The sequence below is a fragment of the Netta rufina genome, assembly GCF_964035555.1.
Source record: "Netta rufina genome assembly, chromosome: Z".
Classification (NCBI taxonomy): domain Eukaryota; kingdom Metazoa; phylum Chordata; class Aves; order Anseriformes; family Anatidae; genus Netta; species Netta rufina.
The window spans coordinates 58282020-58426198 of record NC_140126.1 but is presented as its reverse complement, the minus strand read 5'-3'; the positions used below and the strand labels follow the sequence as shown (position 1 = coordinate 58426198).

Below are 144179 nucleotides of genomic sequence, written 5' to 3'. Positions count from 1 at the left end.
TATTCCCTTCTCACTTTGGTTCAGCGTGTCAAGTCTTCCATAATTAGCCAAGCAACATTACTATTCGGAAATTCACAGTTTTTTACTCTCTGAGGTTCTGCAGGTATGTGTTATGACATATATATATATACATATATACACATATATATATATATATAAAAGATGTTATTAAGTATTCCATACTTATATTATAAATGTTATTTGTAAATATATGTAAATTATACATATATATATAACAGTTTTAGAGATAAATCAATAGATTTTAATATTTATCACATATTTATCATATATTTAAATATATCAATATTTAATAGAGATCAATAACCTTTATATGAGAAAGAAATATGCAATTGCAACACTTAAGTGCTAGGGCATAAATTTCAGTGCTGCTGTTTCTTATTCTTTGTCTTTATGATGAGCTTAAAAGAATTTAAACCTTACATGGACTAATATAATATTGTGCTACATGCCAAAAGAGAAAAAAAGCAAACAAACAAAAAATGAAAAGTGTCTTTTGCTCTGGAGAGTTCTCCTGTGTCATCCATCCAACATCCTTCCATCCCAAAGGGAGTGATAAGGAACGTAATTCACTTCACTCCAGGTTCATTGTAACATAAAAAGTGCTATCAATTTCTCATAGAATACACTGAATGAAAGAAAGAAAGGAAAGAACAACACTGGCTTGTAGAACTGTTAAAAAGATGAACTGACATAACAATTGCTCACTGAGATATAGAGCAGCATACAAGTTGTAGAGCTGTAGTAACTACTGCACTATAGTCTTCCAGAAAACCTGATTATAAACACTGACCATTACAAGTAAAGGGTGTGATATGTTTCATAAGTAGTCTGAAAAAACTCACAACATAATTATGTAGGGTTCAGTCGTAAATCAAGTCATGATTTAGTCACAAGTTCCAGAAGCATTTGGACAACTCTCTCAGACACATGGTCTGGTTTTTGGGTGGTTCCATGTGGTGCCAGGAGTTGGGTTTGATGATCCTTGTGGGTCCCTTCCAACTTGGGATACTCTGTGGTTCTGTAATTACAATATAGCCACTTTTGGATGCTGAACTGCACTGCAGCTTTTAGCAAAGAAGACCAGAAGGATTTCTTAACTAAACTTTACAGAAGACACAAAGAAAAATTTTCTTTCCAGGCAATCAGGGTTAACAGTACTCCATTCATGCAGCTGCCAGGACTGGAAAAACACAGACACTGCAAATTCTTGTGACTAATATCTGCCTTCATGGTAACTGAATTTAAGATATGCTGAGAGCCATAAAAACCAAAGGTAAATTGTCATCAGTGAAGTTGAAAACTGTCATAAATCACTCAGCATGGTGCAAGAGAAAGCCAGAAAACAAGTTGGGAAGCATGTAGTTTCACTTGTCCCTCTGTGAGTGTCAGTGCTAAATTACTGGGGAGAAAGTTTTCATGCAAGTCTGTTTTGTTATTTTACATTCCTGACTAGAAAAATCTAACCTGACAAATCTACTTTAAGTGCTGTAAGTAGTGCAAAATTCTAACTTACAGAGAACTTTTAATAAATAAATAAAAGACAACTTCTCCTAAGATTCCTGGAACATAAAAAAAAAAAAAAAAGGCACGCTCAAAAAGAAGAAAATAAAAATAAAGAAAATAGTTGAAACAAAACTGGAAGCACTAGTTTACTCGGGGATGGAAGAGGAGATTGACAAGTCTGAGGTGTGGAACCTCAGTGTTGGGGAACATGCTCTGCAAAAGCTGGGAGCAAAGCAACGAGGATAACACCACCATGCCACCATCAACAAGGACACAAACGCATCCCACCCCAACAAAGAGAGCAGTACAAGGTTGGAACAGTGACCAGAGGTAGCCAAAGGATCTGTGGCCACCACAACAGCCCCACTAGTGAGGTGGGTCCAAGGTCATCCACAAAGCCAAGTGAGCAAGGGACAAGAACCTGAGAGTAAATACAGCTCCTAAAACAGGGAGGAAGGGGCATGCAGTGAGGCATTGCTCAACTCTTTTTCATAGCATAATTTTTCTCCCAGAATTCTAATTCAAGGCTGCACCATGACAGAGCTGACCTTAAACACTGGCAGCTAAACACTTGGGATGGAGGGGGGAAGCATTTGAGCCTCTTGATGCAATGGGTACAGAAGAAATAGTGACTTTAAAAACATCAAGACATGGAGCTGTTGTCAGCTGCCTGTAAGAATAAATAACACAGTCCTGTGTTAACTAATGTTAAAGCAGAAGACATGGGAGAAGAGTATTGGTTTAGTTACAAAAATAAAAATCCACAGAGAGAGATAAGGAAGGTGATGGGATTGTTGACATCCCAGTAGCTTTTAATGTGCTACATGTGGAATTGAATTTGTTCAGACTTACCAGGTATGCTGTCTAGTAAATGCTTTTGCTGCATTCAGACGGTGCTTCCAAATCATAAAACTAGATCAGCACAGTACCACATCATCCAGTGATAAAGGTCTGATCCAAATCAGGCATGGCATGTGATCGTAATTCAGTACAACATTCCAAAGGATGTGGCAAAGAAAATAGATTGGAGAAAATATTTTCTTTCTTCTATTAGCCAACATAAGACTAGCATGAAGCTAGTCTTATGATCTTCCATGATCTTCCAACATGATCTTCCAAAGTTAGTTTATACAGCAGCGGGGCTGTGCACTGCCTGGCTGTGACATCTTTTGGTCCAGTACTGAGAGACCAAGAGCTGAAGGCTCCACGTTCACAGAACTGCATTGTTGGACCCTTTATTAACCACCAATTTGGTGACACCATAATCACATCTATATCTTTTCAGTCAAGCCTAATGTTTATCCATATACTTTACCTTGTCTTGAAAGAATTATATTTTTAACTCTTTTTCAGGGTAGGTAGAACAGAGGTGGAAATTTGATCTTTCATGTGTTTGGGAAGAGAACTGCTTCTCATTTGATATTGTGAGTTTGCTTTTTAGCAAACATATTCTTCTATTCATACCTTAATTTTATTTTATTTTATTTTTTAATCTTCTCTGAATTAAGTTTATAATATTTCAAAACTTTTATGGTGCCTTACTCTAAAAGAAAGATGCAGAATGATTTCATGCTTTTCTGAGATTTTTTTCTTGCAGCTAATCAGTATTTTGCCTCATATTGTTTGAACCTCAGTTAGTCTTTTTCTTATAGCTGTCTCTCTTTTCAAATTTGTAATGCTGAAAAGAGAAGAAACACTCTAGTAGCATAACCAAATCAGGAAATGAATGGAAAGTCCTTCTGATATACCTCAGACTTCTGGCACCTTCAGAATTGCATTATCTTTATGCTTTTCAACCCACAGCTTTTATAATCAAATATTCCCTTCTCCAGCAATAAATGTTAAGGGCAGGAAAAATGTGTTTAGTATTTGTTGGAACTAGAGAGACAGTAGGAACAAGTGGTGTCTGAGCAAGTTGCTATTGCAGGTATTTTCACCTCTCAAAAACACAGAATCTACTTCCTGCTACTAGTAGTAAAGGTTGCAACCTCATCAGATAATCTCTCTTTCCTTTTCTTATTCTTACTTCCTTGAGAATTCTGTACTTCAGACAATAATAGCTTCTACAGGAAATTCCTAGTGGTGCGCTGTCTTGCAGAAAAAGAAGGGTTGTAAGGAACTCAGACAACTCATAGAAACTATGTAGGTCTACGGAATTATGGAGGAAGGTGCATCTGAGTTTTTTGGTTAGTTTGGTTTTAATCTGGGGAAGAAGTTTAATGGTGTTGGATCTTGAAGTTAAAATATGTTTCTTTAAGTTTTGCTACATAAAAGATGTCCTCTTAATTTGCAGGTATAAATCCACTCCCTAAGCCTCCAGCTGTCTGAGAAAAACTTCTTGGCAGGTATACCCCTGTGAGCCTAAGCAGGAATGCCGACTCTCAATGATTCTGAGGTTCTGTATAATCCAAGGAATCTGGAGAAACTGCTGAAAGAATTTCCCCGCTGTTGCCCAAGCAGTGGTTGGATTCTGCAACCACAATCTTAATGGTATGTAGCACTTGAGCAAAAAAATTCTTGGCTCTGATAATGTCTTTTTTTTTTTTTTTTTTTTTTTTTTTTTTTTTTTTAAGACTTAGCGTAAGGAATGGAACAGGAGAGCCTTTTCTAAATGCTAACTTCCTTCAGGTCTTTCATTCTATATTCAGCTCTGCTTTATTTGGATGATCAATAAACTTTGTCAGCAGTTCCAATCCTATTTATGCAATTTATCTTGCCTTGTCATGAAAGCTTTTGGGTTAATTAAAGTGGGAAAAGACAACAGTTCAATGTAATAAAGGGATAATCTTTGGTTCAGTTCTGCAGCCACTCAGTCAACCTTAGAGTGGATTTTTAGCATATGTCTAAGAAGAGTGTGCAATAACAGCTCTCGGCAATATTAGCAAACTTCAGAATTTGCTGGCTTTGCTGTCTTGGACTTTTGTTGTTGCTGTTGATCTGATCTTAGTGAATTTGCGTGAGGCTGAAACATGTAGTCTTGCAAAGTTTTCATGATGACCTAGAGACTCACCAGAAATATAATTTTTTATCTGCAAAGGTTCAAGAAAGGACTGATGCTGAAATCTCCTTGCTCTATAATCTCAAGAATACTTTCAAAACAGCTGTATAATAACTCTTTCTTATTCTACTAGCTAACATGATCAAGAAAAATTATAACCATTATCCAGTCAGCAGTCAACACAACATGTGGAATAGACAATGGCAGTGAGGAGCACAGGCACTGTGGTGTATTTTTTGCAGCTTTTCCACGTATGGTAAGGTCAAAGATAAAATTGTTCATATACTGTATCTCTGTTCCAGCAAAAAAATGTATCTGAGCTCTCCATATGACACTCTCACACTCCCCCTCCTTAGAAGAGGGGAAGAAGAAAGTATGCTGGAAAAACAAACAAAAAAAACAACCAAACAAAAAGAACTCACAGGTTGAGGTAAGGATAATCTAATTAAAGGGAAAATGAAAAGGAAAAAGGAAAAAGGAAGGAAGAAAGGAAGAAAGGAAGAAAGACAGAAAGACAGAAAGAAAGAGAGAAAGAGAAAGAAAGAGAAAGAGAGAAAAAGAGAAAGAGAGAGAGAGAGAAAGTGAGAAAGAGAGAGAAAGAGAGAAAGAGAGAGAAAGAGAGAAAGAGAGAGAGAAAGAAAGAGAAAGAGAGAAAGAAAGAGAAAGAGAGAAAGAGAGAAAGAGAGAAAGAGAGAAAGAGAGAGAGAGAGAGAAAGAAGGAAAGAAGGAAGGAAGGAAGGAAGGAAGGAAGGAAGGAAGGAAGGAAGGAAGGAAGGAAGGAAGGAAGGAAGGAAGGAAGGAAGGAAGGAAAGAAAGAAAGAAAGAAAGAAAGAAAGAAAGAAAGAAAGAAAGAAAGAAAGAAAGAAAGAAAGAAAGAAAGAAAGAAAGAAAGAAAGAAAGAAAGAAAGAAAGAAAGAAAGAAAGAAAGAAAGAAAAAAGAAAGAAAAAGAAAGAAAGAGTAAAGACTGTGTGGAAGCACAGATAGAGAAAAGAAATTACTCTATACTTCCCAAGGAGTGATGTTCAGCCACATCCCAGGAAGCAGGGCCTCAGTACATGTAGTGGCTGTTTGGGAGGACAGGCATCTTCATAATAAGAACCCCCCTCTCCTTCCTCTTTCCAACCTTTTATTGCTGAGTGTGACACCACATGGCATGGAATATCCCTTTGGTTGGTTTAGGTCATCTGCCATGGCCATATCTCCTACCCATCTCTTGCCCACCCCAGCCTGCTCTTGGGGGGTTTGGAGGGAGGCCTGATGCTGTGCCAGCACTGCTCAGCATTAGACACAACACTGGTGTGATACCACCGCTGTTCTAGCTATGAGAGCAGAGCACAGCACTGCATGGGCTGCTGCAGGGAAAGTCAACTCCATCCCAGCCAGAGCCACCACACTGTATCAGCAAACAAAAACATTATCAGAAGCTCTCTCAGTCTGAGAAAGATCACATGAAACAGAGCCAGCTAAGGAATGAAGTACCCAAATTAAGTTAAGAAGAGTTGTCTTCTTTCTGCCCTCCCAGAACGTACACGGTCTTTTACCTAGGAGGCAAGCTGAGTGTATAGGGAGCAGTACAGGTTAGTTATGCCTGGTCAGATATGTCAAGGCATAAAAAGAACAAGCCACTGCACTGCACTACACGTGTGCTCTGTTACCTTCTGAAGTCCTTGAAGTTTTACCATTATATCTAGAGATTGCATATCTAGTGACATATGGAAGCTTTCACCAAATGGGTAAAAGCTGATCCTGATAAGGGAACACTTGTATTCTACTGAAAGAAAACAAAGGAAAATGGGGAACGGTGGTTTTCAGTGGTCCTCTCCCAAAAAAGTGTATTTCTCTGTTGGTTATAGGCCATAGTATTTGCTATGTGTGGAGTGATGCTATGGCTTCATTGCACTGTGGCTGGTCCTGTAAACATGCAAAGGAAGCTAAGGGATGCAAAGGTGAAACTTCAAAGAGGGAGAGGCTGCTGTGGAAGCACAGCAGCTTTCATACACAGTAAAGAATACTTGGGAGATGCTGAAAAGATCCAGAAATATATTCTCCTTTCTTTTGCATGGTGTGGTGGGTGCTTTTTAAAGTAATTTGCTGGGAATGAAGGCTGGTATGGCAGAATAGACTATGAGAGCAAATGCAATGATTTTGTTAAATTAAGGTGGAAGTGATGGGGTAAGGAAGAATGAAGAGTATCAAACTAAGAACCCCTGTTGACACTGAGTGACTTTGGAATAAGGAGCAGTAGTGACAGGTCTTGGGGTCCAGTTCTGCTGCCAGCTGGATGTCTGTCAATATATGGCAGTTGTTACTGAAAACAGAATCTCGTCCAAAATGTCTGAATACACTGATACATGCAACAGAACAGGAGGAGCGCGTGTGTGTGTTTATGCTGGTATAATCGTACCAACTGCTTGAAAGAAACCATTAAACATTTTAAACTGTTTTCTTTTGGACGAAATGTGAGTGGTATGTGGGGGTAACTCAATACTTACATGTAAACATCTATATTCTGTTCTGAAAATTAAGTGTTGTGTAGTAAAAGCAAACAAACAAACAAAACACACACACAAAACAAACAAAAAACACACACACGCACACACACAAAAACACCTCTTCCTAAATAAAATCAGGGTAAGAAAATGTTGAATTTGTATGATGAGATAGCTTGGAGTAGAAGCATTTATATTCTGGTACCTTGCAAAAGTTTTTGTGGTTAGGGAATATAGAGTTGTGTTTTTTAAAAAAGCAAAAAGCCTACATGTTTATGGTGGAGACCTTTTTGCTACATAGTTCATAGACTAAAAATAGATGGCAACTTGTTCAAGAAACACCCACATGACTTTCCAATGTGATATTTTATATTTTAAAGATTTTTGTGGAGATCGTTTAGTGAAATGATTCACAACATCTACATATACTTATTGCACTAGGGAATAGGAATGAGGTATTTTTCATTCTTCCCATTCAGCTCAAAATATTTCTAAGGATCACAAAAAAAAAAAAAAAGAACAATTCAGTGATCCGGATAACATTTGATTTTTGTGTTGTGTTGTGTGAAAGGGAATAGGAAGTAGCAACTGCACTTGGAGTTGATCTGCACTTGGAGTTTAGATCATCTGGAGGTGATCTAAATAAACTTTTAAAGTGCTCTGGATTAGAGTAACTCTCCTGTGTAGACAAGTTAAAGAAATTAAAGTCTCCTAATAGGCACTTAATTCACTGGAATGATTGCAGTTTGCTCTTAGCCGGCTGTGTCTTCAGAGATTCTGACACGTCCTGTTCTGAAAGCAGAACTGAAAATACTGGTGGTTGACTTGGTGCCTGGGGCTCCAGTGCATCAGAGCTGAGCAAATACGTGAGCGGGAACGTCTTTTCCCTGAGGCAGATATAATTTGAGAATTCATCCCAATTTCTGTTATTGAGAACTCATGGGACTCTGCACAGGCTGCAGAGGCTGCTTGTGATTCAGTTTTACAGGCAGGGTGAGAAGAAACATCTCTTTGCAGATTTCCCCACCCGCATTTACACATGAATGAATTCTGAAGGATTCTACCATGCCGTCCTGCTTTCTGCCCTTAGCAAGCTGGCTGCTTAACGTCTTGAAAGAAAACAGGCAGAGGAGGACAGGGCAGTGGCTGCTGGGAGTGTTTCAGGGAGGGCATCCCTGAAAGAAAACGCAAAGGTAGTTGCAGAAGGGGTAGCTTGGTGCATTATCTGGACAAGTTTGTGATGCTGAGACGTGGACTTTCGTCCAGTTTGAAAGCTGATTGGTTTTTAAGATGCACTTTGTCAGGGACCAGCAGTTCTGCCAATGGTGGGAGCTGAGGGTGGTAGAGAGGCAGGCAGAGTTGTGTCTGCACCATCAAGGGATCCCCAAAAGGATAGCTGCACAGGTCTGGGAGGATGAGTGCAGATAGCCAAAGGACCCATGACCACCATGCCAGCCCCACCAATGAGGATGGTCTGAGGTCAAGCCATGGAGCCAAGTTAGCACATCAGGGCGAGCAAGGTGCGAGGCCAGGAAGCACACATCTGCAAGACAGCTCCAACAAGGCCCAATGAGGAAGAGTGTGAACTTAAATGCATATCCTGACCCAAGGAGAAAGAAGCACTCCATGAAGCCTCTCACAGCTCTTCCTCACCACATAGCTGTTTTCACAGAGATTTCATCCAGGGCTGAATGGTTACACCTTGGCAAAGCCAACCTTGAACACAGGTTGCTAAACCCTGAGGACCAGGCAGAAAAACTTACAGACTCTCCCCTCATCACACAGGGCCCTGACAACCTGCAGGACTTTTAAGACCTCCTTCTCACTTAATTATGCAATTTTGACAGCTACAGCCTTATGGTAATATGATATTTCATGGCTTCTCAGCTATCTCTGTCAACCCATTGCACTACAGATTGTGGACCTGGGAATTATCCTGCAAACAGCAATATATCATGCATGCTAATAAAGATGGTTTTCTTCAAAGGCTCAATTGCCAATGAGCAGAGCAAATGTGTGTTGTGAAATCATATTCTTCTGACCTCCTCCTCTCAGCAGGGCATTGCAACCTCAGAAAACATTAGAAATGGCAAGCACTTAGCCTTGTCCTGGCTGACTGCCTTGCCCCTGTAGGGTGCTGTCAACCGAGATCTGTGATTCCCCACTTCTGTTCCTGTCAATTTTGCTCTTGAGTTCCAAAAATGAGAGTGGCAGCCACAGAGTACTCCTCTGGATCCTTCCCTTCTCTTTTCTTCTAAACCTCCTTCTGGCATAAGCTCTTCCAGAAAACCACACCATAGGAAGGGAGGTGAATGAGCAGCTGCACTAAAGGGGATGGAGGCTTTGGAAAGGCATGTGAAAGAGGCAAGGTTTTGCTCAGTCTTGACCCTAATGCCATAATACCCTATTTTTTTACCAGATGCTCTTGAGATACCCACACTGGTAGTTAAGTGCAAGGATGTAAGGACAGGGTGTGAAATGCTGTGAATGCACAGAACATGTTTGCAAAGGGTGATGTACCACTTCTTACAGTCAAATGACCTTGACGTTTCCAAAGGATGAGCTCCCATCTTTGTTTTCTCTCCTCTCCCCTTTTGATCTGATGTGGTAACATAATAAATAACAAATAATAAAGTAGAAAGATCAGATTTGGGGAGCACACTACAGACAGGTCTGTATTTGTGAAGGTGAAATCAGATTTTATTTCAACTGGTCAGGAAAAAATGTCCCTCTTCTTTTCCTTTGTACATATGTTGTCTGTTATGTCATGATGGGTTTTGTAGCTTTGGGTGTTGTGTCAAACAAAGGCAAGGTTCTGACAGACCTGTCTAAATGCTAACATCCTGTAAGTCCAACTCAGGCACAGCCCTTGTGTTGGTGAGCCAGCCCTTGTCCTGCCTCCTATGCTGTGGTGAATTACAGGCATGAGGCTACCATGTTGGGCTGCAAGCAGTGAGAAACTTCACCTCTGAAGAGTATTGCAGATTTGGTTGGGTTCCTCATTTGTGGCAGCTTGTGCAAGAGGACTGGGGAGGTTGAGACTGAAGGAGAGAGGAAAGGACCCTCACTGAATTTCTTTGCTCCCTTGCTCCAGCCACAAGCTCCTGCTTGGTGTGCAGTGATTGTAAACAGTAGAGGGAGGACTAAAGTTCAAGTTCTGGAGTCTGTGTTTGTTCAAACCCCTTGTAAGTATTAAATCTTCCCTCATGCCCTACATGTGAATTGGGCCCCAGACTGTCAATTTGTTCTATCCACACATAACTCGTTCACTTACTACAAATATTGCAAAATTCATGCATCCCTGGTATACCCACATACCTTCCGATATCTGTGCAAAGAACAGTGCTTTGGGCTCTAACGGGCTTTATGCTCTGGGTTTTTATTACACTGAACACACACGTCCTCTTGCCCTGTATGCACCAGCACTTATGGAACAAGTAAGCTGGTGCAGATGAGCTAAATACCATACAGAGAGCTACTGCTGTTCTTGGGTAGCTCTTCTTGGGCTCTTTTATCTACAGATAGCAGCCACTTGAAACCATTTCCTTGTTCCTATTGGTTTAGATTTTGCACATTTTTTTTTTTTAGAAGTAAATTGCTTGCCATTGCTACAAAGCTGATGTTGTGTTCTGTGCATCCCAGTGTTTCCTTTGCATATTAACTGCATATCTGGAAAATTCTGCAAAAGATACGTGTGTTGTGACTCTACATAAACATGTAGTGGCCACACCCAGAGAAGTGGTCAGGAATTATTTGGCAGTGTTTATGGATTTCTATTTTTGACCTCATTAGGGAAAAGACTACTATTAGGAGAGTCCTGTGCTCTGTAGCAGAGGAGAGAAGTGGAAAACAAAATGGCTTAACTTGCATTGTAAGCAATCCTGGATGTATTAATTTATTTATTTAATATGCAAGGTCAAGTTTTGTCTCCCGATGAGTCAATTAGGTGGCTGTTCTAGTCTTTTAGCAGTGAGAGGACCACTATCAATTTTTTTAAAGCCTGGTGGGATGGTCTTAGCAAAAAATAAAATGAAAATCAAAACAGATAAATGAGATTTCTGGTTGAGGGAGGTTTTAAAAATTCCTCTGACTCTGTTTTCAAGAGTATTCTTTCCTGAGGCTGGAAAAATCTCTCTGCAAGGAGCTCACAGTTTAACAGCACTGAAGCTGAACTCCTCAGACACAGCTGCTCTTTACAGGCTATTTTGTTTCACAGTCTTCCCTCCAGTATGGTTCAAGTTTCATGGTGATTTCAACAAGCCCTTACAAACAGCTGCTGCATTTCAACAGAAAAGACTCCTGGTTTCCGAGACTGCTGAGCTTTCCCTCTGAGCTACTGACAGAACGGCTAATTTAAAAATAAAATAAAATAAAATAATAAAAACAACACGTGGTGTTTCATCATTATCTCATTTTCAGAATATGATTTTGGTTCTGATCTGAGTTAATTGAACTTCCCTCTTATGACACTGGGATTGATGGTATTTATAGCAACCTCATTTAAGTTTTCATTCCCCCAGATGGATATTCTGCTAATATTAAGTTAAAGAAGTACCTGGATCTCAGAGGAGGCTTAGTTTTCTGGACTATAAGGTGGCCATAGGTGGAATTTAGTCAGCTGCTGAAAGAAAACTTTGTGGTCACAACAGTTCAGTTTCTGAAGTGGTGACAGAGTTTGCTTTTTTCCTTTCTTCATCAACTTGCTCATATTAAACTGCCCTGGACTTTTAGACTATTGTCAGAAATGAATGGTGTTATAAGTTGATGGGTTTGTGAAGTTAAAAGAACAAACAAAAAACCAAACAAACACATACACACTCAAAACAACTTTAAATATTTATAATATAGCTTATAATATTTAAATGATGTTTTTTTCTCCCTTGGGTGTCCTGTGAATAGCAGTGAAAGCTTTTGCAGCTTGTGATTGTGAGAGTCTCCTCATGACCCAACCAAAAAAAAAAAAAAAAAAAAAACCATTTAATTATTATCTTGTTACTTAGTTAAACATATTTAATGTAGGTGCTGACTAAAAACATCTTGCTTCTATTCTTATGTTTTTCATAGTACACAATGCTTCTCTGTAGGTAAAAGAAAACTTGGTTTACAGGATTCTCCATCACAGATTCAAAACAGGTCCAAAGTATCTTTGCAAATCTTCTAGTTTATCTGTCCTAAAGCAGCAGTTGTGCTCTGTTAGAGGGCAGTATGTTACCATTTTATTCACTCCTCCTGAGTGTTTCCACATTCACAAAGTAGCCTGAACTGGCCATTGTCAGCAGATTAATGGCAGTCACCAAACTCTTGGTACTCTTTATAAATTCTCCTCTAAAAGCTAGAAGTCCTTAATTCTGGTTCTATGGTTTTTCAGAGGAATGATGCTGAGTGCTCTAGCTGAATGAATTGGCTAGGATTCACAACGTGACCTGAGTAATATGCTACAGAAAGAAAGGATCAAGATTTATTACTCACTAACGAGCTCTGCTGTTTAGATGCTTTCCTGTTCATAAGCAACCAGCTTGTATCAGTCAAGGCAGCTTAGCCACAGAGAAGCTGAGCTTGTTTGGCACCATGTGGGCCAGCAGCTGCTGTGGTGGGCAGGGGTAGCTGCTGAAGTTCAGGGTCTGTGGAGGAGTGCAGTATGTTCCCAAAAAGAGGCAGTTCAGTCCAGAAACATGACTGACATCCAGACTAACCAAAGCCAGTTACACACTTCTTTTGTCCCCACCACATTTCAAGTTATTGCTGAGCTGCTGTGGCTCTATGCGGCACATGTGGTATTCCTACAGAGTCCTAAACCTTGTATTTTTTTGCGATTGCAGTAAGCCTAAGCTGGGTCCCTTAGTTGCATTATCCTCTGGTCAGGACTGCAAAGCGGCAAGACAATGTCACACAGGGCTTGGACCCTCTTTCTTTACAGCTGCTTTGTACTAAGGACAAACAGACCCAGTGTGTGCTTCTTACTCCAGTTGCACACTGACTGTGTGTAGGTAAGACTTACATCTGCACAGGGAACCTCCACTATTTAGTGGTCCTGTGAAAAACAAGTCTAGTTTATGCTAGAACACAGTCCACAGTCCTTTACTGCTCATGTAGCCAGAAAAGAATTATTACTCTAGTGTAAACTTGGCTAGAAGTATCATTGCCTAGACATGTTTAGAATCAGGAAACATTTGTTAGGAAGACAGAACAACATTCAGTAAAAAGTTTATCTTGTAAAACTGTGATTTTAGCACCTTCCAACAAAATATAGCACCTCTGAGGTACACTTCTCAAGCTACAATTTCAAAGGGGCTGTGCTAAGATGAACCTGCTTCAGTTTTGCCCTTGGTTACTGGTCTCTTCATTATCTCATGCAGTAAACATATTGGAAAAGGAAGAACTATGTAAAGTTTTTGATCCATGTCTATCCTAAATCAGACTGTTTAGAAAGAAAATACACTGCTTTTTGTCATAAGAGGATTTCCCTAAATGTAAAGGAAGTTTTTTTGTTTGTTTGTTTGAAGACATAATATATTGAAAGAAAACTGACTGGGATATCATAACATGTGTTGGTACCAGACACTGGAGAGTGCAGGCCAAGTGTCTTTGGGTATTTGTGACAGTGGCTGAGGACGTCTTTGATATTGATGTGTTAAGGGACCAGGGCCCACTGGTGAAATTGTTTCCTGTTATGTTATATCTACCAGTGGATCTTTGCATTAATTCTCAGTTACAGTCAGTATTGTGTCTTGTTCTCCAGCTGACAAGGTAATTCTTCACATGAGAAGAGGTAGAGTGTTGCTGTCTGTACAAGGGGCTTCAATTAAGATTTATTTTGCAACATCATGTTTAATATGAACTTTTTGTTTTCTTTTCAGCATTAACTTATTTGAAGAAAAACAGTTCTGCAGCAACTCAGGTTGGTTTCATTATACCATCTTGGCTTTAAAACCTATATGAGAGAAATTCAGTTCCTCTGTTGGAGAATACTGTAATTAAAGTGGAACTTTATTTTCATGTCCAGTTTAATCTTATTGCAAAAGCTTTGTTTTCCCGTTTTGCTTTCTGTCACTATCCTGTTTACCTCCAGCAATCATTGAAATAACTGTAAAGGTGCATGATTTTTGTTCTTTTTGCTACTAACTTTATTAGCATACAATGGAAATCTTCCATTTCAAGAGATGTTGCAGTTGGACATTTGTCTTTTTTATGTACCTAAGTTCTGAGAAACTCTTCCTTCTGCATTGTTGATTGTCCTGGACTCATTTTGGTGAACTAAAACATGCAACAGCCCTTCCTGTCTTATTTCCTGAATCTGTACTGAAGTTGAAAAGACCCCAAAAAACTTCTTGAAATGAATATCAATTAAAATTCAACCTATTTAAGAGAACAGGAACTTGGTATATGCAATGGCAGAAGCAGACTATTCAAATACAGTTAAAATCCAGTTGTTTTGAAGGGTGTAGCAGAAGAGGATGGACTTAGCTTATCAAATTAGACTATTCTTTTTCTTTTTCTTTTTCTTTTTCTTTTTCTTTTTCTTTTTCTTTTTCTTTTTCTTTTTCTTTTTCTTTTTCTTTTTCTTTTTCTTTTTCTTTTTCTTTTTCTTTTTCTTTTTCTTTTTCTTTTTCTTTTTCTTTTTCTTTTTCTTTTTCTTTTTCTTTTTCTTTTTCTTTTTCTTTTCCTTTTTCTTTTTTCTTTTTCTTTTTTTCCTTTAACATTAAAAGCTGAAGTTTATTTATTCTCAGAATACGTAAAAAGTATTAGCATACTAATACTAGTTATAACAGACAGGATTTTCAAAATTCAAGAGATTATGTTGTTGTTTAGGAATACAAACTACTATAAAACTATTATGTTGCATTACATACAAAGCATCAGGATATTTGATAGAGCTTGGAGAATGCATTAGCTTCTAAAATTAAGCTGGTTATTTATGTACTGACATATGGATTTAGGAGCAATATGTGCACAATTTTAAGGTCAACATGAGGAAATCAATATTTCTGCACCAGCTTGCTCACCCAGAAGTATGTGACCACATAATTGTGTGCAAAAGATAGCTAAGTCTTACATTAAAACTTGGAAGTTTATTTAGTGTGTTCAGACAAATCAAGATGTGCTTTGTACTGTACCAAGCATTTGGTTTATTTATTGACGTCTGTTTTCCGTACAATTATTTTTCACTTAGTGTCATCCTTTCAAAGACTTCATTTATTTTCCGTATGTGGCAAGTGGAAGCAAGACAGATGTTCAGATATAATGAGCTGGGCTCATTAGTAAAAATCTTGAGGAAAGGGTATCCCAGAAAGGAGACTTCTTAACTTATGTGCCAAAGGAATATTAGCAAGAATTTTATTCTCAAACAAGCACTAATGATAACCTGCTTTGGGGATGAGTCTTGTTCTGGTTTTCTTCTTACATTTGTGAATGCAATGTACACCCACTTGCCTTGGAGTAACCCTTGATTAGTGTGTTCAGAAATGCAGACTTAGGGTGCAAAACAGCCAGTACTGGACATGAATTCTATGATGTGCACAAAAAGTTGAGAATTAGTAGGAATAGCTGTGAATTGTTACCTATTTCACATGTGCAGTGGGATGCATCCCGAAGATGGAGATATGTTTATTAGTCAGAAGTGTTCAAGAGGTCACTACTGTGGTGGTGGGCTTTTTCTCCCCCCAAAGAAGTGCAAGTTTGGGGTATCAGGTAGAGTGGAGATGTGGAAGGAGGGAACAAAAATCTTCAGCTTTGTCATCCAGCTAAATAGAACTACAAAAATTATTACATCTTAACTCCTTATCCTTCATGTCTTAAGATCTTTGGAGGGGGGGGGTTGAGTTGTCCTAACGTAACTGTGAACATATGAAAACTGAGAAATTAAATTGTTTCATAATCTCACACTTTCTTGTAAGATAAAAAATACCAATAGTAGATGTGGGCTGTGAGCAGAAAGTAGACTTCTACATGTGTATGTGGGTAAATGTAGTTGTATTTTAATATTTGGATGACTGGATTGCCATAGACTGATAAACTGCAGCCTTGTTGGTAAGAGTCTAAGATATTCCAGAAGCTGTGGGCTCCAACACATAAGGAACTGTCAGTGCGTTCTGGACAGTCTTGTAGTTCATGCATGAAGAATGTGCTGGGAGTTTACAGGCAAAAAATGCTTTTCTTCTCCCTCTGAAAGGCAGAATGCATGTCATTTCCTTGGGTCAGCCATGAGACTTAATTCACTTGTGCATGGAAAAAGCCTCGTGGTGATTTCTGAGCTAGATATCATTTTAGGATTCTCTGCAATTGTAGGGGTGTTGAATTTTGAGACTCAGCCTGTGTTTCTCAGTTCTGTGTTGCCAATAACTATGCAATAGCTACCTGGCTAATCAGTTTTGGTAAAGACTAGTGAAAGAGTCAGGCATGCTTAGAGATCAGTTGCTCTCCGTTTCTGCTTTAGCAGCTGTATTAAAACTTGCAAGTATTTGTAATGAAAATCCCAAGATCATGAAGGAATTTCCCAATATTATTCTCATCTAACTGGCAACACTGCTTTTAATTATCATGATCCCCTCTCCTGCCTTTTCCAGCTTACTTTTTTTGCTAGAGCAATTTTTCTTTTAGAGGAGTGTGTTGGATTCCCCAGGGAAACTTGCATCTTGTTTGGTCCCTTGCTGTTTTCCCTCAAGGGGAAGCAACTATGCAAGGCTGTAAGGACTGAAGTTCTTGGGAAATAATTTTAAAGCACAGAGAAATTGCACAAACTTACAGTAATTAAAGAACAGAAAGAAAATACCAAAGATTATATGTGTAGGTGAATTAATGTTAGAAATACATGTTATCATATAAAATCTTGTAAATGGGTTGAGTACAATCTGAGCTTTTTATTTAGTTTTCTTAATTTTAGATAGGTGGTGTTTGATACTGTTTCCAGTTATTTTCCAAGTCCAATAAAGTTGCATTGCATTTGTAGGCAGGTCTGAAGCCCTGAAACAGCACAAAGTGAAAAGTGAAAGAGAAACTCCATTAACAGCAGTAGAAAAATATAAAGCCTTACTAAAAAAAGTTTTTTTAATTTTTTTTTAGGCTCAAAGAAGTTCCCTTAGACAAAAGATATCTTGGGTTGAAAGTGCTGTGTGGTAAAGATGCTATTGATAAAATTGATACAGTCATGTACTTAGCCTATTAAAAAAAAAAAAAAAAAAAAAAAAAGGAAATAAAAAAAGAGAGAGAGAGAGAGAGAGAGGGAGGACAGGAAAAAAAGAAGAAAGAAAATAGGAAAAACTGGGATGAAAGGAAGGAAGAAAGGAAGATACAAAGGAAGGAAGGAAGGAAGGAAGGAAGGAAGGAAGGAAGGAAGGAAGGAAGGAAGGAAGGAAGGAAGGAAGGAAGGAAGGAAGGAAGGAAGGAAGGAAGGAAGGAACACCAAAACCAAAAAGCAACCAGTATCTGACATAATGAAAGATTTAGTCTTTTGAGAGGTGTATGTTTCTTTGTTTATCCCGCATGACCCTGACTGCCAAAGTTAGGTGTCAAAGATTTGCAGACAATATATCTGAAAGACTATGTCTTTTTGAAATATGATATAAAAATTCCATATGCTTAACAAAAGCAGCCAGGAACCTGCTGGTAGCAGCAGGTGGCCTACCAGGCAAGGGCTCCATTCTTGACTGAGATCTCCAAACTCTGCAACAGATTTGTTTGGTGAACTTGGTGAATGAATTTACCCCTGTGCTTTCAAATTTGCTTAGACCTAGGTGCTGCTGGGAGAGGGAAGGGATAGTGTCACTGCGCACAGTGACACCCAAAATGCAAGAAAACCCTGATCTTTGTTAAGCATAAATTTATTTTGCCCTGCAGCCAATATGGATCTACTGGTAATATTTGACTTCAGCAATGAGGATTTGAGAGGGAAAAAAATCTGAGCAGGTCTCCTGTCTTTTGATGAAAATGGCTGTTTTCAATCTTTTTTTTTTTTTTTTTTTCTCCTAGCCATTTGTTGTGCATTGTCTATATATACTATGACAATGTGTATATGTCATGGAGGTGTTTTGTTAGTGAATAAGGTCTTCCTCTTCAGTGTTCTTTCACTTGTTGACTCAGAGGATGATCAGCAAGTATTGAAAAAATCCAAGGGAAGAAAAACATGTTAGATGAGCTTGGGAAATGTATGGGACACAAGTCTGATGCCAGGTTACTTTCTATCTTCAGAAATCTACAGGGAGGTATTGTACCAGTTGTAACCCATCTACACAGCCAAAGAATATAAAATAGAGAAAATAACACATATTTTCAATGACGTGAGGATAGATTGTATCTGATGATTACACCTATTCATTTCACAAGCCTGTTGCTTTTGTTATGCTAGTTTTTGTTTAGTGCGCTGGTAGATGTCCAACAGCTTGAAGCACTGTGAATTAGGTAACTACAAGGATGAACAGATTTGGGAAAACAAATGTGATGTTTTGTGCCTCAAAGAAAATCCAAGGAGATACTCTGCTGTTACTGGATTGAAGGAAAACAAATGAATAATGTATAGGCAACTACACTAACTGAAGAAAATCGTTCCTTTAGGAAAAAAATGTGAGGCTGTACTTAGTATAAAAAGACGTATTATACAATTGAAATGCTCCAGGCTTTTAAAAGACAGCAAAACTGGCAGAGCAAGATGGCAGCTGCACTAAGTGATGAGGAAAGTGATGCTGTTCATCTTTGTGCCCTGTGACCTATGTTCCCTGTATCTGCCTGTACTAGTAGCACCACAGTTTGCTTCCCTGCTCAGAAAAGAAAAGGTTTAACTGCCCGTTTGGCAGTTGTGTGGCACAGCTGATCTATTACTAAGAGTAAATAAAACATAATAGGAAGTTTGTGTCATGGGATTGACTCAATCTACAAATGCTAGAAGTCTGTAGGACCCTGCCTTTGTACCTTGGTCCATGTAAGCAGAAGTAAATACTGCTCCACGCAGGCTCTGTCAGCTAAACTTTGGCATGGGAAAGGGCACACACTCTGTTGGGTGAAATTGGCCAAGTGTGTTTTTGGAAAAAAAGAATTATTCTCAATGAGGCTGGAATATTTCATGAAATGTTGTTCTCCTTCAGAATTTGTAAAAAGTGAGGGAGACTCCTGCTGAACTGTAAAGGAGTATGGAGCTGAAATGTGTCCAGTGCAAGTATATGCTACCATTATTTGGTTTGTAGGAATATGCTGGTCTTATGTGTGCTACAAATCTGGGCTTGAGCCAGGATCTCCAGGAATATCACACTCCTGTACCCCTGCCAGCATGCCATACATCCTCTTTATTTACCATGAACACATTTGAAAGTCTTGAATTATTGTTGTCATCGTTGTTGTTATTACTATTTTGTTTCTGTTCTCGTAAAGAATAAAATCAGACATTATAAGCTGATATAATGCTGAACTGTCTCCCCACCCCTGTCACCAATGCCTCTGCAGCTAGGTGGCTTTGTAGTTTCCTGGGATTACAGCAGCAGGGTGGCAGAAGCACCTGCAGCCCACGGAGAGGAGCCCATGCAGGAGTAGGGGGTCTGAGGGGAGCTGCCGCCCACCCGTGCTGGAGCAGTTTGCTCCTGGGGGATGGATGCATGGACCCCGTGGGATGGAGCCGTGTGGGAGCTGTGCTTGAGGAGCTTTGGGAAAAGCAGTTTGGGAAGGATGGCACCCAATGAGAGGGACCCCACGGGGAGCAGGGGCAGGGAGTGACTGTAAAAGAGCAAAAGAGAGGAAGTGCTACAGACTGACTGCAGCCCCCATTCCCTGTTCCCCTGCACCACGTGGGGGGGAGGATGTAGAAGAGGGTGGATGGGGGGAAGGTGTATTTTGTTTCTTTTCTTTGTTTCTCACATCTCTAGCCTGATAGCAATAGGGAATACATTTTATTATCTCCCTACTCTGGGCCTGTTTTGCCTGTCACGATATTGTTGAGTGATCTCCCTGTCCCTATCTCAATCCTTGAGCCCTTTACATCGTATTTTCTCCCCCTTTCCCTTTGAGGAGGGGGAGTGAGAGAGCAGCTGAGGTGGAGCTCAGCTGTCCACCTGAGTAAAACCACCACAATTTTTCAAAAAGAAGTCTTAAAAGTTTTCATGGAATTTGTTCTTCAAACTCCAGCACTGCTTAACTTGCCACTAATTCAAAGAATATTCAAATAATTCAAATCTCAGAGCAGGGAGAAATATAACGTCAACTTACCCAATGTATATCATTGAAAGTCTAGCATGATTGAAAACAGTGACGTTGCTATTCATCAGTGTTAATATTTCAGCAGCAAATCCCCATGTTATTCTTTTCAAGTGACTGGTTAATGTCCTAATGGTTGCATATTGCAAATTACTTCTGAAATCATTGAACTTATTGTAAAAGAAAGCACTTGCAGCATTTTACATATCATTAACTTATTGCAATATTTTAAGTGAAAAGTACACTGAAATAATACCGTTGTTTTAGCTTTTTCCTTTTATTTACTGTATAACTCTTCTGGCATTTTTGTTTATGTGTTTTCTACAAAAATTCTTATACTATTCCCACAGTACTCTGGGAGTTCAGAGGTCTGGAACAAAAGTCCTGTGAGGAGTGACTGAAGAAACTGGGGTTATTTAGTCTGGAGAAGAGAAGGCTCAGGGGAGACCTTATTACTTTCTGCAACTACTTAAAAGGAAGGTGTGGGGAGCTGGGGGTCAGCCTCTTCTCGCAGGTAACTAGTGATAGGACTAGAGGAGATGGCCTCAGGTTGTGCCAGGGGAGATTCAGGCTGGAAATTTGGAGACATTTCTTCTCGGAAAAGTTAGTCAGGCATTGGAACGGGTTGCCCAGGGAGGTAGTGGAGTCACCATCCCTGGGGGTGTTCAAGGAAAGTTTGGACCTGGCTTAGGGATATGGTTTAGTGGGTGAAATTGGTGGTAGGGGGGTCGTTGGACCAGATGATCTTGGAGGGCTTTTCCAACCTTTATGATTCTATGATTCTACAACATTAAACGCATTTAATTGAAATGATATTTAAAATATTTTAAAGATATTTTAAAACCAGGGCTCTTAAAAAAATTTGGGTGCCACAGTACTTGTTTTTTTTTTCATGCCACCTCCCAAAATAGTCAAGCTGTCCTATGGAATCCTCAGCCTCTCATGGAGTAATGGGGACAACTAACTCATCATGCACAGATTTTTGTAGTAGGTCAGTTTCTACTGGGTGACAGGTAGGAATCATGGTTAGAAGAAAAATGCCTAGATGCACAAAGATCTGTAGGTAAATTGGGTTGGGGGAAAAGGATTTGGGCTTTTAATAAGAAGTACTTCCCCCTGTTTAAGCTCATCACTCCACTTCTCTCGGAGTTAAGATTTTTCTTGTTATATTTGACTGCCTCTTAAATCACAACTATAGGGGAGAGTCCTTATCTTCGTTCTCACTAATTAGTTCATTGCTAATTGAGCAACAGGTACTTAAAACTTCCTATGGGAAATCAGCATTAAAATGGTAGCTAACCATGTTCTTAATGTTCTTAAATTCTCAGTTTAGCAATTCTTTATAACTGTTCAGTACATTTTTATGCCTAAGCAATTTTAACCTTGATCAGACTAAGCTTTCCTACAACCATCACTCAAATAGCACATAGCCTAACTTTCAACAGCTTGCTAGATTTTGCCTATTTGGCATTAATAGAAAAGTCAAAAACAACATTAATATTGTCTTCCTGATGGTTTATAGCAATATATGAAACATAACATGCCATAAAAATATAAGCACATCCTTTATTATCAAAGCAGCACTCTAGTAGAATATCAAGCACTCATATCTGTGACCTTTCAAGACAGTCATGCTGATTCATGTAAATACCCATATTTCTTTACTTGGACTTGATTGGACCAAAGTAACCTGCTGGATGGGGTATGGCTGGTGCAATACGGCTATAAGAAGAACAAATGGGAAGGCCAAAGTGCTGGCCAGCTTCTACAGTCAGGGAGCAGTGCTGTGTGTGCAAGCACTATACGAACAAAAGATTCTGCTCCAATGATCTGCTGGCTGATGTGGTACATTTTGGTGCTACTCATCTGTGGGATGTGACTGTGTTCAGACATGGTGCTTGGACAGGTGAGCAGCATCCGAACTGGTTGTTGACATAGAGCAGTGTGTGGTTTTCTCATCATATCAAAAAATGTTGTGTCTGTTATGCTGAAGATTTTCTGTTTTCTGGATGTCAACACAGCACACTTGCATGCAGCTATCAGAAAACAAAAGCACTGTGTCAGCAGGGGAACCAGTGAAGCTGCAGGCTCCCTTCGGGATTAGTCTCCAAAATGCAGAATCATTCCATTATTTTGGGGGTGGGGTAGGGGGATGGGGGTGGTTCATTCTTCAGTTGTAGAGGAGCTTTTAGAACAATTATCAGCAATTATCTTTTTGCTTTGTCTATCAGAAGTACTATAGGCTTTTTTCTTTTTCTTTTTCTTTTTTTTTCTTTTTCTTTTTCTTTTTCTTTTTCTTTTTCTTTTTCTTTTTCTTTTTCTTTTTCTTTTTCTTTTTCTTTTTCTTTTTCTTTTTCTTTTTCTTTTTCTTTTTCTTTCCTTTTCCTTTTCCTTTTCCTTTTCCTTTTCCTTTTCCTTTTCCTTTTCCTTTTCCTTTTCCTTTTCCTTTTCCTTTTCCTTTTCCTTTTCCTTTTCCTTTTCCTTTTCCTTTTCCTTTTCCTTTTCCTTTTCCTTTTCCTTTTCCTTTCTCTGGAAAGCAAGGGTAACAGAAAAAGCCTAGGACTGACTTCACAAGATGGATCAAACAATGGCATTGGTTCCAATGGCATTTGGAACAGGCAGCCCAGGGAGGTTGTGGAGTCTCCTTCTCTGGAGGTATTCAAGGCCCGTCTGGATGACTGCCTGGGCAACCTGCTCTAGGGAAGCTGCATTGGTAGGGGGGTTGGATCCAATGATTTCTTGAGGTCCCTTCCAACCCCTACAATTCTATGATTCTATGATTAGTTCTCAAAATGTTTTTGGCACTTGGATCATTGATCTGCTCTGTGTCCAGTTCACTTCCAAATCCCACCAGAAACAGGCTTATTGTTGTGAATGTGACATGTGCAGGGTGCCTGATAACAGTGTTCAGACTGTCTCAGACTCTATAAAGAAGGAGCAAAGCACCAAGTCCCTAGGGATTCCTCCCAGCCAATAATACAAGAGAGAGGCTGGAGGGAAATGTGCTCCTGGTACTTTGTTTGGGCCTTGGAACCCATCCTTCCTGCCTTCTCCTGTCACAGAGGGCACAAAGCTGACTGATGGGTGGTTAAGCTGGAAAGGATCAGGAGAAGAAATCTGCATGATGCCTCTGGCTCTAATAAGTACAGTTCTGTTTGAGTCATCTGAGCACATATGGAAAATTAGACGGCTGAACCAAATAGAACCAAATAGGGTCATTGGTACCCAGGTTTGGGGTTTGTTTAGCTGTTTCTCTTAAAAACAAACAAACAAACAAAAAAAAATTTCTTCTTTTGGCAAAATGACTGAACTCCTAGTATATTTATGGATGAGGGACCCCATCTTTGAGGGGTGTGAAATCAAATCTCAGGTAAAGGAGTGGTATTTCCTATAGATTAATTTGGACAGATGAACGTTGTTCTCTGTGACTTCCCTTCCACGGGAGAGTTATCTATCAGAAATGCCATAAAACAGAAATATGAATTTACTTGCCATCAAGATTTTATGACAGTCATCTTGAGAGTTATGTGGATCCACAGTACATGAGAGACTTCAGGGAAACTTCTGGCTTTGTTTAAATAAAGTATTGAGCAGTGGCATAATGCTTCTTTGTTCTTCACAAGGCCCAAATCACCACATCCTTTTCTGTGCTCTTTTGTGTGGTTGCCTTGTAGCTAGCCTTAGTGCTCGGTCTGTTTATCATGCGCTCAGTTGAACTGAGCCAGGGCTGGTCAAATAACTACAGAGCCACTTGTGCAGCCATGCAAGGTGTGCTATTCTCTAGCTCCTTGCAGGACAAGGAGCACAAGTCAAAGCAGGTGGAACTTCATATCCTGAATTCTGTGTTAAAATGCCAGCAGTTATCACCTTGCCATTTCATACACGAATAGGAAGCGTTTTCTTCATCAGGCTGGAAGGTTACACAAGGTCCTCTGCCTGACAATGTCTTTCTTACACCCAATGAGCAAAGATCAAAGGGGGGAGGGTGAAGACAGCCTCCTTCAAAAAGAAGACTTTGCCAACCTGCTTGTCATTTAGAAAAAGCTTAATGCATAAATGTCATGGAAACAGCCTGTTCCTATTGAATAAAACTGACACTGTTCTTCATATGCCTTCCTTCTTAATCTTTTTAATTCAGGGGAAAAAAGAAGGCAAATGTTAAATAGTCAAAAGCAAATATTTTCTATGGTAGCAGTTTATCTGTCTGATTTTTTTGTCTAGTCCTCTTTGAATACTGTATGAACAGCTGGACAACTCTGAGCAGAACACCAGCAGGGGAAGTAGATGTTTGCACTGGTGGAGTCTGAGCTACAGACAGATACCTTGTGCTGCCACAAGGCACCACCCCTTGCCTACACTGTCTGTAGAGCTAGCTCATGCTCTTCCATGGCATATTTGGACACAGCCATCAAAGAACAATTTAACCCTATCCATTGACCACTAAGAGAGATGCCAGGCTGTCCCAGCTGAGGATCAAACCCTCCCTCTGTCCTACTTCTACTTCTGTGACATTGATTGCAAATCTTGTTTGGAAAGCCTATCCACCACTTGCCCAACCCTCTTCTGTTTCCCTTCTGCTGAAAAGACTATCAGCACTTCTGGAAGTGCACGTATTTCTTGCTGCTGTATTACAGCAGTTCCTTCAAACTGAAAATAAGTAGAGCTGAATCACTAAAAATATTCGATATATCGGAGAAAACAGGGTAGCAAACCAGGAAATGCAATCTTGAGTATTGGAGTGCTGGAAAAGCAGTCTACAATTTTTAGAGGGCTAGTCAATGCCTGTCTTCACACAAGGCCTGACACAATTATTTCATCTCTCTCTCTTCTTCATAAGACTTTAATGTATAACTACTTATAAGCTAAGCTCCTAAATCTTACTGGCCAGGCAGAGCACCATAGTAAGTTCTGTTCCTCTTGAGTCTTGACGTCTGATGCTGGTGGTTTTGATCTCAAAGGCTGGCACATGTCAGAAGAGGAGGCCCTGCTGCGTGGCACAGCTTTGCCTGTTCTTGCAGTGGAGCAGCAGACCCTGTGGTTTCCACACAGCAGCATTACAGCCCGTCAAAATGTGTGCTGACTTACAGTGCTTGAGATGTGATGTTCATTCCATCAGACTATTTGAGAAATATAAAAATGCAGTGAAATATATAGAGATGCAGGTGGAAGAATGGACTCCCAGGTTATGAACCTTAACAAAGGGGCTGCGACCTTTCAGACTGAATCTTGCTCCCAAGTGGCCTGGGGCTACCCTGCCTTTCAGATCACCATTGTGGTAAGTGATATTTGTGAAATTAGAGTATTGGGGGGTCTGAAAGTTACTGTTATGCCACCTTGTATTGGAAACAGTTGTTTAAATTTAGGAGGGATTAAAATAGACTTCTTGTTGTCATACGTGTATGTCATGTCCATGTGCTGACCTTTGTGGTTCTCACACAGGAAGGAGAATCACAGAATCACAGAATTTCTAGGTTGGAAGAGACCTCAAGATCATCGAGTCCAACCTCTGACCTAACGCTAGCAGTCCCCACTAAACCATTTCCCTAAGCTCTACATCTAAACGTCTTTTGAAGACTTCCAGGGATGGTGACTCCACCACTTCCCTGGGCAGCCTGTTCCAATGCCTCACAACCCTTTCGGTAAAGAAGTTCTTCCTAACATCCAACCTAAAACTTCCCTGACGCAACTTTAGCCCATTCCCCCTCGTCCTGTCACCAGGCATGTGGGAGAACAAACCAACCCCCACCTCGCTACAGCCTCCTTTAAGGTATCTGTAGAGAGCAATAAGGTCGCCCCTGAAGCTCCTTTTCTCCAGGCTGAACAAGCCCAGCTCCCTCAGCCGCTCCTCGTAGGACTTGTTCTCCAGACCCCTCACCAGCTTCGTTGCCCTTCTCTGGACCCGCTCAAGCACCTCGATGTCCTTCTTGTAGTGAATGGGCCAGAACTGAACACAGTACTCGAGGTGCGGCCTCACCAGAGCTGAGTAGAGGGGGACGATCACCTCCCTTGCCCTGCTGGTCACACTGTGGAGAAATCCTGCTCCAGCAGGAATTTGGTCTCATTCAATTTGGGTTGGCAGAGCACTGCCACATTTCATTTTGCACATATTTTTGCTACTCAGTACATCATAAAGGTTTTTTGAAGGGCAATTCTGAGTGTCTAAAACTGATCCTTAGGTAGCTTTTGTTCTTGTGATTTGTTGCTCGTTTTGTTTTGTTGTTTGTTTGTTTATTGATTGATTTTTGCTTTATGTTTGCATGAAACCTCATCTCTTGTATGTTTATTTATTTATTTGTTTATTTTTCTGGAGGCTAGAGGCCTGTCTTTTGAAACATTTATCTGTCACAAGATTTTTCAGAATTTTTCCTTGTTTCTATTAGTTTGGAGTTCTTTGTTAAAAAGAAAATAAAAAAAATCTTGCTTTAACTTTTTGCAATAAGCTGACCTCATATCTCTGTCACTGTTTCATGACTTTTCCATAAGGTGATGGATATTATGCACTGTGTGTTCCTAGACCTCATTGTCAGGAAGTGTAATTGCATGGTCTCTTCCTTTGTCCAATGCCCACAACTTTCAGACCTGGAGTGAGGCTTCACTTAAATCTTCCTCAGATCTGAAGCCAAGCCGTGTAGCTGGTCGATGCATATACCTCAGTGTTTTTTTCTAAATTCATGACTATTCCTGGTGCCACATGACAGTTGATCATTTAACTGGACTAGAGATGCTTTTCAGCTCCAACGCCTGTGTTGTTGTAACCACAGAGCCAAACACACAGCTCCTCTTTAGACTTGGCATATTTGGAAATGCAGGTTTGGAAGCCAACAAGAGGTCAGAGTAAGCATCCTTTTAAAGCAGAACCTCATACTCTAACTAAAAGCTTGTCGCTTTCTTCATGTATAATTGAAAACTCTCTTAATTCTCCTAAATATTTGAAGATACTACTGGGTTTAAATGAATTTGAATGCAAGGAAAGTCAGCATAAAGCACTTTAGGCTTTACTTCTCCATCTGATTTAGTTACTTGCCACATTGGATTACAACAGGTACATGTTTGTAGCTTATGATTTTTCCTGCATTGCAGCTGTGTTGCATGCCCTACATATATTATGCAGAAAGGGTCCCCTGCAGGAGAAACTTCTTCATAGGAAAGCCTGGAAATTATTGACCTAACCAAACTTTAACAGCATCTCTGATAAAGTGAAATATAGAGCAATATGGTCATGCCAGTTCTGGCAACTGAATGCATTTTAGCTTTCTGTAGGGCACATCTGCACAGATGAGCCCAGACCATACCGCACCTGCTCCATCCCTCTGCCGAGCTGCCTGGCTGCAAGCACTTCTTCGCAGGAAGCCAGGCAACTGCATTAGGCGTGGTGCTGTGCTAAGCCATAAGGCTTGAGCAGAATTTCATGAATTACCAGCACTCTACTCTCCTCTTCCTTCTGCTCATCTTGCATATCAGGCTGTTCCTGAGAGATGTGCTCTGTGCTGTGCTTGCTCACTATGGGGTTTCTGGATGAGGATTTGATATGCAGATGGTGAGGCACTTGGGCAGGTCAGAGACATACCTGTGCACACCTGACCACAACGTGTCTCCTATGTATTTTATTTTTTTTCCCAGTTACGGAAGGGCAAAGACCCTTGTAGATATTTCCTAAATGTTTTGGAGGAAAAAGGCTAACTGATGATACAGCCCAGCATGCTGGCAGGCATAAGATCAGACTCATGAGTCCTGATGGCATGGGTTGACAGATGTAGGCTAACTTTATTCTTATGCATATATAAAGTTCAACATATTCTCTCTGAACTCTTGTTGACTCTTGTTGAGCCAACCATTTCTGTAAGGTCCACATCAGGATGGTGCTACTGTGTCAGTGCTCCTCTGGGCTCCAGCTGGCTTGCATGATGGCCAGAGTGCTGTGGGGTGGGAAATTTGTGTCCACTTCTACTTGAGCACGGAGATACCCTGATGGAAGCAGGTTGCTAAAAGTGAGACACTGCTGTGTTAGCTTTTTCCTGCACCCTACCTCCCCACCATCCCCTTACTTGGCTGCTTCTCACCACTTAGTAAATGTTTTGTGAGAAGTGGACTAAAAAGGCAAAAGGACTTTAAAGGCTTCCTTTACAGAAAAAAAAAATGTATATATCTTTCAGCAACAAAAAGTTTGACAGATGGTGAGAACAGACTCACTAATCAAAAAACCTTCTCTCTGAAGATAAAACTTAGTGAGGATTTTTCACGAGTCTTAGGGGAAAAAAAGCTTTCAGACAATTAACACTTGTACTACTGATTAAGGTAATAGGTTTTATTCTGAATATGAGACACTCATATTTAAACCATTTATTATTTCATACGTAGATATGCTTTTAATGTGCATTGTATCAATGTCCATGTATGATCTGACATAGAAAGAGTCTTACAAACTGATCACCAGTAAAACAGTTTGCCTACCACCCATCTTTGACCTCTCATGACAACAGTGATTCAGACCCATTCAAGGAAACCATGGTTTTTGAACATCTCACGAGGAAAGGTATGGAGTTCCAGAAGGTGTTCACGGATCCTAAGCTGGTTGCTTAACTTTTAGAGAAGTTCTTTCTGAATCAGATCCATCTTTATGGAGACATGGGAGGTAAAGAATGGCTGAGTTGCACGGGTCTTTTCCAGGAAGATCTGCAGGCTTACAAAAGATAATGATTTAGAGAATTAAGAACTACAGAAGAATTTCCAAGTTATTTATGGTGTGAACATATTATTCTGATTTTGCAAAGACTTAAAATGTAACAAAAAAAAAAAATACTATTTAAATCAATGTACTTAGTTTTAAGCATGGTGAATGGGCCTACTTGTGATCTTACATTCCAGTCTTTACAGCCAAGATATCTTTGCTAAGTGTCATTAAAAATGCCGCAGTTTGCAACATGACTCAAAAGTAACTGATAAATTAAATTAGTACCTGGAACAGTGAAAAGGACATGTTCAATCACAAGTAAAAGCTGAATTTTCCAATCAGTGAAGAGGGGTATGCATGAAGGTTTTCAACTGTAACACAGTAAATATGCTATATGCTCTGAGAGGGATTCCTTGTTATTTGTAAGTGATCTTTCAAAGAAAAACCTAAGAAAAATCTATGTTCAACTACACAAGCAGTTTCAGAGATCAGTCATAGCGATACTTTTCCTTTTGGTTAGCTGATATGCTGAACATGGGGAAAGAGTTGGAGTTTCGGATATAAAAAATCATTAATGGAATTTGTGGTACAAGACTCTAATAAGAAAAGATGAAAGGGAATCTTGTATTAGGAGTCAGAAAATTAAACCCATGTACTTTGTGCTCTCTCGAATGTAAGTCTGTGTATGTCTTGTCTTGGATTGGATTCAAATGGAGTGCTTTAAGTGCTTTGCAAAACCAGGTATTAGAAGAAAAGACTCATCAGTACAAAAAATGCAGATAAAATATTTGTAGTGATCTTTAGAGAGAACTAAGAAACTGAACTGGAATATTTCACGGTGTCATCATTTGCTGTTTGCTTTAAAAACTAAGACAAAAGAAATCCAAAAGAATTTGGCAGACTGTTATAGAACCCGACTGATGGGGATAGTCGCATCACATCTATCAGCCCTCCCTGCATAAAGCTACAGCAAGAAGTTAGTACGTTTGCTTGGTTTGGTCTCCTGTGTTGTAATGGGTAACACAAGACTGAGAGGTCAAAGATGACAGTAGGTCTCTCACATCAGAATAAACCAGCTCAATACTTGCAGACAGATCTTAAGTCAAACTTAACTCTGAAAGATTGGCAAGAATTTTCAATATGGAACTACAGTTCTTTTAAAATCCCATTGTACAAACCAGAGGAGAAAAAGGGAAAAAAAGAGTCTTAAAATATAAAAAAGATGTAGTAAGCAAGAAAAGAGCTAGTTCACACTGACAAGACAAAGGATGCATTTAAACTACAGCACACATATTTCACTTTCAATGACAGAAAAACATTCTTAAATTAAACACAAAAAATGGGAGAATGAGAAAAAGAAAAATATTCAAGGAAGAATTCTGCAACTTGACTACTAAATTCCAGTATTATTAATCACTACTTCTAATTCTACCAACAGGATGAAGAAGGTGGGCTCATGACCCTTCAAAATCTCACCCAGTTTAGGACTAGCAAAGTATTAGCACTATATAATATCCCCTTTTTTTTTTTTTTTTTTTTTTTTTTTTTTTTTTTTGTCCTTTGGTAACTGAGAGAGATGAACATCACAAAAACAGAAAAATCCCCAAAGCAGAACTGCAAATACTGCACATACAGCTTATTATTTCCAGTCACAAAATACCACAGTCTATAAGGAAGGCACTCTAAAGGTATGCAACTGTGCTGCTCATCCAGGGGGGAAATACTGCAAAGTCATCATCTTTCTCAAAGACATAAAAGTGCTGGAGAAACACGTGAGCTTTTTATAAACAAGCAATGCCACTGTATGTAACTTACATCTATCTATTATACTTTGTACCAAAAGAAAAAAAAAAGGCAAACCACTTATTATAAATAGGCCCAAAGTGTCTGTTGTTTTTCAGATTCTGTACCTGGCTTGGGGAATTTCGGGAGCTTGGAGAGAAACGCTCCCCTGCCTTATCTAGCACCACGCTGCCCTGACTTTCTCTACTACTGTCCTCCCTGGCTATTGCTACTGACCAAAACTCACAAACTTCTGTAGAGCAATCATCATTTCCCTAAAACATGCACATCAGTTACATCTAGACAGATGTAGTACTCCTTGGAAACAGTTAGCCATACCTACTTGTTACACTTAGCTATTGTGTCACCTTTCACTGTAAATTAAGAGGGGAGGGCGCAGGGCTAGTGTATTTTATAAATATCAAATATGATAAAATATTTTATAAAGTCTTATAACTTCCTGCTTATAAATAGAAATCAAGAATGCAAGTTGCATGTGCTGAGCATTTAAGCTTACCTAGGTTTGCTACTCTGGAATATAAACAAGGAGAAAAGTCAGCCAGAACTTTTTCACAAACATGTACACTATGCTTTGGTTTCTCAAGAAAGACCTTATTATCTCTGCATGGAAGTAACATAGTACGGATACCCCACTCACATAACTCCGGTCTACAGCAGGTTTACTACAATTTTTTGGAAATATTGTTAAAAGTTTCTTGCTAAACTTGATGGCATAGCAGAAACCACAGGGATTATCTAAGCACAATGTATACAGGACGTTGTGCTGCCATCACACAAGCGTGTACACTCCAACCCTGTGTGTCAGTCATTCACTCCAGAAGCACTAAATACAAAAAAAAAAAAAAGGAAGCAGAGAGAGTTAGGAGCAACCCAATATTTCCAAAACCAAGTAGCACTAATGGGAGACTTCCAGCTTGAAAGTGATGCTTCTGTCTGGACATACTTACCTGGAGTAATTATGAGACTCCAAATAAATGAATAGGACCCTTCCTGTGCTTTTTGCACATCAGCAGCTTTACAAATAGTCAGTTTAAAAGATCTTTGCCATGGGCATGGCATAAATAACTTTATATACATATATATATATGTATATGTATTATCTATGTGCGTGTGTACAAATGCGTGTTAAACAAAAGCCCTAAGAAGATCTTAAAAAACCCATAGCATACTTCTTAACTCATTTTCTAGGATAAACTATGTTTTTAAGTAATCCCTTCAGAAACTGAAGCTGTCAGTGACCTTTTAAAATGACTATATATTATTCAGCACACTGTTAGATGAACACTGATTTTTTTCCCCCTCCACTGCAAGCAAAGTTTAGTGAATTGGTTTTCATACTGAGGGATAATGATTAAGCTTCAATTTTCTTTCTTAAATGTTTACAGTTAGGCCTTTTGATTGTGAGCTTTTTAAAAAACTGTTAAAGTCCAAGTAACCAAGCAACTATGTGCAGAAATTAACCTTTTTATTATATTATATATTGTAGTAGTAAAGTTTGTTTGAAGTGCATGAATAAAAAGTTAGTGAAATTACAGGAGGAACAATCTAATATAGCAATAATAGGTGCATTCACTGTGCATCTGAGAGGAGGATGGGGGAAAAAAAAAAGAGTTTTCACTCATTTTGGCCTAAAACATTGTGTTCAGGTTTCCAGGATTCTGACATCAGAACCCAGATAACACTGGTTAGAACCATAGGGCTTTACAATAAAAGCTAAAATATTGACCATATGATGGCAAAAAGTCTTTATTTTGTGGTTAACTTATTCTCTTCTAGCTACTCTCTGATGAAGTTGGTGGTGCTGTGGATGAGGATCTCCTTCTTCTTGACAAAGATCGTGATCGTTCAGCACTGTAGGCAACATGCTTATCATAATTTTGTATCTGAGCCTCGAGGAAATCCCTCTGTTGCTGGCTGATTGTCTGGCTAATCAGTCCAGGTAGAGCTTGAATACTACCAATTAAAGTTTCCAGTTTAGTTTCCAGAGTAACAATTCTCTTTTCAAAATCTTCACTTCTTTCATTTAAGTCAGAAATCATGTCATACATGATGTTTTGAGTCTGAAAGTAGAAGGACGTAAACAAAGGTTTAGATAGATCTTAAAAAATATTGTAACATGCAGTAAAATCTACAAGGGCTTGCAAACACTTTTGTACTCCACAAGGAAAAAAAAAAAAAAAAAATAATAAGTAATAAAAAAAAAGATATAGCCTTGTGAAATAATTTTACATGTAAATTCAGAACAAGCTTTTTACTAACTCTGTTGAGCAGAAACATAACACATTTTGAGTAGCACTTTGAATGCCAAGATCTAAACGAATTAGACAAAACAGCAGACCTTTTTTTTCAGAAGTTCAGGTGCTTAGAAACAGTTGTGTAAACCTCATGTGCCACAGCAGGGATGCATTCTTGACTCTTCTGCATTTTCTCTGACTTTAAACACCTTTGTACTTTTAAGCAGAACACAGATTTTGTTCCTTTGCTTCCTCCTTAAACTAACCAGGTTTCCTTGAACTGGCTGTAACAAAAGTAGTTGGGTGGGCTGTTTTTGAACTGCAGGACAAGGAATAAAAGCTGAATTGTACACTCCTCTGCTTCTGTGCTCCCCTGTCCATTTGCCCACTGCAAAACCATATTTGGCTACAGAAAGTATATAGTGTCAATTTTAAATGCCATACAGGTCAATAAAAATGTAATCTGAAACATGTTACTTCACAGGAACTGTCACTTTTTTGCCACTTCCATTAGTTTTTCTTGCCATTGAGGCCAGAAAATGGTTAAAAATGACTGACTTTCTCCTTCTTCTAGGACTTCAGATTAGACTAAACTAAAGTTAAAATTGTATGTAATTCAGTAGACAAACTGGCTGAAGTTTATAAACCATTCAAAGGGAATCAAAATTGAAAGGTTGACTGCCTGAAGTATAAAGCATTTCACTATCAGGTGAGTGTTGACAACGCATTTCTCTGCCTGATATTTCAAGATGCCAGCATATTACTTGAAGGCAAACTATTCTACGATAAATGGTATGTGAAAATTCCTTATTTACTGCTAGAAACCATAGAGCGAAATGTATTTCAGCAAGTGAGGCTGTCAGGTGGTTCTCTAAAGCAAAAGGCAAAGGAACGCTGAAGAATTTAATCTTTGCCTTGATGATGTACTTTAAATTGAGGCAGGCTTTGAGATGCCTGAAAGGGGTGTACAAGAAACCCTTAGGTAAAAGCAATGGACACTTCTAATATAGCTTCAAATTAAGATCCTTAAATGTATTGAGGTCTAATGTGAAACCTGGAATGCTCTCAGCTCAACCCTGATATTCTCTAGTAATTATATACATATTAAAAGAAAAAAAAAAAAAAAGAAGCCAGCAACAATAGAGACAAGCAGTTTGCAATTTATCTTGAAGGGCTGAAGAAAGATTAATGAACCCTTACCCTTACAATTTATCAGCAAAGTAGGCAGCTATTGTTCATTATAAAAATGTGGATCAAATGCAGACCTAAACCAACTTATCCAATGTCTCTGCTTCATATGAAGATAGGAACAGAAAAACAGAACCTTCAATTTCAGCCTGCATACTATGATTCCTCACAGCAAACACACTGTCACTGGACAGGTAACCCCTTAACTACACAGCATTACACTACTACAGCCTAGCCATAGTTCAGGACTTACCATGATCACTGCAGTCACCTCATCAAGTGACTCTTCACATTATCAGCAGTCAGGATCACCCTCTTGATTGTGAAATCTTTCTCAAATATGAACCCCCACCCCCCAGAAAACAAATGGTGCATTCAAACTTTGGTCAGTCATAAACAAGATGTTTCACTTAATGAGTGTCAACCTAAAACAGATGCATATTTCCATTTTCTGTAAATAAAAGCAAAACCAAAATACAATACTCGTCAACAATACCTGCACATACAATGCATATTTTCACTTTCAAATTCTTCCATTTTGAAACATTAAAACAAGAATAATTGCCTACTAACCTTTGCCAGGTCCACCAATGTGTTGGCTTGATCATTCAGTTTCCTTTGTTCCATTTTTACACTTCTTAATCTAAAAAGTGGAATCTTAAGTCAGATTTGTGTGTTTGTGTAGTCATGCAAGGATTTCTAAAAAGCATGCATAAAATTTACAAGAACAAATAACTGCATGGACAATGCCTTGAGTACTTTGTGTAAATTCAGAATTGGTCATGTGCCTGCTACAATGAGAAGCATGCTTCTTCAACACCGCAAAAAAGGAAAGAGCAAGGAAATGTGATGTCCTTGAGAATACTATTTGCCATGGTTAAAATTGAATTCAAAAAGGGAGATAACAATTTATCCAGACTACATGAAAGAAAGCCAAAACATTCCTCAAAGCCTCAGTATCGTGACAAGTAGACATAGGAAGAAACATAGAACAATTGTTTTTTGTCATTAATGCTGTAGTAATCAAGAATCTTCCCATGTCTACATGACTAGATACAGGTATTAGCCCTGTTCTGTCGGAAATGGATTGGGTTAGCAGGTGTTTGAACCTGATGGAGATACAGTGATAAGTGAGTTTCTTATTGCTTTAAACACAACTTCCATCTGACCAGCAGCTAAATAAACAATGTACTTGCCAATACACTTCATTTTCTTACATAACTTGTGAATCTAAATATGCTTACATTTTAAATGTATATTAGATATACCTTTTCAATGCACTATTTAAACGAGAGAATTGAGAAACTATGCAAGAAGTATGTATTTTTCTCTGATGCCTACCTATCTGCATTGTTATTAATTAGTTATACACAATCTTGGAACATGATCTTTCTTATGGGTTCTTTGAATCAAAGTAAATGTTTAGTAAAGTAAGGGTTTGTAGATGTGATTTTCACAAATAGGCATTTTATTATTTAAGTATGAGTGCTTTGTTAAACATTTCCCAACAGAGGATTACTTGAACTTTTCGCGACTTTTCTGCTGGATGTTTGAAGTAAGACACAGTCTTTTTCAAAATCAGCACATCAATTTATAAGAGACCTGGTAAGTCTACTAGTATGCCATGGGCCAGCCAAGCGAACTATTTGGTTAGCTGTCAAATCAAAGTAAATTTAGCAGTATTTTGTGGAACATGGGTTGCCAGTGTGTACTCTGCCTATTTCTCAATTATCATGTTACTTAGAAAATTTTGTGTATCTTATAAAAGAAACATGATTTCACAAAGGCATATAAACCTGTTCTTGTATAAACAAAAACTAAACTCTAGCAGTGGCACAAAAGAACCCCATGTCACCGCCAGTCTCTGTAGTAGAGCCACAGCAGTTCAGAAGGGCTTACTCTTTTTCACTTCTGTAAGCCTCAAAGTGCTCCAAACAATAATGTGGAAAATCATTTTGGTTCCTCTGTATTTTGAATGTAGGGGATGAAATTCTGACACCCTTTAAATTAATGACAAAACTGCTAATGGCTTCACTGGGATCAGGATTATTTCCCTAAACTCTTGGGAGCAAACAACTCTCTTCATTTCCAGCAGCTCGATGCTTCCAAGATAGCTACAAATTATTTTAATCCAGAGGCAGAATTGAGGGAATTGGGGAAGGAATCCTACGCAGTGGTGCTTATTTTTCCAAAGGAATCTGGGGAAAAGGGCTACAAATGACCTCTTAAATGATAAGAAACAGATGAAGCAATATAAATATATACACATATATATATATATATTATTTTTTTTAAATGGAAGTTTTCTTCAAGATACACCAGAATTGGGAAGTTTGTGTCCAAATCTTTGGTTACCAAGCATTTCTTTTATTATCCAGGCTAACCTCCATGAGAAAGTTATGAAGATTGAAATATCTTTCTTAGAACATGGAAATAACTCCGACAAGGTAGAAACCAACTGTTTGCATAAAGTTGACATTCCAGCATCTTGTTACTGGAATGCGATACGCTCTTCTTCCCCTGGAGGCCTCCTTTAGAGCACAACATAAAAACAGATTGTAGGAATGTTGCTTTCAGAGTCTGTGAGTGGAAGCTATGCTAAAGCAAAAATATGGAAGCACTTCCGAAGTATGGAGCTGTATCATCATAGTCTCAGTAACTAATACTCAGGTAAGTTTGTAATGACTTGACTGGAGAATGACAATCCTGGTGTTTTGGTAAACATCTCTCAGACAATTTGCAGAACATGTTTTTTCCGCTTTTCTTCAGATTCCTTGACACACCCGTTTGCCAGTGAATATGTCCACTTAAAAATTTTGAGCAAATCATTGACAATGTAGCAAAACAGGTACCAACTGACACCAATGTGATAGACGTTACAGTCTGTAAAAACGTATACCTAGGTAATGGCAAGTCTTTAGCTGCAGCAGCCAGATTTAAAGAAAACTTATGGACTTTTGTTCTTAAGTTCACGAAGAGAAAATATGAAACACCTTGATTTTATAAACTTCACTTATCACAGCAAAAGATCATGATTCTGGATCGCGTTTCCATGGTAGCAATCAGACCACCGAAGTTCACAAATAAAGACTCTATTTTTTGCATGCAGACAGTGGTAAACTCTGCAAATTTAGAAAGGAACGGCTCATACAACTTACTTCCGAGCTCTATTTTCATTTTGTTGAAATAAAAAGACAAAACAAAAGAAAACAAACTGTAAAATATACTAAAACAACCAAATGAGCACAGTGGGCTCGATTCAGCAGGTGGGAAGTCCTAGTTGCCTCTGCTTCCAACCAGTAATTGCCTCAGGTGGAGTCTAAATCCACCTGCTGTCATGATGAAGTACTTTCAGTACCTTGAAACCTTCCCATTAACTATCATCTGTACATTTTCTTATTCATAGAATTCATAAAGTCTTTTTAATGATATTGTTTAGAGTGGTGATTTCACCTTCACCTTATTTAGTATGCATGAGAAGCAAAAATGATCCAGACCAGCGGAAGGCAGCACAGTCATGGATAATCATGTTTTAGGGCTGTGACTGTGAGTTTGAGACTGTTAACATGATCTGCTCTCGTTTGTTGTATAAAACTGAAGCTTCACTTCTTTTATTCCCGTCTCCAGCCAAATGACTGAAAAGGTGAAGGAGGAGGACTAAAAAAAAATCCTAAAAATCCAGAAAAATGGAAGAGAGCCATATACCACCATGAGTCCCTTGGTCCCTTGAGAAAAGTTTGGATGCAAAGAGAGAGAAAATAAATCACACCCAGCTACTCTGCTGCAGCTGGAAGAAAGCAAACTGCTAGAGCAATGTTTCCATCTGTGGGACATTCTTCTGCATACTGAGAAAATTATCTAAATTTTTGTTCTTAAATACAAGGTTTTGGAATGGGATGCGAGTGCTAAAGAACATTAGGAAATATATTATTAACACAGCTGTTCAAAGTTTTGCTGGCACAGCTAGGAAAAAACTTACTTCCACCTTCTCCACCCCACCTGATTAATGAATTTTTAAGGCAGGTGCAGAACAATAGTTTACACCCTGTGAAGTTCTTCTGAACTTGAATGATATATGAAGCTGCAGATCGAGCCTGCTGTGCTTTTTAGATTCGTCTTTAAATACATGTGCACGCACACAAGACACACACACAAACAATAAATAGGAAAGGTAAAATGTTAAGGAATAAGTTTTTCAATAAGGCATTCAAGTCTGGCAAAGGATGCAAAGGACACACCATTCTCTACCCCAGGACCCTCTCCCACCCCTCCCTGCTTCCCAATCCTTTAAGCATGATGACTATACTGCACAAATATACTTTTTATCCTTGGGGAAAATGCCTCAACTTCTGCAGTCCTTTCATTACCTCAAGTATGTCTGTAACAGCACAGTAACATTTAACATGGCAAGTCTGCTAAATATGATATGGTAATCAAGGCTTACAGAGTACTTCATACCTTCAAAACTTAGCTACCTATTCTTTTAAAACACAATTACAAAACAGAGAAGCAATGACTGTTAGCCTAAATTTACTAATAGGAAATAAGATAACCTGGCTTTTCCTTTCTCTTCACCATGCAAGATGAGACATAGGAGTCCTTTTAATGAACGTACGTGGGTCAGATGGATGCTTCCTTCACTTCTCCTCACGGGCTGGGTCACACACAGATGTTATCAAAATATCAGTATAAAATGAACCTTGATTAATTTATCTACATTTCCTTCAAGTATCTCTGGAAAACCCTTTTCATAGGCCAGACAAATGGCTGCCTGAGGCTGGATGGGGCATCAAACAGAACAAATAGTGGCATGAGTCCTAACCATCCCTTATGGTTTTGGTTCTTGGTGACAAAAGTCTCTTTTTTTTCTTCTGTGTAGTCCAAGGAAAAGGAACTGAATCACCATGAAATTCTTCAGGGTTTTATGTGCTTTATGACAAATATGTATTAGGAGTTTCAGATGAATACTGGAATTACCATAATTCAGTTTAGTCCTACTAAACTGTTCACAGTTCTCAGGTTTTCTTCAACTGTTTTGGAGTTCAGCAGAGGGAAAGAAGTCATCTGAATTATGGCAGAGGTGTTCAAGGGTCATAAAATGTCTGTTGGTGTATTTTCTCATTTTCTCTATGTCAGGGGTAGTAGCTGATTGACCAATACTTGCTTTTATCCACTGAGGAAATGGCAACAAATTACTGTTGAGCTGTAAAAATGAAGCTTGATGCATACTCTTTTTTAATTAAATGCTACATACACACTCATAGCCTCTCTTTTATCACATCATTCTGATCTGAAAGTATCAAAATAACTACTACAAATGATTTTATTTTTTTTTTGCTTTTCTTCTATATACTGCAGCTTGCTTGTATCTTACCACCTGTAAGCAAATACATAACAACAAAGGACATTCTCTGTGGCAAAGGACAAAGAAGAAGTCATAGCTATTTCAAGAAGCATGGAAAACTCCTATAAAACCTATAAACAATTCTGATTTAAACTGTGTTGGGCATACCTTCAGCATACGTTCTTTTGTAAACAGACAGCACAGTAAAACCTTATTTTTGTCTTACTCAGAGAAAAAAATCAAACTCGAGAGCAATATTCTGTTAAAAGGGAGAAGGGGAGAGTGTAAGATAGAAAATAACAGAAAGAGAGAAAAGAAGTGAAAAAGAGAGAACACCTGGAGAGGAAAAACAAAGCAAAATAGTACTTACTGATGAATAGCTTGCAAGAATTTGCGTTGATGTTTCCTTACTTTCGCATGGTCTATCTTTTTAACCAGCTTTGTGTTTTTATAAATTAACCATGTTTCCCTGAGTACATTGGCCGCTGCATTTTTCACCTGTTTAATAAAACAAAAACACCAGGCTGACCAAAAAAGCAGTATGTCATATTTTATCATTTCTAGCATAAACACTTAAGACCCTGCCAAACTGTGGGAAATGACTACATCAGGAAGCTGTAGCAGTGACAGCAGAAAACGGAAGCTGGGCTAAGGGAACTAAGTACTGAGCAATTTCTGTCTTATTTACAAATATGATACCAGCTATCTTTGCATCTGAGAATCACTTGTCCTTCTTTAAAAAGAATTAGCATCATCCAGTGTTTATGGCAATATAAATTACAGTGAGGAAATATTAATGAATTATTTGCATGGTAATTAGCTAAACTATTTTATAAGACCATAAAGTTTCTCTCCTTCTTGTTGTATCACTATCACCTCTTATTTCTCTTTGCAGTTTACCACCATTTAAAAATTCCAGAGCTGTTTGGAGCTAGCTGGAATTTTTGTTGTTTGTTTACACTTTTCATTCTTGTTATTTTCTTAACATTCTCAGAAGAGATGAAAAAAACTCTTGTCAATTAATGTGACTTGTGTTTTCTTTCCTAAGTGCTTTGATATTTTTTTTAAATGAGGTTTTCCACACAATGTTAAAGGTAGGAGTACCTACAGTTCCTTCCTAGGCCCTCAAACATTTTCAGGAATGATTGAAAACAACTGACAAAGAATTTCAATGCAGTGTTTATTAACAGAATTGCTATGTTACTTGCAAAGGCAACTTGTTCTGGATGCTGATCTTTGTTTTCTCTCTCCCCTGCTGTATATCATGCCTGTCACTGCAGCATCAGAGCTAAGTCTCTGTATAGGTAGTGGCACTGTAGGAACACATTGCAGTAGCTCCACCCAGCAGGAGGTTCCCACCTTGTACCTTTAATGGGTTGGACAACCTTGGTCCTGACTTCAGTGGAAGCCAGATTGCATTTTAGAGACTTCCTTGCAAACTTTATCTAGCCCTTGCATATTACCATAAGGTATGGTTATCTTCAGGTCCTGGGAAAACCTCTCCAGTGTCCGCGTAACGTAGTTGCAATCTGATGTGCATCTCAGATTTGCTTGCTTGGTTTGCTTTTCATTTGCTTTGAGTTGCATGAGTTTGAAGCACCACTCAGATACACTATGAAATTGATAATTAGATATATGTGAAGAATAGCTGGATAGAATGAACTTTAAAAGGCACAAGTGAACTTTAAAAGGCACAAATGAACACCTGGCTCAAAATCTGGCCAATCTTGACAAAATCTTCTTCCCTCCTAAGACATTTTAGTTCATCTGTCAGATCACAGTTGAAAAATATTCCTGTCAGATCTTTCAACAGCAACTTCATACCTCATCATGGGCAAGAATCAAAGCAGACTGCTGTGTTTGAAACCTGCCATTCTGTTACCAGAAGTCAGAGAGACTGTTTTAGTTTACTACTATTTTATATTCCTCACGTTTTAGTTCCCTGTGCTAGGACTCATCTAGCCAAATTCCTAAATTTACGGTCGATTCCTTCTGTAATCAAATGAGCTGATACAGGTAAGACTCACTTCAGTTTTGGTGTCACTACTGTAGATTTCCAAATGTGTTAGGAAAGGGCAAATTATTGCCTGTGGTCTAGTATCAGCAGGACCCTAATTCACTGTAACAGCTGTGTTAAGGCACCCTGCTCAGATGGACACCTCAACTGAAGTTACAAGAACTCACCCTTTTGACCTTTGTAAGAACTGCCTTCCCACACACATCCTTAGTTTTTCCCCCCTGTGACTGCTTAGGGGAGGTATAGGCATTTAGAGGTGACCAGCACAGATATGTGGCAGCCAGCACCACCAGACCTGTGTGCTGACCTGCTAGGAGCACACTTTGTGGAGACACTGTGTGGCTGTCCCCAGCTGGGGGCCTGGGGCTGCATTGCTGCAAGAAGCTCTGCTGATGCAGCCAACCTCCACACCGAGAGCAGAATCACGGCTGCCAGTTTGGGAAAAAATTAAGAAGTTCAAGAAAAATTTAAAATAGCACTTTTAAATGAATTCTAATTATTTCTGGGTTTATTTTTTTTTTTAATAACCCATTTTAACATATTTCTTTCTTCTACAAAACATCTGCCTTTGTGCTTCAGTACTGTATGCAGCTAAATGAACCCTTTGCTCAGCGTCCAAACAATTACCTCTCCTGCAAACTACGAACATGTCTTTTTCTTCATAGCTTTAAATCCTCCCATGTCAGTCATTTCACCTATTGCAGCTACAAGTTTTCTCATATGCTGCATGAAAGTTTTTTACTTTAACATATTATTTTCTAGTTTTACAGCATTTAAATGCTGGTTACACCAATTATCTTCCATCTGCAAGGATCTTCTACAGGAAAAAATTCAAATACTCAAAAATCCTCCAGGAATTTGCAGTTACCCTCAATTCAAAGAAAAGCTCAGGGCATTCCATTTCCTCTGTTCAAAATCACACCCATGAAAAAGCCCAGTAGAGGAACGGAGCAGGAGACCATTTAAAATGAATCCAGAAATAAATTAACATACCTTTCCTTTTCAGCTGTGAATATAAAGTGTGACTTACTCTTTTAGTTAGCTGGGTGTCCATCATGAAATTATGCACATGTTTTTCAGCTTTGGTAAGTTCTAACTTCCTTGCCACCACAGCTACCACCAGTGCAGTGCACCCAGCACCCTGAAAACAATAAAACAAACCCCCAAGTTGTTACTACTGCATTTTGCAGTTTTTTGTTGTTGTTGTTGTTGTTTTGTTTTGTTTTTTTGGTGGAAGTTTCTCCTTTGCTGTAGAAATATGGTAGGCATCAGGTATTCATCCCTGGTAAATATAGTGAACATGCTACAGATATTTCCGTTCAAAATAATAGGAAGAGTCAGCAATTACAGGCTGGTATACTGTCAAGGCATCAAAATAATTAGTGAGCAGCATCATTTAGAAGTTCTGCTTTTTTTCCTGCAGGGGTTGAAAATGTGAACACATCCCATTTCTAGTGCAAAACAAAGGGGTGTGTGTGAACAAAACAACTTTTAGAACCCAGAATGTTAGTAAATAAATGCAAAATACCCTGTTCTTAATAACTGTCTTGAGGTTACAACAACTAAAGAAGAAGATTAGATTAGTATTTAGGACACTAAAAAGTTTCTTAGGATTTTTTTTAGAGCCTGAAAATAAAATTATCATAAATTTAGTATTTAATCATTTTAGTATACTTTCCTGTTGTTTTTTGAGCTTTCATTGATTTTTTTTCTGTAGGAATTATTAATTTCTTATTAACATAAAAAATAGCATACAAGCATTATTTCAGCAAAATCTGAATGGAGAAAATATCAAGTCACTAATTTGTGCAGTGTATATGTATGCACACACATGCATATGCACAGACATGCATGTTCATAACAGGACAAAGTGTCAGTTTCTTTGAAATGGCAGTATCTTTATCAGCATCACAGTATTTTATTTTTCTGTGGAGGTGAGGAAGAGAGAAGAAGAAGTTGGCTAAAATGAGTCAGGTATGGAGAAACAGTATGTATTATACAAATCTCAAGGTATCATTTACTCTCTGATGCTCTTACTAGCATTACTACTGCTGGTTTCATGTTTTTTCTTCTCTTTATTTAAACAAACAAAAATGCTCTTAAAAAATAAAAATCACATTAAACACACAAGGCTGTGTTCACCACATCTAGTTGTTATTGCACCTGTGTCAGTTACTCTCCAGTGTAAAGCAGTCTCTTGTTGCACACTGAATCTTAATACACTTTTAGACACAATGTTCTTCCATTCTTTCTGTATTTTTCCTATTAATTTACTCTCTCTCCATTCCTCCCCACTCCCCCATGCCTGCCTTACTATCTCCAGAAGATGCAGCCCAAATTCCTGAATCCAACTTCCAAAATACAAATTCCACTACTAAATACACAGAGAATGGAAAATAAATTAACTCTCTGGAACTCCTTGTTCACATAGTGTCCTCAAAAAAAAATTAATCTGCCCTCTCTACTTCCTTACTGAGGCACCCAATTAATTTTGTGAGAGTGTCCAATTAATTAATTTCCACTGGTAGATTGTTCCAAGATATTCATCTGCTTCCTCACAAGGACCTGATCCTCTGCAATTAGTTCTTACTTAGCCAAGTTTCTATCCCCAACAGCCCTCAACACTCCCTTGAACACATCCTTTATAATTTTGCTGCATTTCCCCCTCCAGCTTCTCTCCTGTCCTCCGTACTAAGCTTTCAGGCTTTGCTGTGCCCTCTCCCCCTGTGCTCTAGCCCTATGCTGAGCGAAGTTCACATTTATTTGAAGTCGCCCTCTCTCTTCATGAGATAAGGGCAAAATGGGGTTATAACTAATCCTTTGCTTTCCCATATCCCACTCAGAAACAAAAAAGAAGAAGACAGGCAATGCAGCTTAAGACTGAGAGTTTCAGAAATGCTGAGAAGAGAAATGGGCAGGAGCTGCTCTTCTGTATGCCCTACCTCCTCAGAAAATAGACAGCTCTTCTTCAGTCTCCTTACTGTGAAGGAGTGCAGGAGGGAAGTACTAAAATGCAGAAGACTTCCCTGTGGGCAAAAAAAAAATAAAAATATGACCCCATAAAATAGCAAGGAAGAAGAGGAGAAAAAAAAAAAAAAAAGAGGAAAAAAAATGAAATCTTTTGATCCCGTATGTCAGGATAAATGGGGCCAAATGTTGATCCAATGACATGATTTGAATTCTGCCTGCTTAGAGTGAGAATGTTAAAATGGGATGAGGCTGTTAATACAAAGAGGCCTGCTCACCACTGGCAAAACAGCACAAAACAGCTATTTATGCTTAATAATCAGGGAAGAAAAATATTAGACCCACCCCCCCACACACACACACACAAAAAAAGGACTGGAGGAATGGTGACAGATGAGTGGAATTTGTTTGCGTTGAAATTATCCCAGGCTTTTGGGACTAACTCACATGCCTTAAAGTGGCACCAGAGTTATAAGGGCCAATATCTGCTAAAAAAAAGCTTTATATCTCACATGAAAGACAGCACCTGCAGCAGTAAAACAGTGTCACTGGCTCGCTGTGAAAGCCACCTCTGTGTCACAAACGGGCTGCTATCTTCCTCATCACCAGAACAGCTTACTGCAACTGCACGGTGGTCTAGATGCAAATTATACGCTTGGTGTTGTGGGTTATGATGGTTCTCAGTATAAGAGAATGAGATCTTTTAGCATCTCTGCACGAGAAAAAAGAAGTATACTCTTTGCATGTTTACTTTTTGCACTAACTTGAAGGAAACCAAATTATACTGATTCTTTGAACAGCTATCAGCTTACAGAGATAACACTGATATACTACCTAAAGAACAAAATTCTAATTAATATTTTATTTTACAGCGCTCTGTGCTTTTACACAGCTTACCTAAAGATTTCAGCATCCTTAAAAATACTCAGAAAGTGAGAATTATTCCAAATTGCAGAAATGAAATGGAGGCAATACTGTTGCTTTAAGATGGTAGCATCATAAGCATCATGCCTGCTGTTTTTTAATAGCACAATTGACATGAAAATAAGTAACATGAATTCTATAAATTCCTGCTCAGTTGCCCCCCCCCCCTTTTTTTTTTCTTTCATCAATATTTCAGAATTTAGAAGTCACTTTCTTACTAAAATGACTTAGGCTAAATAAAAGCACCACATTATTTCAACTGCAAGAAGGGCTCTTTTGAGAATAAAATTCTAAAAAAGTCTTATATTTGATTACTGCATTTTATAATTTCATTCATCATTCTTTTTATCCTGTTTTGAAGTAAATAAACTAAATCATTGCTTCAAGCTCCTGCTTAACTTTCAGGGGAATTATATATCATCAAAAGAAAATGAAAAGGGCAGGAATATGCATATTTTCAAGTATTAAGGCAGTAATTAATTCTATTTGGACCTTGTATTCCTCAGTCAGTCCCTGTCTTTCTCTTCCATTTCTGAGTTGCCTCAGTTATTTTGTTTTGGTAAGCAGACCAATTTTAAGGGCACTTAGGACTTCCAGTATATCCACAGCTAGGGGGAAAAAGAATGAAAGAATATTTGTAACATTCCCTCATCAGTCCTTTGAACCATTATCTAGATACATATACATCTGAAATCCATTGAATTCCACCCCACAGAACCATCCCTTCAAAGCGTGGCTGAAATGATGCAAAAGCAAATGTCAGATTTTAAAGAAAAGCATCTTTTTGTGCTAGTTAGTAAATGTTCATAACTATGTACAACAGAAAGTTCTGATTTAGGACTATTCCACAAAGAAGGGAAATAATGACCGATTATTAAATATTAATATATTTGCTGACTATTCAGATTTCTAATGATTTGAGGAAAATTTAAAAAACAAATAATTCAGATTTCATAGTTTCTCAAATCTGCTGAAACGTTTGACATGATCTCACCCGTGAAATGAAGCATTATACAATTACAAGCTGTGTTGAAAGGTACCATCACAGCTGTTAAAAAGCACAAACTGTGTTATTATATGTTAAAAAAATAGTAATATGTACAGTGTGAGCAAACTAGGCAAGCCAAAATGAAGGCTTAACTGTGTTGCTAATTTGATCCATTTATTGGAAACTTTCAAGTAAATAGTATCAGATAACCTTTCAGCAACTTATTTCTTTCAAATACTACGTGAAAAAAGGCTTTCCAGAAACCATAAAGTTTATAAGCTCAGCATCCTTAATTTTTCTGCTTTCCAGAAGGATGTGCAGGCTGAACAAAATTATCTTATAAACAAGGAGAAGTCCCAAACAATCACCCAGTTGAAAACTGGCTTCTCTAAAATGACAAGACCAAGACTCCACCAATAAGCCTATTTTCCATTTAAAATGATCTGAAGTTGAAGTATGCAGACCTCATCCTGAATGCATACCTTATCTTGATTGGTATGAAATAGTTTCTCTTAGTCTTTGGTAAAAGCAAGAAGTCTGAAAACAAATATATGACACATCCTCAGTCTTTCAATTGGGCAAAACAAGCACCAGCTTGGATTAGACTGCACAATGGCATCAAATCTCTTCTGTTGATGTAAAACTTGCTTTTCTGAGTAGTACAATCTTGAAGCATAAGATTTATAGGCATTTACACTGGTCAGAACTCTCCTTGACTGTCAACTTTTTCGCTGCTCTCCTGTATGAAAACATTTTGATATATCTGCAGACAACATCAGGATATTCTTCATATCTTTATTCTAAACATGCTGCTCCTGCTCAGGACAAAGAACGATGATTTAAACTCAAACGTTCATGCAGGTAAGCAATAGTCCATGAAAGCTCTCCTTAGCGATCTTCTTTGCTGAGTAGAATACGGACAATGTTGCATGGATGGAAATAAGCTTGTGTGTGGTTATTTGACTCACATATGTACTTAGAAACTTTTTAAACACTAGTCGGCTAATTCTTTTCCTCAGTTACACAAGCCTAAATGATGACTTATGTTCCTTACAAAAGTGGAAGATTGGCCCCAGAAAAGAGGCACTGGCTTTTTAACATCAAGCCCACACAATTTTAAGACAGCGAGAGACGAAAGGTGAAATTAATTCTATTTTGAGTTACATTTAAATTTAGCAACTGAACAAAATGCTTAAATGTGCCCTCCAGAACAAAGTAACTATTACTTCATGTTTTCTTTCATTTTGCTGTTAGACCTACAGCATTCCTTTTCCGTCCACACAGTCAAAGCTCTCCTCTCAGCACTTAGTTCTGAATTATTGCAAGCCTCCTTTCATCTGCTTTCAAGCAAATTATCCCATCCTTAGTCATATTGGAGACTGCTGCAATGATTTATTTTCTCCGCCCATCATTTTTGCCCAGTTTTTCATCTATTCCCTTCCCCATGGCATCACATATAGAACATTTGCCCTCAGTTTCAGTATGTTATGACTCTACATTCTTCCAGTTCGTCAGTATAGAAACTGTGTATATTTTTGCTCTGATAATCCCACTTAAAAACAAAACAAAACAAAACAAACAAACAAACAAAAACCACTGCATTGTCCTTTGATTGAGGAAAAACTCACCAAAAACATGTACAAATCTAATCGTGAGTTTCCTTTCAAATTTTGCCCACCATCATTTTTAGGCAATTACTAGAAAGCCTGACGAAACAATACTTTAGACTCCTGGTGTGCCGAAGGATCACTTGTTTAGATCCCACATAACACCTCCTTGTTCCCAGCTTTCTTTGCACTATGAAGATGTTAAGCTGTTTAGGAATTTGGAGTATGTGTTTCTACTGTCTTTATACAGTACTGGTATCAGTAAGAGCAGGTGTTTAGAGTACTGAAGTAATATAAATAACAATAAATGAAGGTGGTAGGTCTGTATTAACCAACTGTACTGTACACATCGTTATACTGGACCTGTCTTTGTCTTTTTTCTCCTGTCCTTTTTTCTCCTTCAGATCCTGTTGGGCTCTGCTGAGGTTATGCATCGATCTTACATGCTATAACAGATGAGACGACTTTAGCAGTCTAATCACAGTCCTCTGTCCTTCCCTTCACTAATGCAGCCCACCCTGAGCTTTCTGCTCTTATCACCTGGATTGCCTGAGCAGGCTAATTTAAAGCTACAACAGAGAATTTTATATTGTGGCAAACCACAGCAGTCAGTCACAACAGCTAGAGGGAAAATCTGTTGTTGCCCAGATTGACTAAAATCACAGAAATCTTATCTGATGAGTGTGAGGCTAAGAAGTTTGGATCAAGATCGTGTCTTTCCTACCATTCACAACTGCTAAGACTGAGGTTCACACTGATCCAATATACAGTGACTGCAAAACTGCAGAGTTCAGACTGAGATGTCAATAAAGTCTAGTGCTTGCCATTAGCATTCTTGCAACAGTCCCATTCCAGTGAAAAACAAAGAGAGGTGCTTGCAACTCTTCGACCAAAGGGTTATGTTCAGGGGTTGCTTTCACGGTCTTTCAAAATCTGTGACAAGTAGGGCTAGCACTGGCTGATAAGCTGCACTGAAAACATCACTTGGTCAGCAGTTTAAAAGTCTGCATTTCAGAGAATGCCTCTGGCATTTCCACTTGGTTCTTTCTTTGGTAGGGCTCCAAAATACATTTACAGACAACAGTGAACTGAGAAATTTCTGCAACTGCCTGGAGGTCACATATATATGCCCAGAGGGTATTATCAGTGAGAAAGAAAGTAATACGGTCTATCAGTGTCTCAGCTGAAAGTCTCCTGGCAGCTTTGGTTTACTGGACTGGAAGTGAAGTGCAGTCTTTAGCGCTGTAGTTGTCACAAAAATGTCCTGCTATACTTGCCTGTAGCTGAAAGAAGGCAGCTGCCACATTTCTTGCTCATTTCCCTTGAGATCCACTGAGGGAGAGAGAAGGTCCGCTTTGCAGACATATGGCTCTGGTGGGAAATTTAGCTCTGTACCAGAAAAGGCACAACATTCTTCCTGCTGCTCTGTATAAAATGAAAACCTGCAAGAATTTAAACAAATACTCTGTTCATTTGGCTTTCTAAAAGGTGGACTTAGAGGACCACCTGGGAAGGGGAAAAAATAATCTTGTTTGAAGCAAAAAAATTCTCCAAAACAAGCAATGCAAAAGTCATGGGAGGAATCCATCCACAAGACAGACAGAGGCTATGGAAATGGTGTTGCATAAATGCATTTTTGCATTTGTCATTGTTTACTGGGACGGAAGTGTAACTTTGCAACACTGAAACAAAGTAGGATGAGTAATAGGACAACAACTATACCATCACAGCCAAAACTGTGACCTAAAATAGTTTTGCATTATTTATACTTTCGTATATTCAGTATTTGCCTGGCTTCAGTGGAGGTTTTCTGCACCACAGCTAGAATTTGGTGGTAACATGTAAATTTCTCATCTACAGAACAGCAGATGAATGGATTCTTTACTTCCCATTAGTCTGTAAAGTTCTGGCAATGTTGCAAAAAAACAAAGAAATAATAAAAATAATGAGGAGTATTACATGTCATACACAAAAAATGAAACGGATTAAATACTCCCAGACAATATCAGGTAGTAGCAGGGGGGATGAAGTGAACTCTGTTCTTTAGTAATGCAAGCTGAGTATGGGGAAAGGCTTCTGGGACAGCACAAGAAACATTTCCTAAAAAAAAAAAAAAAAAAAAAAAGACAGTCTGGCTTCTGTAAATGAACCTAAAAATGACAGTGGTGCTAGCTCAGACGAGCACAATGACAGAACGCACCATGATATCTGGGCTCCTGGGAAACTGTGAGTGGTCTTAACAGCTGAAAACACCCTGGCAAACATGACACTGCCTGACATGCAAAAAAACCTTTCTGCTGAGCAAGGAGGTGCTTTCACTTAAGCAGCAGGCTGACCAGGCTATGATGCTGATGGGAAACATTCGTTTAGTAGTTCAGAATGAGACCTACTGATGATATTCTTGTCCAATGTGTGTGTTGTAAATAAAAAAAAAAAAGTTTCGTAACAATATGTATAAAAGTATATTAAAATTCCTTTATTAAATCTTAAGTTATTGCAGATGAAACAAAACCAACTTATATGGTTTAACAACAAAGTAGAGGTTCTCCTAAAACAATCATCAGCTGCAGGCATATTTATGTAAACAAAGACATCATGAGACAATTGCTGTTCATTCCAGTCAGTAACAGACTGCCTTTGAACTTGCTGAAATGCATCTGCAATTCCTAAATGAGATCAAAGTAGGAAACAGTTCTCCTGTCCTCCGACACTTCAAAAACTTCCCTGATCTGCTGGGAAAGAGGCAGAACTGAAAACCTTCTGTGCTGGGTTGACCTTGGCTGCTCACCAGGTGCCTACCCAGTCATCCTCTCACACTCTCAGAGCAAGATGGTGCGGTGCAAGAGAACTTCAGGGGAATTGGGGCTGCGGTCAGTCTGTAGCACTTGGTCTCTGCCGCTCCCTCACAGTCCGTCTCTGCCCCTGCTCCATGTGGGGTCCCTCCCAGGGATGCTGTCCTTCCCAAACTGATCCTGGGGGGCTGCCCACAGGCAGCAGCTCTTCAAGCACTACTCCCACACGGCTCCGCCCCATGGGGTCCATCCATCCATCCATCCCCCAGGAGCAAACTGCTCCAGCACGGGTCCCCCACGGGTGGGCGGCAGCTCCCCCCAGACCCCCTGCTCCTGCGGGGGCTCCTCTCCACGGGCTGCAGCTCCGGCCCGGGGCCTGCTCCTGCGGGGGCTCTCCATGGGCTGCAGCCTCCTCCAGGCCACATCCACCTGCTCCACCGGGGGCTCCTCCACCCATGGGGGGGCTGCAGCGTGGAGATCTGCTCCATGTGGGACCCATGGGCTGCAGGGGGACAGCCTGCTCCACCAGGGGCCTCTCCCTGCACAGCCCGCAGGGGAACTACTGCTGCCTGCCTGCAGCACCTCCTGCCCTGACCTTGGTGTCTGCAAGGCTGGTTCTCCCCCTTCTCTCTCAGATATTGTTGCCCAGCAGATTTTTTCCTTTTCTTAACTCTGCTCTCCCAGCGGCCCACCCAGCATTGCTCATGGCTCAGCTCTGGCCAGCAGCAGGTCCCTTTTGGAGCAGGTGGAGCTGGCTCTGCTCCGACACGGGGCAGCTGCTGGGCTCGGCTCACACAGACCACCCCTCCAGTCCCACCACCACCAAAACGTTGCCATGTAAATCCAGTATGCCAGAAGTATGTTTATGTTTTGTTCCTGAAAAAAGTTTCCATTTTGACAAACTTGTGTGCTCGAACAACAATAATAGAGGAGCTGAGGACTTTCTGACCTGCACGACTTTTTCTAGTTCCAACCCTAAATAATTCAAACACCATTAAATGTCTTCTCCATTTTATGATTCTGCTTGATACGCTGTCCAGCTACATGCTATTATGTTAGAAGGAATAAAAACAATCTGTTGTGAATCCTGACATCACTTATGTTAATTATTTAATTTTCAGAATCGATTGAATTAAATTCTATCATATACTTGAAATGTAGACCAAAAACACTATCAATTCACATGAAAACCTTTTTTTCTCCGGGCTTTCAGGGAAATAAAAACCAAGCTGTGTTCTACATTTTTGAAATTCCTCCGGTAAGCTTCTCATCAACAAAACTATTCACAAAATTGCTCTCACCTTTTTTCCACCAGGCACTAGACATGGTAAAAATATTACACATTGATAACCAATGTACAAAATGCTCTAGGTAAACCTTTAAATGGCAACACAACCTATTATTCTTATACTGTTATTATAGATAATTGACTCTTTTCTATCACTTAATAATACAAATCTAGCCAAAAAGCAGCATATTTGTCTTAATCATACCTTTTCAGCTCTTTGAGTGTAATTCAAAGTACATTTCTGTGTTTCATAAACAATTATGTTTCTGCAACTCATTACAGAATTAAATATAAAGATTGTTTTTTTTTTTTGTAAAAAATCCCACAATGTTTTAGGCATCTTATACAAAATGATTTGTGACCTTTTAGTAAATTACCCATAAAAGTTCTAAAAAACAGTTTTCATATTACACTGCTCCAATCTTGTTTAACTTCTTTTTCTTTACTTTCAGCAGCCAATGTAGCCAATGTTAACAAGACAGTTAAAATCTCATTTTTTTTTCAATCTAGAAACTATTAATTTTCAAAGATGTTACAATTCAGATTTTCCTACCAATAAAAATCACATGATTAAAAATGAAACCATTCTAGATGCCACGTTCCTGATGTAGGCAGTCCTATGTTGATAAGAACTGGATGAGTCTGATATAAAACTGTATGCACAAACAAGACAATTTAACCACAGGTAAGAGTCCACTTTTCTCAGAAACACCTAATCCTCTTGATTTTTTTTGGCACATGTACGATAGGAATTGTGATTCTTTTAAATTAAATGCAAATTTCCACATGTACATTAAAAGTTGCAGCATGAGATGTTTTAAAATGGGATCTGATTCATTTTTAATTCACCATGTAGAACTTATAAAAACCCTAGGAGCAGATATTACACACTGACTATATTGTGACTACTCAAATAAGAATTCTTCAGCTATACAAATGGAGTTCAAATATAATGGTTGAAGATGCTACTTAAAATGTTTCTAGATGAAACATTTAATGTTGCCCACCTCTATGATGTAAGTTTAAGAAAATCTTCATAACTTCTTTCTTTTATGATCTTAATGATCTCTTCAGAGTTCTTTTCAATAACAGAACCTTTTATTGCTGCAATTTTGGCAACAGCATGACCAAGCCTCTAAAAGAACAGTTATTTGATCTAAAGCAATCTTCACCCAACCTGTAGCCAATCACTCTTTGCATCCTGTGACAGGACAATTGCAACTCATTCATTTTATTGTGGCAAAATTGGTTTGACCTACTAAGTTCTTCATGTCTTCTAACTGCTGGCAGCTAGCCCATTAGGAAAATTCTGCATCCTTATCTCTGCATCATACAATCAATGCACAAGCTCACAACATAATGCTCAACAGAAAAGGACAAGTCCTTCTCAAACCTTGCAGCAGATTCTTTTATTTGCAGTCATAAGAATGCATTGCTATTATTTCATCTTGCATAAATAAAAAAAAAAATACAAAGGACTGTAAAATTATCTAAAAATAGTTATTTCCTAGTCATTGTGGCACAAATTGCATGGAATTACTACAATGCATCAGAAAGAGGCAATTTTGCTTTTTCCAACTGTAATGGTTCTTAACAGAGATTAATAGACCCCCTGCTCTCACACAAGACCAGGAACTACTCAACATCCTCTGGATTCTTCATATACCTTCAATAGGTCATTCATTCATTACAATTCTTCCCATCTTTCAGTCAACAGGTACACACCTTCCGATATCTTCTCCCATTTGCCCCTTCTTTTTCCTTCTATCAATTTCTATTTCCCTTCTCCAAATTTTTGCTATCCTCACCATAATCCTCACAAAGCAAGAAAAATTTGGCAAACCGCTCCAAAGCCCTGACACCATAAAGCCATTAAGCAGTTGAAAATGCTCTGTTTATAAGCTGTTCCACTCAGTACCAGCACAAAGTGCTCCAACTGTAGTTGAGCTCAGCCTGCTGACCAGGATCTGAGAGGTCCACTTGGGTACTACTGCATATTCAGTGTGCATATTTAGTGATAACCACTGCATATTCAGTGAGCAGAAATAATCCTGCAAGTTGCATGGCATGGTGAAGATGGATGGTATAGGTCTACCCATCTCTTCTGTATCCTGTTCTTATCTTTTCCACAACAAATATGAATTAATTGGTTTCAGAAGAGTTTCAGAAGAGTGACTGTATTTAAAGAATCATATTCAAGACCTATAAGCTTTTTAGTCTTGCAAGCTAGGCTGGAAGATCATTCATTACTGCGTTCATGGTTTCATATTTCATGTCTTTCAGATCCTTTATCAAAAATTAAAAAAAAATACATAAAAAAAATTCAAACAAACAAAAAAGTAATTCCAAGATCTGAATTTCTCTCACTGATCCATAATTTTCTTTTCAAAGATTATGATTTGCCAAAGCCATATGGCTGATACCCTTTAGAATGTAATTAAGAGTCAGGCTTTCAGAACTACTAACACTGCAAACTAACCACCTGCCCCTCTCTCTCCCCCCCCCCCCCCCCCCTTTTTTTTTTTGGTTAATAATGTTTTCTGTGTCTTGAGATTATTAATCCTTAAATTATTACCATGTGATTCTGATTACAGCCTTAGTGCTTCCAAAGTTTCTGCAGAACATTTAATCACAAAATACAAACAAAGATAGGAAGGTATAATGTGTACATTGCACACGCTTAATTTCAAAGGAGTGAATCTTATTTCTGTTGTGAAAAAGAAATGTCTTGTGTGTAAACACTACATATTAATCAGTACTTCACTTTTACTCCCAAGCAATAGAAACAACTGCAATAAATTATTTTATATCTGAATCCAAATGGTGCTGTCAAATGCAAAATGACAAATGCATCCTGTAATTTCATCTTCTGTCTGATTCATTCATAGGTGTGTAGGACAACATCTGCAATAATCTATAGTCTGTTTTTGTGATTTAATTTTTACTTTGTTTTCATCACCATCATCATCATAAAATCATAAGTGTACCTACAGCCTTCAAAATTATGGTTTGGATGCTGCTATCATTTACACTAGCACAAACTTAATAGCAGGGTGAAACTTGTGGATGATTCGTATCAGTATCACTATTGTCACTGCACTTTTGCAGGGTGTTGAAGCTCCTATGATTTCTGTTACTGTAAGTTTTTTTTATACTGAAATGCAAATAACTTGAGTTGAATATGAGTGCATACTCAATACGAGTTAACCTAGAATTTAGCTGCTGCTGTTCAGAAAGCCTAGTCAGAGATGATAATGAGGATGAATAATGATCTGATTCTTGCATCTTGAAGTATTTTCTTCTTATTCTTAAACACTGCTTGGGAAGAAGAAAAGCATTATGACAGGGCTCTGCCCCCATTCTGCATATCCCTGTGGCAATGTATACTGCTTGTCCTCCTTTTTTCCTAATGAACTTATGACCAAATTTTTTTCTCTTTGGCATCAAAATGCAGCTCAGAATGAGGAACAAAGGCAAATACTCCAGAAGATGGCAGATTTGAGCTTAGTCAACAGCCTTTATGAAAGCCGCCTGAGTCATTCCTCTGCTTTCAGCCTGTACTTTCCAACTAAATTCAAACTCTGTTTTTAAAGAGATAAGCATTTGCCACCACCAGCAAAATGCACTGGACATCTTTCTTATGAAAGGTCAATGACCTGAAACCTGTAAGCTGTTAAAAAAAAAAAAAAAAAAAAAGGAAAAATTGTAAAACATTACAAAAACACCTTAATCTATTTTACTCTTTGGACATAAAATACACTCTTACAAAAAACAAATTTGCCAAACACCTGTTTTAAAGGGGAAACTGTTTGCTACCATTTGTTTTCAGTCATAATCCCAATATACCTGTTTTAACAGAAGGTAGATACTGGAGCTGCATCACTTATCATCAGTAGCAAGATTTCAGAAACATGTATGCATCTCGCTGTCATATGTAGCATATATGATGTTTATCTCATTCACAGGGACATTTGTACAAGAGTCATTATAAATAAAAGTGGCACAATCATGAGCTTTTCTTCTTCTGATTTACTATAGATGTGCATAAATTTCCCAGACATTATTATATATAATATAATAATTCTTGCCTAACTTTGACCAAATGGTGCAATACTGAAAAAAATTTAAAGCACACATACAGAACAGCTAATAAGTATATATTGAATGTGCATGCACCAACAACTGCTGCATTGTAATACTGTTAGCAAAAACTCATACTGTGAAAATTGCACTACATAGGTCCACTTAAAGCAATGGAATACTATGTATAATATATTAGACTTATAATAAATAAAACTAAGTACAAGTAAAATGCTTTAGCAGACTAGCAGCCATTTAGTTTCTATGTTTGTGACTAACTTAATTTTAAGAAACAAAACTCAGAACTGTAGATTCATTATTACTAGTAATAATTACACATGTCCAAAGATAACTGAGAAGATATGATACCTTAAAATGTAATGAAAAACTCTTAAAATTTTGAAGCTGAAAATTATGTCAGGGTGGAATTTGTTTCCCTGTATTTCATTACACAACTATTAAGTTTTACCTCAATCTATATCCTACACAGTCTATATCCTATACAGGCTAGCAAATTAATATTTCTTTACGTCTACCACAAGTTTGGGGATTAATTGCTGCTAATAATCTCACATCCAATGAATAAATTCAGAAATACTCACCATGATTCCAGTGAGTAAACAGACTCCTTTCCCACAGTATGTATTAGGTACCATGTCACCATATCCAATGGATAGAAAAGTTATTGAAATCAACCACATTGCTCCAAGGAAGTTGCTAGTAACATCCTGTTGATCGTGGTACCTGGAAGGAAAAAGAAAACTAATACTTTACCATGAAAATTTCTGTCATTTGTTATGCTGTAAGAAAGAAATCTCAGTAACTGCTCATACAGCCGTTTCTGTATCCTACAGTTAATTATTTTTAAAAGCAGCTATAAAGAACTAAATAAAACTAAAATACAAAGGCATCAGTAGTAAAGAAACTGAAGGCAAAACAATAGCACAAGTAGTAGAGATTCTCTGGATATTTTGTATTTTAGTATTCTGTTACTACTATAAAATAGCAGAAAAATAGCAGAAACTGTAATATATCAGGATACAAAGTTTTTTAACAGAACTTCCTCAGGGGTACCAGTCCTGATAATCCTCTGCAGTGGCATAAGACATCAGTCTGTTGCAGGCTGAGGCATATAAGAAAGTCAGAAAAGGTTGTATGGGCAAGCAGAAATCAGAGCAAAATTCCATCTCCTTTGCCTAACAGTAAGTCTGTGATCAGAAATCTAATAATGAACTACCATGTAATGCTTTATGAGAAAACCTAGTATCTTCCCTCTCCTTCAGCATGTTCAAGATAAATAGTATTGTATTCCTCATCATTACAAGATCCTCACCATAAACATAAGAAAACCTCTCTTTTGTGCTAAGTCAGCTAATTAAATGTAATTTCCTGATGTGCCATTTGTTGTCCTAGTTTTAATACTCTAATGGAATACACTCATTTTCTCCTTCAAAGAAAACAAGTTCTGATGAATAAGCTAGTCCTCACATGACAGGTATAGCTAATCAACTGGGAAGCCATAATGACACATTGTAGGAATAAAAACTCTTGTCAACACTCAGCCTGCGGGGGAAAACGCAGCCTAACGTAGATGGTATTTTGCTCCCTGTTCAGAGCAGCTCTGCAGCAGAGACTATCTGTGACAGCTACTGCAGCCTCAAGGTTGCAATAACCCCTGCAGCTGCTGTGAAGCCTCAGGTTGGTTATGTATGCTGCTGGATCTTCACAAGTATTATTTTATTCAATCTCCAAAACAGCAGGTCACAGAGTACCGCCAGAGAATTAGTTCACAAATCTGTAAGCAACCTGCTTTTGACCACAAAAATAATTGCTTCAGTCATCCTCCTTCCTGGACCTCACCCTCAATGCTGGAGCAGGCAGGAATGCTGAGTGGGCAGAAAGCAAGCTCAGGAAAATCCCCTATTCTCTCTCTTGCAAGATATTTGCTGTAATGGAGGCAAAACGCCTCCATTCTTTTCTTAAATTCCTACCTCTGCCCGGATGGTTACAGTAAACTGAAAACTCTGCCTGACAGAGACTACAGCAATTTCTCCAAATCAGTCTGTTCCACTGTTTGCCTGTACCCTTCTCTCTGTTGGCATCAGTGTTGTCCTTCTCACACACTTCATGCAAGCTTTTGAAGGATTTTTGTTCTGCATCTAGAGCAATGCAGGAATTATCCACATTTGGCGATCTAAGGATGAGAGAGATAGAAATACTGATAGTCACAACAGCAGCAAGGGCACAACAGCAAACTTGATCTAACTCATCACCATGAAGTTCTGCACAACAAAAAGATTTGTCATTGTGGTTTTTTTGTTGTTGTTGTTTTGCTTTGTTTTGTTTTGTTGTTTTTTTTCCAGCCTGCACTGCAGATGTCAGATGTTACAGATTTTAGTTTTTACTTAACAGAGTTAGCTATGAAATAGCTAATATCTATGAAATCTATGGATGCAGAGAGAGAGAGACATATTTATCCCATTCAGGAGGCAAAAAGAGAGCCTGCACATCATGCAGTTCTCTACACAGTATCACATATATGATATGACCACAGGCTTTGGACAAGCTTCACAGAAGTGACCTAGAGCCACAACACATAGTATAAAGCCAGCAAGTTAACCCTAACTAATAATAAATGCTTATACAAATATTTATGAGACATTTCCTTAATGCTCATCTTTGGGTTTTGAACCTGGTCATTTCTGTACTTCAGACAAAACACAGTTTACCTACAAAGATAAAAATACCGTGCAATGCCCTTCATTTTTCCTATATTTTGTCCAAACTGTTACATCCTTTACATTTTCAGCTCTACATTGTGATGCTTACAGAGATGTTGATGTGACAGAAAACAGAACATTCAAATACAACTCAATAAGTTTGTGAAATAAACACCTGTTTCACATAAAGAATATAAAAACCTGTCTCACCTAGTTGTGGTTTTGAGGTTATAGTTCAGTGGTCAAACTGCACACTATTTAAAAATCAGCATCAATATTTATGACTCTATTGTGACCGAGACACAAAGAATATGCTGTATGCCCCGTATGGACCAAAAAGACTTATTCTCTCAAAACTCTACAGGGAAAGTTGAAGGAGGGGATTTTCATGTTAAAAATCCACCAGTAAAAGGAGGGATACTGTCCTGATAATCCCATGGCTTCTACAACAGATTTACAGGAAGGTGGACTGGTTCTGTCTTTTTTTTGTTTTCTTCTGTAACCTGTTTTGTGATTTTTGAGTCTCTGTGCTAAACCATTCTGGTATATGCATAAACCTCTCTGATTCTGGTACAATGACAGGAATACACTGTCAAGTGCTATGCCGTGTCATCACACCATGCAGCCACTTGGGATCCTGGCCCAAACTAGCCAAGCCTGGAGTCTGTCTTCTCTATTGTGTGGGAGCAACAACAGAACCTACAAGCTTAGATTTTGGCTATTCTCTGTCCACCATCAAATTATCACCAAAATACATAAAAACATGAAGAGCAATTTCTTAAAAAAAAAAAAAAAAAAAAAAGAAGGAATTGCAATGTCACATTCGTACAGCCATGAGAACCACTGAAAAGGTGCAAAAGGTGCATGGGGGGCATTTGAACTGCTTTGTTTTGAGGAGCTGGGCAGAAAGCTACTCATCGCCATTCCGACTTCTTTTCAAAGTTACCACAGCTGGAAAGGGTGAACTTCTCCTTCCATGCAGGGACCAGTAAAATGAACAGAGCAGAAATTAACCTTTCCCATGCTCATCTATCAGTGTACCTCTAATGCGTGGCACTCAAGCCACTGGACGGCCTGAAAAAAAGTCATCCACATCATTGTGTTCTCCTTGCAGCAGAGCCGAGGTCACGGACACTGCGATGAGGAGAAATGCCACCCGCACTAGCAGCTGGAACAAAGCTGTCTCACTCACTGTCAGCAGCCATCAACCTCTGCCAGCATTTCCTCATTTCATCTGGATCGTGAAAGACAGGTTCGATGTAACAGACTCCAGATTGCAACTATGGTTTTCCTAAACTATCCATTCACTCTGAGTGCTATGAAAAGCTCAGGAAGAAAATAAAAAGAAAAAAGAAATGCTTCCTTTCAGAGATTAAGTTCCAACTAAAGCAAAATCCAGTCATTACTAACCAAATTCTAAAACTTAAGCTTTTAGGCATTAATCTTTAGTTTGATAAAGACTCTCATATTTCATAAAGATTCTGGTTTTGTCTTTTTTATTTGAATCACTACAAAATATCTCATTATCTAAAATCCACTATTCTTAGTCAATAAAATCTTGGACTAGAAACGTGGTGAGCCATTTAAATTAGAAGATAAAGGCTAGTATTTAATTGCGTTAAAACTACAGCTATATACAGTTTGATGTCCTGGATCACATCCAGCCTCATACAGCAGCAGAATAAAGGGTCATTTAGAAAAGCTGTGTATTCCCCTGAGGTAGGAAAATCCTTGGCTGAAGTCACACAAGCATAAGTCTTATTTATCACTTTTTCCTTCCTTCTCCAGTAAGGAATGTGCTCACAGACAGGTGGTACTACAGCTGAAACTCTCCAAGACAACCCTCATCCTGTGAAACGCCACTAAGTCTGTTCTCACCAGCCAGCATGTATTAGTCCTGACACAACTTTAATTTCAGTCAAAATTAACTGAAAGATTAGATTTGTGCAAAAATAGAATGATTTGATTCCTTCCCAAGCCAAAATGTGTGGGACTTTTACCATTCATCTCAGGAAGGCATAAATATACTACTCGACTGTTTGGGTTGTCAAAGCAATATTCCAGAATCTGTATCAAACAGCAGTTCTTTTCTTCTGGTTTCACTATCAGATTTGTGATTTTTAGTACCGCTCTCCTGCAGAATTATGTTTCTATTTGGTGACGTTTCATCTGACTGATAAAACATCTGCTTTTTAGCTACATGGCAGTTGTCACACAAGAATATCTTGACACCTAAGTCACGTTCATCTTAAGAAGTAATGAGTAACAAGAAATGAAATATAACATGTAACTTAACCACCAGCATATTAATTGGTGCCTAGCAGATTTGCTTCAGTTTACTTGGCCTCCACAGTCAGCCTCCGATAATTTTGCACTCTTTGGTTGTGTTTTCTTTAACAAGTCAAGAACTAAAAAAAAAAAATTGAAAAGATGACCATTTTTCTAGGGACAAAATAGTCTGCTTTTATAGTGACCTAAAGGAATCCCAAGCTTGCAGTACAAAGCCAATCTGGGCAGAGTTTGGTCTTGTCAACCCTTAAAAACTTTTAGACTAATTATGGAAACAGGCTCAGCCCATTAAATCAGAAACTTGTCAAGACTCAGCAGAGACGCTGATTGATCTAACTAGCTATTACAGCTCTCCCACAGCACCGGGCCATTCTGTTACCAAGTGCCTTTTTAGTCTTTCTTCAACAGTAGATACTGGTAGGTTTTTTTTTCTGGTAATACAGTGGTGATAATAGGTCTTTTTATTACTTCCCATTTCCCCCTGCTTTAAAGAAAGACGAAAAGAAAAACATAACTGCTTTTAGAAGAAATAGGTGCACCAACTCCTTGACTACTGAAGTCAGTGAAAGAAATGTTGCCTACCTTCATGAGTTTAGGATCACGAAAGGCTGAAAAGTGGATGTCACAACTTTTCTATTTTCTAACACATCTCTTGACATCCTCCAAATATTTATGCACAGCAGCAAAAATGTTCTTGTCATAAAGCTGTTCCATGGAAATGCAAAACACTATGGCAAATGCCTGGATTTCACAGACAGATTCACAATAGTAGCAGTTCTGAACCCAACCATAAGCAACCACTGTGATCAAGCAGTCTGAATTATTTCTACAGGGGTTAAAATGTTAATTATTTTCTATTAAGAATATTTGCGGGCCATTTATGGAAAAGTAATACAACAGGGAAATGTTAAGTATAATCGCATAAGTAGCATATGTGCTATATTAACTGGACATATTTTTTATGAAATTATTTCATATTTCATATTAACTTAGCACATATTTCTGTGCTATGGACAGAAACAATAAAATTAAAACAACTGATGGGATGGGATAGTAAGAAGTCAACACAAAAACAGAATGGTGAAATTGCATGGTTTAAGAAAGTTTATCGTTATTCTTGAATATAAATTGCACTTCAGACACAGGTGTGGAAACATACATAAGGACTTAAGTCCTTAGCTGCTTTCAGATATGAATGCTTGGAAAACGGGTAAAGAAGTGAAGGCTAATTGCCACTTTTTTCAAGAGGCACCAAAATTTTATTTGACTGCCACTGGCAAAGGTCTTGCCTTGTTTTCTTGGAGCTGTAACGAGTTGATGCTCTACTGAACCAGCATGCCTGTCTGCAGCCTTGGGAGATGTAAACAGTGTACATTTTTCCAAGAGAAGCCATTTGGCTGCAAGTATGATGTGAATATACCAAAGCAACTGAAGTTGCCTGCAAGTATTACGTCCATTTTCTTTTTGACCTATTTTAAATAAATGTGTAAGAGCATGAAGAGAAGCTGCTGAACCAATTCTACAAGTACTGGGAAATTGGAAAACCTGTAAATTTGTGAGAGACAGCAATCCACTACGATGAACAGTGGCATAGATAGGAGTGCTCAGTATCTGTGCACAAATAGGAAGCACTGGAAATAAAGTGAGAACTATTGCTTCAGGTCCTGGACTGTATGAAAACAGATATGTTTAATAAGAAAATTTAAAAACAGTATGTTCAAAAACTTTTCTTTTGCCCCACTTATGAAACACACACTAACTCCACCGTTTTCTTTACTTTTGTTTTCATTTTTCTTTTCCTTTCCTTTCCTTTCCTTTCCTTTCCTTTCCTTTCCTTTCCTTTCCTTTCCTTTCCTTTCCTTTCCTTTCCTTTCCTTTCCTTTCCTTTCCTTTCCTTTCCTTTCCTTTCCTTTCCTTTCCTTTCCTTTTACAGTCGAATTCATTCTCCCACTTCTTGGCAATTTCAAGCTTTTTTTTTGCCTTTTTTTTTTTTTTTCTGTCCCCTCATCCCCCCCTGCAGTGGCATAACTGAAGTCAAATTTTATCTCTGTTAAGGTCAGCAACAAAAATCCTATTGACTTCAGTGGGACCAAGATTTCTATTTCGCATGTGTGTGTGTGTGTGTCTGAGTTTCAGCTGATCATCCCCTAAATGTTACCAGCTAGTGTTCCCATGCTTATTCATTTCAGAATTCTTACTTTGCCATTGTCTTCATCTCACATTTTGGATGCCAAGAAAGCTCCGCTGTTACCAGTATGATTATGTTTATCAAGAAACATCCTAATAAAATTGCTAAGCTAATTAAACTAAAAAGAAAATTTGATGTTTTTCCTCTTCGACATTTGGAAGCATAATAATGAAATAAAATGCTCATTTGGGGATTTAGACTTAGCTATAACATATATTTACATCCAGTATGCTCGTTGTGATTCAGTAAAATAAACTAAAGATCCTGGAAAGCTATACCATAAGTGTTAAACCAGTAAGATCCTCAGTTACCTCCTGGAGATCTGAATGAGCTCTGCTGGCTCTACTTTCTGCATGTATGCAGCAGGGATTCTTTTAAGAACAAAACAAAACAAAAATAAAGACAAAGACAACACAGAAACACTTCCTGTAGACATCCAGATGTATCCACTCTGAGAAGCAGCACTGTTTCTCCCCACTAACTCTGTTATCCCCATACTCCTGCAGCAACTTATAAATAGCCTCCACTTTCCTTTCACCTCTTGGTGCATTTCTCATTTCTTCAGTGTCTACACTGCCGACTGTCTGAATAAAAATATTAATAAGAGCCAAAAAGATCTTCAGACTTTTTTTTTTTTGTCTAATTTACTGAAATACTTTACTTACTAACTTTAAATGCTTTTACATTCTTAATCTTAGAAAGTACAATTACATTGCTTCCTTAGACTCCATCGTTGGCCATTACTCTCTTGTTCATACTGTTGTCTGTCCATTTTTGTTCATTAGTCCAACGCAGCATAAAGAACTCCATTTTTTTTTTAGACAGATAGCATAGTGTGGTTACTAGTGAAAATAATCATTAATGATAGTTACAATACCCAATCAGTTTGGCATAGAACCGTGAGCTATTACAAAATAATAAACACTGTCTTAAACATATGAAAAAGTACGTGATACTGTATTTTGTAACAGTTGATTTTAATAGCTCTTGCCTGTGTCAAAACTTCAGCATTTTTACCAGTTTTAAATTTGAAGAATTCACAGAAATTCTATATAATTAAATTATTGAAAGTGACAGGAAAACAATAAATAAAAATTTTACATGTTTAGCTGTAACATATTTTAGCATCAACCTGCCAAAATTATTCAGTGGAAATACCAGCACCAAGGGTATTCTTTTTCTTTGAACAAAGCTACTAAAAAGATCTTTTTTCACAAAAGATGTATATTATTTGGAAAACAGAATTCCTAGGTTGAGGTATTGAAGAAGGGAGAAACAGGCCAAACAGAGATAAAAGGAGGTAGCATTATTAACACATGGTATTTTCTCAGTATTATGGGAGATCTAGATTTTAGGAGGACTTAAAACTGTATTGGGTTATGTGCATAAAAAGAACAACCAAGATTACAGTAGCAAGATAAAAATGTATACAAGATACTCATCTTGAAGTTTCATAGCACAAGGCAAACCCTAAATATCAGGGATTAGGAAGAAGTTATGCCTATAAACAGGTATGATAGATCTGTTAATCTCTTTGTGATTATCTGATTTAGAGCAAAAGTAATGCTAAAAATGAACAATATAGATGTGTGTCTGTAAAAGCAGGAGTCAGTTACAGCTGTACCTCATGGCAGGGCAGCAGCATGGCAAGCACCATCCTTACCACCCAGCCCTGCAGACAGGGCATCAGCCCCTCACAGCAGAAGACAGGAAGCTGGAACGAGCAAGCCGGAGCCAAGCAGAGGAGGCCCACCACGTGGTATAGTGCCATGTACAAGTCTAGGATGTGCTTACAGGTTTCTAGCCGAGCCCAAGGCCACGTCACACCTCACACCTTCAGCAGAGCGAGATCCAGGCCCATGCCCCTGTTTCTGCTCACAGGGGTGGTGGGCAGAAGCCTGCAGGCCCTCACCCTCACACGAATTCTGGCACTTCCAGCACATAAATGTCCCTAGGGACCAGGTCACTGAGAACAGGACTGAAGAGCAGAAATAGCTGCTTCTGTGCCAAGCACAAGAGAAAAATGAATGGTGTGGCTCAGCCCTTAGGCTTCCCACATCACTCATTGAAACTGAAGATGAGGGCAGGGGGAGCAAAGTCCCACCCACTGTAAGTGAAGAGCAGGTTCGAGACCACCTGATGAACCTAAACAGGTACAGGTCTGCAGGACCTGATGACAGGAATCCCAGGGTCCTGATGGAACTGGCTGATGGAGTCGCCAGCCCTCTCTCCATCATATATGAAAAGTCCTGGCAGTCAGGTGATGTCCCTGGTGAGTGGAAAACTGGAAATATCACTCCCCTTTTTAAAAAGGTTAGAAAGGAGGACCCAGGGAACTACAGACTGGTGAGCCTCACCTCTGAGCCTGGGATGATCATGGAACAGATCCTCCTGGAAGCAATATCAAGTCATATGCAGGACAAGGAGGGGATTCAAGACAGCCAGCATGGTTTATCCAAGGGCGAATTGTGCCTGGCCAATCTGGTGGTTTTCTATGATGGAGTGACTATATCAGCTGACAAGAGAAGATCAACCCATGTCATCTACCTGGACTTCTGTAAGGCCTTTGACATGGTCCCATACAACATCCTGGTCTCCAAACTGGAGAGACTGTAAGGGTGGACCATTCAGTGGACAAGGAATTGGCTTAAAGGCTGCACCCAGGTTAGATGGGGCTTTGGGCAACCTGGTCTGGTGGGAGGTGTCCCTGCCCATGACAGGGGATTGGAACTGGGTGGTCTTTAAGGTCCCTTCTGACCCAAACCATTCTGTGATTCTGTGGTTCCATGACAAAGTTAGAAAAAATAGTAGATGAAGGTCTCTCCAACATTGATGTCCAAATAAGCAAGAACAGATAAGCCAGTTTTGCAAGTTCAAAAGGTTTTCTGCTACTGAGTTATTAAGACCTAAGGTCAGTCTGACATGACTAATTATGTTCTACATCCAACTTATTTATCTTAGGTTTCTTTTTATTTAAAAGTATCATTTGGGAATTTTATTGATCTGTCTCAAAAAGGAAAAAACCTGTAGAAACAGACCTCCTTCTCCCTCCCACCCCCGCCTCCAAACTCAGTTAAACAAAAAAAAAAAAAAAAAAAAAAACAACAAGAAAACAAACACGAACTCAAAATATTCTTTGCTGCTTATATTGAAAATCCAAAATAATATTCCCCCAACCATGGGTCACACAATCAACTGGTCTCACGGGAAATTCAAGGTTAAACACAATTGTTAGAACTGCTCTTTTTCAGAACAATGTGAATAAAAGGCAGGGGAAAAAGCATCAGGTTCACTGTATCTAAAAAGGCCCATTTAAATAAAATATGCACAAAAGAACTAGAAAAGAAAGTAAGGCCAGTACGAACACCCTTTTCTAATAGATGAAAGCTGGGACTAAGAGCAGCAGTTATCATTAAGGTTACAACTCATTATTCTCATTTTAAAAAACTTACATTACCTATTCTTTGTGCAAAATTTTGCCCAGTGTTAATTATTTGGACTAGTATGTTTTATTATATTCAGACAATCTTTGTATTTATTTAGATAGATGTAGCTTCCATTTGCTATGGAGCAGGGTCAGGGATTCAGTTCTTGCCAGCTCTGTTTACATTTGGTGTCATTCTGTATTCAGCAAAAGAAAACCCAGTTTTGTTATTTTCCACAGAGCTGCCTTCAGATTTTAAAAGCTCAACTCCTTAGCCTATGACAACCCCTATATGCACACCCAGACTACGATGAGAAGCAGCATGCTTCATATCCCTCAAGCATTAAGAGGCAAACTTAGACTGTAATGGTTATCGTTAGCTGCTGGATCAAGAGAAGCAATAGACACTGATACTCGTGGTAAGGTCTGGAGCAGCCTTGATTCATGATATCCAGCATAGGCATTGCGATGCACTCTGAAACTCCAGCGACACATGCTGCTTCGTGGCCTTCACAAAAACACACTGCCATATTATTCAATGCTAAGTACAGATCAGCAACAGAAACAAACAACAGTACATAAAGAAACAAACAACAGTACATACAATTTTCTGCCTCATTTTTTGCAAATGAAAACACAGACTTTAATATCTCATAGCTCTCTAAGAGACTTCCTACATGAAATTAACCATATTTGTTACAGCTTAGCATTATTTTGTTGGTCTTCGCATCCTGAGCTTTCAGCTCCAGTCTTCACAGTTTGATTTGTCAAAGTCCTAGATGCTCAAAACTCTGACCCGCATGCAACAAACTCAAAGTCCTCTACAACTTGCATGTTTAAGAATATTTAAGAATAAATTTATTAAACATCCAGAAGTTAAGTAACAACAAAACTCTTCACTTTGCCAAAAATAGAGGAATGTCCCAAAGCCCTTGAAATGCCTCAGTATACATAAGTGAAACAACACAGATCAAAAATATTATTAGAGAGGAACTAATTAATCAGACTTCCCACAATGTACAGGAAAAAGAACAGTTGCTCCCTAGCTGCCCAATGGCCAGAGGCTTCACCATGGGTGGCAATGCTGATTCACCTCAACATCTTCATCTCACTGTTGCACCTGTGAGGGTACAGGTTTTGAAAGCATCTAATAGCATCTTTTTTGAAGCTATTCCAACTTTAAATTAAATTTGAAATAGATAGAGTATGGCTCTTCAATTTAGTGGGCAGAGATACTACCTACAATGTTTAGAAGGGGATCTGGGGAAGGAAACGTGCCAGTGCCAATCCCAGACAAACCACTCTCTGAGGAAAGAATAGCTCTGCTTTCAAAGCAGATTTTGAGAAGTAATCCAGAGAGTCCCAAGACCAGAAATACGTTGACTAATAGAAATAAAAATTAAGTAAATAAAAATAAAATCCAGGAGCTTCTCATTCTTTCAGTTCAGTATATCATTTTTATCAGTTAAAGTTCAGTAAAAAAAGCCATTATCGATATACATTCAGTTAAGTGAGAGTTGTAATACACAAATGAAAGTGGGCCAATATAAAGTAACACAAACAACCTTGGGGCAAAACTTATTTTTGAATGCAGTGTTTTGTATTCTTATTTTAAAAGACACATATGCACATATATTTCTTTTCTGTAGCCATGAATTTTAGAAAGTACAATGTTTGAAATTTGTGGATGCGGCAAGAATTGATATTATTTTTAAGATCTGTTTCAGCTTTTCAATGTCTGTACCAGAACTGGCTAAAGCTGCATCATTACTGAAATACCAATCTTTGAAAATCAAAGAAAGTTTCTTAATGAGCCCTATTGTGAATCACTCAGTGTATTCAGTAGCAATTAATACCCTGCTAAAATCTCTCTTTATTTTGCATTTTGTATTTTCTCTGGAGATATCCTGATACTGTTTTATTCTCAAACCCCTACTGGGAGGTTTGTGGCCTGTTCTTCTTTTCTTTTTTTTCTTTCTTTTTTTTTTTTTTTTTTTCAGTTGAGATCTCCAGGCATAATCAGTTGATTTCTAAAGAATTTGAAGTAATTTGCTGAAGGAAAACTTCAGAAATAGAGGTTTTTAGAAACAATCATTATGCAACTAAAACTAAGCCCAGTACCTTTCCTCTGTGCCAAACCACAGCAGAAATAGGTAAAGGTTAGCCTTTCTTTTTCTGTATGTGTACATTGCAAAAGTGAAGAGAAATGAGGAGGAGGGCAAACTGCACAGAAAAGATGATGCTGAAATCTCAGAGAAAATGACAAACCAAGTGCTCTCTCTGAAGAGGCTTTTCTCTCATGGAACTACTTGCATTTATCACTAGGCAAATTACTAATTTTCAAGATCTACAGCAGAAACCGATATATTTCCTTGCATTAAAAAAAAAAAAAAAAAAAAGAAAAAAAAGTACAAGCCCAGAGCCATAAAGTCCATTCTTTACATCCAAACTTCATTAGAATGTCAACAATTCTGCCAACATAAGCACGTATTCTAATGAAAAAGGGAGATAAAGAGGGAAAAATACTTTGCACTATTTTCTCTAAATACCATGCACATAAGAGAGTTCTTCCTACTGTCATGCTCTTTTCTGCCAAGATGATTTTGTTGCTTGATATCTTTTCCTTCATTCAAGACTTTCTGACCTTTCGTATCCATTGATTTTGGTGAAGCAGTGAAGAAAGGAACAAAATTCTGTGCTCTGAAGTAATTCCAGCATGTGACATTTCAGCGAGAAAGAGCAGCTACAAGAGCAGTCACTCAGTGCTGTACTGGAGGGAAAAACCTGAAGTGGCCACTGAACTCACCCTGAACTGAACTTACCTTTTGCACTAGCTGCACCTACAGCATGCATCTGGCAGTCTGCAAGTTGAATGTGCTGGAAAAATCTGATAATAATACAAAATTTGCCTAATGCCTGTTGATTCTTCTATTGCCAATTCCTGTGCAAATCATACTGTACGTGTGTATCTATGTGACTTTCAGACTTAACTCTTCTGTCATGATTCAGGCAGGCAAGCACAAAATCAGGGGTCATGCTGAGCTACGGATGTGTGGGATGGGAACACATGACTTTGGACATGCTGTCTACAGCTTCACGTGCTTGATAGCAACACTTTCACCTGTTCACTTTCACCCATTGCTAATTATTCATTTTCCAGATTGTGGAACAGTTCTTAAAGGCAGTTAACATAATTAGCATTAAATTGCAACACAGACAGTATGAACAAGCAACTAAAAGAACCTGAAATTTACAGTGCTCTCTTGGCCCTAGAAACAAGGCAAGTTCATGGATGGGACAAGCATGGAGAAGCGTATATACACAAGCAGGTCTAGCTCTAGAGGGAAGAATGCTGCCCTTGGGGAGCTAATAATCTTCCTCCTTTCACTTGCTTGGCATAACTGGCCATCTGCAAGACATTACATATACAACAGAAACTGAATCCAGTTTAAAAAAAGAAAAAAGGCATTTGTAGAGCTCCACGTAAACATGACTGCAGTGCTACAACTTTTTCTGATGTTCTAGTTTTTCAGATGTTCTGCTTCGTGAAGGTCTCTGAGACTATCATTTGAAAGTATTACAAAGAACAGCAAGAAGCAACCTATGTTTTTGGATTTTGCCGCTCATTTTAAGTGAGTAATTATGACCAATGTACAGGTCAAAGATACCATAACCATTACCAGAGTTCTGTGATTAAAGAAAAAACAAGTCAGAGAGGCACAGCAGAAAATGTTTGTTGTAGGAAAGGAAGAGGACTAGACACTGAACTCAAAGCATGTGTCTCATTCTGCTAGTGCTGGGATCACTTTATACTGAAGTTGTATTTCTGTAGCTACAAAACATTCATTACAAAAATGTACAAACAAGACATATTAACTCAATAAAATATCTGAGAAAAGTTACATTTTATCTTTACCTTAAAGGAAAATAATCTTGGGTTTCTCTAGATTGCAACTTTTGCATTCAAGAAATTGAGTCCTGAGTCCCTCAAACTAAAGAGGACAAAGACCTCCACCATACAGACTAAAAATCTCTGGAAAATACGTCAGATCCACAGCTTTACTTCACTCCACCAAGATCCAGTTAATTTTTCCTTTAGGTTCAGGAGCTGTGACAAAACAGAGGTATGAGCTGAGCAAAAATACAGCCACAAAGCTGTCTGCCCAGAATGGTCCATGTTTTTCCAACTGTCTTTCCCCAGAGAGTGAGAAAGCAAAAAGTAAGCATACAGAATTAACTAAACTTCCTGCATTTTCACATGGACACCCTTCCTCCACAGAATGGGTATAACTAGGTTGCACAATGATTTTATGCAATATAAAACCTCTAGCATGGCAATCACACTTTAATATGACTTTCTGCTAGCTAAGTTTGAATCATTTTGTTATCCAGTGGAAGAATACACCAAACAATAATGGTAAATATAATTCTCTGCATGGAAGAGACACAAAGAGCTTACGTGACTTTGCTCAAGGTCACCAGAAAACTAAGGTGGATTCCCTGTTTTAATCTTCAATAAACATGTCTTCTATATAATTAACTGCATTTACCAATGTCATTTTCAATACTTTTCACATATATTTTTTAGGAATTTATAAGTTTTTATATATATTTAGCATATTTTTTTGCTGGTGTACTGAAACCTTCACTGCATTCCTACCCACAGCACTACTGCTGTTACCTGAATAAGAGCAAAGCAAACAAGGTGATCTTATTAAAACCGTGCTAAAATTATTTTAGAGTATTTTTTTTTTTATATTTTCATTCAAAAGGAAATGAAAATGAACTGTTCTAATGTGTAGTTCCTGGTACAGATTGTTGCATCTCCAACAGACACTGGAACATCAACCCACAGCATCTGGTTCTTGACTGATTATCTGTGCCAAGCCTCATTTTACAAAAATTAAGAGAAATCACACTCCTTTCCACCAGAAATACAATCACTGAAGGACAACAGCGTCCTGCTGTGGTACACTGATTGCGTCAGCAGGTCTTCTGCCTCCCAGCACACAAAGAACAAGGGAGGCTTCCGATGCAATCTGCTTGCAAGGAGATGCAACTGCTTGAGCAAATATCACTCTAAATGCAAGAATTATCAAGAATTACCATGCACAACTTTTGTTAAATGTCGGTATGCTTGGGAAAGGGAGAAAATTAATGCTGCAAGTATTACTGAGAGCTGACAAGTGTCTTTGGTGTTAAATTAACTAAATGTAACATACAATTTTCTTTTGAATACCTTGGAAAGAATCTACTGTAAAAGACTGCAATTTAACACTGAAGTTTAAACAGTCAAGGTTACAATTTTAGCAGCTCATTAGTCTGAAGGCGTACGATGATTTTCTGAAAAGATGAATGATTAAAAACAAAGTCAGAAGAAAAAGACATTTGGGCACGAATACTTAATCTGAAATCTCACTGGTTAATTTCAGGCCATGTTGCATCTCTATGATTTTAGATTGTGGGAAGCTTTGCAGGTTACATCTACTGCATTGTTCCAAGGATAGAATAACAGAGATCACCTTTAACTCAAGGAATTAGAACAGAAAGTATCTTCTTTCTGAAATACAGAAGAGATGAATTGCTTTCATTAGATGACTATTACTTAATGCAAATCACTTGCAAGGTCATTTTCCATATATGCTATTGCATACCCAGAAATATACAGTCCAGCCTCTGGACTGACACTAAACTTGCAAAGAAAACATTTTGGATGTTGGTCAAGCCAATCAAAATAAGTGACTAAACAACTGGTGAATTTAGGATATTCAGTAACAACAGATAATATGGTGACTGAAGGAGACCGGTCAGAAAGTAACCTCTCTCTGCAACTACCAGAAGCAAGCCTGACTGCACCCAGTGTGTCACTTGTTCTTAACACCACACCACCACCAATCCAGCAGTTGGCATGCTTTATTTCATAAGCCCATGTTTAAGCCTCCCCCTCAGATGTACCGTAGCCAAATACTAAATTCAGAACAAAGCCATTGAACCTTCTGACACAACAGAATATTAACCAAGATACTTTCCAGGCTCTTCTCCTGAGCTGGAACAAGGGAGCAGCATCTCCTCTTTGAACTTTACATCCTATTTAAGTCTTGCTAGGGAGGTGGAAGCAGCATAGGAGACAAAACAAAAAGGCAGATGCATTCAGCCAAACTCCTCCCCTCAAACCGCATCAAGCTGCGAGAGGCCTGAAATGTTTCTTGTTCCTTTCACATCAATTCCTTCTGTTTAACACTTACATGGTCAGCTAGGCAAATAATGCCTTTTGAATCTTCTCAAAAACACCCCAACAGCCAGAGACAACTAATAGCACAAAATAATAGAAAAAAAACAAACAAACAAACAAAAAAAACACAACGCACTGTTGGTTCAAAGTGCAATTTGCAAGCAAAGACAAGTTACCTTTTTTTTTTTTTAAATGAACAAATATTATCTCTCACTTTTGTAAAAATTATCACCTAATTTAAAGACAAGAATTAGACACTGGTTTAAGTCTTATTCAAAAATGACACAGATATTGAAGAACCGGTTACTCCTAGATGATTTAGCACCAGTAATTCAACCACTACCCATCCCTGAATACAGATCTTCATGGCTCAAGCTGTCTTATCTTATGAGAGCATGAGGTTGTTGGGCCACAGCTTGACGTTGCATAGGTTTTACACCTGGGCCCCAAACTTTTAGAGGTTTTTATTAAAATCTCTACTTATCTGTTTGCTCTGCTGCACAATGACCAGAAGCATGGTGCTTTCAAAGGGTGTGCCTTGCAGCTCTGTTGGTCTGCCACTGATCCTAGGGAAAAAACATCCCATCAAGGATACAAGGATGAAATAAACTCTAGATTCAGCTACTCTGCTTGAGTTATAAGATGCCAATGTTCAGTTTTCTACATATTAAAAACATGTTCTGAAATGGATATGCATGAGCTAGCTGCGCCTGGGGTCATAATCACTAAATTCTTCTCTAACCAGCGGGAAGCAGAGCCTCCTGATATCAGCAATTAGCAATGCTGTCACCTATCTGATTACAGTTGTTAACAAAGATACTTCTATGAGTTCACACGAATTATATTCAATATAAACAAATGCTTCCCACAAAAATGCATTTGAAACATCAAGCAAGTAAGATGAATCAGACAAGGACAAATTTTATTTACATGCCGACTCTTGTTTCTCAGAGGACCTAGCAATGTAGGATGCTCTGAATTCCGATACACCAGCAACAGCAACCACGCGCTGCCCGTACAGGGGTACTTTGTTAAAACAAAACAGCTGGTGTCAGAAGTGGCAGCTGCCATTTTGGAATTTCTCGTGCTAAACCAAATGGATTTTGTGAAGGATTTTCTTTCATTACCTCCGTCAGGCTTAACAAGCCTCCCAATATAGAATTTAAAATTAAAACAAATTCACTGTTGTGGCATTATTGAACTGAAAACACTCTTAAATCCTTATAAACACAAAGGAGTTTGAGAAGAGAAAGAGCTATGAGAATGCCTGCCCAGAGACAAGCTACAGAGGCCAGGCTGTTGTAATGGGATAGTTGTGGCTCAAAGATTGAGTCCTTGCAGCTCAAGGATTCAAGAGGAAAAACTTCAGCAAGGGCAAGTATAAAGTCCTAAAGGGCAAAACCAGAAGGCCAGGCAGGCTGGTCTGTGGATCACCCACCCACCAACACCAGTGGCACTGTGGGAGTTGGCAACACCAGTGCAGGGAGGAAAAAACTGGGTGCATGGAGTGTGGCCTTTCACCTCCTACCTCTGGAGGAGTCTTGGTGGCACGGTGAGTGCCCAAACAGTAAGTCTAGCAGTGCACTGCATCCCAACTAGCTTCTGGGCACACCAGCAGGTAACAGAGGCTTTGCACTTTCACGTCACACACACCCTGCTCGTGGAGCCTCTGCACCTGCTGAAGATTGCTAAATAATCTTAACCAAAAGAGCAGTCACAGCATTACAAGTAAGAAAATGAAGGCACAGATGTAGTAGGTGACAGCCCCTGGACTGCAAAGACTCTGGAAACACTAGTTTTTAGTATGCTAATCTTCTGCAAAATCCTAATCTCTGACAGAGTATGCTCATTTGTTCAGCCCACACAACTCCCAGTTCCAAGGGTTTTAAAACCTTTTTGCTTTGTATCCCAAAATTGCAAACATCTGAAAATAATTTTAATGCAACCTGTCCAATAAGACAAAAATGCTATGTGGCTACAACTCTATCTACTAAATTTTGTGATTTTAAACAATATTATCTAACATGATCATTTTCTACTTTGTTATGCCACCAAAACAAAATAAACACTGATACATCTACTGCACTCCAATGCCTGGGATGCAACCCTGCAGTCCTGGCATAGCCACAATATGTAGTATTATAAAACCCATTCAGTTTATATTAAGTGAATCACTAGTTTACACTTCTAGGTGATCATGATCATTATCAGAGAAGCCTACATGAGTATTATCATTAATAAAAATCTTCTGTCCTACAATTACATATTTAATCATTCTGTCATTGCTTGTTTATGTATCACAAAATGTTTTATTGCATCAAAGACAGCACACACTGTCTTTTACTATTAGCTATTTACTAGCTTTTACTATTTTCACCTTGCTAAGTAGTCTCTCACAAGTCAATGTTACTTGTAAATATTTATTAATGGAAAAAACAACAACAACAAACAGCTGATGTTAATGCCAGACATCCTTCCCTCTCACAGAGCAGAGTTAGATACTCCCAGGTGATTAACAACACTGCATTTCATGTACACCACCACCAGTAACAGCAACAATGGTTGCAGATTTTTTTCAGCCCCTTCTAGCACTGCGAAACCTGCTTTCGAACCTGTACACAATTCCTTACAACACATACTTAAGTTTGTATCCGAGGCTTATTCTAACGACCTGGCATGATTACACAGCCAGGATGCAATCATTTTTGCTCCATCCTCGAGGACCACGATGTCAAAGGAAGCCCACTGCTTCCACTGGTTTTATACATGGTTCTAGACCAGGCTGTAGCCCCACAAGGTGACACCATCCATTCCTCTTCCTGCTCTTATGGCTATTCAGGTAGCTGATACTCTGGGGCTTTGGAAATATATTTTTTATCCTCACTGCACCTTCCCAGTGATCAGAGACAGCCTCTTTTCCTGGCCTAAGAAGAGAGGCTTACAGCCTGCATCGCACATCCCATAAAGATCCCATAAAGGACAGGATGGCACAGAGGCACTGGCTTAGTCCCAGGCCACTCCAGCTGAACCTGCAGGGTGCACCTTCGCAGCATGGTGCCACGTGGGACAGCTGTCTGCCCTGCTGGGTGCTGAATGCTCTGGTCTGAGATACAGATCTGCTCCCCTCTGCCCTCTCCACGTGGCAGGAGGTGGCCAACAGGGCACCACTCTCAGCGCAAGCCATCGGCATCCACCCAAACCCAACAGATCTGCTTAAACTGCGCCCAAATTCATCTTCATCTCAGTCTCCAGGAGCGTTTAGCTCTCTTTTGCCCACTCTGGAAACCACAACGTTTATCAGGACTGCAATATTGTACACGGAAGCACTATTCTCGGGTACTGCTGTGCTGAGCAGAGTGTGCAAACACGACAGCCCCTGACCGAGGAGTGTAAAGAGTTGGAGGCACTTGTCCAAGTCATGTTGCGCCAGTAGCTTCGGCTTTGCATTAACATACCTCGGTACAGTGAGTCACTCCTGTGGAAACCCACAGGGATTGTGCCAGGGGACTGCATTTAATGCAGAACGCAGCTTAAAGAGAAATACTGGGCATCACTGAGATAAACCCTGGGTTTCGGAGAAAAAAAATGCAAGTAGATTCACGTTCTATCTTCTAATTCAGGAGTATTCTTGATTGAGCAGCCTACAAGCTCAGAATTGGTATAATATCACTGGTTTTGGAAGCACGCACCACCACTTGCAGAGACAGAAGATCAGAAAATCATGTAACATTAGCCTGAAGCCCAGAGTCATTGACAGGGAACACTGTGCACCCAAGAACGCTGCAATCCTCAGAATGCATATAAACACACTCATAATAGTGGAGGAAAACCGCAAATAAGCTTTTTTTTTTTTTAATAAATAAATCATAATGCACTCCTCCAGACTCACTTGCCTAAAGACAAACATTTAAAGCCTACTTCAGTTGTTATAAGGTAGGGTATTCTGATGAAAAGAAGTTGTTGGTACGACTCCAACATGCAGCAAGGTGTCACAGTATCTTATCCCAATTATATTCCAGCAGGGCAGTGATGGGACCTTGCCACTCACAGGGTGCTGGTCTGCAGCATCACCCTTAACACAGAATTAGGGCTCTCTGCAACTTTGTTGCATGCTCAAATACCATACATTTTCACTGGGATTATGGGTTTGTGTTCATAGCTAAACTGTACTGAAGAAAACAGGGTTGGAGATCCTCTGAGCAGTCTTTGTGTAATGCCTTTCCAGCTGGAAAGAAACAAGATGGTACCAAACTACCTGGTAAACTAAAATAACCCATAGATATGTAAAGCTATGGCACTTATCTGCAGTAGAGATCCACCTGGTGATCTGTAATCCCCATATACAGATTAACTGTATGGGGAGTATATGGGGGGCTGCACCTGGCCAGCGTTTGCCCAGGCAGTTTCCAAGTGCCGGCTGGCTGCTGGCGTGACACCTCTGCAATGCTGATCAGAGACTTGCTGCAAGTCACTTCCAGTCTCAGGAACAGCTGTGGCAAGAACTAAAGCTGATTTTGAACTTTTCAAGGCAGAAAACTACTGAAGGAGAAAAAAATCGGAATATGCTGAAACATAAAAAACAGGAGGAGCATAAGAAAATAAAGAACATATAAAATATTTTAAAGGCACCTTCTGATGTTGATTTCATATAACCACTAATTTCTTTAAACTATGTAATTCCTCCCACACCAGCCATCTCCTATAATTCAACTTATTGACCCGGATTTTTATGACTGAATTGTAAATTCTCAATAAAAGGCATGTTTTAATATTTACAGTCAGAGTTCACTCAGCATATTGCCAGTTTATTAGCAGTGAACTGACTGCTGTGATGCAAACTTCTTGCTGTGGCCTGATATTCAGATCAGGAAGGTAATGAAAACTGGTTGTAAAGCCCAAATCCCCATTTCAGGGTGTATTTTTTAAAAATATATTAAGTTACGAGGGCAACAAATTACATTTTCAAGTGATAAGAAATTGATTTCTGCTTCTGTATGACCATATTTTCTAAGGACTGCTTTTAAAAAGTAATACCATAAATAGTTTTGGCTCCTTTTGAAGCAGAATATGCTGAACAGTTTAAGGTGTTGGTTAAAATGGGGAGGGAAAAAAATAACTACTGCTTTTAAAATGTAATGCAAGGGCCAGAGGATGCTTCTTCAGAGCCAGTAGTAAACTGATGACAGAAAAATGTCCATAAATTGCTCTCATCTGAAAGGATTTGGAATGGGTACATGAATGACCATTCTTCTTGTCAAAGGACCATTCCCTGTGTTAGGTTCTGCAGATTCCAGATGAATTTAAAAAGTAAGTTTTGTCCTTGAAAACTGGTAAGTTCCCCTTTACAGGTATTCTCATCCTCTTCAACCTTTGGAGAAATAGTTTTCACTTTGCTTGTCATTATTCTGAGACCTTGGAGCTATGCACGAGCTCCTCCACTTCATTCTGTCCTCATAGAACTGTTGCATGTACAGATCCTTTGCAAACAGAAGGGAATTTAACCTAAAAAAATGTTTTCTTGCTCTAATTAGATGACCTTGAAATGCAGATATAAAGCAGTCATAACTTAAGACCATCTTTTTCAAATTAGCAAGGAGACCTTCTTGGTTTGTTGTTTTTTGTTTTGTTTTTGCCTTCTGTGCTCCCTTTCCTCATGTTGGGTCTACTTTTGGACTAGAGAAGCACTGAAGTGCCTGGCTTGAAAAAGTTTTTTTAAGGGATGATGACTAAATCATAGAATATCTTGAGTTGGAAGGGACCCTTAAGGATCATCAAGCCCAACTCTTGACACCGCACAGGTCTACCCAAAAGTTCAGACCATGTGACTAAGTGCACAGTCCAATCTCTTCTTAAATTCAGACAGGCTCGGTGCAGTGACCACTTCCCTGGGGAGCCTGTTCCAGTGTGCAACCACCCTCTCTGTGAAGAACCCCCTCCTGACGTCCAGCCTAAATTTCCCCTGCCTCAGCTTAACCCCGTTCCCGCAGGTCCTGTCACTGGTGTTAATGGAGAAAAGGTCTCCTGCCTCTCGACACCCCCTTACGAGGAAGTTGTAGACTGTGATGAGGTCTCCCCTCAGCCTCCTCTTCTCCAGGCTGAACAGGCCCAGTGACCTCAGCTGTTCTTCGTACGTCTTCCCCTCCAGGCCTTTCACCATCTTCGTAGCCCTCCTCTGGACACTCTCCAACAGTTTCATGTCCTTTTTATACTGTGGTGCCCAGAACTGCACACAGTACTCGAGGTGAGGCCGCACCAGCGCAGAGTAGAGCGGGACAATCACCTCCCTTGACCCACTAGCGATGCCGTGCTTGATGCACCCCAGGACACGGTTGGCCCTCCTGGCTGCCAGGGCACACTGCTGGCTCATATTCAACTTTCTGTCTACCACGACCCCCAGATCCCTCTCTTCTAGGCTGCTCTCCAGCGTCTCATTGCCCAGTCTGTACGTGCAGCCAGGGTTTCCCCGTCCCAGGTGCAGGACCCGGCACTTGCTCTTATTGAACTTCATGCAGTTGGTGATCGCCCAGCTCTCCAACCTATCCAGATCCCTCTGCAAGGCCTTTCCCCCCTCATTCGAGTCCACAACTCCTCCAAGTTTGGTGTCATCAGCAAACTTGCTCAAAATACCTTCTATTCCTACATCCAGATCGTTTATAAAAATATTGAAAAGTACTGGCCCTAAAATGGAGCCTTGAGGGACCCCACTGGTGACTGCCTGCCAGCCTGACGCAGCCCCATTTACCATAACCCTTTGGGCCCTGCCCGTTAGCCAATTGCTCACCCATCGTATGATGTTTTTATTTAGCTGTATGGTGGACATTTTGTCCAGTAGGATCCTATGGGAAACCGTGTCAAAAGCCTTGCTGAAGTCCAAAAAAATCACATCAGCTGGTTTCCCTTCGTCCACCATACGGGTGATCTTATCATAAAAGGAAATCAGGTTAGTTAGGCAGGACCTACCCTTTACAAACCCATGCTGGCTGGGACCAATGATTGCTTTTTCCCCCATGTGCGCCTCAATAAGTTCGAGAACCATCTTCTCCATGATTTTACCAGGCACTGACGTGAGACTGACAGGCCTGTAATTGCTAGGGTCTTCTTTCTGACCCTTCTTGAAAATCGGCACAACATTTGCCAGCTTCCAGTCCACCGGGACCTCTCCAAATTCCCAGGATCGTTGAAAAATAATTGAGAGAGGTTCCGCGATGACGTCCGCCAGCTCTTTCAGCACCCGGGGATGAATCCCATCCGGACCCATGGACTTGTAGGGATCCAGGTGGAGTAGCAAATCCCGCACACGTTCAGGGTCGGTTGGGAGTTTGTCATCCCCACCGTCCCGGTCCTCCAGCTCAGGGCACCCTGGGTCCCGAAGCCCATCATCGGCATTGAAGACAGAGGCAAAGAAGGCGTTAAGCGTCTCTGCTTTGCCTATGTCATCGTCTGTGAGGAGACCTTCCCTATCAAGGAGCGGCCCTATGTATTCTTTAGTTCTCCTTTTTCCACTCACATATCTAAAAAAACCCTTTTTATTTTCTCTCACAGACACAGCCAGCTTCAACTCTAGGTGTGCTTTGGCCACCCGAATTTTCTCCCTACAAACACGAACAGCATCCCTGTATTCTTTCCATGACACCTGGCCCTCCTTCCAGTAGCGAAACACTCTCTGTTTCCGCCTAATCTCCATTAGAATGTTCCTGGTCAGCCACGCCGGCCTCCTGCCCCTCCTGCCTGACTTGCGATATTTAGGAATTGCCTGATCTTGTGCTTCTAGGAGGCATCGCTTAAAGAGTGACCAGCACTGGTGGACATCGAGGCCTTCAAGAGCAGTTTCCCAGGGGACCTTGCTGACTAGTTCCCTGAGCAGCCTGAAGTCCGCTTTCCCCATATCTAGGGATGAGGTTTTGGTGGCACTTTTCCTTCTGTCACCGTAAATTTTGAACTCAACCACTTCATGGTCGCTATGACCGAGGCGGCCACCAATCACCACATCTCCCACCAGACCCTCTCTGTTTTCTAGCAACAGGTCTAGGAGGGCACCTTTCCTAGTTGGCTCCGTTAGCACCTGCACCAAGAAGTTATCATCTAGGTGTTTCATGAACCTCCTGGACTTGCTCGTGTCAGCCGTGTGGCACTCCCAGTTAACATCTGGCAAGTTGAAGTCCCCCATAAGGACAAGGGGAGTTAATCTCGAGGCCTCTCTTAGTTCTGTAAAGAATAATTTATCGGCACTATCGTCCTGGCCAGGCGGTCTGTAATAGACTCCCACAACGACATCCCCTTTATTCGTTCGTCCCTTGATCCTTACCCAGAGGCTCTCAACTTTGCCATCGCCGACCTGAAGTTCCACACAGTCCAGCCCCTGCTTCACATACATCGCCACCCCACCACCTGGCCTACCCTGCCTGTCCCTGCTGAAGAGCCTGTAACAATCTATCGCAACACCCCAGTCACAGGACTCATCCCACCAGGTTTCACTTATGCCAATGATGTCGTAGTTGTGGGAATGATGTCGTAGTTGCGGGAATCCATTGACTTATCGCACCAGTTATTGTTTACTGTCCATAACTGTAAGACTAATTGCATAAAACCAAACTGAAAAGTATGTTGTTACTGGTATTGCTAAATTCTTAATAAATCCCACAAATAGAACTATCTCAACTGAAATGGAAAATGGAAAAAGGGATTTAAAAGAATGGCTGTCAAACTCTTCATTCTTCATGTATTAGAACAGGTGCCTCTTTTTCCTCCATTAAACATATATAAACTGTTTTTATTTTGCCCTTGGGCAGCTATAGAAGAACACATCATTTAGCTATTAATCCTTCTAGATACACCAGGGAAAACAATTTTTTTATTTTGATCAATTGTTCTCTTTTTGGTCTGCATTACGTACATCAAACATACAATGATATACTTCTGTGATAGATTCTCTTGTTGGCTTCATTATCTGATCAAACAATATATCTGATGTCTATTGATAACACTTAAACATAAAAAAAAGGATAATTGTATAAAGTTACATCTATATTTATTCATGAATTGCCTTGAGACAAAAATTCTATAAAAGAGTAACCTAACATTTAATGTTAAACTACACTGAGTCTGCAAAACCAAGAATGAAGACTAGAAGGCAAAGAACCGTTCAACCTTTTATAGCCCAGATTCACGCCAAGATGATAATGGGCCATATCTGATCACTGTTGTGTTGAATATTTAACAGTTAATTTTTACCACCACTGGAGAAACCTGACTGCAGGTAGCATATTCTAGTTTTGGTGAGCCAAGAGAATGTGAAGAATTGTGATTAACGGATACTACCACCAATACACAGGCATTATTTTATCTGTTGTCAATAATTAGGCATATTAACTAAAAAAAAAAAAAAAAGAAGAAATAAAAAAAAAAAACACTTGCTTCTGAGCTTTTGGAGCTAAAAATATATTTTTTTAAATACCCAAGATTATTTTTTATTTCTTAAATAAACTGCTACTGAGAACATTTACACTGGCATTGTGGAAACTGCTAAAGACAGTTTCCAGCGGAGTGTGGCTTACGGAATATACATGCTGTGTTCAATCTCAGAGAAGGCCAAGCCAACCAAAGAAGCCAAACAGATATTATGGGAGTATTAGAGAGCTAAGAACCATTTTTTTTGTGTGTGCATGAATTACAACTGAAAGTCTTGGTCCATCCACCTGCTTGTATCAAATGAATCCTTAGCATCTGCCTAACAGTTGTCATGTGTTAGCTGCTTACTGAAAGCTTTGTGATGGCATCATATTTCCAGGAATTAAGGCAGAATTATGTATTTGTAGGCGACAACAATAATGAACTGAAAGCACAAAACCATTTCACCTTCACACACCAACATAATTCTTTTTTGTTGATGTTTTGCTTTGGTTGATTCAAGGAAAGAATACATAGCAGAAGCTGAGGGAGGAAGAAATGCTGACTAAACAAACCACTCAATCTGAAGTGACTTCATTGCTGGGCACTGGGGAGTGGTACAAACACAATCAAAAATGGTGCCAAAATTGTGCTCTCTGGGGAGGCAGAAAATACAGTTCTGTTCTCAGTTCTGCTGCTGTAAATCCACAGTAACTCTGGGCATGTGATAGGGGCCGTTCTGGACATACAACAGTGTGTGATGTGGGCAAATGTGGCTCACATTGCCCTGATACACAGGGTACGTTACAGCCATCTATGCATTCAGAAGGCAAGGTTCTTTTTTCCTTTGCACAGAAAAAATAAAAGATCAGCAATAGCATCCACACTCTGTAACTACACTATGTAACCTAGCAAAACATAAATCTCACAGCAGAGACGCATCTTCTCCAAAAGTGTGAAGCAAATTTGTCAGACTTTTCAAGGATAATTGCTATGCATATTAACATAATTTCTTGAGAAACCAAGTAGTTCTATTTTAACAGCTATAAACAACTGACTACCATGCTCAGAGGTATTTCAATAACAAGATCAGTATAAGAGACTGCAAAAAGGAACCTGCTTACAGAGCTCATGATTCATCTACAGAAGTAATATATTCCTAAGTGTTCCAGATCATGTGCCTCAGAGATGTTATAAACACAAACTTCTATTGAGTTAGGGCTAATAAAAAATTTAGGTTTTCATTATGAAACCCACGTATGACAGACAGCAATATACCAATGCTGGCAATGAAAAGGTAGATATTCAAACCTGTGTAATGTAATCTTCCTCTCAAATCAGACCAAAAAAAAAAAAAAATACAAGTAAAAGCAAGAGTTTCTGACTGCAGTGTTTTCCCCATCTTTTCTTCCCAAACTCCCTCAGCCACATTACTCTGGAGCACTGGCAACCCTTTTGCACTCCGTGTATGAGGGCTGTCCACCATAATTATCTGTACCACATTCTGCCCTCATGGATGACCTTAAACTGCAATGCTGGAAAATACCTTGCTCATCAACCCAAAGTGTCACTTGCTATAATTAGCCTTCTGGGAGCTAACAATACAGCTATTAAGGCACTGAGAAAGACACATGTCCTGCCTTAGTTCAGTGTATGTCAAGTGATCAGTTAGATGACCATGAAAGCAGCAAAGTCTTTATTGAGAACATCACAGGACGGTGAACTCATCTGCCTCAACCCATAACCTGCCTCCACACAGCTCTCCTAGAAGAGATGGATAATGATGCTCCTTCATGTTACCTTCCTCACTATGAAATGCAGTGCTTCCATGTCTCTCGTCCCAACTGCAGGACAGCCTGCAAGGACAAAAATCCAATTTTGAATAGAACAACAAGTCTCAAAATCTTGCTTTCATTCAGTAGCAAGGGCATTTGCTGAGAATTCATAACCTCACAGTAAGGACACTGCCTAAGGCCACCCCACCCTCATCAAGGACACTGGAAATTGCATGAGAGTTTTAAATTTCCATTACGTTATTTTAATACTTTAATCTGACTATTAAATCTTATCTCCATCATCTCATTCTGATTTGGGTGGCCTGGACACAATACAGAAATACTGAAAACACTACTGCAAAGCTTTACATAAAAATACTACGCAGCACTACCTCAAGAGCTTGGTGTTGGAGTGATTTTGAGAACTGTTTAATAACATTAAATTTCATGTAAATTCCCCCATTATGAAAAAAAGATGCCACCAAACTGCTGACTAATTTGTAATTTTTGCTAAATGTGTCAAAATGTCACATATATCAAGCAGAACAGTAAATAGTTCTTCTAAGGCTAACACTTATTTTCAGGATCATTTCGAGTACATAAAATAGTCTACTCCAACAAATACAGATTCCTTCTAGATAAAATTGAGAAAAAAAAAAACAACACAACAACTTATGAACAGGTGAAAGAAATGTATTTAATTAGTGGAAACCAACTGTGGAGCAAATCAAAGCCATTAAGGTCTCAGGATGCATCCTCTCAGGACTATAACCCCTACACAGAATGGATTCAGTGGCCATATTTGCCCTTTCCTGTGACAAATAGCTATTATATCTGTCTATAGCTATGGAATAACAGGATGTTTAACTTCAGGCAGCAGAGTGCTAAGAACTGTCCTATATAGAACAAATCTATATGGGATCTGGGGGTTCTCACCTGAGAGGGTATGTTTTTTGTTTGTTTGTTTGTTTGTTTTTTGGGGGGCTATTTATGTTTCTGTATGGGCTATGAATGTACAGGTTTTCAGTAGACTAATTAGTAAGTGGAAGCTAGTGCGAGTACCATTAATTTGGTAGAACACATACTGCCTCAACGGAAAATCTGAGGCAAAACACACAAATTGTGAGTGAAACTATTACAAGCGACACAAACTTCCAAAGCCAAAACATAGCTTTTTTAGTGTTTTTGAAAGGTAAAATTAATGATTTTGTTAAATTTTAAGAAGTGTGATCTCTGATTGGATTCCACTGACAGAATTATATTTAACTTTTTTTGTTGTTGTGTTTTGTTTCGAGTCACCATCCCTGGAGGTCTTTAAAAGACCTTTAGATGCAGAGCTTAGTGATATGGTTTAGCAGAGGACTTGTTAGTGTTAGTCAGAGGTTGGACTAGATGATCTCGGAGGTCTCTTCCAACCTAGGTGATTCTGTGATTTTTAAGGAGTTGATGGTTATCCAGCTTACTATACCAACAACCACAGAATATCAACTGCAACTTAAAATGTAAAAAATCTATTACTAGTTTAGTACAGAGTCGAAAAAAAAAAAACACAACAGCCTTGTTTGCAACCCTGAGTTCAGTGTTCCTGACTCCACAAATAAGTTTATTCCCAGGTTCACAGACATGCAGAAGTGCCTCAGTTCTTGTTCAGAAATTTTCACTGAAATGCACAGATTTTATATGTCAATTTTGAATGCGCATCTATTAAAAAGTTAACACAGGCTCTTTATTGCTACTTTGTAATAATAATACAGGTTACTAACCAAACCTGTGATACATAAAAGAGTGACAGCAATGGACACTGAAGTTATTCAGAGCCACTTTGCAAGTGACAATTTGGGAAATTCCTGAGTAGATGTTTGGGAATTCCTGTGTAGTAGTTCTCCAGAAAGAAACTCGTGGGAACAGAGGTGAAGAATGTGAGACAAAAAAAGAGGCTTTGCAAAAGTCAGATGCATATGAATGAGGACTTGCTTATTAAAATATAACTATTATAGATTGATTTAATGTCTAGAGTGCTCCACCAACCACCACTATGTGAAACATTTTGAAACTGTAATATGTCACTGTTAACTCAGCATTTTTAGAATATGCTTAAATTATTCGTCTTCCCATAACATGATATAAAGCATCTACTGTAATAAACTACATTCTACAATTCTGGCAACGTTAACAATAGAAGCTGTGATGTCAACATAATCTCTATTCTGATGATCAGCTTTTTTTTTTTTTTTTTTTTTTTAAATAAATTAAGAAATCCAAGGAATAACTTTTGCAAATAACCCGGCCATAACAGTTGGCATGCGCTTTAACCGCTGACTTAAATCAGCTAACTGAAACACATAACTCCCCTAAACTGTTTCCAAAATAGGCAGACAAGGTAAGGAAGAGGAAAAACAAAATTTCAGCACCCAGCAGCTGAAATGCCTTAAATATGTAGAAGTCTTCTAGCCTGTGTTAGCTGAAATTCATCCGTCAAGTCTTTCAGAAAGAATCATCATAATTTTTTTTCTCCTTAGAACTAACCTCTCACATTCCTAAACAATCCCATCCAATCAAAAGCTCATTTCTTTTTTTTGTAAAGGTGTGTTGAGAAACTCACTTTCAAGGTGTCAGCATTGATGGCTATTTATTCTGCACCAATACTGAAGAGAGCGAGAAGGGAGTTTGGAAAACCACGTGAAATGAATGGAAGTCTGACTCTCAAATGTACTTTTTCAGATTTTTAGGGGAAGAAAAAACAGTTACATTATTGTAACTTCTGCCTCTTCTATATCTTGCCAACAAGATTTTTGCATGTTATATTTATTTTCCTTAAACAGATCTCTAACCTCAAAGCCAAAATAAATAAATAAATAAATAGATAAACAAACATTTCTATTGGAATTTTACATTGCTATTTCATCTATCTTATCCTCAATAAATTACTACTCACAAACAAATAAATGAAAGCTGATATCACTGCAAAGTATCAGCAACTACTGTTAGAGACATTATACATATCTGTCCACTGTGTTTAGTAAACTTATCTTAAGTTATAGCAAAACATCGGAATCAAGTTGTAATGCCACAGTAACCTGTACAGCACAAACCTCTTTTCACAATTACTTCAGATTAAAAGGCAAAGTATTCCTGACAATCTGTGACACAGACTACAATCCAACCAGCACTTCAAATATCCTGTGCCTAGAAGCTCCTTTCCATTAAGTATTTAGGTCTCCTGAAAACAAAACTGAGGGAGCAAAAGAAGAGATTAAAATACAAAGAGAGAAAGAAAGAAAGAAAGAAAGAAAGAGCTAAACAAATGGAACAACCTTACCTTTCACAGGCTCGGACAGTCCATGCAGCAATTATCCATAATGAGATACTAAATACCAACAGTACAGTTCCTGGACATATTGTCATTAGAGTCTTCATAACAAAACGGGTATTGAAGTTTATCTTATTTAATGCTCCAATGCTTCTAGATGAGGCATCAGTGAAAAGTTTGCTATGCAAAAGCATAACTCTGGCAATAAGATATAGTCTTAAGAACATTGGTATAGATAAAATAATATCCACATCAGCTGTTGTTGTGGATGGAGCGTAAGAAAAGGCGAGCCGGGCTGTCCATGTGAATGTATAGTTCCCAGGTATGGGATGTATAGCACACACCAGTATTTCCAAGCAGATAAAGAAAATACGCTCATAAGTCATGGCTATTCTCCAGTCATCTGCTCCATTGTCCACCATGAACAACTGAAATAATAAAATATAAGGTTAACTTTAGTACATCATTAACAAACCTTGTTATAATTCCATTTTTAAATACCATAGCTTTCAGAGCTGCCAATGACCACTAAAAAGAAAATAAATATGCCATTTCAGCAAATGATATTACTACATTGCTATGAAGTAAACTATAATTTTGGAAAAAAAAAGATTTTTTTCATGCACTATTTTTAAAACTGTATGTGAAATGCAATTTTCACATATTACTTACTATGAATTCCTCGTATTTTGTCATTTCCCATAAAACATAACTCTGGATCAATTGATTCTTGTGCCTTCAAAATCAATTGCTAACTCAAAGTTCATAAAATCGAGAAAAAATTAAGTGGAGACATAAATTACAAATTGAACATTCTAAGGTGCAGGGTTAAGCTTTCCCTTTATCATACCCATGCTTCAGCCAGGGTGATTTTATAGCTTCAGAGGAGCTATCCAAGCTTTCTTCAGACTTCAAGTACCAATATAGACCAATGCAGAATACAGAACTACCTCAGAAACTGCACAAAGATATCTCATAGTTAAAATCTGAAAAGCAAAAGCCTGCAAACATCAGAACAGACCAGGCAACTAGGAGATGTCTATTAGTTGCTGAAAATCAAATGCATTTGTTGCCTCTTCCATAATCAAAGCCTTCACTTTACCACCCAGGAACAAAAGTACTGAAACATTTCATGCTGTTTAATAAATGTTGTTCCTGATGATTTACTAAATAAATGCTTCATCAAACAGTATTTGTCGCTAGTAGGGAGTATGTAAAATATGCAACTTGTCAAAAACAGATATAACCCATAATGACAAAGACGATATAAACTCGGTGACAGGAGAAGACCTTCACTTTAACTGCAGCCTGAATCTAGATAGGGCTGTTCAGTAATAGGGAAGAAGAAATAAACTCTTGCAAGACTTAAAATTCACTTGTTCAAAAACAACAACAACAACAAAAAAGAATTTAAGGGCTGAGAAGGAGACACACAAAGAATACTCTCCTCAGTATAAGAAAACTGTTTCCTGCATGTTACACTGCATGCACACTGCTAAAAAACAAAAAACAAAAAACAAAAAACACAACTGGTCACCTGCACTGCTCTTTACCCCATTCCATCTACCTTTTTCCCACTGAACTCTGCAGAGGTCACCTCAAGCACTGTGTGCAGTATTGGCCATCATAGTATAGAAAGGATGCTAAACCATTACAGAGTGTCCAAAGGAGGATTATGAAGATGATGAAGGGCCTAGAGGGGAAGACTTATGAGGAGAGGCTGAGGTCCCTTGGTTTGCTCAGCCCCGAGCAGAGCAGGCTGAGGGGAGGCCTCATGGCGGTGTGATCTTGTTTGTAAGGAGTGACCGGGGGGGGGAAAAAAAAAAAAAAAAAAAAAAAGAGAGAAAAAAAGGCATTAGAAACGATCTTGCAAAGATCAAGGTGAAAAAAAAAAAAAAGAGGAGAAGGTGTTCCAGGTGCTTGAGTAAGACAACTCTCTTTGTAGCCTATGAAGACGACCATGGTAAAGCAGGTATTCCCTGCAGCCTATGAAGGACCCTGACAGAGCACGAAGACATTTCCTGAAGGAACCGATGCCTGTGGAAAGCCCACACTGGAATGGATTCTCCCAACAAGAACTATAACCCACAAAACTATAACCGACAAAGACCCAAAGAGCAGGGGAAAAGTGTGAGGAGGAAGGAGTGGCAGAGAGGCCCCATAATGGCCAAACCACAACCCACATTCCCCACCACCCCTGCACTGCTTGAGGAGGAAGAGGTAGCGGAGTTGGGACTGAATGAGTGAAGGTGAGCCAGGGAAGAAGTGACAGGGAAGGATGTGTTTTAGTTTTCATCTTTGTTTCTTACCACCCTGTTCTACTTTTAATTTGCAATAAATTAAATCAAATTTCCCGAAGTCAATTCTAACTGGTAACTGATCTCCCTGTTATCTCAGCCTACAAGTTTTCCCTCTATTTCCACTCCTCGTCCAGCTGAGAAGGGGAAGTGAGGGCGCAACTGATTTGGCATCTGGCTACTGGTCAAGGTCAACCCACCACACTCCACTGCAATACTATTAACAACAAGGAAAGACAGTGTTGAATTAAGCTAAAGAAGCACACTCACTTCAGTACAAGCACATACGCATTCTTTTGTATGTGATCACTCTGCCAACTTCGTATACTAGGCATAAATGTAAAATTGATACTGACAGGAAAACCAATCTGTTTATTTATTAACAAAAGAGAGTGGTTTGCACTTAGAAAATGTACTATTTGTTATGAAGGGACAAACTTTCAATTACTGTAAGGTCTGAGTCCATTTGGTTCTTGTGATTAGGTTCCAAATGTTGTCAGTCAGATCATAGGAGTGGTAAACCAGCTGTAGAGAGGTGCAGTTATTTAGAGCATCCAGAATACAGATGAATACTAAAGAGGTTTTTTGTTTGTTTGTTTGTTTTAAAGAAATAATATAAAATCTCTCAAATACTGTGTGGTTTCTTGGTGAAAAGCGCAAGTGAACAGCATGGCTAAGCATTCTCAACTGCATTTTGAATGGACAATGTTTTAAAATTTCTTTTAAAACTGCATAATTTGTTGAAAAGAGCAATCATCTTTTGCCAGTCCTTTTTACCTATTATCTTCATAAATTTCAAAAGTAGTACTATATGCAGATAGCAATTCCAGAAAAATGATACCTTAAGTATGAATTCAATTAAAAAATTAGCATAGAAAAACACTGAGTTAAACTTAGATATTAAAATCTGATCTTACAATTGTAAAAATCTTTACAAATCTTTACTTTGTAAAGATTTTTTTTAATTTAATCATTGAATTTTTTAAACAAACAAACAAACTTTAAGGCTGCATTTCAAAATACATACATGAGAACATATTCACTTGTCAGCAGAAGAAATCCTAACATGCTACAAAGAAAGAAGTTTTGCAGCAGTGCACAGTAAAATGGGTTATGTTTGCAGACACAGATCCCTATCAAGTTCCCTTGATTGTTATGGCTGTATCAATTGCTTCTAAGACAAATAATACTTGAAAGTGATAATATCTTCAGCTGTCATATGATGATATTTAGGAAGAGAAAACATGGAAAGTAAAAAACACCCAAAGCCACAGGAGACCACAGATCCAGTAAAAACATTTCTATTTCATAAAATTATTAACATCTCAAAAACATATTTTTGAGGCAAATTTTCATATAGTGATGTGTCTCTGCATTCAAACCATGGTGGATATCAAACACTCTGAAACAAGTACGGGATTGTAAAATAGGCTGTGAATGACAACTGAATTGGGACATGCGAAAAAAAAAAACATATGGGTCAGTGCAGGTTTTCATGTACATTTTATATACTTGCAATTATGCAACCCACTAAATGTGAATTTTACTTTTATTTGGGAAGATACAACAATATTTGTGAATGCCTGCTTGCTTGTATGGGCGTGTTTCCTATTTGGAAAGTGAGAAAGGTAGGTGAATGAAGAAGAGAAAGAACACCTGAACAGCACAATGTAAAGGGCACATGCATGCATATACCCTCTCAGCTGCTTTCAGTCATTTCTGTTATAATAACCATGCATTAATCTTCAGATACTACTCCTGTATGAATAGAGAATGATGCTAGTAATAAAAAAAAAAAAAAGAACATAATAAAGTAGTGAACAAACTCTTCCTGTAGGGACTGAGTGCTGCCCTCCACAGACAAGGTCAAACTCCTCTGGTCAAGGTCAAAGACGTTACACCTGCTCATAGCTTTCCAATTTATTATAATTATTACTTTATTGTTGAAATGTAATGTAAGTGCTTCATCAGTGTTCTGCAAGGTTCTTCAAATACAGCATTACCTTTTACTTCATCTGTATTCTATAACACAAATTTAAAAAAATATTTTCATCTGAAATTATCTAATGTATTTCCAGCAAGTCATATATAAAATTAAGACTTAAACCAATCTTTTACTACAAATAAGCTTGATATTTGTCATGTCACAGAGTAAAAGCATAAAAATAAATATCAGATCATAGACATTTATATAGGTGCGTGCCTATTTACATAACACCTTGTTAAATTCATATAATTACAGATATGAAATAAAACATTCAGAGTAGGCAGAATGCACAAAATAACAACTTAGATCAGGGACTCCCTGAAGCTTCTTAAAACAAAAGGAGAGAAGTTGATTTTGTAGATCATTAGTATATCAAAAAAGATTCATAGCAAGTTATCAAAGGACGCTGGTGAATGCAAAGCTCAAAGAAATCAGCCATTTTCTAGGGAAAAAAAATAAAAACATACAAAAATAGTATCACTAGCCTGCTGAACAACTCTAGGGATACATGAACACAGCAGCAAAAGGGAAGCTACAAACAATGATAAAGTAGCATCAGGTGTACTCCTGGAAACATTCCTTGCAGAAGGGAAATCAAGTGTGCTCACAGACACATTGTTGCAAATGTTTAATTTAAAAATCCATATTTAGAATGGTTAAAGACTGGGGTATTTAATACATCCAGAGTTATGACCAAACTTTCTCTTAGAAATGGACCCTGGAGGATATAGATCTAGTGCATATATTTTCTGAACAAAACAAACTTACTTTTTTCAAATGGGCATGCTAAACTTTTATCAGTGATATATGTACACACTCCTACTTATAAAACTATAAAGTTAGAGGGATAATTGTAAATGTCCACTACTCAGTTTCAGTATAAAAATCATTGTTTGCATAGTATATTTATATTTTTTTTTACCTCTGTGCACAAGTTTTTCAAAATTACCAATATCTTGCTATAAACCCTATGAATGTCAAAGCGTGTAAAGAAAACTTCATGTTAATGTGTGCGGGTGGCTAAGCAGGCTCAAAATACTTCACTCAAAGACAGCGTTAAACCCTGCAATCTCTGGAAGTGATGTGTAAAAGTCTCAGACCACTTACAGTCCTTGTGCACCATGTTTTCAGAAGTGCAGCATCAAAACCTGCACATTAAAATACACATGAATAATATATCACAATTATTCTGGCAGGCCAACCACATAAAGGAACATAACCATGAACACTTCAAAAACAAATATGTGCTTATCAACACTCTTACCAGGTTTGTCTACATCTTTTTCAACCTCTGTCCCTCAGATCATTACAAAAAAAACTTACCCCAAATACTTTTTGATATTTTTTTCTCAAAAAATAGAACATCTACAATCACACAATCTTGCACGGAGTTAAATCGTAACTCCACAAAGCTAAATTCTGCCTAGACATATTTTCCCTCTGTTTTAAATCACATACTGACAGTACTCTTTTTTGCTTTTCCTCTCCAAAACTACTCAGAGGCATTACTCAACCTTTTTCAATGAAACAGGATAGACTTTCAGCTCTATCATTTCCCCCAAACAACTGTGAAGCAGCTTAGCCCCTGGCAGCATACAAAGCCAAAGGACTATTGCAAAGCCAAAGGACTATTGCAAGACCCGGCAACTTCTGGGTGATTTTGTAGAACCACAGAATCATGTAAGTTGGAAAATGTAATTTCTTTTCATACAGTTCCCTCGATATCTATGTGCTTATATGCATTAGCAAACCACACAAGGTGAGATGCTCCAAAATCTGCTGTTCTTTCTACTCAGTAACATTCTACGCAGAGAACAGTGTTAAGAAATGACATCCAAGGACTCCAAAGGAAAAAAAATTATATTCCTAAATATCCAGATTTCTCTCCCAGTGTTACAGAGAAGAACCCCCTGAGAAAAGTGTACTTACACATCCAACTATGAAATCGTCATAGCTTGTATATATAACAATATCAAATAATTAATGAGCTTATTACTATTAATAAAAAGGGCTGATAACAGAATTTTTTTTTTTCATTTTAATTATTAAAAAGATATTTCACAAAGCATTGTCCTAATTTAATTTAGTTTGGAATCTTGCTCAAACACTCACAGTTAAGTTTCCTTAGATCTATAATCAACAGGGAGATATGCAGTTACATAAATTTTTATGAGCCTCTGAACCTAATCAGAGGTCCAGAAATGAAAGTCCAGCACTCGGGGTTACTACATTCACTTGAGATATTCAGTAGACCCACCAGTGAACGACAGAATTAAACTGATGAATAAGAAGTTCCTACGAAGTTTACTGCCGCTCAGGTACTTCTTCATTGCAATATCATCCGTCATTTAACAGCTATTCCATTATATGAGAGATTCAGATCCCACTCTATACAGCTGCATAAAACACAATGAAAACAATTTCCTTAAGCTACCACGTCTAAAAGACTTCCATCCAGCACCAACAGCTCCCACAAGCTCTTGTGGCTGGGGCTGATAGTCAAAAGTGTTCTCCAAGCATATATACAGGAGCAAGACTTAATGAATTTCTGAAGACAACATAAGTGCAGGAAAAATAAGATAGGGAGAACAGTGGAGATGAGACTCCTGTTCCTTTTTTTTTGCATATGCATGCAAAATGGGAAAATACATGTAAGTTATTTTTCTTGCTTTACACTATTTATTGTTCTGTTGCATAGAAAGTAAGAAAAAAAACGAAGAGGAAAATAAAAAAGAAATGCTATTATGTAACAGCCATGTTTACTAGAGAATATGCTGGGTGACCCAGAACAATCCAGAACAGTTGCTTCGTACATTTGACAGCAATGGAATGAAAAACATACATAGTTTTAAAACTCAGCTTTTTTCGCAACAATCTAAGGACAGAGCAAGGCTGTTTGGCTCTTGCAAGGTGCCAGGAAATGTTTCACTGGCTAAGCCAACCCAAATACAGCTTGTTCAGAACCCAGCTTCCATCAGCCACCACCGCGCGGTGCACCCTGCTTCTCCTGGCTCACTCTCACTGCTCAGAGAGCGCAGCAGGACACAAGCTATGCCAGCGTCACTACACCTGAAAGGGAAAGTTGCAAAAAAATATTGAATGAATTGCTTTGGGTCCCTCTGCACTTTCACCAATATAAGCAAGTGGCCACCGTGAACGAATTTCCATACTGAAACAACAATTCCAAAACTTTGTGTTTGAAGAACACAGCATATCTGCCCACAAAACAACAGAGCTATTTTACTGAACTAATTTTTAGAATACTTTGTGTGAGAAGCCTAATGGTCTGTTATATTTTCCCACATTTCAAGTACCTCAAAAATAAAGTAACTCTGATTCTACAATCCACTCACAGAAGCAAAATTCACTGGGGAGAACTATCTACATTTCAATATTTTTATGTTGTTAAATAATTATTTTACAATCCTTCATTTAGGATTTGTTTTTCTTCATTCAGTACTAAAAATAATACGTTCTACAGATCACTGCATAAAGAACTGCCATCTCTCAAAACGGCTGCCATCTGCCACTGTTCCCAATGTGAGAGAAGCCTCACTGTCTTCAGGGACGATCAGCTTCATTACTACTAGGGAAATGGGAACCAATTAAAAAAAGGATGTATTTACTGAAGAAATTGGCAATATTCTTGCAAGTCAGTAGGGGACACAGAAATCAAAAGAAGAAAGGCTGAATCTGAAGCCAGACAAAATGAGCTTACTCACTTGTTCTACCAAAGGAGTGCACCTGCACCTGTGACTCTAAATTTAGGAATGTGTTTTTATGGAACAATTGGCACCAACACATCATATGCACAAGAATCTATCTTCTCAGTTCCTCCCTTACTTTTTATGTATGACATAAATACGCTGGGTATTTGGGAAAATTTGTGTGTTTGTTTCTTAACTGGTGAGTTTCCGTTTAACTGACTCTGGTGTATACCCATCAGCACAACTGGAATTATAAAGTCCCCGTAGTGTCTTCATCACCTCAGATACAGTTAAGCTGGGAACTTCATTTGAGGATATGTTTAAAGTAACTTCAAATAATGAAATGTAAAGCCTAAGTATTTAAGTGTTGTCCTACAGTGGGACCAATTCTTAGAAAACCAAGAATTGGGCAGCAGGAGAGAGAGAGTGGAGGTGTGAATTTAGAAATCTACATAAACATAGTCATGAACTAATCTTGCCTGCATGGAAGTATTTGTGCAACAACTGCCCCTGTAAATCACCCTGGCAGGTAAAGCTGGGAAAGAGCAGAAACAAAGCCACTGTTTGTTTCATACCTGTTACTCCTGAAGGTCTGAGGTGAGCTTCTGGCTAAACCACGTAGCAGATAAAGTCTTCAGACTGCTTCAAAGATTAAGTTAAAATATCTTTAAGAAGGTAACTTTCAACACCATATTAAATAATGTAGACACATATTTCTTTCCAAGTATTTACCTGTATTTGTTTATAAGCAAAATGGTGATTTACTTGATCACTCCTAACTATGACTGAAATGGCTTCATCAGCACAAAAATAAATAACATTAAAAATAATAACAATAATTAAAAAATCCCATCATATTCTGTCAAATGCCTCTTGGCATACACAGTTCTTGCCGCTACCCCGTTAATTATGTGAATGTTACAGCTTCATCAAATCGGTCTAGTTTACAGAACTAGATGCTCTGTTCTCTAAGTTACTATTTTTTAAAGAAGTCTACAAATCAATAAGTGAAGCAAGGTCGCACTGCATGCTGCCAGCCCTGTTATCTTCAGTGGTTTAAACACAAAGCTGCTACTCAAAATGTTGTAGACAGTTTTGTGCTCACAACCATTACAGTCAATAAGATATTCCATGGCAGCAAAAAGTCTGATGTCCAACAGTGAGCAAAGGATGACACCAGCCTACACCAACATACATACAAAAGCCACAGAAGAAATGTAAGACTCACTAATTTTAGGTAAGTTAACTGACATTTCTAACCATAACCTGGGTATAAAAATTCATCATCCTTTCTACTTTCCTTGCAAGTGCTGAGAATGATCTGCCTGCTCATAGCTATACTGCTAAATTTCTCATCTGTCTCCACTGCATCCCCTTCTGTTGGTGGAAAGTAGGCAAATATCTATTCATACATGTCTGCAAAAGAAGATGAAGAACTAAATGTTTTCCTGACAAGAAAACCAGGAAAGCAGACTGGCTGTGGGTAACCTTCCTTCAATTTTCCCCCTCATGTTTGCAATTAAACTATATTAAAAATACATGGAAGCTGAACTGAGAATACACGAGGAGAACGACAGATCTGCCCTACTGCATGAGGATTTAGTTATTTTAAACAATCACATTGCAGAAATCACAACAGAATGCAAGTTACTGGCTTTTACCATGAGCCCAAAACTGAATGAGAACAAAAGGAGAGGTTGGGCTTACTGTGAAGCCACTTTAGCCACAACACCATTCAGATCAGGATCATATTTTGTAGTAGCAGTCATGCTACAACATGAGCCAGAAGTACCTTTTCAGCGATACTGGAATTTGGATGACTAGAATTCCTCCTTGATCAGTCCATTTCTTATGCCCAAGAACAGCTCTTGTACAAATATCCTACAAAAGAATCTGCAAGCAAAGAAGCCCACTACAATCTGGGTGTTGTAGCTCCATGCCCAAAACAGAATTTTCCAGCTACAGCAGAGAGAAGCTCTGTAGGGAAGTGAAAAGCAAATAGAGCCTCCTTAGCTTATTCTTAATACCATGTCTATTCGAGAGTTTGTAAATCTTCAGGAAGAGATACTTTAATAATGACAAAGGTTTTAAGGATCAAACCATTAGCATCAAACCTCATATCATGAGGACACCTGAAGATACCATATCATGAAAACCTCTGAAGATCCCACTAAGTAAGACACTTGAAAATTCAGATCATTCTTGGAAGTCAAAACACACCTTAAATGTGCACGACTGGTGTAAAAACAGTAACTAATGTTGTATTAGACATTAGTGATCATTGTTACTGGTCATATTGTTTCTGATGGGAAATAATTTATTGGCACACATGAGCATTCAGTCTTTCTCCCACAGCTTCCTAGAGTTCTATGCATGTGTATGGATGCAATGGTACAGACTGAAACAACACTACCATGTAACTTTTATTTTTACTTAAAGACATGCCTCATTCTCTGGCTGCAACAGACCTTATTCTTAAAAATATAATGATCTTCTCAAAACAAGAAATGCCATTCATCCCCTAGGTTGAATCTGCTTTGTTGTAAGACTGAAGATGAAGTATTGCTGCACAACGCATTATTGTGGTGATGCTACTGTCAGAGGTCAGGGATAGGGTAGATGTGCTTAACACTGTAGTAACACTACGTGACAGAGGTTGCAGAGTTATGGAAGAAGGAATAAACAACTGTAACAGGAATCAAATGCTTCACGGAATTTCCCAACAGTATCTCATTAGGAGATACTGTGGAGCACACCATTCATTTTGCTCTGCGTTGTTTGGGACATCTGCTACAGCAGGCTGTTCTTGAAAGCTACAGGCATGGCTGGATGACAACAGCAGTATCTTATTTATGTGACAAATGACTGATCTGAGCATAAGAGCACAAGACAGACAAGCCTGAGCTTCAAATATAGATATAAAGCCTTCCCTAGATTACTTCCAGAGCATTTGAACTTTTAGTCTCAGCTTTCCCCTTTATAAAAACATCATAAAAACATCAGCTTACGGAAAAAAAAAAGTGAGGATTCATCCACAGAACTCCTTTCGACAATGAAAAAGACAACACAAATGCTTGTTATACATGCATTCCTTTCTTTACAGGCTGATTTACACCTACCCATCAAACCACAGAACTGATGCGTTAACTGTTTACGGGAGACAGGCAGCTACGCTTGAACACTACATGCAACAGTATTTATTGCACACTGCAGGTAAGAAAGTTCTGGAATCTCTACACCCACAGGTGACAACAATATCTATGAACATAGGCCCACATGCATTTATTTCTCTCATTTTTGTTTTTAAACTGCAAACATGCTCTTTTAGAAGCAAAAACTCTTCCTTTGCCTTCAATATCCTCTCGTGACTACCCAAACTCAGTACTAAACTAGTACTGTCCTTTCCTGCAGATGCATCCTTAACAATGGCAGTGGTTTTGCAAGAAAAATTACACTGTGAGTTAAACCTGTATAGCCTTTTAAGTGTCCATTTATGACACCCACAGTTCCTGTTCCTGTCAATAACTTTGTCATGCGTGTTCACTGAGCAATCAATAACCTATTCTGTTGATCAAGAATGTAACACAGAACCCAGCTCTCCCCTTTTCATCATGACAGCTCTACAGTAGTAACAAGCGTAAAAGTTTAGAAGGTGACCCTTTGACAGAGCAAGTTTTTCTTTTAAAACACATTATTCTTTAGGGGTGAGAGAGAGAAAAAAAAAATTACTTTAAAAAGGACTAAGAGTGGCCATTTACAAATATGAAGATATTTAAAGCCTAGCCATTCGATTTAGTTTACATGGAATTCACAGGTGTATTTTCTTTTTGTCACAAAGAAGCTTAGTGTTACTTCTAAAGGGATTTCATTCTGAAGTATCCGTCAATCTTCAGCAAAATGAATGAGATAAGGAAGCAGCTCAGAAGGTGGAAGCTGCTGCAGAATGCTTCTCTTCAGAATTCATCCCTCTTCACTCTTTTACCCTGTATCTAACTTTCACACTCTTTTGTTTTTAAAATGTCAACATAAAACTATTTTCATTAAGGACTGCTCAAACCAATGAATGAGTACAACTGCAGGGACCATTCAAGAAGCAAGAGCTGAATGAATCAGTAAGTTACAGTTGCATGATTCCTGGCATCTACATTAAAATAGTACTATATTAAATATTGATGTGCTATATTAACCGAATATTTTTGGCTGCAGAAATATGGGTTCAGATACATCTGTTTAAAGTGTAAAATTCCTATGTTTCACCACAGTCCTTACTTAAGAATTCTTTCCAAGCTGTAGATACGTTCTCATGACAGTCTCTTCTAATCTTCTGACAGTGATAAGAAATTACTTAATGCCACTCTCATTAAAATTATTGGACAAAGCCAATTTACACAACTTCAATAAAAATAAACTGACACGGATATTTTTGAATGAAAGTTTTTCCATTCATGTTTTCAACAAAGTGTAGCTTATATTATTTAAAAAAAAAGAAAAAACACAAAACAAACAAAAGTGTTATTAAATATTTTTCTTTGTGTTGTCATGATGTGTAACTTCTTTCTTTTCAACAGACAGAGCCATAATTTACTTCCCCAGAGAATTACTTGTTCTTCTGCATACTTAAGAGTTTATTTTCCGTTAATAAAAGGTAGTTTGTACAATGACCAATATACCCAGCTTACCTGAAAGCTAATTACAAGATCAATTACAGCCTCTTCTCTTAGGGGTAATTTATGTCTTAAAAGGAGCTTTATGGGCTCAGAGCAGTTATTCATCCTCTAGTAAGGGAGTGTGACAATGACTTTCATCATCAAAATCAAGGGTGAAAACAACTGACTGAAGTTGCATAGCAGCCTCCACACAGCTTTTTGAACCTCCCAAGTCCTATACAACAGACACTCCTATCCTGATCTCTGCTCAAAATGGACAATAAGCACATTCCAAATCAAATTCAAAGCCCTGAATACTACATTTAGTAGATCACATACAGACCATAACCAGAATCACAAGAGCATTAACCTACATTTGTCAGGTTTGGTACACTTTTACTAAAATTTAGGTAAACCAGAGCTGTTGTCAAGCACATGACAGAATTTTCAGATCTGAAGTCCCTATAGCCAAAGGATCAGATACGTACAATACTTCTATACTAAGATGCCCATGCAGAATGTCTGAAAGATTGTAGACAGCAGTTATCTCTGCTAAACTTCAGCTAAACTATGCAATTAATGCAAATTCAGGATCTAATCTTTGTTTACAAATGCTCTCCTCCAAGTGGGGCAATAACACACCTTCCCCTACCTCACTACACACATCCTGATGAACTTCTAACAGCCCTAATAAAAACTGCTCAGAACAACAGTGCATGGGAACAGGCAATCTGAAGCATTGTCAGGCTCTGACCATCAGGTACATTCAGTGCCCATTCAGTGCCCTGACCATCAGGTACAACCTCCTCATAAATATTAATGGCGGCTGTTGGGAATAAGCATCTTCTACATGTAACTTCAGCACAGAAGATTGGAGATGCTTTTGGATGTTGACCAACATGATAGGATTTCCTATCCTGCCTTCCGTGCCGTATGCTCAATAGTGCTGCTTCCAAGAGACATTGGGCACTTGCACCTTCTTCTGGGTGCTCTGCAAAGATAATCTCATCCAAAATGTACCAAATGGAATTAAAAACAAGTATTTTTCACATAAATATGCCAAGGTGTTAATTTGACAGATACGGCACCCCTGGATCCCTACATGATTCTCTGCTGTATGGAACACGTACTAAACGTGACTGGTAGAAGGTATTTTCAAGTTTGTAAATGAAGCTACTGTATCTTAACTCAAAACTGCTACATAATCAGTTTTGTTGTTGCCCGATCAGAGGCCTGTTGTAATAAGCAGAAAGAAACCACTAATTCTCAACAGGCTTTAGATCAGAATAAAATTATCACTCAAAGTTTATTTATTGATTTTCACCTGTCACTCAACTGACTTGATTTTTTGTTTTTGCAGCAGAAGTTTTAGTCTCCGTTTGTTAGCTCCCATGGCTAAACATACCTAGGTGACGGCAAGCTAGACTCCGTTTCTTTAGGGAAAAAGTCAACAGAGCACCAAAGACACAGCCAGTGAGCTGAATATGTACCATATACACTGAAGGTGAAACAGCCAAACATAATTTGGCCGGCATGAAATGCGTTACTGCTTGTGATGAGAAACTGCAAGAGAGTTTAACTTAGTTTTTGTTAGTGAATGTGGGATTTTTAGGAAGAATTTTCTGTTGATGGCAGTAGGATAGTGAATGTCCTGTAAGCAGTTTTTATTATAGTCATGCATTATGGAATTTATTCACATGATGTATTTATTAACACCCACTCTTGTTTCCTGGTACTGCCTGTTCCATTTCTGCAACTTTTCAGGAAACAGGTAAAAAAAAAAAGAAATTCTTAAACCATCAAGAAGACATTTAAGTTCCCATCTATGATAACTTTCCATAAAATTAAAGAAGATGGAAAGAGTTACATTCCAAATCTACCAGCAACACATTATTTTCCCCATCACTTCAGATGAATCTGAGAACTGAAGGTGCTTGATCCCTGCAGCCCTGGAGGCTCTGCTGTGAACGTAATGGCCTAACCTCTGCCTCCGAGTTTGCATGACCTTCCACAGGAGTTCTAAAATGTATTGCTAGTTCATACTGATGTAGAAATGCTTAAAAGTTGTCAATTCACATTAAAAAAAAAAAGGAGAGGATTTCTATTCACTTCTACAAAACGAAAACTTTCATTTTTTCTGTATGAGTGAGAGCATCTGAATCAGGCAGTGGGAAAAGAAGCTCAGATTTTGTGCAGGAGAGCACAGGTAATTATTATTCAGGATAGGCAATAGAAAGGCAACATTTATTTACAGAAGGGATAAACTAAGTAGTCCAGCACCAAAGCAAAAGTATTCCAGTGGACATGGGGGGACTATACCTCCTTCCTGCAGCTTCACCATGTGAAGTGCAATCCAACACTTTCTTAAATTCCATTATTAATCTAACAGCAAATTCCACTAGAGAACCGTGGAATGGAGTAGTAAGCTGTCAAAAACCAGCAGTTTTAACCATCTTGCATGCTGCTGCTTTAATTATGTAAAATAGCATTAAGTAACAAACTGTTTATGCGTGAAGCGGGTAATTAACACATTTTAAATCATTATGATAATTGGATAACGCTACCTTCTTAGCTCTTCCCTCCTTCACCTCTCCAAGCTCTCAACTGAAGTAACAGTCAGAGAAAGACCTGTTCAAAGCCGGGATAATTATGAGTTTCATCTTTCCTAGCAATCTTCCTAACACAGGACACTTGCTCCGCAGAAGTGAATCAGCAACCACAAAAGCTCTGAGACAGAGTAATGAATAGCTCACAGTCTCCCAGGTTTGATGTTTTTAAGATGACAGGCATGACAACAATGGACCAAAAGGAGAATAAGCAGGTTTGGGGTTGTCATTACACTCAACTCCAACATCGTTAGAGCAGTTTGTGGTTTTGTGTTTGTTTGTTTCTGGGAGGGGGAGAGAGGAAGGGATTTTCTTCCTCTTTTCTGGAAAGGACAACGTAAGCTAACACTCTTCACTTAAACCTGCTGTTTTCATTCCACTACTGGCACAGCCTTAACACCAACTCGACTGATCAAATTAGCAGTCCCTGCTGCGGAGCTGGAACAACTAACGCCACACAACCACCAAGCCCTCTCCTTTGGCCTTCCATGAGACAGCGCAGCGCCCGGACAGCTGCTCCCTCCCACCCGGGACAGTGTGGAGCCACAGCTGGGTGTCGGGACCCCCGTAGCCTAGCAGTGCCGCAGGAGCCCCCCGCCACCCGCTGACCCCCGTCACCGCCCCGCACTGTGCCCGGAGCTGTCCTCGGTGCTGAAGGGGAGACAAGGAGCCCCCTGCCCTGGCAGGATGGGGTTGCCCCCAGTCCCCCTCCAGCCACGGATCGACTGGGAAAAGGAGACACAAGCACAAAATTAATTCACCTTGCATCCCTGCAGTGCTCCTGGCTCTGGGGACGAAGCCCAGTGGGTCTTTGTAAAACTCCTTGCCAACTCCCTCAGATCATTTAGCCGGGCCGGGGAAGCCAAGAGTTTGGTTCTGCTGCCTGCATGACTTGTTTGCAGAGCAAAATGTACAGGCAAGGTCACGTTAATGCATAGACTTCAGTCACCTGCTATGCTGCCAGGCACAGCCACTGGCTTGCAGGGCTGTTCGGACTTCCACCCATAAATCAAGGTCATGGACTACCGGAACAAAAGGAGAAGCAGATTGCTGTTAGAAGGAGTTTTAGGTCGCCAGGTGTTTCTGAAGACTAAATCAGCAAGCAGCAATAATTATTACTGTCATCTTATTCCGCATCATATTTTAAGATTTGTAAAAAATCTACTTTTAGTTAGGGTGGTTAGTGTGCATCTGGGTATGAAGCATCCTGTGCTGCAAACAGAACACATCGATGTTCTACAGCAGAGTTCTTTTTCTCTCAATTAAATCCTGCTAGTTTACACAACACTCACTCATAAAGTCTAAGCATGTTTCAGAGAAGAATTAGATAGGAATGTTTAAACTTGCACAGGACTGACAAATAGGTGGTGCAAACAGTGCTCCAGGACACAACCAGCCATCTGTGGGCATGATTCTACAGACGTAATTCACGGAAGATTCTCTAGCAGGATATCTGTTTAAATTAGAGACGAGTTTGCCGTCGGAAAACAGTCAGTTTTAAAGGTTATTTAAAAACCACCACATAATCAGGTTTACAGAGTATTTTCTTTTGCCTAGAATAGATTCCACACCTTCCTGAGAAAAAGTGTTTTAAAGGTACTTCTTGTTTTGGGATGCCAGATGTAACACAAGTTTACCGCTGTAGATGGATGTACATTTTGCTCTGCATGTTCCTCACCTTATTTTTAAAAAGACACGTCTATGTACAAAAACTTACTGTCCCAAAATTAAAAAGCTGTCAGATACAGGATAGCTAAGGGTGGTACCATGCTCGTTCCTTCTAACGGGCTCCCTGAAAACAGAACTTCCCTTCCATTTTCCAGATGAATGATGGAGCTCTTTGGGTCTGCAGCTCGGTCCAGGTCCTGCCATGGCTACTGCAGTCCCTCAGACAAAATCAGAGAGCACTACTGTTCTAACAGCAGCTATCCTGGTGTTCTACACTGTCAGGCAGCACTGAAAACTATGTTAACCTTGATTAAGTCACATGATTGCATAACTCCTTCCAAGCAGCCTCATACATGAGAAAGCTCTTTAAAACGACCAATACAAAAAGAAATTACGTTTTAAGTTTAAGACTGTTTTTTTTTTTTTTTCTGATAGATAAAACATTTCTAAAAGAATGAAAAAATGTAACTACTAACCTGAAAAAAAAAAACAGGTCTCAAATAAATTACTTAGTAAGAGTTGATGCACATAGAAATCTACAGCTATTTGGTTATCCTACATGAGGATTTCCATTTAAAGTTTCTGTAAAATGCTTTGAGTAATTCAAACATTTGCAGCGCTTTCTTTCAAGCCTTGTTCTTAATGCTTCAAGCACCACTTGTAGAACAGCACACCAGAGAAGAAGGCTTGGACGTGCAGCAGCAATACTTATTTACACGGATAAAGAACCCTCTTCATCAGTATTCCGGTAGTTTAGAGTACCTTTTTTGCCAGAATACTTGCTTATTGAGTACAATATTATTAAACAGCTTTCAATACCTTTGATATTCACACAAAGAAACTGGGTTCTGAGCCAGAAATAGTTTTGCATGTGTAAGGACTTCACAACAGGATCCAATTTGGCAAAGAGTCTTCAGTAACGTAATACTTCTCTAACATTATCTTAAGAGCATGGTACCCTTTCACATTGGATCTACAGCATTCCTTTGTGCAGAAGACAGGAACTAAACAATCGTTAATTTCTCTTTTTACTGACTGCTACCACTGAAAAAGTCTTCTTTGCCCTTGAAGCCTGTCATTTCAGCCTGTAGCTGGAGGTGGTTCTAATTAGGAAAAGCAAAAGCAGGGACAGATCTACAAGTAAGGCATTTTTTCTTCAGAACTTTGAACTCTATCTGTTGTATGTTTCAGTTTAACTAAAAACATGTATTTTAATGTCTTGGTCAAAAAAATTTACAGCTGATATTAGAACTAATTCTCTCGGGCAGAACCTGCGACAGCATTTGTTAGACTTATTCTACAGCCTCGGCCAGCACGTTCCCCCTACCCTTAGCCCTACCTTTCCTGACAGTTCTCCTCTGTCCCACTCCCAGCGGCTGCGGGGCGTTAAGTAAGACGTGTCGGACACGAGTCTTCCCCTGCTTTTTAAATATTCTCCTGGAGCATGCTATACCTGAGGCAGCACAGGGAAGATCACATACCTCGCACCGTGCGGATGATTAACCTTGCCATCAAGATAAAACACATGGCACGGAATTTAGTCAACGGGAAACAGAAGACTGTTGCTGCACCTCTGCTACAGAAGACAGCAGGCATGTCATACGGGAAGCGTGTTATAACCTGAGGGCTAAGGGATCCTACAGCGCGATGGCAGGTACCAGCACCGAACAGGCAAAGCATGTGTGTCCAGGCAGCCTGCTGTCTGTCTCTGCAGGGCTGGGATGCATTCACTGAACTCTGGTGAGCACTGAGCTTCTCTCTGTGCTTTCTGAGCCAGCGGGAAGCGTGACCTGCTCGCCGGCCGCCCCTAAAGCCACTGCCTCGCCAGCACGTCCCTGCCAACCCCCCGTCCGTCCCCTGAAGGAAGCATTACCTGGATCTCCCGCGCGTGGTACACGATGATGAGCCCGAGCAGGATGATGGTGGAGAGGCTAATAAGGCATTTCAGAGCGAGGGAATACAGCGACTCCTGCAACAGAAAGACAACACGGACCCTCAGACCGACGCGACACGGGGCCGGGGGCGGCGCTGGGGGGCTCGGGGCTGGGTACCTTGGTGTAGGCGCCCCAGGACAGCTCGGTCTCGATGACCATGACCACGATGCCGAACATGCCGAAGATGAGCGCGTAGTCGCTGAGGCGCTTGCGCTTCTCGAAGAGCGCGCGGCGGTGCCCCAGCTTGTAGCCGATGTTCTGGTTCTTCTTCTTGCTGGGCTTGCCGCCGCCGTTGTTGGGGCCACCCGGGCCAGGTCCGGGTCCGGCGGGGCCGTAGAGGGCCAGGTTGTTGGAGTTGTTGTGCTCGGGCTTGGACACCACGATCTCGGGGGCGGCCGAGGAGGAGGCGGCGGCGGGGCTGGGGAGCGGCGGCTGCAGCGGCTGCGCCTCGGAGTCCATCTCGTGGAGGTTCCTGCGGGACGAGCTCAGGTTGCTGAGCGGCCGCATGACGCCGCCGTTGTACCTGCAGCTGCTCATGGCTATTTCGGTGAAGGGGTTGCTCTCCCGGCGCTGCTGCTGCTGCTGCTGCTGCTGCTGGTGATGGTGGTGGTGGTGGTGGTGGTGGTGGAGGTGGTGCAGGTGGGTGCTGCCGCTGCTGACACTGCTGCTGGGGCTGGCTGCCTGCTGCTGCTGCAGGCTGTGGCACTGGTGGTACTGGGCGAACTGGTGCGGCTGCCTGCCATGGCTGGACGGCGTGAGCTCGCTGACGTTCAGCTGGCTGCCCTGCCGGGACGAGGCGGCGGACGACAGCGGCGACGGCTGCGTGCGGAGGGCGAGGGGCGACGAGGCGCGGAGCAGCAGCGGCAGCTGGTCCCCGGCGGCGGCTGCCGCAGCAGCAGCCCCGTAGTAGGCGCAGTTGTTGCACTGGAGGCACGGGCTCTGCTGCTGCTGGAGGCTCGCCTTGTCCGCCGGCGGGCGCTGCTGCTGCTGCTGCTGCTGGTGGTGCTGCTGCTGCTGCTGCTGCTGCTGCTCGGGGCCGAAGCCCGGCGGGAAGTGCCGCGGCGCCTCCATGCCGGGGCCGTTAAAGCCGCCGCAGGACCGGGCGGTGGTGCACCCTGCGCAATGCGTGACGGTCGGCAGGGGAGCGTCCTGCTGCCGCCACGACGGGCCCATCCCGGCTCCCGTAGCATCCGGGCGGCGCGTCCCATTGGTCGGCCCGGCCAAAACAACGGGCATCACGTCACCTGCGGGGCGGGGCGGGGCGGGGGGGGCCGCGGCGTGAGCCGGCGGGGGAGGCGCCGGGACCCCCGGCACGCCACGCCCCCCGCCTCACGGGACCACGCCCCTTTCCCCGGGACCACGCCCCATTCGCCGGGACCACGCCCCCCTCCTCCCGAAGCCACGCCCCCTCCTTATACACCCCGCCCACCCCGTGGCCCCGCCCACCGCGGAGCCCCCCCGCCCGGGGATGCCGGGGCCGCCCGGGGCTTCCCGGGGCCGTCCCGTGTCCCCCCCCCCCACCCCCCCCGTTCCCCGCTCCCCCCGCTCCCCGCTCACATCTGCGCCGCCTCCGGAACATGGGCGCCCGGCACGGCACGGCCCGGCCTCGCCAAGCCTCGCCCCGGAGCTGTCCAGCGCCGCCCTGCAAGGCAACAGCGGCACACGGGCGGCAACCCCCCCCCCCTCCTACCCCCCCCCCCGCCTCAGCCGGTCCCCGGTGTCGGAGGAGGGGGAGGTCCGCGATCGGGTTTGCGAGGGGGGGGGTTCCCTGGCGTTGTCTTTATTTTTCTCCGCCGGGCCCCTAAAGGCTGAAAAAAGAAAAAAAAAAAAAAAAAAAGTAAGTTTTGTGGTTTTTTTTTTGTTTGTTTGTTTTTTGTTTTTGCACCCTTTACCTTCTCCCTGACATTAAACGCAAAATTTGTGAGTGCTTTCCGGGGGTAAAAGCCCGCATCTGTGTAATTTCCATGCCCCGAGCACCCTGCTGCGTTAGGAGAAGCAAGCCGAGGTGCCCTGCCGTGGTAGGAAGCCCAGGGAAGCGCTGCCAGGAAGATTTTGGATGCCAGGTACCTCCTCGCTAGCCCAGGTGTACCTCTTACAGCACGCACGCCCTGCCCACGCACAATCAAACAGCCCTCCTTAATGCAGCGCACACCGTGGGCCCAAAGCGTAGGTGGACCAGAAATTCATAAATCACCGAGTACCACCATCGGTCATTGTGGAAAAGAGCACCCGCAGTCGGAGCACGCATAATATACAGCAGCATGAGGCCTTGTGAAGGTACAGAATGCCTTCAGCAATCGAGTTTTGCACAAAAAATCCACCAACACGTTCCTACATGCATGATAAAGCACTTTCCAAATACATCACTCCGTGATTTTAAATTTTACGTGTACCGTGACACTGACTCCATCACAGCCAGCTCTCCTGAGCACCAAAGACATACCAAAAATAAAAATAAAAAAATAAAAGGAAGCTCAAATTTTAAAAGCGAACAGGACATTTAACACTGCTTCACATCTTCCACCGTTTGTTTGCAAAAGCATGGTGCTGTAATTCCACCTTGGTGACTCTGTTTTGCCTGTGTTTTCAAACACAAGTGAATCGCGTGGATCTTGAAAAACAAAAATTTTAGGGAGCCTGTGCTTTTATCATTGTGTAAATTAAGCTCCTGCACAGAGCTGCTGTCCTGTTGTTATTTTTTCTGAACTAATTTAAGCTTTAAATGCTCTTAGGCTTCATCTTTCCTTTTCTGTTCATGTCATGTCCTTCGTGTTCAGTTAAGGGTACTACCTCTTACATGTTGTCTTTAACAGAAGATCTCAGGACCTAGTTTCCCGTGTCAGATTTTTTACCAAATTTGTAAATCTCCATGTTTTATTTAGAAGTCACTGTGTCTATGTCCTGTATTTTCATCCAGTCTGGTCATGCGAGGTTTAATGAAATAGTGAAGAAAGATTTGATCTTTTAAAAATCTTGATAGCCTAAAAATACATGATAGTTGTGTTCTACGTGGGGAAATGATTACGTTTATTTTTCAAATTCATACACATAGCAGTTACAAATCCCAATTTCAATACATCTCCTGTTGATATCCCTTTCATATGTAGAACTGGCAAGGGCACGCTGCTGTTACTAGCTTTTGGATATCTCTCATCTGCTTTCTTGATTGTTTCATTATGCGAATAAACAAATGAATATTCCTATGTTTAACACAAGAGGTCATACTAATCACACAGCATGTTATAAAACTAATCTGCCAGAGGTTTTATTTCAATTCCATTGTACAACCTGGGATATCACAGTCTCAAGGTCTACACTAAGAACTGGTGAGAATTTCCTTCCTCACAGCTAGGGAGGTAGCCTTCCTCTCTATGACACTGGCAAATGAGCTGAAATAAAAAGATGTTATTTAAACTAGCATATTCCCTTTTAAAGTATTTTTAAAGTTCACTTTTAAAACTGAATGTGATTAATTGCAGAAATAAAATATATTCTTCACTTGAATTGAGTTGCTATTTATTCACTTCCATCACAAATAAATGAGCATGGGCAGCTCAGAGCTGCTGAAACATATAAAACAGTAACAGCGAACCAAACATTACCAGTTTGAGCTTGGGGGCTTCGTTTTTTTTCTACCTTTTTGTTATATACTGGATGGAACAGCTCTTACTGATTATCGTAGGTCCTGTTGCTGTTTTGCCAAAGAGGTTGTTTTGCATGTGTGTCTTACATGTGCATGTGTCATACATGTGCATGTGTGTGCATGCTTGCACATGCATCTTTTCATAAAATAAAAGACAATTCCTGCAGATTTCATTCAGTGATTTTGATGATTGGAGATCTTTGGAGAACGGATTTTTTTTTTTTCTAAACCCACTAACTGTGAGAAGAAGATAAATTCTGTGGAACAAAACTGTCAGTAGCAGGACAAGAAGCTCAGCAGACACAGGAAAAATTAGATTTTTGAGAGGGAAAAAACGCTATCAAATATTTGAAGTGACAGCTAATGGCTAGTGGTTTCAAAAGCTCACATAACATCCAGTGAAGATACAACACCTACAGGCTACAATAAAAGGTATTAGAAAGCTATTTTGGCTGCTATCCTATTGCCCCTATACGTGCCAGGCTGCTGTTAAAATCACGGAGAATTCTACACTCATAAAAATGTCAAAGGATATAGGAATATAGTAAGTAGAAAGAAACAAAAGGAATGAAAAAAGTCTAGGAAACTCCATTTTGTATCAGTATTTTGCACTCAGAGTGTGTTCTGCAAAAGGCCCAGGAATTTCTAGAAAGCACTAAAGGAAACGGTCTTGTTCAGTTCACAAAACACAAGTGGGCACATAGCTGAGCATACACACAGGAAGACGCCTTTCAAATGGAAGCAGAGTCACAGCAAGAAAAACAGAGGTAACACAGATAGCAGCAGGATATCAGAAGATCATTCAGAGGTACCCATGCAGATCTAAAAATGCTTTGTGAGACCACAGCAAAACGACTGCAGTTCAGCTGCCAAGGCAATGAGATGTGAACTACCCGCATGAGCCACATGTGTAAGTTACCTTCCGCATACCATCTGGCAGGGCTTTACCCACCAGATGGCTCTGACATTCACCCCAGCAGCTTCCATCACATAGTCATGATGGCAAGCTGGCATCCCACCCCTGCTGCACCTCTGCTGATTCCAGAGGCCTTCTGATAACGTGCCGCGGTAGCAGGAGAAGGAGAAGAAATCCTGCATGATGATTCCGTGCAGCATATGGTATAAAGCATACTTTACAGCTTCTGTTTTTGATTATAAACTCTTCCATTAATCTGCATGTTCTTCTGCACCTCCGGTGTATCACCAGCAGAAATGCAGATTCATTCCAGTTCAAAACCTTCACCTATTACAAGGGGGGTTTAGGTTAACCAACAAATTTTCAAAAGTATGTATGCCTTAATTCTTGGGGGTGCTGCTTAAAAATGTATAGAATTGCTACATGCCTTTCCTCCAGTCAAGGGAACCTCAAGGGATGGACATTTTTTTTATAATTAAAACAAATTATTAGTACTATTAAAAACATAGAAAGGTGCCTAGAAAGCAGCTAGGAAAAGTGTTTCTTCCCTTAAGTCACTTCTCCATCCTTTTTGAATAGTACTTTGAGGTCACACAAACTTAATGACTTTCTTTCTTGTCCCTTTTTTTTTTTTTTTTTTCTCATTATGGAGATGCTGCCACCTACAAGGAATTTCTCATCTAGCTAATTGCATCAGTGTTAATACTATCTTTCATGGCCATTGCAGGTGCTCAGCAGGTGACTATTACATTATTTTTAATCTGACTGCAGTTTTGAAACAGACCTTTAACTCAGCACAGTTACTGAAATTACAAGATCATGCGCTGCTTCTATTTTAGCCTATGCAAATACAGAGAGTGACTTCAAGTGTGTGGGGGTTAGCAAGTGTGTGAGCTTACTTTTAACTTCATAGAATCCTGTATTTGAAAATTTTCAACTCATTAAGATCAGTGAGAGTGCTTGCATCTAACTATAAGATTGCACCTTGCAAAGCTGGCAGTGCACAAGCTGATGTTAGCTGTGCTTTTCATCTCCATAAAGTATGTCACTTCTAACTCATGTAGCAATTGATTCTAAACAACTACATTTCATTTGCCGATATTTGAAAAATATTAAATAAGTTTTTGCATTGGTACTTCATCATCAGTGCTTCTGTTTTGCCATCAGAAAGTAGTTACTATGGATTTGCAGTGGCGTTGTATTTGGAAAGTTTATACTAGTTTTCTTAATAACATGATCCCCTACTAGGCTATGAAATGTGAAAGATGGACTTTGCTTTTATCAGACTGTAAATGTGTGGCATATATGGTTGCTTTCAAATCTTAAATCCACTGTTGGTTCTTACAGTCAGCAATCAACCGAAATCAAAACAGGAACTGGAAAGTTGCTTACTTGGTTGTGTTTTCTGGGGGCTTTTTTGTTTCTGCGGTTCTGATTCATGCCAAGACGTCACAACTTCTACAGCACATTCAAATCCCATAATTCTGTTTGCTTCTTGTTATAATCATACCTAAAGCCTTTTGGATACAGTCATAACACACTGAAATACAAGTTTATGTGGTGGACCTGTTGGCAGAAATCAGCCCCGCCAGGTCAGAGCTTGGAAGACGGGGGAGAACTCTGCTGCTCAGCTGGTGTCAAAGGAGGTGGTTATTAAAGAAATCTCTGCTTCAAGCTGGCTCTGGTTTGATAAGCTTGGCAACTGAACCACTGCTTGAAGTGATATTCCAAAAAGGTCCTGAAAGTTTTACAAAATGTTTGTTCTCAGGAGTGTAATTCTTCTTGCTTCTCTCCTTTGTTCCCTATATTTCCATACTACTCCACAAAAAATTAAATGTGGTTTTGAGGAAAAGACTAGAACGTTGTAATGAATAAATAAATACATAATAATAATAATAAAAAAGATAGGGATTAAGACTTTTCACATAACCCATAAAATCTATCCCACTCAGAAGATGTTTCTAAAGAATTAAACTTCCAACATTTCAGCTAAGTAAAAGACACCTCTGCAACCCAGCTTACAAGAGTAGTAGGTCTTAGTATTGGTAGAGTAACATTTTAAAATACAAGTGACACTAGATTGCTTTAAAAAGTTAGGATAAACAGACCATTTCTCTAAAGAAAAACTAACTTTTGTCATTCTGTCTACAACTAAACACATTCAAAATGTATTCTCTACAGAGAAACTACATTCAGGTAGTCAAGACAGGAAATATACAATAAATAAATAAATAAATAATGGTTTCTTCACTCCTGAGAACCATTTTAAATTCCTCATCTTTTTGGAAGATCAAAATAAGGAGTAAAATGGAAAGATCTTCTAGATTTAATTAGGAAATCTCTGCTCTAACTATTATAGAGCATGTCCTAGACGTTCTTTCTTAGACTAATTTTCCTAATATTAAAAATGTATCAGTGTTCAAGCAGATCAGATCAGAATAAAACGAGTTTTTCTATTGCACTGAAACCTCCTCTCTGGATAAGAAAGATACCCATAGACATGGAGGAATACATTGTCCCTTTTGTGATCATTACTGCAGAACAAATAAGGTACATAGGTAAGAGATCTCTCTGTATTGCCTTGGGAATGGCAGTGCAGATGCCAGACAGTGTTGAGAGCAGCAAGTTGTTGAATTCTCTGTCACATGCTACTCACTAATGCAGACAGTTTCTTTCTGAGGACACAGTTCTGCTGTTCAGCCAGACAGTATTTTCCCAATGGATGTAGATGTAACATCTACATCTGCCTTCACACACATCATTTCTAGGCACCAGACCCCACCACAGCATTCAAGCACATGAATTAGAGGGATGGACAAACCAGTATGCAGAAACTGTGCTAGTCAGGAATACAAACTGAGGATAGAGATGCTTCTTCAAGACCAACGTGAATCTCCTATTCAGGTTTTGTAGCCTGGAACTCTCTTTTCATGGAGTAGGAGCCTAAGTATTTTCTTTTAAACATTGTCAGCCATCGTGTGCTCTTCTTAAATGTCAGCTAGGTGGACCCGGATGCTTCTTCTCCACATATACATTGTAGGGAAGAAAATATGATCTTCCTTATTATTATTATTATTATTTAATATTAGTAGTAGTATCTTATTACTACTGTGTTATACTACTACAGATTACTACTGTGTGTTTTTAGTTCGAACCCATCAGCAATCAAAAGGAAGTCCTGACTCTGTTTTGATTAGAATCTAAACTTCCAAATTCTCTAGCTGAAAAATAAATTATTCACACTGCTTTACTCCTTTCAATTTGTTCAACTCTGTTTCAAGTGTAATATTTCTGTTTCTATAAGCAAAAATTTACACAGACCAAATGCAGATGCCAAAGGATGTTTGTTTATGTCTTTCTACACAAGTATCCCTTTGTGGATGTAAACATACATGTCGTGCAATTACATGTGTGATTTTCTCGTGAAACACAATAGCTTGCATTTGCAGAAAGGTGGCTGCTGTACTGTAGGCATGAATTCTGCCAATACATTTGTGCCTGCAAGAGCACCTGTAACTTCAGGACTGCAAGCAGACAGGAAAGTTAGAAGTGCCAAAACAGTGAAAATGGATACACGGTTCCCAGACTGGAGGGAGAATTGGCACATCTTGTATGAGGTAAAGTGTGAACTTGCATGATAATGCCAGCTACTATGATCGTAAACAATATTTTTGTAAATAGTTAAAAGCAATTCAAGTGGATCAGTATTGCTCATTGGTCTCTGACCTGCAATGTAAAAGTAATACATGACAACAGAGCTAGAAAGGAAAATAAGACAGCAGTCACTATGTAGGAATGCTCAAACTGTAGAGATGAACTATATGAGATGGAAAGCATGAAAATGGGGGATAAAAAAAAAAGAAAGCTGCAATTCCAAAATAGAAGCGACAGCAGATGTTTAAAGACAGAGAGAGAAACTGAGATATGGGAATTGAAAAGTGTAATTACAAAAATGAGAGGTGATGTTTTGGCCATCATACAATACAGATACAAAAGAATTTGTCTAAATTTGATGTGCCACCAGCACTGAATTTCTTAAAAAGCAAGAATGTCAGTAATTAAATGCCAATGACAAATTCTGGGAAGAGATTTTATCCATGTAGAATGCGAAATACCATTTTGGCCTAAGTCCTGAACAGCAAAAGTTGGCTAGCTGGTGTAAGATACACACTCCTTTAAAGAGCAGTTCCACCAGAGAGCTCCGCATCTTTGCAAATGGTCTGTGTCCTCAGAAGATAGCTGCAGCAACCTCCTCTTGTGCTCAGCATGGTGGATATGGTCTGTGGGCTCCGGGACTGCCCCTCCTTGTAGCCTCTGCCCAGGACCCAGGGTTAGACGAGTATCTGTCCCCATAGGGGTTAACCTGGGACTCTATAGGCTAAGGAGTGCTGAGGAGGCAGCAGCAGACAAAGGGGTAATTTGCTTCATACACCAATATTATGAGGGCAGGGCAACAGGGACACATTCAAGCTGACTTTAAATGACTTGGGTCAAAGAAGCGTGGTGGCCGGAGCGGAAAGCTTATCCAGTGCTGATTATCAGATGCTGCTTATCAGGACAAGCAGGGCTCTGCTGCTGGTGCCCCCTCCCAGCACTCCCCACTGTGCAGCAGACCCCAGGGAGAGCCTGCCCATCTGATCTCAGCCTGCTTCCTAATAGCTTTGGCAGCAATGGCTGTGAGATAATAGGTCTGATCTCCCTTACGAGATCTCTTTTAAATGCCAGATATAAATCTAAATTGATACCCAAGATGCCATTTAATCTCTCTCAGTTGAAAACTCAGGCTTACCAGGACAGTAATTTGAAAAGGTTTGCATTTTATGGAAAAGAACCCTATTATAAATTTTGAATATTCTCATTTCTGAAATTTAATTTACTTACCACTAACTTTTCTGGTAAAAGAGAGAAGACAGAAATCCTGTTCTCTTTTATTTATACATATAGCATATTCTGTTTCTAGGCCCTTTTATTTAACATTGTGGGTTGTAAATATTTACAAGACCACTCAGAAAAGCTAAGAAATGAGATGGGCATGTAGTGTTTTCTCACAAGTGTTTTCTGTCCCTTACCAATGGAAATTAACCTTTTCTCAGCCTCCTTTAGCACTAAGCTGCCCTTCTTAGAAGGAAATGTCACAGTGCAGCATTTCAGAGAAGAATGCTGCAGCATTGCCTTCAGTTAAAAGTCATTAAACTGTTCTCATGGTTATTCTTCATCCTGTTACTTATGCATCTCCAGTTGTGACTGCATACTGAAGAGCTTTACTTGAGCTACCTGCAGTGACAGGCAATATTCCTACATAGGTGACTTTGTATGAGAAGACTAAAAATTGTTTATTTATTTATGGTTCATTTCATTATTACGTTCATTAAAGCAGTAGCTTCCCAGGGTTCCCAGCTTTATAACATTTGTTTAAGCCAAGCTTATCTACAATGTCCAAACAAAGAACTCATAATTAGTAATTACTGGTCCGCCCCAAATGCCGTTTATCCTTGTTAAGGCATGTACAAATATTAACTTGCTTTACTTTTCAGGAGACTTTTGAATGTTCAGGTTTTTCTAAATATATGTGTAACGGACCAGTAGAGTCAAGATGACAGTCTAGTGTGCTATAACTGTGAAGGATATGGGTTAAGCACTCAGCAATCAGACTGTTAAAAGTAGTGTGCTAAATCTTTTGGAATTTCTTAGCTGATTTATTTTGCCAAAATGTCTATTGGATTAGCTGTTCAGCAACTCTGAAAATTAAGCCAATTACTACACTACTAACGGTTAAAACCCTTTCTTAGTTCTAGTACAAGCTTTTATCTTTTGGTACTAGGCAGAAGAGGAGGGCAAGTAGTCTGGATCTAAAGAAGTGGCACAGTGCCAGCGCAAGAAAACGTGAGTCACTCCCCTGGATATAAAGCCTTTTTATATAATTATGTAAATGCAACAATGTTTTTCATCAGGTTATGTAGAAAATGGATACTGGGCATGTGCTTAGTGAACCATCTGAGCGGAAAGCATTAGAATAATAAGTAGGTTAGATTGAGGACAGCTATTTTTTATAGTCACTTTCATTCTCTTGTAGCATTGCAGTAAGAGTATTAAAAGAATACAAACATCATATTAAAATAGATTATTTGAAATATGCTAATTAAGGGGCAAACAAAATATATGAAAAGAGGCAATAAGTGTTGCAATCAGAGGTAATGGAAAACTGGAAAGTACTTTCCCAGTAGCTATACGACCGTGGACACAAATGAGACATGCTAAATGAGAAAAACTTTCAGGGGGAACACTAAGAAATTTGTATCTAACAGTCAAAGACCTGTGCACAGTATTATTGGGCTTGTTCACCTGCTGCAGTAATTTCATATTTCTGCATGAAGAGATTGCATAAATATGTTTATGAAATAAACATGTTCTTCCTGTGTTCTCAGTTATATATGAACGAATGAAACAGGCAAGGAGATTCAAAGCATAAAAAGATTATTTCTACTTCTTACAGAGCACAAATCCTTAATTTAGGTTTGTATAGCTGTCTGGCACCATGTAAGTTCTTAGGACTTTCCAAAAATAGAAGAACTTCCTGATAGTGTAAATCTACATATATATATTTATTTATTTATTTATTTATTTTTTGTGCTAGGCGGTAATCCCTTTGCATCCATTTCACTAAAGAGAATCCCTCTTGTTTTAGCAAACTAAAATAAAATGAAAGAAGAAGTTCACTGATGAATCTTTAGATGTTTAACAATAGGTATTTAGCTCCAAATAAATAAATAATAGCAATGAATTATCTTAAATTAGCTGTGCTTTTTTTTTTTTTTTCCACAGCTACTGCATATAGCAATAATATTTATAGCAGTACCATTCCCAGTCCATCAAAGACATGCATTTTTCAAACAAGCTAAGTAAAATTACTCTCCTTTAGCAAGGAGAAAATCAGCACTTTTATAACATCTGTTAAAAAAAATCTTTTTGTATTGTCTTCATCTTCTCTGAATACCTGACATCCTTCAGTTTCAGGAGTGAACTTTTTGGGAGTCATTTCTGGCCACCAAATTGCCAGTCTCCAGTCAGCTTTTTTCCAGTGATACAGTTTAGCACTAAGTGAACTGGGATGGAGATGCGTCAAAATCCTGATACTTGAGAAATGGCAAATAAGTGAAACACAAAACACCATGGCAAATGAACAAAATGTTGGAAGAGAATCTACACAGGTAGCTCAACAGTACTTCACAATCTTATCTTTGAATCTGTATTTACTTGGCTTTAGAAATTAATTTGAAAAGGTGCTCACTAAAAGCTGAAACATACACAATATGTATTCTTGGACACCCTGTCTCATTTCAAGAGTTGCTTGCTTTAAACAGCTGCTCAGTAGCTTTTGTAGTATAAGTTATGATGTATTTCTCAGCACTATAACTGTTCTCTATCTAGGCAGCTAATATAATCCATTACCTTTACTTGCAGATTACAACCAGAAACAGAGGAAATTAAACAGCTGTCTGCCTTGCCTGGTCTCTTGGAGGACCCTTCTGTTGTGGGTCCCAGTATGCTGTGTTGTGCTGAGGCTCAAAGAAGACCAGGTATTGAACTGCACAATGGTGCACCACCTGCAATATCACACCAACCAAGGTTCCCTGATTCCCATCCATAAGCTGATGCATCGACTGGAGAGCCAAGGAATGGTCAGCAAGACTTACTTGCCCTTTAATGCTCCCATATGGCCATTGAGAAAGTCTAATGGAGAGTGTGGAGGCTTTGATGATGCTCATCACAAAGAGTTAGTCATCAAACTGGGACATTGAGCGGAAACATGTGAACCTGATCTAGCCAGTAGACAACTTCCATCTGAAGGATCACAGCACTTTACAGAAGATGCCAATATAGTGTACACTGGATAGACTCCCAGATCCAAACTGTTTCCTGGGGTACAATATTCATCACCACTCTCTACAAAATGCAGGGGTGGTTGAAAAGGGAAGAAGAGGATGCCATGATGCCTGTGCATACTTTGTCTGCTCAGCACACACCCAAGATGCAGAACAAAGAGGGTCAATATACTCCTCTGCTTGATGAGCTTTAATGTGCATCTTTCAGCTCAGTGCTGTAGCCGCTAACCCAGAGGGTTTTCTGAAATGGGACTCTTAATAGAATATACTTTAAACACTCATTAGTACTGGGACTGGAATCCAGGCTTCAAAATCCCAAGTGACTTCCTCATCCATTAGTCTGTAGAGCTTTACAATGGCTATTTAATTATTCTGTTCAACAGTAAGAGTAATTGAGAAAACCTTACCCTATATTCTGTCAATTAGAGAATTCAGCTCAGAGGGATTTAAGATTTCATCACACAGAAGAGACAGGTGTCTCCTATGCTAGGGGACATTCGTAACCCTTAGGATTATTTAATAAGTGAATTTTTGGGTAGTGGCACCTCTGTTTCTGAAGAAGGCATAAGGGGAGGAGAAAAACTGGGTAATGATCTATTGTTGCAGTTGGCTGTGATGGTAAGAGAGGTAGGAGAAATACTGAAGATCAACTGATTGTTTCTTGACAGGCATAGACATAAGGTTGGAGCTTACCCTAACATTATGTGCAAGTCTTTAGCCCTGGGCACCCCCAAAACTGTTTCCCACAGCATTCTCCTCAAGAAACTGGCTGCTCTTGGCTTGGACTGACATACACTTTGTTGGGTTAGAAACTGGCTGGATAGCCGGGCCCAAAGAGTCGTGGTGAATGGAGCCAAGTCCAGTTGGAGGCCAGTCACTAGTGGCGTCCCCCAGGGCTCGGTGCTGGGGCTGGTCCTCTTTAATATCTTCATCGATGATCTGGATGAGGGCATCGAGTGCACCCTCAGTAAGTTCGCAGATGACACCAAGTTAGGTGCGTGTGTCGATCTGCTTGAGGGTAGGAAGGCTCTGCAGGAGGATCTGGATAGGCTGCACCGATGGGCTGAGGTCAACTGCATGAAGTTCAACAAGGCCAAGTGCCGGGTCCTGCACCTGGGGCGCAATAACCCCAAGCAGAGCTACAGGCTGGGAGAGGAATGGTTGGAGAGCTGCCAGGCAGAGAAGGACCTGGGAGTGATGGTGGATAGTCGGCTGAATATGAGCCAGCAGTGTGCTCAGGCGGCCAAGAAGGCCAATGGCATCCTGGCTTGTATCAGGAACAGTGTGACCAGCAGGGCTAGGGAGGTGATCGTCCCGCTGTACTCAGCTCTGGTGAGGCCGCACCTTGAGTACTGTGTTCAGTTTTGGGCCCCTCGCTACAACAAGAAGGACATCGAGGTGCTTGAGCGGGTCCAGAGAAGGGCGATGAAGCTGGTGAGGGGCCTGGAGAACAAGTCCTACGAGGAGCGGCTGAGGGAGCTGGGCTTGTTCAGCCTGGAGAAAAGGAGGCTCAATGGCAACCTTATCGCTCTCTACAAGTACCTTAAAGGAAGCTGTAGTGAGGTGGGGGTTGGTCTGTTCTCCCACGTGCCTGGTGACAGGATGAGGGGGAATGGGCTTAAGTTGCACCAGGGGAGTTTTAGATTGGATGTTAGGAAGAACTTCTTTACCGAAAGGGTTGTTAGACATTGGAACAGGCTGCCCAGGGAAGTGGTGGAGTCACCATCCCTGGAGGTCTTTAAAAGACATTTAGATGTTGAACTTAGAGATGTGGTTTAGTGGAGGACTTGTTAGTGTTAGGTCAGAGGTTGGACTCAATGATCTTGAGGTCTCTTCCAACCTAGAAATTCTGTGATTCTGTGAAAACCAAGGCCTTGAAGCCTTGAACCCTGATCTTATGCATTTTAATAATTCCCCCCAAAAGAAGGCATCCTGAACAACCTTTTGAATACCTACCCCCTACTTACTGCTTTCTCAGTAAAAGAGGATATGGGGAACACAAATAAAGGAGGGATTAATTGGTCGGTATTTACGTATGCACTTGGATATTCAAGATGAAATAACGGAATTACAAACAGCAGAATATATAAACCCTTGCTTAAAACTGCATCAACACAACATAGCTGGCAAATGGCCAATATGATGCCAAGGTTCCTAGGAAGATAAGCAATACTACAGACCAGTAAACATGTTGTCTGGACAGCAAAAGTGAGTGAAAACTATAATAAAAGATGGAAGTAATACATACATGGATCACTATGGTTCTAGGAAAGAATCAACATTTTTTCTTGCCCTTAAGAAGGAGCCATATCTAAGAACTAGTTGGATTTCCTTGAAAAAAAAAAAAAAAAAAAAAAAAAAAAAAGAACACAAGTGTGTTAAGAAAGCAGAAATATTTAATACATTTGGATTTTCAAAAGGCAATTCAGCGGGAACCTGAAATCAAGTTCTCTTTGTGGTAAATAATCATTACTTTTTTTCCCCTCTGTATAATTTTCCTTAAACATTAAAATAAACTGTTATGTGGTAAGGCCACACCACTTATATTTACTAAATCATTTTGTTTACCGAGGCAGAATAGTGAGTCACTGCAACAAAACATTTCCAACGTTAATTCTAACAATTTTGTTGTTGTTTTTTGTTTGTTTGTTTTTGTTTTTCTGCATATCAACTTTAAGATTACTTTAATAAGTACTAAGAGGATGCATAGCAGCCCTGATAGTCTTATCTGCTCATCCACTAAGGCCCTACTGCAAGTAAATGAAATTAAAGTAGCTGAATATGAACAAACTTTGCACTAAAATATACTGTACTTATATTTTGAGGGTGTGAGTCATGTGGCAGGAATACCTCTCCTAAGATGGCTAGGTAGCTTCACAGTCACGGAAACAAAATTCAGTGACTAGTCAGTGGACAAAGGGAGAGAGACACCCAGCAAACTTCAGGGAACTAAATCCTGATATATATATATATGTATATATATATATTTCTTTTCTGGTTTTGGAGGAAGACTCTTCACATCAATAAGTTAGCTGAATAATCAGATCAACCAGATTTTAAAGTGAAAAATGAACTGACTTTTATCGAAAACAGTTGCTTTATCAAGGATGACACGCAGAATCATCTTTTGTACAGTACATTTATTTCTTCCTTTCCCTGGCACCCTATTTGCATAGAGTTGCAATAGCTCGAGTTTTATACATAATTATATGCAATTGAAGGCTGATTGTGGTTTGTTTGTTTGCTTTACATTTGTTTATTTTAATATATATTTTTTTAAAGGAGATAGGATCCTTAAGTCACTGACAGCTGATCAATAATTTTAATGCAGCATTTTTCATCACATTCCCAAAAGGAATCTTATGCCCAATATTAGTTTGCCATGGAGGCTGTGGGGTGGGGGTGGGGGGAGAGTAAAGGAAGTCTCAAGTTTTAGGATTTTGCTCCTTTTCCATTGCAGACTATCTCTTTCAGTAAAGTGGATTTGGGAATCAGTTTTAGCTGACAATATTGAATTCAATTACATTAACAGAGAAGATGTAGAAGGATTATTGATAGTGGAAGAGAAAAAGAGGAACAATCCTAAGAAATGCTGATCTTACCAAAAGAGAAGAACTTCTGTAGTGGAGATACTCAGTTAATGAAACATAAGCCAAATCCACTTTGTATATTAATTTCTCCTTTGAATTCTCTCTCTTTCATCTAACAGGAGCAACATTAGGAGCACAAAAAGAATTGTGCTCATCTTGTAACCTTATAAATCTAAGAAAAATAAAGGAGAAACGAAGAAATTGAACTTCAACATTTGCAGCTAGACTATTTATATCCAATCTATAAATATATAGGACATTGTTTTGCAAACTCTTTGTTTTACTGTACTACCTCATATGACTAAGCCAAACACACACACACACACACACACACACACACAAGATCTATTTTATATTTAGTTACAGCTTTTTGCAGCACTCAGTATTGCCGAAAAGACAGCTTTCTACTTCTATACTGCTTCTAATAAGTATTTGTATTTTGCAGATGAGTTGCAAACGCTTTGATTTTAGTTTGGGGGAGTGGAATCAAAAATTACTGAGGCATCAGAGAACTGGGTAATCTCTTCCTAAACAGAGAGCTGCCATGACACAGTATGTTTTCTATCCCATTATATGTATAACCATACCTTTGTTCATTTGCTTAATTCATCAGTCTACATTCTAAGTGTAGTGCTCCTATATAAAGAAACTTTGCTGAAGTACCTAATATTGCTGTATCAGTTAAGCCAGGTTTTTCTCTGAAGTGGCTTTAAAATTTGGCTACCAATTTTTTCATGGATATTGTTGCCACTTTAAAAAGGTGTACACTTCAGATGGTGCTAGAATCCAGTCTCAGCTATTGAGCCCTGTAAATGCATGAGGCTGAATACTGAAAGCAGTGGTTCCAAAATCATCGCAAGCTTATGAAAATATTGGTCTTCCTATTTTTATTGTACACTTACAGTTGTTGCAAGGTGAAATATCAATCCCTGTGTAAAATCACTCTCAGAATTTTGTTTTAGCTGATCTTTTAGTTGTCTGTTTTCTGAAGAGTTTAAGTCCGATTCTTCACCTTAAAATCAAATATTCAGTAGCATCAAATGCCAACTAAAGTACGTGAATAAAAATAAATAAATAAATAAAATAGTTTCAATAGATGCTGGACCAAACCACTGTGTACAGTAATATCAGGTACTCTACCCTCTCTGTTAATGTCGCTTTTAGCACAATACATGATAAAACAACTGTGTTGACAAAGTGCTTCATGTGTGGTCTCTCTCCCAGGTTAGTAAGCATCAGAGGTGTGCTCCTCTTTCCACCTTGAAGTCAAAGCCTGAAACCTCTCCCAAACAGAAACGCACATCTAGAAGAAAGCCAGACAGAGGAACAGCATCTTCCCGTCTGCACCACAGTCTTGGGGTTAGAAAATCATCTCCTACCTTTTGGAAAACATCCCAAACTGTTCTTTCTCTGTCTATATCTCTCTCTTGCCACAGTGTTGAAAAAAGCCTTTCAGGAAAAAGAAAAGGAGTGTGTCAGTACTGCCTACTGGCTCAGCATTCAGTGATGAGGGCACTCATATTTGTCCTGTGTCAGTGCAGAAGTATCTCCTCCATCTCTGCTTCTAGCTGTGTTTTGAAGAAAGCAATGTCTGTGGTTACATTTCATGAAAATCGCAGTCCAGTAGATTTTGCATAGCATGTGCTGTAGGAAAACCAGTGGACCACTGCCTCAAGGAGACTGAAGGACATCTAGCTTCTGTATCCAAGTGAGATTATGTGTTAATAGTTCAGAAATTATAAAGTACTGCTTACAGGTATAGGAAACCCTTAGAGACAAAAACTAACATGATTGTGGATTAGGTCCCACAAAGATTAGACAGAGGCTGAGCAACACTGATTCCTAAGGGGTGTTTAGAGGTGCCTGCTGCTCTCATTTTATTTACCTCATTTCTTTTTTTGAATGATGGAATGTTGTAACTGGTCTGGGGAAGAATGGGACAGTCACAAAGGACACTTGGCCTGGAAAGAAGAGATTCTGCATGCAGTCAGTAGAGGAAGACACAATGTGGCCTCTGCTCAGAGCAGGCCCCAGAAAAGCTCCCAGGAAAAAGTTTGCCCTTCTAAATACTTATCATCTTTTGCAAGTTGCTTACAAGTGGGCAAGGAGAAGAGCATGTATAAAAAAGCCCTCCCATCTCATGTATTTAGGTATCTATACAGCAGCAAATCACAGCTGCAGTCCTCATCTCTGTTGTGTTGCCATCTCTTGACATTCCTGCATTGCTCCATAGATACAGAATCTGCCTACATCTCTCATATGAATGGTCTCTAAAAAGAAATAAAAGACAAAATATCCATGGTTCATTTGAGGTCTCTTATTTATGATTCATCAGCAAAAGCTTTAGGGTTTTGTAAAAATAAGTTTATATATTGAACTCAAGCTACAATGGTTCTGTCTTTGCTGATGTAAAACCCCCAGAGTCAAATTTTAAGTAATTGCATTTGACTATATTTATCCTTCTAACTACTTTTTGTTGTTGTTGTTGTTGTTCTTTCTGAGATTTGTAGGTCTGCTAAGGCAACAGATACAAATTGAATAAACCAAATTGTTCAGAGCACACTACTTTGAACTAGAAAGCACAAATTGCTTGTCCAGCTGAGTTTGTCCCACAACTTTGTTCCATGCACTTACAGTCTCATAGTGAGCAGCAGAAGGAAGCCCAATTCTCTCTAACCCCATTAGTGTAAAAATGTCTCACTGCTCTCCAAGGCTTTTGTCTTAATCAAGATACTCTTCAGTTGTCATTCATGATCTGGAATTGCCTTTCTGAGGATGAAAGATCTTCTACTCTTTTGATAAAAAGAGCTAACAGGAATAGATAAAAATGCAATTTAAAGCATTTTTTCCAGGACTTGGATTCACTGCCTCCACTGTTTAAGGTAATTCTGAAGGAAAGCCCCAGTCACCCTGCTGTAGGCCAGGCTAGGCCTGTGGACAGATGGCATCCTCAGGCTTTCACCCTGAGTCCAGGCCAGCATTTACACAGAAAGCAAGAGTCACTGGACCAGAATGAACTTAAGAATTCTACAGCAAATGCATTTAAAGTTTATAGTAAATGAAAATTATTAGCTTGAACATACATACTAATTACTGACTATATATGTAATAGAGGAGAAGGATCTGAGGGTGCTGATCCATGCTCACCTGAACATGAGCCAGCAGTGTGCCCAGGTGGCCAAGAAAGCCAACGGCATCCTGGCCTGTATCAAGAATAGTGTAACCAGCAGGACCAGGGAGGTGATCATCTCCCTGTACTCAGTTCTGGTGAAGCTGCACCTCAAGTACTGTGTTCAGTTTGGGGCCCATCAGTACAAGAAGGACATTGAGGCCCTGGATATTGAGGAGAGGCTGAGAGCACTGAGCTTGTTTAGTCTGGAGAAGAGGAGGCTCAGGGGAGACCTCATTGCTCTCTGTAACTGCATGAAAGGAAGGTGTGGGGAGCTGGGGGTCGGCCTTTTCTCGGAGATAACTAGTGATAGGACTAGAGGGAATGGCCTCAAGTTGTGCCAGGGTAGGTTTAGGTTGGAAATGAGGAGACATTTCTTCTCACAAAGAGCAAGGTTCCATGGTTGCCCAGGGAGGTGGTGAAGTCACCATCCCTGGGGGTGTTGAAGGCAAGGCTGGACGTGGTGCTTAGGGGCGTGGTTTAGTGGATGATAGTGACGGTAGGGGGATGGTAGGACAGATGATCTTGAAGGTCTCTTCCAACCTTAATGATTCTATGATTCTGTGATTCTATGATTCTGTGATTCTATATTATCAGCTGTAGAATATATTTACCACTGTCTTCTTTCCTGTTGATACAAGAATCAAACTTTGTCCTCACAGTGAAACTGGTCAAGCATGTCTCCCGTTTCTTTTTCTCTACAGTTTTCATTACTTCTATTGTGTAGTAACAAGGGCATCACTACCACAGGCACATACAAAGAAACTGCTTACTCAATAAAGTTTAATAACCTAACAGAAGTATGTAAAAATCTGAAGCATTTTGTGCAGTTCTTTGCAAATAACAAGGGTGACACAGGCTAATACTCGATGACCTTGAGGTCTCTTCCAACCTAGAAATTCTGTGATTCTGTGATAACTAAGAGCAGAGGTAAAGGCATTTGCAATGCATGGAATTACAACTGCTGCACTTTAGCATGGCAGTTGTAACTGCAGGGACTTGCATGTCAGTGAAGAAATTTAGCAAAAGAATTTTCGCTAGTCTTTAAAACAGATACTGATGAAGTAAAATTTCTCTTCTGTTCTACTGTTTGTATCTTTGATGAGGGGAAAACTTGTATCTTTCTGTTTATATCTACTCCATTTTCTGTGATGCCCCAGACAAACTCAAAAGGAAGAAATCCCATTTATTCAGAACTACAGATGTCATTTCTGCTTTATGCCCTCCTGTGCTTCCTTACCTCATGATTTCTCAGCATTTTGTCTGCTCCCAGTCAAACTCTTGCCCAAGCACACAGCCAGAACAATCAAGATGTGTGTTGTGTGTGCCTTGGCCATGAGCCTTCACTTGGTATTCCCATTGAAATACTTCTTGCTTTCCAGCCACATTTCCAATAGATTTATGAAAACTGAAGTGTGTTTACATCATGTTTTAAGACTGTTGTAATTTCCGTTTTCCCTTAGCATCTACAGGCATCTTTCTGTATGGGGGCCAGCTCCTGTCCTGTCTTCCTTGCACAGTGAGTCTGCAAGCCATGAAAGTGGTGCAGTTACATTGCTCGTGTCTCAAGACTTGGGATACCTGTTTCTAGTGCAATATACAGTCTTAGCACTTCGGAAAGTGGAGCTTGGCTACACTGGTATGCAGGTAGTCCAATCCCTCTACAATTAATTCACTAGAATACCTACATTAGTGAAGGTCAAGAAGCCACTTTGCAGCATAAAACATGCCTCTTTCATTTCTCACCACTATTTGTATACACTTAGACATGCTAACCAGGCTGTTATGGTTGAGATCCTACCTGTCATACCTACATGATTAATCACATTGTGAGCTAGGCCTTAGGAAGGGCTACACACTTGAAAGCATAATTCGTTACCTCTTGATATAAGTATTCATAGTTCTAATTGATTTAAGCTATTGAGTTCTGTACCTTTCATGACTAAGGCTGGATTTGACCCCACATGTTTTCCTCTAAAAATACAATCAATTTTAAATAGATTAAACTCAGTATCATCCAAGCTGTAGTCACCAAGCTAGATAAATATTTGAAGATGTGATCTGTAATTGTGGTTTATCATTCCTCTAAGCCATTCTGAAGGGATGAAAATGGAGCACTTTTGCCCCTGAGTTTTTTTTTTACATCCTTTTAAACTAAAAAGGAAACTAAAATGGTTTGGGATTTAATTTGATAACATAGTGAAAAGAATAAATATTTCCAAATAGACAAACATAGTGCTCAACAATTGTCATTCCTTTCCCATTCAACACAGTCAGGCTGTCCCTGATGAGAAGTCAACAGCCTCTTGGCATAGCAAGCTCCCTTCTGCAAGCAGTTTTACATCATGCCAAGCTTTCATAATACCCATGAGGTACCTGCACATTTTTTACAATTAAGATGAGTTCTAAGAGGCAATGTTCTGTTTTCTCAGCAGTCAAGACATCTGTGGCTCCTGCTCTTAAATAGCATGGGTTTCATACTTCCATTATTTATCACTCTTACAGTCTGTCACCTCATATTCAGCCATATAAAACATTACTCTGTCACCTCATATTCAGCCATATAAAACATAAAGTGCAGGCACAGAGGATGCTAGTGAAATCATCATATACATAAGTATTAACATGTAATGGAGGTATTAGGATAATCAACAGACTCATTTGATGACAGCATAGTAGACATACTAGTAGGAAGATTCAATTCATTACATATTTGATGCCCCTTAATAATAGTCTGAGAAATTTCTGAAGCATGTGAACACTACAGCAGTGTCTGGTAGAACATGTAGATATTAAGATTGATTCTTTTTCTTAAAAAGTTGAAAAAAATCCACAACTGTTAGACCTAATACATGTACATAATGCAGCATATTGGAAGCCCTGATCTAGACAGAACAACCCACTACACAGTTGCCACTGTAGGGTTCTGGGAGCGAGCCATATCCCCTGCCACATGGATATAAAAGTGGACTGGAGTTTGCATTTAGTATTGGGACAGACTGAATATTAAGGTCTCTCCACATACACTTACCTTTCTCCCCTATCCCTTTGAAACAACATAGCTCTGGTTTGCACTAGACTTGAGAGGGATTTGACACCTGAATTCTTCTGACATTCTCAGACTTGGATTATTTTTTTGTAATGGATCTGAAGTATTCCTTGAGTTTTTTTTTACATTGACACAGCTGCAAGCTAAAGAGGCTACCACAGTGCCTTTATTCACAAAAATTTCTGCACCTTACACAAGATTGTTAAAGGTGGTTGTTCAGTTTTAAGATTTTTGTAAAGGCTGACAAATATTTTAGAATGAATAAAATGAATAAAAGCTTGGGACAGGTTTTGTTCATTGCTAAAGGTGTTGTTTCATTCACACCATCATTCCAATCATTCCAGAGTTGGTAACTCAGAGCAGAATCTAGCCTTTACACAAATGGTTGGGCTAATTAAGACCCCTGTAGCTCAATGAACAAAAGTCGTATGCTCTGTAATGCTCTTCTAAGAGATATATGATATTACTTAAACTGGAAAACAGATTGTGACTCACATATGTGTGTTCAGGCATGAAACAAAGCAAAAATATTTCAGTAGCAGAAGCTCTGTATTTAGGCAATTCTTATTATATTGTGACTTGACTAAGGCCATAGATGGAAAAAGATTCAGGCCAAGGACTAACCCTAATGGGGTTCTTGCAAGTTGCACCCTTGTGGCATAGGCTGGAGTTGCAGCTCAGCAGCCTAGACCTGGCAATAGCAGCAAGAAAAGCATTACTCACTCTTGGGGTGAACTGCCCTGACTCCTTCCCAACAGTCAAGCATAGCTCCGCAGTAACATTGTCTGCATCAGAATGGTGAAAACACTATTATATTTACTGAAACATTAATAATGAGGTCTTGTGATTCCTTACATGATAAATGCAATATTTTCATTCAGGTACAACATCAATTTGATACATTTTTGTATTTGGGAAGAGTGCGTGAAAGGAGGAAAGGGCAGAAATATGCAGCTTTTCATCAAAATTCAATATAAGGTTATCCACAAAGTGTTTCTTAAATGCCAGTGTTTGTGCTGTTAATCACCAGTATTTGTCTGAATGTTCACATCTGTAACCTCAGTGTTTTCAGTATGCATGCTCGCATCTACAGAATAAGGGATGAAAGATTACAAATTGTATTACAAATTATATGTGAGACTATTGTAATATTCTAGATGGAATCCAGAATGCCTTTCCTTAGGCAAGATCAAAGCTACTGAGGAAGTTCTACAGACTTAACAGAACATTTGGACAACAAAGAAACATTGGATGCACACATAAAAAAGGCTGTTTTCTTAAGATTGTTCAAGAATATCCACCCAGTCATAAGAAAGATGGTTTTGTTTGTTGATTACAACAAGAAATAGCTTAACAAATTCTACAATTCACATTTACTGAAACAGAGGAGTTGCCATTTTCCCCCTTAAAGAGACACAATTTATGTTTCTCACTGAAAGAAGAACACAGAACTGGCAAGTACATCAATAAAGAGTACTCAGATTCCAGAGATATCATATCCAGAACATTGATTTTTGCTTCTGCCCACCTTCTGTGGAGTGTAGTCTTGCTGTATAAGCTTCACAGAAATAGTGAAATAACTCTCATGTATTTTTGGTACGTACTTGCTCTATGTGCTTGTGCAATGGGAAACATGGCAATAAGGTATTAAGCACTATTACCCATGCTATTAAGCTTTAGATAACAATTATTTTAAAAGCCATTGAGGAAGTTTTTAAAAAGGCATTGTTATATAACTACTACTCGATGAAAAGCTAAATTTTGGTAGGGACAAAAGTGAACTTTCTAAACCATGTGTGTTAAGGAGTACTACGCTCTTCTTCTGTCAGGATAGTAATCACCATAGGTGATGGGTGGGTATGAACCCTAACTTAGGCTGGAGGCAACTCTGACATCAACCAAAAGTTATTATATGCAGGTAAAACAGAAAAAATACGTTTATCCCTTCTATATGCTTTTCCCAGTATTTTTCTTAATCCTGATGCAGAAACGCCTCTTACATCTGTTTTCAACTCCTTTCAGCACACTGGTCTTTAAAAGATGGCTTCCAGATCACTCTTTCAGCCCATTGTTCCTTCTGAAACGACACCCAGAAGTATGCCACATCTCAACTCTGCAATGAGAGAGGTGGACCCAGGCCTGAACCAAGTATGTGCAAGTGGTTCCTGTGGACCATAAAAGGACCATATGGTCCTGTGGACCATAAAGTGGACCATAGGGTCCACTTTAATCTGTATTGGGTTCAAGACTTCAGTGTCAAGGCACTGGAGATTTGTTGATTGATTTGCAAGTAGAAAAAAAAAAAAGAAAAAAAAAAAAGCAGAGCAGAAGGGAGCTAAGGGATTCTAGTGCAAACTGGCAAGTTACTTACCTTTCTGAAGCATAAGATATACAACTAATAAGGAGATGGAGTGGAGACTAGTGGAGACTCAACCGAAATTTTACTATGGAATCAATCCCTACTTAAGGATGAGATGTATTCCTGAATAACCTCTTTCCATTTCCCTAAAGATGTTTTTCACTAATAACCCAATATATCTTTTTGTTGCAGCTCTTTCCTGGAGCACAAATAATTGAATTTTATGTGATAAATCTCTGTAGGCTGGATTCATCAGGCTTATATAAAGCTATCAGAGTGCCAGAGAGTAATCTAGCCAGCACTGGGTTTCTATCATAGAAAACAGGGATGAAATAGACCTCAAGGTATCATCCCATCACTTCCCTTTGTCAATTCCCTTCCAGCATTCCTGACACCAATTAGCATTACCTGAAAAACACAAGTGAAGGAAAATACATTGGCCTCCAAGACAATCTCCTCAAAGGCTAAAAAAGTCTCATCAATCTTTGCAGATTGACAAAAGTCAGCAGATGCATTATCTCTTACTTTAGGAATGGTGACTGTCCCTCATGACCTTTCTATAAGTGTACCACAGAAATAGAGTTTCGGTGGGGGGTACCATAAAACAAATACAAAAGTTGTTACAAGAACAATATTCTGAGTAGTTCTTAATGACTCACCATCAAACTGCAAAAATATATCAAATGGGTTTTCACATTAATGATCAGAATCCTTGAGTAGACAGTGCACTTAATAAGCTTCTGTATAGGTGAAGTGGAAGAGATTGCCTGAACTTTGGCAGATAGAGAGCATTTAAAATGATCTTGACACATCAAGGAAATAATCTGTGCACACTATTATGTTTCTGTGGCAGTAATCAAAGACACAAATTCAACCTGAAGTACCTCTGTGCAGCAGCTTTGCAGGAAGGGAGCCGGGGATGGAGTGACTGAGACCAAAGAGGCTTTACTAACTCATACTTTTGCAATAAGACTTCATATGAGGTAACAATAGGAGTATTAATAGTCAAGACTCGCTAAGGAATGTGAGTAAAAGCCTGACTAACAGGAATATTCTGCTGCTAGCACCACTGTTTAGAAACTAGCATTAGTGGAAAGCTCTCAGACAGGAGTATTAACAATTGGAAACAAAAGGGTCAGAGTGAATGGGGGAGGCAGAAATTACAGGGGTACTTAATTAGCCTAGGGACTATACTGCAATGAGAAAATTAAAATTTCCCTTTGTCTTGGATGAAGGAAGAGAAGAAATAATTCTGAAATTAATATAGTTTAGGCATTTTTAACCATGTGGTTGGTTAAGGAAGAGAGTGAATAGGAAAGATTATAATATCTCAAAAAAAGAAGAAGAAGAAGAAGAAGAAGAAGAAGAAGAAGAAGAGGAAGAGGAAGAGGAAGAGGAAGAGGAAGAGGAAGAGGAAGAGGAAGAGGAAGAGGAAGAGGAAGAGGAAGAGGAAGAGGAAGAGGAAGAAGGAAAGAAACAACAACAAAACACAACATTTTTGCTAGGAAATTTTTAAGGATTGGGAATGAAGTAGAAACAGCTAAAAGGTCCTTTCTAGCGATATTCTCTGCCTACAAGAGCTGAACATCCATCTCCTGCTCTCTCAGCTAACTTTAGAAAACCCCAAGACATATTCTTGGCACAATGTACATAGTGGCTCACCAGCTTAGATCATTAATTTCCTGCCACAGACCTCATCTGCAGAATGTATGCCATTCTTACCACAGTCAATACTGCTTGCTGTCTCTCACTGACCTCTCCAGCACCACCACCAAAAGCCTGTGTCTCCTGACCTACCTTGTTTGTCTCCATGGCTCATTACCAGAGGTAAGATCCCTGTTCCAAATGCATAAAGTGTATGGCTTTTCATTAAGATTTCTTTTAAAAAATTCCAGCCATGATTTTTTTTTCATCAGCAGTTCTGCAGCAATGACACGATTTAAAAATTCCATCTATTGGCACATACAGAGTTCTCCTTACTCAATATTTTGGGAGTCTGGTGTTATGCCAATGCCATATGATGCAAACGTGAACAACATTGTATTAGCTTGCCCACTGGAGCACAATATGCTATACAGCACAATGCCATGTGTCATCTTTTGTCTGCAGCATGTGAATGGCAATAACCCCTTGAGCCAAGTACATCAGTGTATCAGCATAACAATAGATTTTTTTCTGTTTCTAATTTAGAGCAGCAAATGGTTTTTATTTTATTTCAACTATAGTTAGTTCTGGTAAAAGAGTTGGACTGATATCCATAGAAAACAAAGCTGTGTGTGCATCATTTCTTCTCTGTTATTGCTACAGAAAAACAACTACAAGACACAAATAATTTAAATATGGTGTAGGTAATCTGTCCAATGAAAAAGAAAAAAGCCAAACATTGTTCTCCTCTCTCACTGCTATCTCTTTTAAATCAGTGCCAAACTATCTCCAGCAAAACTCCCAACCACCACCTCCATTGAAAATTGCATAACAGTGCTGAGAACAATTCCTGGTCCTAATTTGCAAGAATAAGCCATACTTTGGCTGAGTGAATACCAGTGTCCACTACTAGTAAACTTTCAAGTCTCAGGCTTGTCATCCTGTCTGATATTCATCGCAATGCCGGATACAGAAAATTCTCCAGTTACTTCTTGATCTTCACCCTCGCTTAAGAAAAAACATTTAAAAAACTAATGTAAACTAAACTCGAAGATCTGAAATCAGCCTTCAGTGTGCAGATGCCAGGCAAGACTGAAATTAGAGATGTCAGGGGACAGACTGCCTCAAAAAATTAACTAGAACACAATCTTATCAGTGCATCCCAAATTGTCTCCATTTACAAAAGACGAATGAAATTTAACACCAAATCAACAGAATGGAGTGATACTAATGGCACAGCTGCCTTTTTATATCTTCAGCTGACTAAAAACTACAAATCCTCAAAGAGGACAACCTGGTAGCAGCAATCTTGCTGTATGGATCTTCCCCATCCAGGAGTAGAGAAGCAATAAAAATGTAGAAACATTTTATTAAATGACCTGCCAAAATCTGTCTCAGTTTGTCAGTGTGAAGCCCAAAGATTTCTAGTTAGTTTGCATTACAGCTTCTTGAAGATGCAGTCACTCCAGAGACACATCGTTCATGTGAGGAAGAAAAGAATAAAGCTCCTTGCAATCCACTAGACATTCTTGCCTTGCAAATCTAGTTTGCTAGGGCATTGCCTAGGTGACAGTTGTTTTAGAACTTTACTAATGCAGATTAACACTCTGGGCAACCACTTATTCAGTAATTCAAAACCAAACCCTGAATTTTATTATACCAGTGTTCCAGGCCTCTTGCGATTCTGCTGGGAGCTGCATAATCTACGAACATGTTGGCACACAAAACTGTGTGCTAATTAATAGATTCATTATCACGACGTGATACACATCATCAAATTTTTACATTGTCTTTGATCCAACAGTCACTGGCAATATTACAATGCATGGTAACTACTTTAACTTATCATATTATTATCCTTCTATGCATGTTTAAAATTTGCATAGCTGCAAAGCATTAATTTTGTTCACAGTTGGGGTTTTCTGTACACTGATGTCTCATTTGAGTAGTTAAAAGCAAGAAGTGAAATTTCTCTGCCAAAACTTTTCTTCATGTATTTTCTAAACCCTGAGTGACATTTTAGCTGCATTGAAAATAGTTCCACTTTCTAAAGAGCAGGAGGCACTCTTGTTTCTGGATTGTAATACCTCCTTTCCTTTTTATTTTTTATTTTTAATAATCCTTTTAGTCAGTAGAATATTTTAATTAATTATTTGCATGTATCAGTCAACTGCCAAAGTAAAAATTAAAATGCTATTGTATCTTCATATCTTACGAAAGAAGTTCCACATAAAAATAATCAATGGTTGCAGCTTTGCTGCATTAAAGTTTTGTATTTGATCTTTTATTACTGTTGTTAAATATAATTTCCACCCACAAGACCACTGTACCACAAAATCAGAAGGAACGCCCAAGAAAAAAACACTGTGTTGTCACCTTGCCCAAGACAGAAGGTATCGGTTGTGCTCTTGCCTTGGATCTGTGTGTTGTTTTAAGAAGCCTGAGGCAGGCAGAGCTCCCTGCAAGGAGGAAAAGAGAAGGAGGTTGGCCCTTCTGAAGCAGAAACACCATCTCAAGGGGAGATGTTCCAGCAACAACAGTGTTTGGCTGCCAAGAGAACGTTAGGCAGCAAGTCTTACACAGCCTCTTTTAACTGCAGTCCTAACTTCTTATGTTTTGTTTATTTCAAAAGAGCTCCCCTTCCAGCTTTTTCAAAGAAAATAGAGTTTCTGAGTTTAGAAATCTTTTGGTCCTCCATGGGTAGTTCACTCTGAGAAGATCTAAGTAGATCCATTTCAGAGTCTGAGCCAGGTTAAGCTTCCATCGTAGTGTCTATAAAGCAGTGTATCTTCATTGTTGGAAAGTCAGATGATACTTTCCCATCACTTTATATTTCAATGTAAAACATGAACATCACATGGTGTCATGGTCACTTGTTGAACTTCATGCAGTTGGCCTCAGCCCATCGGTCCAGCCTATCCAGATCCTCCTGCAGAGCTTTCCTACCCTCAAGCAGATCGACACATGTGCCTAACTTGGTGTCATCTGCAAACTCACTGAGGGTGCACTCGATGCCCTCGTCCAGATCATCGATGAAGATATTAAAGAGGACTGGCTCCAGTGCCGAGCCCTGGGGAATGCCACTAGTGACTGGCCTCCAGCTGGATTTGACTCCATTTACCACGACTCTTTGGGCCTGGCTATCCAGCCAGTTTCTAACCCAACGAAGCATGCGCCAGTCCAAGCCAAGAGCAGCCAGTTTCTTGAGGAGAATGCTGTGGGAAATGGTGTCAAAAGCCTCGCTGAAGTCAAGGTAGACCACATCCACAGCCTTTCCCTCATCCACAAGCATGTCATAGAAGGAGATCAGGTTCGTCAAGCAGGACCTGCCTTTCATAAACCCATGCTGACTGGGCCTGATCACCTGGTTGCCTTGTAAGTGCTCTGTGATGACACAAGACACTCACTGATGAGTGAAATAGATTGTATTTCAAATAGCTACTGGAAAAAAAACCTGGACTGGCCATACAAATGAAGAAGTAAAATGAAAACTTCAGAATCAGTTTGTTTTAGTAACAGTCAGAACTAGATCAGCTGAAGTAAATGTACCTACAAAAATATCAAAAATGTCTGTGTGAAGTTATTATAGACAGAATGGCAACAAAATTTACTAGCTAACCGACAACAAAAATTCTAAGTTACACTGTCATTAGAGCTTATTTTGAAAGCTCCAAATATGAGAGAATTATCAAACACAAGTGGGAAATTGCGTGGCTTTTGAGCAGTTTTTAACATTTATCCAGTCTCATATAGTAGGTTAGCTTGCTCTATTTTTGGCATTTTAATTTTGGCTTTACGGTTTTAACTACAAGAGGGTTCTAAAACAGTCTTCTTTACTTGTATGTTTTAAGTGATTCAAAAAATCTTTCTAGTAATCTTTTGTCAATTAAGAATAAAGTTAACATACCTATCCATCAGGTAGTAAAATTCTGCTGAATTTCATTTAATTTTATCCCTGCAAATAGGAGAGTCCAAACTGAGCTCACTCTGACTTGGTTTGGTTAGAGACAGGGACCAGTTTTTTTTTTTTAAAGTTGGCTCTAGATTTGTTTAGAAATTTTGGTGTTGGGAAGCACTCAGTAAGTAAGAGCTAGAAGTGTGTGTGAAAAAACCTGTGTATCTCCAGAGAGCTATCACAAACATAAAGGTACCTGAAGGGATGTCCTGAGTGAATTTAGAGTTAATTTTCCTCCTTGTAGATGCCATGGTGCTGTGTTTTGGATTTAAGATGAAAACAATGCTGATAATACACTGATGACTTAGTTGTTGCGGAGCAGTGCTCACACAGAGCCAAGGACATTTCAGCTTTTGGTACTGCCCTGCCAGTGAGGAGGCTGGCGTTGTGCCAGGAGCTGGGAGGGGACACAGCCAGGACAGCTGGCCCAGGCTGGCCAAAGGGATGTCCCATACTGTGTGGCACCATACTGAACAATAAAACTGGGTGTGGAGAATCACTGCTCGGGGATGGGATGGGCAGCAGTCAGCAGGTGGTGAGGAATTGCATTGTTCGTCACTTGCTTTGTACATCCTATTATTATCATCATCACCACCATCATCATTGTCATCATCGTCATCATTATTTCCCTTCCTTTTCTGTCCTTTTAAATTGTCTTCATCTCAACCCCCAAGATTTTACTTTTTTTTTTTTTTTTTTTCCTTCCTGATTCCCATCCCCGTCCCCCCTGCAGGGGCAGGGAGGAGGGAAGGAGCAATCAGCTGTGTGGTGCTGAGCTGCCTGCTTCGTTAAACCACAACAAGGAACCCTCTGGAAGGAAGTCTTTTTCCACCTGAATTGTAAGACAAGTTCCCAGATTTCTCTTCATCTGAGCCACCAAACGTAAGCAACAAAACAGATCAGAGGAAGAGATGTGGTCAAAATTTGCAGGTGGACTCCTTGCAGGCACTGTGGGAGCTGACAGAAATGCTATAAGACAATAGGGAGAGAAAAAAGAAACAGTTATGATTAATGCTCATCGTACTGTGCATGTTGTTATCTAGGAAGCCATTCCTATATTGTAACTTCCCTCCTATACCTTATTGTACTCACTGCTATCTTTTCCTCAGTTCAGACAGCTGTTTTTGTCCCAAAGAACTACATATATTTTCACATTTCTACTTTATCAGCATAGAGGAGACCCTATCTTGAGCTAGGATAGTTTAGTGCAGCTGTATGGATCTTGTAGGATGCTGAGTTTAAGGATTGGAAAGAAGTTAGTGTTGCTATGGGAACTGATTTCTTGGTTAGTCACACAAACAATGTATTTATCTATCTCACCCTATACTTAACATGAAAACCATTCAGTGAGTTTGTTCCAGGGCAACCTGAGTTGCATGCAATGAAGTGTTCAGTTTATAAGAAATGAATCCACTGCAGTAAATAAAATGCTTTTTCTATAGTAACACATTAAATTAAACCAGGCTCCAATATTTTCAGAGGAAAGTTGGATGCACTTGTAATTCTAAGAGCCTCAGGGAATGACAGAGCAATTAAACTTCCAGATCGTGACAGCCCCTGAAAGGCTGCAGGAACTATAGCACCTAGGCTCATACCTAACTAGTATTTGGAAAATTCCCAGTGGCTGTTACTCACTATAAAAAAGACAGAATTCTCTTTTTACTGACCAAGAACTCTCACCCAGCCGCATCTACACTTTCCTTTCCATAATGGAGCAATAAACAATTTTGGCCCTGGAGTTAGTTAGTTTACATTATCACAGAATCACAGAATGCCTGAGGTTGGAATGGATGTCCAAAAGTCATCTGGTGCAAGCCCCCTGCCCAAGCAGGTCCACCCAGAGCAAGGTGTCCAGGCCCATGCCAAGAGGAGTTGGTCCCCTGAAAGATCTCCAACAAGGGAGATCCATGGCCTCTCTGGGCTGTCTGTGCAAGTGTTCATTGTTCATAAACAGTGCTCCTGGTGTTCAGAAGCAGCCTCCTGTGATCCATTTTGTGCCCAGTGCCTTTTGTTCTGGCACTGGGCACCACTGAAAAGAGCCTGGCTCTGTCCTATTTGCACTTTCCCTTCAGGTATTTGATCGCATGGATCAAATCATCACATCATATGTAATGGATGGTATTTGATCACATGGACATCCATTACATATGATGTCAAACAAAAGTGAAAATTCCCACAGGGCCAGGATGATATTTTTTTTTTTTTTGTCAGAATACATGTATGCTCATCAGAAGAATTTCTGGCATTTGGAAACAAAGCTCCAGATCTTGGTGGTAGCTGGTGGAGACTGCACTTGAACCAGAGTTCAAGTTATTTTCCAAGGGGCTGCTCTAAGTGTTAGGGGTTTCTCTTTTTCTCGTACTGTTTCTTCTCTCACACTATCCACTCTATTGAGTTACACCACACAACTGAGGTAGAAGCACACACTGTGAAGTATCAGTTGGGGACAGGAGTTCAGTGGAGGAGCTTCAATTTCTCCCTAGCCCAAGTGCATTCTACTGTTTAAAATCATTCTTTCTCCAAAAATGCTTGCAATGTAAATTGTCACACCTACTTGGAGAACCAAATAATTCCTCACTCAGAAAAAAAATGTTCTATTTTTCCTTCCTAACTGACTAGGTTAAATGCTTGAAGATCCAAGGCAAAAAATAAGGCAGGACTAAGCAGCATTCTTCTAACACTTCCAAGTCAGGAACAGATTGCCAGTGTTCCATGTTTTTGCAGAAGCCATTCTTTCCCCTCTACAGATTTGTTCTCCTCACTCTAAGAATTAGAATATATACATGCATATCTACAGAAATCAGTGTTTCAGATTCCCTCTATATAAATGGAGAACACCCACTATGTTTAAACTTCATATCTGTTAATGATTTTATCCATCCTAGAGAAAAACAATCACTGGGAATTTTATTCACATTTTATTGTTTTGAAATTCTTATAAAATGGAACACCTGTAAGGTCTTCCACATAAATTACTTTTTTAACAACCAGTGCAAGTCTCAAATCATCAGTTGAGGTAAACGATGCAAGATGCAAGTAAAGGGTGGGAATGTGGCCCTTATGCATGTGTAAGAAAAAACATTTGTTTTAACAGTGCACCCTCTGAAGAGTGATAAATTGTTGTTACTGAAAAGTAAGAGTCTTGTATCTCATTAGGTTACATCACAAGTGACAAAATACGAGGTTCTTACAGAGCTAATGGCATAACAGCAGACCATCCACAGACAACACCTGCTAGCTACCGGGAAAATAATAAGCACATGATCCCTTGAGATCTAATTCAACAATAAAACCTACTAAACTAAAAACAAGAAAACCCACAAAAGATTACAGAAGCCCCAAAATATTTTCTGACACACTGCAAAAGCAGGTGGGCAGAATTTAGACTGGTCCCTGGATGATTAGCTACAATATGCAGTATAATTTGGTTTGAAGATTTACACTTTGACAGAGATTAGAGAACAAAATTTAGTTTCCAGGACTGAGAATCCTAAAACCCATGCAGTTCTACCTCTGCTTGCTTTCCTCCATTGGAAATTATGATATATTAACTTCCTAGTATTTGATCATTACAAAAAATGACTGGAAACAAACAGCGTTTGTTTGTTTGTTTTCCAGTTATCTGGAGAACTGCACCTACAACAAAACTCAAGGTAAGGGAAGGAGATAAACAGCAGAATAAACAACAATACCTGAGCATGGAGTGTTAGAAGTGGAGCCGCAGGAAATAACGCTTCTACTTCGAGTTCTGACTTCTACTGTTTGTAACTTAAAGTCATGCATGAGAAAACAGTTTAAAAGTGATTGAAAACAATCCTGCTTTAACAACCTAATATGAACACAAGTGCTTTGCCCTTAGTGACAATAACAAATTGGCAAGATTGCAGTTTTCTAATGTGCATGATAATAAGCTTTGGGGGAGGGAAGTATGGGTGCAGCAGGGAGAGGAAGTATATGGCACTGGGTTCACAGCTCACAATGACTGATTACATCAAATATGTACAGTATGCAATAGACTTTGGCATCATCTTCATAATGTTCTGGCATACCTCAACAGCCGCAATGACAATTTTGCTGAAGTATCTGACACGGAACTGGACAGTGTTATTTTGCATCCAAGTTCTGGACCATTAACACATTCGGGAAGAAAGGGAGTATTTCATAGTACCTGTCGTATTATCATACAGCTTCCTATAAAAAAGTAATAATTTTCCATTAGCAAAGGGCAACACTGATTCTTTATCTGATCCAAATCCAACTCCCACTGAAGCTGTCAGAAGAAGCAGAAGCACATTTTTCTCGTGTGGATATATTTTCAATGATGTGTCTCTCAGTGAACATTATTGTCATTTAACATATGACCACCTTCTTGAAGGTAGCAATTTTTCAACGTGTTTTGAGGAAGAAAAACAAAATCACAAGTCACAGCAGCTTTGAGTCATGCATCTTCAGAAAAGAAAGAAATTACCACTGGCTCATAGAAAGTTTTCCAACACAGCTGCTTTTCCTGGAGCTTTGACAGCAGAGCTGTGCCTCTGAATTATAAACATAGCTGCTGATTTGGCCGTCAGAAATTTGGTTCAAAAATATAAATACTTTTGAACAAAATAGCTTTGGACTGTAATAGTCTGTGAGTTATTGAAAAAGATGTGGACACAATTGGAATCCATTCTCTCCCAAATGCTCAGAAACCACAGCAACAGTAATTATTTTTCCTCAAATGCTTTCAAAGTCACTCCAGCCATTGTTCAGTGATTTGTGGGCTCTGCAGAAAAGCAGATGGTGTGCTTTGACCATTGTTTATTTTACCAGTCAATTTTATTCCATTGTTGTTTCATCTTTGTTCTTGTGTTTGTTGCATCTGCTCATTTCTTCAGCTAATACTTGAGTATAACCTATAAATTGTGCTGGGCAAAGACAATTTCTGTGCTGTGTGTGGAAAGTGTCTAACAGTGCAAGATAACCCTGTCCCTAATGCAAGTCTCTGAAGGCAGGTGTTAGACATGTAACAATCTTTTGGTGCCACGTGCTATGTTGGGTCTCTTAAGGTGCTACATGAAGTTTTTCACCACTGTAATTTTTGTCTTATTAAGAGACCCAGTAGACAGAAAAACACACTTCACTTATTGGATTTCAGGAGAGCAGCAGCAGAAATTGTCTGAAAGCTGGCCAGTTTGGCCTTCCTCAGGGAAAAACATGAAAAGACATGGGCAAAATAAGACAAGATGTTGACAGTCCCACCAGTGCATTGAGAAATAAGTGATACTGAAGAAACACACGTACTCTTCAGTATTTGCTTCTCTGTAAGCCAATATATAATGGGGATTCACTAATCCTCATCTCTTGTTCTAGTGAAATTCCTATGACTTGCTCTCAAAGTAGGCTCAAAGGAACAGAGAAACTCATGCCAGCCACCTAACTGGAGGCAACCCAAAGCTTTAGTTTCAGAGAATATTTTGATTTTAAGTGACTCACCCACAGAAAGCAGGTAATAACACTGCAGTTTGGTTTTCAATCAGCATAAACAACTACATCTTTTAATTTTTAAGTACTTTTTCCTAAATAAATTGCTCCTGGAAAAAACAAACAAACAAACAAACAAACAAACAAACAAAAAAAACATTTTAAAATGTCCCTGTTTTATTGTTTCTCTCTCTTCTACTGCTACTTTTTAATACCGTTTAAGAATCAGTATACAGAGGAAGGGCAGCTGCATCTTCTTGATTAGGCTTAATCCAACTCATTTACTTTAAAAAAATATTTGATCAGCATTTGCATTATGTTCTCCTATTGAACCTCTCAATCTTTAGGTCCTCATTTTCACAATGAATCACAGTTCTAGAGATCAACTGTTCCATTCACGCATTCTAGATAAAGAAAAGATATATTTCTGATGTTTAAAATGTAAATTCTCCATAAATTGCTGGATCATATCGATCAAATGTGCTGAACATCTAAGTGGATTTGTCCTGTATCTGTCTAGGTACCTTCTGTGGCATCACTACATATTAATTCCCTTCAGTTCTCTTGCACTGCAGCCTGGAGATTGTCCCGTTAACATATCCGACCATTCTACAAGATGGCAACAGAATAGCCTAGTGGATAAGAAATGGCAGAATGTCCTTTGAGTCATTATGTAACACATGGCATCAAAATATTCAGTTGCTTCCAGAATTTTGAAAAGTAATGAAAATAAAGTCATTTTTAAAAGAGATGAAGCCATGATTTTTAAGAATTGTGCTGAATACATTTTTGCCTGGCTGGTTTGTTGTATATGAAAGTGTGTTATTAAAAGCAGCACTGGGTCACTTTATCTTCTTTATCAAAATAAACATCCTTTAACTTTTTTCTATGAAGGGTGTAAGGGTATGATAATGAAAAGCTGAAAAATTAGTAACAGATCTTTGAAATGGAAATTGCCTTATAAATGATTATCAGTGATAACAGATGACTTGTAGAATGTGATAATGCATCAAGGAAATGTTTTTTGAAACGCTGATGCAAGCAGTCCTCTAAAATAGACTCTTATTGCTACAGCATATCCAAAAATCTTGTCTTCACTCACTGTACTTCTAAAGTATGTCTATGCACACTGATATCGGCAATGTACCTGGTATATTCACAAAAAATAATGATTTTAGAAGAAAGTGTAGGTGACGTGGCAGGCATGACTTTTGCATTAAACAATAAGAAACTACTGCTATTGTTCTCTGGACTCTGATTTGTAAAACTTTTAATTAGTAAAACAAGGTTTCTAAAGTATCCATAAATTTTTGGATTTACCATTCTTGGCCTTTCATGTGTGTTTGTTGCATCTGCTCATTTCTTCAGCTAATACTTGAAACCTTTCAGGCTTCAGATGACTACAAATTAATCACAAACTGAAGAAAAGTGGATTCAGTGGGGAAAGGGAGAGGGGAAGGGTTGTGAGTAATTGTTTTCATTCAGATCACAGTCAAATTTGTGAGATCAATGCAGTCTTAGGCCTTTTTTTGTGTAAAATGTGTGGCCTGTTTTTGTTAATGAAGTGTTTTTCAATAACGGCAGGAGAAGAACTCCAAGTAGGGCAATTTAGGTTTCTATTTTATTAAGTGTTTCATATGTTTGGAATTTTCCTTACCTGCCTGTATTGCTCAGTTATGCATGATAGCTGTGTCTTCGGGATTACATTCTTTTCAGTGTTTGGCTACAGTAGTCTAATAGGTCCTTGAGACCACACCATTGCTCTAACTGCACTGCAGCAAAGTGATGTCTAGATGAGACCAGTTGGTAAAGTCAACTGAAGAGGCACTGGGAGCAGAAGGGACCTCCAGGGAGGGTGGCAGGTCAGTGCCTTGCCAGCCAAGGCCATGCCACCAGCCCAGCCAGAGTGCTTCAGGTGTAATGACATGCCACAGGCTTTCTGTGCAGCTAGCAGTCACAAATTCACTCTGTGCCTCACTGTGAATCCAATGGAGAGCACTGACTCATTCACAGTGAGATCAAGACACATGACATGTCCCTTTCTCTCAACCACATCATCCCTTGTAGCTTGCTACAGAGCTGTTTTATCTCAGGAGTATAAACACAACAGGAAGAGGGTGTGCTTTTCATAATCTATTGTGCCAATAGTAGCAGTTGCCCATCTTCTAGGTTTGCACCATTTCTGTGCCTGGAGAGCAGATACCAAGTGGAAGGTTTGCACTACGGTGAGTCAGCAAGCATGGGCTTCAC

The 144179-nt window shown here is 39.4% G+C and overlaps 1 protein-coding gene across 4 annotated transcripts; it reads right to left on the bottom strand.

The window, feature by feature from the left end:
* Window positions 1–28526: 28526 nt before the first annotated feature.
* KCNN2 (potassium calcium-activated channel subfamily N member 2) lies at window positions 28527–107494 on the bottom strand (the record flags this gene model as incomplete). Of its 4 annotated transcripts, XM_084305168.1 has the most annotated exons (8): window positions 28527–32719; window positions 34655–34724; window positions 39796–39923; window positions 42473–42583; window positions 56691–56832; window positions 87423–87841; window positions 106198–106293; window positions 106376–107494. In XM_084305168.1, the coding sequence occupies 8 exons, from the start codon at window positions 107492–107494 to the stop codon at window positions 32432–32434; spliced, it is 2373 nt and encodes a 790-aa protein (XP_084161294.1). In that variant the 3' UTR covers window positions 28527–32431. The 4 variants fall into 4 exon arrangements, with proteins under 4 accessions (XP_084161294.1, XP_084161295.1, XP_084161296.1 ...); XM_084305169.1 differs by lacking the exon at window positions 42473–42583; XM_084305170.1 differs by lacking the exons at window positions 28527–32719; window positions 34655–34724 and adding an exon at window positions 38384–39284.
* Window positions 107495–144179: the final 36685 nt, after the last annotated feature.